The 121,896-nt window shown below is 41.6% G+C and overlaps 1 protein-coding gene across 1 annotated transcript; it reads right to left on the bottom strand.

The window, feature by feature from the left end:
- Positions 1–1,148: 1,148 nt before the first annotated feature.
- On the bottom strand, positions 1,149–72,119 carry LOC139467522 (uncharacterized). The gene is made up of 4 exons (XM_071249057.1): positions 71,990–72,119; positions 5,596–5,615; positions 4,069–4,198; positions 1,149–1,270 (listed from the first exon to the last, which is right to left on the bottom strand). The coding sequence occupies exons 1-4, from the start codon at positions 72,117–72,119 to the stop codon at positions 1,149–1,151; spliced, it is 402 nt and encodes a 133-aa protein (XP_071105158.1).
- Between the last annotated feature and the right edge of the window lie 49,777 nt (positions 72,120–121,896).

Here is a 121,896-nt window from a genome sequence, read left to right as displayed (position 1 = left end):
TCACCTCACCTCAGATTACAAGAACGTTAGGTCCCGAGTCCCTGTTGAGAAAGGGATTTCAACTTGACGTTGGTTCAAATCAAGATCCCCACCATAATGAATTGCCTCATATGTTTAATTTGGTATTCTTCCCCGAATAGATCGATCTCAGTAAATCAATAAAGGGGACAGAGGTATACCATTTCTTTGTGTTCATGTCGCTTCGGATGCACCATTGATCACACGCCAGTATTCCCAATGTCTCATATTTACAGACGTATTAATTTTTTAAGATCATAAAACTGTCAAGATGTAATCCTTAACATACCTTGTCATTCATGTGGGCTGAGGGAGTGGGAGATCTATAATGAATAGTGCCTTATGTCGCTTGCTGATACGGGTATGCCAAGGGCTTTTTGTTTAATAGTGGATTTACGTTAAAAACATTCTAAAAGTATTTGGCAAGGAAACTTAACGTGGTAATCCTTGTATGACGAAAAGAAATCAGTAAAGCTTTGAAGCTCATGGCGTCTAGATTAGGGCCGTGTGCGTTCATGTCTGGGGAGTGTGTTTAATCGCCTAGTTTACACTCAAACATGTCGCGAAACTCCGTATCCTAGGAAAAGTAGCAATGTAATGGCGACCAGCTCATTGTACAAGCACTAACAGCCGAAACATTGCCGATAAACCTATCAAAGTTGTACACAAGTGTGGATAACAGTAACATAATCGTCATTTTTCATTCAAATCGAAAGGTCTCCGGTAGACACTGACACATTTATCTTCATAATTCTAGCGACAAGTGTTGCTGTAATCTGTAACAGCGGCGAAAGGCGGTAGTAGATTACCGGAACAAACTCCGCTCGGACGGCCTTGTCATACGCATGCGCGAACCTCGATGATGCATTGGGTAGGGGGCAAACGGCGCAGACGTCACCGCGTAATGCAAGTCCTTTGAATCACTTTGATTTAAAACAGCAGAGAAAATTATTGCGATCTTTTGACAGGTCTATATTTCTAGAACCTGACTGGTAGCGAAGGTCAGAGGATCCATGTCCGTTTGTCTACGATCCGGCTCTGCTCCCTGACCCCCCAGCCCTCTGCCCCTACCCTAGCCTGTATGCCTGTCAGAGTCGGGGACAGTCTCGCCCTCAGTCGCTAATACATGATCAATCAAGTCTCTCGAGGTCGACCATGGCCACACGAGGCAATGACTCTGTCACATTTGTTTGACTAGATATTGACAGCCTGGAGTGTTTGTTGTGAAGTGGCCGACGGTCCCATGGCGGCACTTCTGGACAGAGTAGAACGTTTTAATTCCAACTGTTTATTCGTGTTATTGTGGCGGGACAAGCGAGGGGGCTGTTGCATTTGTCACAGATGCACTCAGATCACAAGCGCATTGGGGGCAAGAGAGATCATCAGTCAGTCCCAAGGAATGGGACCCTTTATTGCTTTTAACGCTGGTGGCAGTTTAATCTCGATATTTATCACAATTGGTGGCATTCGGGAAGATTTCGGCCGCATTTCTCAAGTGCGAAGGAAATTTCAATTTGTATTGCGATTCCTCTGCCCCGCCATGACAGTAGAGGCGTCGCGAGAGTCATCCCGGAGACCAATATATCACCCAGCCCGAGGAAATTAGCCTCTGTACATCAAACCCAATTGACATAAAAATTTCTAGTTATCGGAAATTACTTGGGAAGCATCTCACGGCGACTGTCTAGATAGGCGAGGGCCAAACAGCTCCGTCCCATGCCGTACATCAACATAGCGATAAAGAGGGGAAATTCGTCCCGACCCTCATCCGAGTCCTCTGCCTAGCGCCGCGATGAGGAGGGGGAGTGGGGTTGCCCCCAGATAACGTGTGTCAGACTGACGGAGAGTATTGCTGTACGTTTTGGCATATAGAGATAAAAACCTCTCGTGATGCCCCTTAACTTTACACTAACCTGACAGTAAAGCGTGACTCCCTTTCGGGTCTTTGTCAAATATAGGGCCCCTGTCTTGTTTTATGACCCACAGCTGTGGCGGTTGTGTCCGACACTGTTTAGTCTGTCTTCTAACGGGAATTTATGCCAAACGTGTTTTTTTCAAAGGCGAGCTACTTGATTGGATGATATGGGAATGAATTATTCCCGTCATTGGATGTTATGTGCGACGGGGATTCTATAAAGCTCTTCACACTATCGCCTATATTTCACACAGAAACCGTAAACCGGTCATCGGGGTGTTAGAAATCAGCATAAACAAGACAAACAACGCCATTGGAACAAAGCTCGTACTGTATCGAATTAGCTCTAGTGTTAGTGTTAGAGTTATTCCCCTTGGTTACACGTTGAGCGGCAGCACACATGGACACAAGAATACATTCAAGACAAAAAAGAGAGAAGAGATTGAAATAAACAATTGTGAAATCGAGGATGAATGTTTTTCTGTTTAGCGATGAGTACATGAGATAAGCCGTGAACCGATGCATTTTAACTTGACAAAAATAGAACGAATCAGAAAATATAATTAAGTTATATTGTGGGAAAATAAGACATTTTAAAGAATCGACATTTTATCAATAACCTTTAGGGCCTACGGTCACATGATAAGAAAGAAAATTAATAGAGAATCTAACTCGAGTGTCTTTTGATTTCAAATATTTCAACACGAGTCGATAAAAGTAAAAACTAACGCCCTAACTTTTATCGACTTTTGGTCATATATTTGATATCAAAAGATACTCGGTGAGATTTTATAAATCACGCAAAATCAGTTTTTATGTTTGTAAGTAGTAATAGCCATTGTCTTTGGGTTCATAAAGTACTGTTAACCAGCTTTAGTCGCAGAGAGATTGGTGATGTCATAGTTATCGATTACGTCACCATGTTCTGTAAAGCATTGCGATGCAATTTCATTTTACGTTATTTCCAAGGTGATATCGCTTGATCTCACAGGGGCGGTCGGCTAGCCTAGTGGTTAAAGCATTCGCTCGTCACGCCGAAGACCCGGGTTCGATTCCCGACATGGGTACAATGTGTGAAGCCCATTTCTGGTGTACCCCGCCGTGATATTGCTGGAATATTTCTAAAAGCGGCGTAAAACCATACTCACTCACTCACTTACTTGATCTCACAACAAGCGGTGTCTCCCGAGGAAGCCATTTCTGACTGATGAATATATGTTTCGACAGAGAGTTTGCTAAGGATCACTATATGTTACGATGCATTCTGAATGGTATGGCGTGAACCAGTGCATCAATCAGCTGATGAACGCCAACAAATACTCACTCGGTTCGTTGTATACTACGTAACTGTTTAAGCAGAAGCACATAGAAACATCATCCATACGTGTCATATTTACCGACACAGAATATTGAGACACTTTGTGCTATTGTTCTGGACAGTTTGACATAACAAGGGACTCGGTAGCAATGTAATCGTATTTCAAAGAGAAAAAAACACCTAACCAGTATATTACGTCACTTACCTAAAAACTGATAAAGATTGTTTCCGAAATGATATGTATAGACGGAGTCTAAAGTTCATTAGCGAAGGGGTCAGAGGCCGGACTCCATCACAACACGTGACTTTGTATATTTGCATATTGCTGTATCATAGATGCTTGTATCATAGACTTAACGCATGATTTAGAACCTCTGCCAAATAAACCGTCCTAATAAACAGCACATCGCTATAAAAAGTAGGCAGTCATGACCATGTTACATAGTCCAACCACGGCGTCATTGCTGTGTGATCCGTGAAGATCCGGGGTAGAATTGATCTTCAGCAACCCATGTTTGCCGTAAAAGGCGACTAAGCTTGTCGTGAGAGGCGACTAAGGGGATCGGGGTGTCAGACTCGCTGACTTGGTTGATGCATGTCATCGTATTCCAATTCCGTGGATTGATGCTCATGATGCCAATCACTGGGTTGTTTTGTCCAGACTCTATTACTTACAAACCGCCATCACATAGCTGGAATAATGCTGAGTGCGGCGATAAACAACAAACAAACAAACATTGCTGTGTTGTCTTTATAATTGTTATAACGTATATAAATGTCATTTCATGTATCTGGCCCCTAGTGGGTGTATATGTACAATAAATCGTCTTTTTCTTCTTCTTCTTCTTCTTCTTCTTCTTCTTCTCCTTCTTCTTCTTCTTCTTCTTCTTCTCCTTCTTCTTCTTCTCCTTCTTCTTCTTCTTCTTCTTCTTCTTCTTCTTCTTCTTCTATATCGCATGGCTATTAAGAACCAGTACCGAAGACGCTTCAAAACCCACAGGAACCATCGGTTTGTCGATGTCGCACAAAGGTGTGGCTTGCATCAGGAACACTACCAGATCGAGACACCTGCATTGGTACTGTATAAGCCTTGCACAAGTCTCTAAGACAATAATTATTAGTTTAAACCACAAGTTCTAGATTATTTAAGTAATAAGAACAAGTTGTCCCAGTGAGAGACTGTAGTCCTTAGACTTGCCTATTAGGGGGAGAGAATTACTACACATCCAAGGACTTGTCTTTCTGTTTGCCTTAGAGCAAGGCTGGTACTCTCTTAGCAGTGCATAATGCTCTACTCGGGTTAAACATTCGTCCCAGGAGACTTTGCCAAAGGTGAGGTGAGGTGAAATTGGGTTTAACGTCGCGTCCAAGATTGTTGCACTTATATAACGACCAGCATGTACGTGTGTGTGTTTGTGTGGCTGCATGTACTAGTCCGGACTGATGCCGATTTATAGTGCTAGCCCACTGAGATACCATGCCGCAGTTTAACATGAATACCCCACTCAGACACAGTATACTGACTCCGAGCCGACCAGTCCTTGTTTTAGCCCCTTAATGCCGAGCGCCAGACAGGGTAACAACAAGTACCATCTGTTAACGTCTTTTGGTATGATGCGGCCGTGGATCGAACCCCGGACCTTCCGCTCTCCGGGCGGACGCTCTACCATTAGACCACGGAGGCGGTCCTTTGCCAAAGTCACAAATACATATATAGTGAGTGAGGGAGATGGCTTGTTTCAACACTATCAGTCATATTACATCAATATCTCGGCGGGAACAAATATGAGTTTTGTCAGACTGTATCTTCTAAACGAAGGCTTATACTCTATGTTTCGGGATATTAGGCATCGGAAAGGATGGATAGGTTTAAAACTTTAACCCCAATGTCACGCATTTATTGTTTCATGTTTGAAAGTATTACATAGGTAAAATTCAAATTTAAACACTTTTTACTATTGTGGCATCACATCACGTCATTTTAAAAAAAATGCACCTGTCTCGTAATGATTCTGAAATAAATGTTATCTAATCTATCTTAACATCACGGCAAGGGAGGTAAGTGATGTGTATCCACGTTAAAACTGTTGGTGTCCGACCACTAGACTTTCCTACCGCATCAAGAGGGATGAAGATAACACGTAAAGGCTGCAGATGCAGGTAACCAAATTGAGCGTGCGTGTAGACAAGATTAGTTGGAAACTAGAATAAAGACCTATTACAGTTAGACGAGCACTGCGTCGTGTGTTTAGCACGTCTAGCATGGCTGCTATAGAACCAGTCCAGGGTCTGAGTGACATTCCTGTGTACGCAATGAGGGAGGATGGGCTTAATGTCCACTGACCAGTCCGGCTTGGGAGTGAACTGCAATCATTGGACCATCAATCATACTCATAGTATCATTATGACGAAGCCAGCGACCTGTCAATCATTTGTCAGATGATGAATGATGCTGTCAAGCCCACGTGTTTAAACAATGGATAAGTAAATAGCTCCTTGTTTGCAGACACGCTGGCAATGAGGTGATCCTTGATTCTACAAGGCAATATGACAGTTCCTCCAACTGGAGCAATCCTTTAAACAGCTCGAGAAGGGACTCCTCAGGGAGCTATGTCAAACCTAGTCACATACATTGTATTAACAAACATCGCCGTTGGAGGATTTGTGACAGAGCTTTGTGTGAAGCTAAGATGATTTCCCTTTCGGATAAATGTCAGTGGTGTGGAGAGGTATAAGGTCAAATGGTCTGTTCAGCATTATTGACATTACTCAGTGTGTCAGGTCGGGGGCTTTTCAATCACTAGTTCTCTGGCAGTGTAAAGCATCTGATTGTTAATAGGGTTTGATATGAGAACAATACTGGAGATAATGTTCGCTTCAGATGGCCCAGTTGTTTAAAACGCCACAATTCGCCATACAGAGTTGCTTCCCTTCGACACGTTAAAAAACTGTGCTTGTGGATAAGAATCCTGGTACGCACCGATTATGGTTCTAGGTTTGTCAGCACCATATCTGTGCTCGTGGCTTTCACTAAAGTAGTAAAGGTCTGAAAGCTGCATCAAAGGGATTTCTTCCAAGATGACACGCCGTGATGTACCTGTAAATTGTTCAAAGCAGCATTTAACCCACCTCACACACTCATGTCATTTTGATCATTATTATGGATCGGTATCGTTGATTTTAATTATATTAAAATACCATTTACCGTATTCGACGTAATAAGCGCCCAGGGCGCTCTTAAAATTAGGAATAGGGGGCTCTTATTAGAATATAATTTTGGTGAAAAAAAGTTGAAAGATTTCGTTGTTTATGCTGACAGCCTGAATGATGCCGAGTGTGTATTGTGCACGAATAAATAAGTCTTGTACACATTGATCAATCGGAAGGAGTGCAAATTGGGATTGTTCACCAGCCACTATATTAGCAAATATCACCGTGGGGGCTTATTACGTCGAATACGGTATATGTTTTTATGAAACACATGAAACTAAAATAAAATTAAGACAGTAACGTCATTTTTTCAAAGATAAACAGAAGAAAATTTGAGGTTATTATTCCTATTAGTTTACTGCCAGACAAAGGGAAGTATACACATCATAACTGACCAAAAACTTATAAACATTATCAAAACGTTACTTGGCTGAAAACAGGGGCCGAAACACACTTCAAACTTGAGGTCCAAACACAACCATGATACCTGTATGAAATGCATCACCATCGAATAACCAATTTTTGTTTGTTACAGTTTTAGCCACCATCAGGGGGCGCTGGTAGCCCAGTCGTCTAAGGCGCCGCGATTCGCTGTGCAGAGTTGCGTCCCCTGGACACGCCAGAAACCTATGATTGTGGGTTCGAATGCCGGTTCACCCCGATTATGTTTCTAGGTTTGTCAGCACCATACCCGTGCTCGTGGGTTTCACCGAAGTGGTAAACGTCTAAGACCTGCATCACTTCGGGCTTTCCTCCCACATTAAGCTGACACGCCGTGATATAACTGGACTAATGTTAAAAGCGCCGTTAAACCCAACTCACTCACTCACTTTAGCCATCATCAAACATGGGTGTAAACTTTCTTTCGCCCGGCAGTTTTGTTCTATCGAATCATTTGAAACCACATGTTGAATGGGTTAAACAAGAGTAAATGCCGCACAATGTCAGTGTACAGCGAAGCCAATGATCATTAGTTTCGCCGTGGAAAGGTCACCACGAGTAGGTTGCGAGTCATGTAGCCTCGTTACGTTGTTCAGCAGAATAATGATGTAGTCGTTATTTATACATGTAGCAGAACACCGCCGGTGCTACCCTACAATAGGCACATTGTTATACACGTAAATTATTAACGGCTGGCAGAATATCAAACAGTGGGAACAACTACGTGGGTTGTCTCCCCTGGCGCGGGACACTTTGGTAGAGGCGTATTATCATAAAATACGTTCGAGTGGAATAATTTATGTCACCGATCCTAATTCTAAGATCATGTAAACTTTAGTTTAAGGTGAACCCCCTTTTAAGAAGTGCCATTGGATTAAATACTGACGAAAAGGTTCACTAATACCCAATGTGAGAATTAACATCAAATGAAAACGATGAAAGTGTTAATGGATGAAGAGGCAGGATGAGGTTCTTCTCAGACTTAATAAGGGGTCGAATATCGGTATATGGTCTCTGAGTTGATCCCCGTCTTTAAGGGGGGCTGTTGGAAGTTGTTTTAAAACGTCATAAAGAATGTTACACTACCATAAACACATTATAGACATGACTGGAGACTGTTGGCGGGACAGTGCTCTGACCCCCAATCTCAGTAACCATCTCCGTCACCGGTAGTTGACATTCTGTGTGTTTTGAAACAGCATCCAACATCATTTCGGTATTTTAAATATGGCCCTTAAGTTTTTAATATTTTTATTTATTTAGTATTTAGATACATTATCCTTCAAGTGGGTGTTTTTTATCCAACACTGTTCCCTTCATTCGGATTTGATGTACAGTTTAATTCGGAATGTTCAATATAGATCTGTTCATTCGGTTATTTTGAGTACGTCCTGACATTTGGCGATTTTTGTGTTAGTTATTTCCTCGGTGTTTATAAATACATTTTCCTTACATTATGGTGTTTTTAATTCAGTGTTCTAACATTATGTGATTTTATTAGTTTTCCTTCGTTCGCTTCCTTTAAAGCAGATTCCATACGTTTGGTTGTTTCAATACAGTTTGTCTTTATTTGGTTGTTTTTATACAGTGTTAATACAGTTAATTCTTCATTTAATTGTTTTAATTCAGTTTTTCTTCATTTGGTTGTTTCAATACAGTTTTTCTTCATTTGGTTATTTTGATACAGTTTTTCTTCATTTAATTGTTTTTATACAGCTTTAATACAGTTATTTTTCATTTGATTGTTTTAATGCAGTTTTTCTTTATTTGGTTGTTTTAATACAGATGTTCTTCAATTGGTTGTTTTAATACAGTTTTTCTTCATTTGATTGTTTTAATGCAGTTTTTCTTAATTTGGTTGTTTTAATATAGTTTTCTTCATTTGATTGTTTAAATGCAGTTTTCTTCATTTGGTTGTTCTAATACAGCTTTTCTACATTTTTGTGTTTTAATACCGGTTTCCTTCATTTGGTTGTTTTATTACATTTTTTTCTGAATTTAATTGTTTTAATACAGGTTTTCTACATTTTGGTGTTTTTTAATATAGTTTCCCTGTATTTCTCCTATTTAATGCAGGCTCTTTTTATTTAGTTTTCAGTAATTTCGACACATTTGGGTGTTTTCGAAACCTTGACAATAAAGAACTTTAGTCAAGCAAATGAACAGTGTTATGTGATATTTGCCAGGTACAACCGAACAGCAAAAACAAAATGCATTGTGACTAAAGCTATACAGTACCTAAAGATTATCCAAGTGGTTGTACATTTTATGACGCCGTTTTAACATAGAACATCACGTGCGATTAACCACCCGTCATCACAACCTGGTTTAATCTATATACATGAACAGCACCGCACACAAGCAGCCACATTATGAGATTATATATATCCACAATTTACACTTGATTAGTTCATAGGTGGACAGGTTAAGACCATTATCCTGTGTAATGGGCTCAGTCAAAGTTATAATCAGATTAACCAATGAACTTATCTCATTATCGTATTATCCTAGCCTAATATTATCCGTCTTACCATTGACACTAAGACACCGGCTAGATAAAGGCCTTTCAAACAAACAAATAGGCCTCTGGGTGGAGCGGACCACATGCTTGACTTATAACCGCTGTGTGCAATCATAATCAATCTTTAAGGGCTTACTTAGATCGATTATATGTGGTTCAAATACAACATTGTGCTCTAATGGAAGTCATTAAGAGTGTTTACGATGTTGACATCTTGTTCAGTGTATGGCTTTATTATATTTGATGTCTTAACCTTATAGAAGTGCAGGATTATGAGAGCATATGAACGTTAATACGTTTGTAATATCTCATTATGAAAAGATTAAGAATTGGATTGGAGTTATATGGTTAGAGATATACGTGTTCTTAATGGGCTCTGGAACAATGGCTGCTTAACGAATTTACGTTGATATGTCATCACAGCGAATTCCTTTGACATAGACCACTGGTCACTCCTGCGTACATATCAAATGTATATAAATATATACTGTAGCTTAATGTGATGATGAGGGAGATTATTCTATTCAAGAGTCGCAAAGTGTACAATCGATCATTCATATAAAACGTCGACGCCAGAGAAAAGTTAGTTTCGACTATATTTGACATCTACACTTTGATGTCTACGCTTAAATTTGTCATCAACGTTTACCGTTTACTTGCAGTTTGTGTACGTGGTAACCATTTTAAAATAGCATCCTTGAATGATGTTGAATTAATGGGAGCCAGTATATTGAAAACAACAGTACATTAAGAAGTAAGACAAGTTCTATGGATGAACAACTTCTTTATTACAATTTGTGCGACGTTTCGGTGTAGATCCTAACATTATTATCAAGCAAGTGATGCTTAGGATCTACACCGAAACGTCGCACAAATTGTGATAAAGAAGTTGTTCATCCATAGAACTTGTCTTACTTCATCACATCAACTTCTAAATGCCAGTTAAAGAAGTAACAGTACATTAGTACATATACGCGTGATACTAGTCCTGCACCATGACCGTGGAATATATTTATTGTATGAAAAAACATAATCTAGATACAAAAGTAAGTCTAGCCAGTTCAAGCTAGCTCTATTCCACAATCAGCATAGGGAATATTTTAATTATTTTTAGAGTCAAGAAGGATCTTGTGTAATATAAGATTTCAGAGACTAAATGTTAGTCTAGCGTGATACTATTGCCTGTATTTCCTGATAAATTAACCTAGCACCTGCAGTTTGCGCAGGTGGTAAGATTCATTGAATGAGAGGGTATCTCGCAGACCCAGTGAACGTGTACAAACACACGGGTTAAGGTTTACATTTAAAAATTAATCTAGATACTAGAAAAAAAATAATTTTGCCAGAATTGGTTTCGGAATGACCGAAAATATGTTCTGTCTTGCCGCCCTACCACACGGCCACACCCATCACACAGCCACACCCACCACACGCTCCCACACCCATGTTTATTTTTTCTTTACTGTCATTAAAACTTTCTATAAATGAAATAACATTAAGATTTAAAAAATTGCCGTCTTTAACTTTATGGTGACGGTACACGGTTTTCACTTTGATAGTGTTCCGGTTGAATGGAATTTGTAAGGATAGGTTACTTCTGAACTCTGTTTGAAAGTCCCTTACGTTCCAAACCTGAGCAACCTCATGTCACTTTGCGTGATAGTTTGATCTAGAATTACAGCTTTAATCATACGATAAATAAGAGTTCTCCAGGCTGTACGAGACATTTACATTCCCGATATGGGGTCGGTGCATACTGAAGGCAGAGCTACCTTTGCTCTGAGAGAGAGTGATTTATGCCCCATGCTCCCCAGCCGCCAGTGGATGTCTGCCTACACGTCACCAACCGCGACTTACGTCAACAGTTCCCGACAGATAAAGGGTTAAAGGGCTTGGGTACTGATTTAACATAAGATATACACTGCATGTTAATCATAGAGCATTTGTGGCTGCCTTTGATCTCCGCAATAAGCGATGACGTTTAGTAACCAAGCTGTCAGAAGGAATCAACGTGCGACGTCGCAGGTCGCGGATACTCCACCGTCTTCAGGGGGAGGCGGGCCGATGGAGACGATGATAACGCCTACCGTTAAAGCCCCAGCCGGTCTCGATCTGCTTTTCAAACAGTTTGACGGTGTTTCCCTGTTTTCGCGGATTTGCTTATCGCATGCTGTTCTTTATTTCCTGTGTCGCTTTGATATTAAAGCAAATAAATATCAGAGGTCGCACTAAGCATCTGTGGCACAGCAGTTTACGTAATAACATTACCAGATGCTTGGCAATTTGCATATGTCCTGTGCGAGGTGTACAGCTGCACTCGGTTGACTGATGAAGCTGAGAACGCCAATTCTCTACATACACACACCCTTCCTAGAAGACAAACACACACACATCTTTACAGTTGCTGTAAATCAAATTTGTCCTACTTTGACGCTTATGCAGCCCTATCGAGCTTTCAAAATACATCTCCTGTTCACCATGCTTGTGTTGAAAAACAAACATCTGTTTGTAGAAGTTACATACTAGGCGCTATCAGTGGTTTTTATTCCATTTGTGGAATGCTCAGGAGTGACTTCAGTGTTAGATTCCAGCTGACTGTGAGGCTTGTTTTTTCAGGTGAACAATTGACTTGCCTTTGCATGTGTTTGTGACGGGTGCCACCGGTGGGGCAGGATGATAACCTTTTCGCGAACACCTGGTATCATCCCTCTTTGATAATGAATCATAAACACATGCTCGTGATATAGTCGGAATGCATCCGTGACCAACTCGTGTTATTCCGGGTCAAGGGGCGAGTGGTGACGAATGAGTCGAAATGGTACAATCGACTCTGCTTTTGGTAGATATTTCTTACGAGTGAGTGAGTTGAAATTTAACGCCGCATCGGTGACGGTTTGTCGCTTTTATTGAGCAACAAGCTTCACACGTACAATATTGGTAAACGTTTAAAGTAGCGTTCTTACGTTGGGTTTAGTAAGGGAGTGAGGTTTTACGTTTTAGCGATGTTGTAGGCTTATCACAATAGGGGACTCAATGAATGTCGCAATTTTAACTCACTTACTCGATGAATGTGTTTCTTGTGTTCTACCATTTGGGGAATCGAACCCGTCTTTGTCGTGCCGAGCATAGCGTTAACAATGAGACGTCCCAACACTATTTGACAAACGCTGCTCTTTTGTTGAATTAAGTAAAAAAATATTGAAAAATATGATCCTACTAAAATGCCTGTTTTAACTTCATACTGCGTTGCTTATTAGTATTAAAGTTCAAAAATATATTTTGTCTTCCCTTCCTTATCTACTTATTTAGTGCATGACGACTTACAGATCAGTTTGTAGATTATTTCACGAAGTTTTAATTTTAATTACAAGCTACTTCTCACCCTTATCTACCAGAACAGAATTCAGGGCCCAGTGCTCTGTGAATAGCATATCAGTACTGGTTGTTCCTGTTTAGTAACGCGAACGCTTGGACGCCGGAATCCGACTGCGAGTTAATTAGCGCGACTCCTATCTACAACAAAACCTGTCAGAATTGGCTGTGTTGTGTTGCCTGTCACACCAGGGGGCAGGATATACACCTTGTGGATCGGATGGCCGAACCGGACACACGTCTCCTCTACACCTGGAAGGTCGCCTGGGGATGACAATCATTCCTGGTCCGTCTCCTGTAACTGTGATTAGAAACACTTTTGGTATTACCCGACGTGGTTAACACTAAAATGTGACTCCTGAAAGTGACAAGGTCCCGACTCGACGCAGTGTAAATGTGCTTCCGTCCGATACATAGGCATGATGATGGCCATTATACTGTGTACTTGACAACAGACAGAGTCTCGCAACACGCATGGCTCACAGCGCCATGGACACCGAGTCTTTTTCATGTGAGGGAGTCGACACTATCTAAAAACAAGTGATTGCCTGGAACAAGATATATTTCCTTCTTTTCGCGGAGTATCGAAACTGTGTATTCAGCTAGACGTATTAGTATTAAATTAGCACTAGCATCTTACAATGCTCATAAAACACCTGCATCTGATGATCACATTTACCATTAGCACCTGTATCTGATGATCATCATATAGACTAGCTTCACCATCATCTGATGATGGTTACAAAGACTAACAGCACTTGCATCTGATGATGGTCACAAAGACTAACAACACCTGCACCTGATGATGGTCACAAAGACTAACAACACCTGCATCTGATGATGGTTACAGAGACTAGTGAGTGAGTGAGTTGGGTTTAACGCCGCTTTTAACAGTATTCGTTACAGCGACTAACAACACCTGCATCTGATAATGGTCACAAAGACTAACAACACCTGCATCTGATGATGGTTACAAAGACTAACAGCACTTGCATCTGATGATGGTTACAGAGACTAGTGAGTGAGTGAGTTGGGTTTAACGCCGCTTTTAACAGTATTCGTTACAAAGATTAACAACACCTGCATCTGATGATGGTTACAAAGACTAACAGCACCTGCATCTGATGATGGTTACAAAGACTAACAACACCTGCATCTGATGATGGTTACAAAGACTAACAACACCTGCATCTGATGATGGTTACAGAGACTAACAACACCTGCATCTGATGATGGTCACAAAGACTAACAACACCTGCACCTGATGATGGTCACAAAGACTAACAACACCTGCATCTGATGATGGTTACAGAGACTAGTGAGTGAGTGAGTTGGGTTTAACGCCGCTTTTAACAGTATTCGTTACAGCGACTAACAACACCTGCATCTGATAATGGTCACAAAGACTAACAACACCTGCATCTGATGATGGTTACAAAGACTAACAGCACTTGCATCTGATGATGGTTACAGAGACTAGTGAGTGAGTGAGTTGGGTTTAACGCCGCTTTTAACAGTATTCGTTACAAAGATTAACAACACCTGCATCTGATGATGGTTACAAAGACTAACAGCACCTGCATCTGATGATGGTTACAAAGACTAACAACACCTGCATCTGATGATGGTTACAAAGACTAACAACACCTGCATCTGATGATGGTTACAGAGACTAACAACACCTGCATCTGATGATGGTTACAAAGACTAACAACACCTGCATCTGATGATGGTTACAAAGACTAACAACACCTGCATCTGATGATGGTCACAAAGACTAACAACACCTGCATCTGATGATGGTTACAAAGACTAACAGCACCTGCATCTGATGATGGTTACAAAGACTAACAGCACTTGCATCTGATGGTGGTTACAAAGACTAACAACACCTGCATCTGATGATGGTTACAAAGACTAACAACACCTGCATCTGATGATGGTTACAAAGACTAACAACACCTGCATCTGATGATGGTTACAAAGACTAACAACACCTGCATCTGATGATGGTTACAAAGACTAACAACACCTGCATCTGATGATGGTTACAAAGACTAACAGCACCTGCATCTGATGATGGTTACAAAGACTAACAACACCTTCATCTGATGATGGTTACAAAGACTAACAACACCTTCATCTGATGATGGTTACAAAGACTAACAACACCTGCATCTGATGATGGTTACAAAGACTAACAACACCTGCATCTGATGATGGTTACAAAGACTAACAACACCTGCATCTGATGATGGTCACAAAGACTAACAACACCTGCATCTGATGATGGTTACAAAGACTAACAACACCTGCATCTGATGATGGTTACAAAGACTAACAACACCTGCATCTGATGATGGTTACAAAGACTAACAACACCTGCATCTGATGATGGTTACAAAGACTAACAGCACCTGCATCTGATGATGGTTACAAAGACTAACAGCACCTGCATCTGTCTGTTGGCAACATCTTCTTTGTCCTCACCTAGTCGTAAACCATCTTCTAACAACGACCACAAGCCCACATGTTTTATACATCCTTTTCATAAAGAGATATTTATACAGTTGATAGCTTTTTAATTTACGTTGTGATGAAGGGTTGCTACCGAGGAGATCACATTAGGGCCCACATGGTGTTATTACTTGACAGCATCTGGAGTGATGCTAGTGTCATGGGCCGTATATCAAACTCAGCGCTGATAGGCGAACGTATGGCGCCCAGATCCGACCTCATACAGAAAACATTTCCTATTGCAGCGATATGTATAATGTACTGTTTCAAGCTCCAAGCCCAACCAAACTTCGTCATAAATTGTCCCGATATGCCCTGAGTTTAGCTTACGCGGTGCAGTCATAAATCCTGACAAGCGATAAATAACGAACGCCCCAGTTACATCTTGCAGATTTACGCTTTTCATCATACACGTTTGAGCAGATAATAAGCTGCATACCCCTGTCACATGTCCATCATATAGGAACATAGTGCGCATAACGGCCGACATTGTGATATGTTTTCACTGCGCATGCGCGCAGAAAATCTAACCTCGTCAGCGAAAAAGTAATTACAAATGGCATAGCTTACGTAACTTGTAGAAGTATGCCTCGGCGAGTTAGAGAGACCTGACAGAAACTCACGCTTTCAAAACCTTCACATCTGTCTCTGCTGTATTGAAGGAACAACGACATGGCCCTGACTGATGGACCTCCATGCTTCTTTGATGGCATGACATTTCTTTGCATACGCCATGATGGATGGATTCTGTTATAGGGAGAAATCAAACCATGGCTGCCTTTTTTTTAACCAATGAATTCGAAAAGTGATAGAATTTCACCAGGTGCGTTCGTGTATCATTTAGGAAGGTCTCCTTTGCCCAACAGGCGAGAACCCAAGTAGGTTGTTTGCCCTGAAGCGGACGCAAGAAACACGCTTTTTAAGATCGCGGGGAAACCACACCGACTTGTTACTTTAAAGTTAGACAGGGTTACCAGATTCTATGTAAATCCAAGTAACGTCAATAAAAACACAAGGTATCCATGTTGTCCTCAACTTCTGTCAATATTTTTGAACACGAAATGTTCAAAAAGAAAGTTTCGCTATAGATTTCTAGCCCGAGGGAACATGAAATTACAAACGTAGATCTGTTTACGTAATGTGTGCACACATGGCACCATCTGAAGAGAGAGAAACAGTGGTTCGTGGTAGGTCATGCATCCACATGTGTGTGGAGCTCCGTCTTCTGGTCGCTCCAGGTTCCTTTAACTGGGGGGCGGTGGGGTAGCCGAGTGGTTAAAGCGTTGGCTCGTCACGCCGAAGACCCGGGTTCGATTCCCCATATGGATACAGTGTGTGAAGCCCGTGTCCCCCGCCGTGATATTGCTGGAATATTGCTAAAAGCGGCGTAAAACTATACTCACTCACTCCCTGCAGCCCGTGCACCCCCATCGTTCTCGTAACGACGCCAGTCAGAGGTGAAGTGAAAAGGAGTTTAACGTATCGCGAGGTGTATGCACGTGTGTGTGTGGCTGCTTGTACTAGTACGGACAGATGCCGATTTATAGTGCTAGACCACAGAGATGCCATGCCGCAGTTAAACATGAATACCCCACTCAGTATACGACCAGTCCTCGTTTTAGCCCCTTAATGCCGAGCGTCAGAGTAACAACAAGTACCATATATTAACTTCTTGTGGTATGACGCGGCTGGGAATCGAACCCCAGACCCTCCGCTCTCCGGACGGACGCTCTACCACTACACCACGGAGGCGGTCCTCACCAGTCAGACTGTGACCGCTTGTTTTAGACTAGAGTATAGTCCTGTCGGAACTGCTGTGGTCATATTTATGACTTTCGTGATTTATGCTTCGTCAAGGTGATTCATCAAAACGAGAGGGTATGTAAATTCGGCCATAAAGCAAAAGAAATAAATTATACTACATCTATCTGTCAACCTTTTTTATGATATTTTTTTGCGTTCAAAATTAACCAATGATTTCAGCGTTTGTACCCTTTAACTTCAGACTCAGCGATAGAAACAACCTCCTTCCTGAATGAACGCCTTTTATGCTATTCGCAAGGTTTTATAGACGTTTGTTCTCTGTAGATACGTGAAACGTGTACTTTAATTATATGCAAGAGATATCCAGTTCACAAAATATATGTTCACATGAATGTAATAGGTTCTTTAGTCTAGTTTATTGTAGGCCCATGGTACAAACGTACAAATGTACAGCGGAGGTTCGAGGATCTCATTTATGTATTTAACAATGATTGTTTAAGATACATGGCTTTAACAATGATTATGATAGAACAGAATTTGGTAACATTTGCATATTACAATAAAATGGTACTCATCTTCAACATAAATGTATTTACATGCTTTGCAAACTCGTTCCACTTTAAGTTCCATTTTGTGTCAACCAGATTCCATCCGAAGTCTAACCAGAGCATGTCTAAATTTCTCATGTGGTAACATAGTAATATATATTTCAAGGCCAAAAGTTTTTGCTTATACAAAGACTAGTTGTATGATTTTGAGCTTTCTGTAAGAGTTGCATGCCAATCTTGTGCATATGAAGCATTTAATCCACATCGAAATTTATTTATAAACATTTAGGATATTAGTAATACATTAGTGCTCACGTGAATGGTGAATAGCATGTCGGATCAAAGACGTCAAAACGTCTTTGGTCGGACTGAACAAACTGATTCGGGCTTCTTAACGGCCGTTGTTCTTTGATATGACACTCAGTGAACGTCGATATATCCATGCAAATCGCTGTCCACGTTTACATCTGTCTACACAGCTGTCCACTGTTCCTCATCAATTTTATAGGATGCACATGTTGTAATGTTCCAATGCTTTCAAAAACGTTCATTGATACATGAGAGGTGGAGTGTTCAGAATAAAAAACAAACCATGTGAAGAAATAGCCGCACGTCAGCATCACGGACGGTAAAAATGTCCTAAATCAATCCTCAGCACAGGTCCACAAACATTTGTTCCCAATTATTTGACTTACGACCACATAGAGCACTTATCTTGTACGTTCCTGACAACATCCCTCGTAAAGCACTCCTGGCCCGCTTGTATCACTCCGCGCTTTTGACAACTTCTCGTCACTTGGCGTTTTCGGGTATTTTTTCTTCCTATCTGGTTTGAAACATGAGACGTTGGCACTGATCCACATCGAGATTTGGCAGGTTCCAACCCAGAAGAAAGGTTGAGTGGCTACATGGTGATATACGGTGTCGTCCGGGTATCATCATTCCAACGTGTTCCGGCTTTTAGTATCCAATTGTCTCCGTGCATATTTCATCTGAAACGAAATATCTGGGTCGTTAAGCGTAGCTGTCTTGGAACCCCTCATCTTTGGAGGACAGACATGATGTTCCGTTAAACAAAGTCTTACGCATTTTAAAAAAATTGCCCAATGCGTAAAAATACCTAACAAAAAGAAGATGAAGAACACTTTCTGTTGAGATGACCTCTTCACAAAAACTATTATCCCCACCCGCCTTAGTTATATATCTAATCTCACTTCTACATCACCCAGCGCCTTCTGCAAAAAAACATTTCCTCTTTATAAAATGACCATGGAACGAATTCTGCATCGCTCCACTTGACCTAGTCTGTCATACAGACCTTGAAACAAATATATTCAATAAAGCCCCTGCAAGTCTAAAATGGTTGGCAAGTCTAGATTACTGCAGTATCTGAAAATGAAGAAATTCTCTGGGCCTCTTTTTATTATATTTTATAGCTATAATTTTACAACTGTTTTCTCTGTAAAATATGTTCATTTCAGAGACTAGATGTAAGTCCACTCTAGTCATTAAAATAGCAATATTTCTGTTACATTGTATATATAAAAAATGTATAACCTTCTTTATAGCTAGTCATGTTCATACATTGTACCCTGCTCCCTGTGAGTGTCTATGTGCAATACATCTGATATAAAGGCAAACGTCTCTGGTTTTCGTCGCTTCCATCTCGCAGGTTGGTGCTTCCACCTATGTACACTGCAGGGGCAGGTAACTCATTTTATCCTCCAAAACTGGCTTACCCAGGGGACATCGTTTGAGTGATATCAAGTGATACCTCCAAGGAGATTCAATGAAACTATATCGAAATGACCATTGTGACGTAATCGCTACCATGACGTCACAATGAAAAGACATCATTAATCTTTGCACTGAAGCTGGTATTCTGTACGTTATACACTCAAGACAACCATGAAACGGTTCAAAACTGAATAAGTTGGAAGAATAATTTGGATGATAAATAGAAGCCCCCCCCCCCCCCCCCCTCGAGTCATTTGAAACCAAATATATCAACACAAGTCGATAAAAATTCAAACCCCCAGCGGGGGCACGAGTGGTCCAGTCGTCTAAGGCGCCGCGATTCGCTGTGCAGAGTTGCGTCCCTTGGGCACGCCAGAAACCAATGATTGTGGGTTCGAATCCCAGTTCTCCCCAATTATGTTTCTAGGTTTGTCAGCACCATACCCGTGCTCGTGGGTTTCACCGAAGTGGTAAACGTCTGAGACCTGCATCACTTCGGGCTTTCCTCCCACATTAAGCTGACACGCCGTGATATAACTGGAATACTGTTAAAAGCGGTGTTAACCCCAACCGACTGACTGACTCACTCACTCAAACCCCCAGCAAAATAAACGTAAGAGTTATAAACCGTTATCAATTTGTGTGGCTGTATTTGATGTCTCACGAGGGTGAGATTCTCTGACATATCTATAAGTTGTATAAGTGTTCATGAGTGAGTGAGTATGGTTTTACGCCGCTTTTAGCAATATTCCAGCAATATCACTTCGGGGGACACCAGAAATGGGCTTCACCAATTGTACCCATGTGGTGAATCGAACCCGGGTCTTCGACGTGACGAGCCAACGCTTTAACCACCAGGCTACCGGACCACCCCCTAGTGTTCATGAAAATGTGATGTTTCAGTTTGATATCATGAGCACGTAATAATATCACCGTAAGTGATCGTTAACTCTCCAGCGTCTGAGATATGTAACATCGCTGCTGACCAAGATATGGTGAGGTGAAATGGGGTTAACTACTTCGCGTTCAAGATTAATATCCACTTACAGCGTCGTGCATGCACATGACTGCGTGTGAGGCTGCTTGTTCTGGGCCGGACGTATCCCAAATATATATCCCCTTGCGTTACCACGCAACATGGATACCCCACTCAGGCACAGTATCCTGACACCGACACTCTTTGTTTCCTGCCATTGATGCTCAACGTTAGGCTGGGTAACAAGAAGTACCACATCTTAAGTCTTTTAACGCGGGCCAGGATCGAACCACCGACCTTCCGCTCTCCGGCCGAGTTCTATCCACTACACCACGGAGGCGGTTGCTGGTGAAGAAAATCATATACATATATAACGTTTGGTATGAAAGTTCAGTTTCTACTCTTGCCGAACTAGGCTGGAATTCCGGAGCTACATTTTGGCTGGACTAACGAGTCTATGCATAGTCCAGTCAAAATCGCGGGATGAACTAGACATCCAATCAAAATCGCGGGATGAAGTAAACATCCGGTTCGTAAACAACCTGGATTTGGTCCAGATTTCGATTGATTTGCTAGGCATGTGTACCGCCAACTGGGCGTCGACAGATATTTTCTAACAAGGTACTCAAATGATTTGATTTGAGGCCCGTTTTATTACAATACAGATCTTGATTATCCTTCAGATAGCCTAGACTTGGCACTGCCATTTTGTTTGAAGCAAATGCAAGTGATATGAGAGATGGAATCTGATTGATCAATAAAAAGGATATAAAAGGGACATAACTCGCAATAGCCACTGGTGGCGCTACGATCGTTCGAGACAAGTTCCGCAAACTAGACTTTTATAGTCAGTTAACGCCCTTGCCTTAGGACGTCAAGTTCCAAACAGGTGTCAGAGATGACTAACCCATTCCGCCACGTGTTACTAAACATGTTGTATTCCATCATACTTTGACAGGTACATGATAACTGTTGTTGATACAATCCTAGAATTGCACCTATTCATTTCATTTAAATCAAATCAGCTTATTGACAATTTGTCAGTTTTGTTATCTCCCCTGGAAACAATTATCACAGGCTCCTTGCCGGGATGTTTTGTGTTTACCTCTACTCGGAGTTGATATGATAATTGAGTGGGTGAGTTTGGTTTAACGCCGCTTTTAACAGTATTCCAGTTATATCGCGGCGTGTCAGCTTAATGTAGGAGGAAAGACCGAAGTGATGCAGGTCTCAGACGTTTACCACTTCGGTGAAACCCACGAGCACGGGTATGGTGCTGACAAACCTAGAAACATAATCGGGGCGAACCGGGATTCGCACCCACGATCATAGATTTCTGGCGTGCCCAAGTGACGCAACTCTGCACAGCGAATCGCGGCGCCTTAGACGAGTGGGCCACCCGTGCCCCTGATATGAATAAAGGTAGGGTGAAGCCTTGAGGTAAAAATCAACTGTGCAATACCTATGTATAAAATAAAACGAGATAGGAAGATGACTATGCATATAAATAGTGTACTGAAATTCTACTGCTATTTATCTTTATCTTTTATCTTATATATAATAAGTCTACGTATTTTCAAGTGGGATAACAAGGTGGGAGATATTGAATTATAATATTATAATACACGTGCTTTTTAATAATTTAAAATAAGAATCTATAGAGATAGGGGTCGTTTGGTGTGTGTGTCTGTTTGGTTGTTTCTCAATCCATACAATTTGGATACGATGACATGCATCAAACTAAGTGTGTGTGTGTGTGCGTGCGTGCGTGCGTGCGTGCGTGCGTGTGTGCGTGTGTGCGTGTGTGTGTGCGTGCGCGCGCGTGTGCGTGTGTGTTTGTTGTAATAACAGAATGTCCTTGGAAAGTACTTCATGATCTAATTATGCAAGGATATTATCTAAATATTTAAAAAAATTCCCGCACGTTGTATTCAGCGATGCCTGCTTCATCTCCACGGCTTCAGATCCCCTCGTATCACACTGCCAACCTCTTCAACTCCACTCGCGCGCCCTTCAGAGGTCCAGCTGGCCCGTATCCCCACCCCAGAGCTGTCAATCAAAAGTTATTCTCACCCCAGGGCCAGCTAGATTTGCTTTGAATTAGAGCCTCCCCACTCCATGCCCTCGCAACAACACTATCGTCTTTTCAGGCCAAGCCAACCGCATCATGAACCGTGTTGGCACTTTGATGACACTAGAATTGGATGCTTTTGTCAAAGAGGGATAAAGGCGAAATACTTGTATGATGGAAAAAATATGACTGACTGATTGAAAGAAGATACCCGTGATAGAAGGCGCGTGGAGCTTTTACAGAATCATCAAAGAGTCTGTGATATCAAGCGTTGGGTGGTCGTGCTGTTGTTAGTTTCCTCGGCCAACATGGCGGTCAAACAGATATTCTCTTGGCCCCAGAACCCGTGCAGAAAATCATTGTTGCCATTATTGAAAACAAGTAAAAAAAATATGGAATCCATTTGGGTAATGGTCTAATAAAATGTTTAGATAAAATACTTTAGTGGGGTTTTTTCATACAGTGAAACCCCTTTAGACCGAACAGCCCCGTTTTGGACAAACACCGATAATTGGAACGTATGTGGAACTTATAAACAGTTTTATTCTGTACCCGGAAATGTATTAATCCATTCGATTTCACTTGAAACGGGGCCGTCCGAATCAACTGGGAGTAAGGTGTGTGTGAGTGAGTGTGTCACTAAACTATTTTTGCACTGTTATAGATTCTTATATGCTGACACGTATGAGGCAAAACAACGAAAAATACCAGATATCACAGAGTAAAAATTATTTGTATAGGCCATATATCCATTCCTATATTATTAGAAAACAATATATATATTATGCATATATCACTCTAATGTCTGGTACTTACATAAATTTCGTTGTTTTGCCTGAATTACCTGCTATTTAGAAATGGAGCAGAAACGTTTCTCTGATATATCCCCATAACACCATTCTTGCACCCTCTCACGCCTATCCTATTTCATAGCATATACTTGCAATGCCCTTATAAAAGAATTGTTATCTTGATAAATTAGAACATTTCAAACGCTTGGGATATCAATTATGCATAATGCAAAGAAATACATTTCAGATAAAAATATTTTAAAAATCTCAAGATATTATTAGGATTGAAACGCACGATAAATACCAAGGAATGTCAGTAGATCATCATAATCAATTCATCTTAGTGCAAGATAACCGAAGACAAGAGTTTTATAGGACTATTAGACCAGTAATAGTCTTTTAAATACCTTGTGTGCAGCGATTGTTGTGAGCGCGCCACGTTCAATGAATTATTTAACGTTACCCTACGATTCCGTGAGCCCGATAAAGAACAAAAGTATTTATGGTCTAACCTACCACCAAACAGGGATTGTTCAGTCAGATAGATAGCATAATGAATGTGCTTTAATTTAATCTTTGATTGCCTTTACAGTAATTAACATTTATATCCAACTCGTATCAGAAGCGCGCATGGTGTTTTGTTCACTGAATATGCTCAAATCATCTTCAGCTAAGAGATATGAAAAAAATTACTTACCAGAAACGTTTTAATATTTGATGAAGTAGCAGGCAATCATTTGCCGATGAGTGTTGGAAATGGGTATTTGCCTCCGAGGTATGGTTGCGAATAATGAAAAGTGTTCCGCATTGTTGGATAGAGAAACAGATGCATAAAGTCGTTATGCTACCAGGCAAGGAGACCCGTGAAGATCCGAGTTAGAATTGGTCTTCAGCAACCCATGCCGGCCGTAAGAGGCGACTAACGGGATCGGGTGATCGATCTACCCAATTGAGTAGATCGATGCTCATGATGTCAATCACTAGATTATTTGGTTCAGTCTCAGTTATTTAGCTGGAGTATTGGGACGTTAATCAACAAACACACAAACAAAAAAGACAAATAAAATAAACCGGGAAACGAAAGAAGACATTTAATATAAACCGAACTGTCGTTACGTCGAAAATGACATATTGCTCTCTCTCCCTCATGCCATCTATCATCAAGGCTATTCATACCAACGCACCTAAAAAAATCTTCCTGTAAAAAATTAATAGCAGCATTGACTGCAAGTGCCGTAGTGGATTACTCACAGAACCAGAAGTAAGCATGTAACCTATGACAGGTACACAGATCTGTAGATTAAGCCGTGTGTCGACATGGACTCAAGGAGGGTAGGGTAAACGCGTCAGGGGAATAACGGTATATATATTAGCAAACGTTTCAGGCGTTGTTGACTGAGCCTGTCGGCGGCCGGTTGACAGTAATATCTATTTCAAGAGATATTTCATATTAACGAACCAAAAAACTCGCTCTACTACCTTTTTTGGCAATCCCTAATTGACCGTAATACGATTTAGCAGGAATATGCGTCATTTGTTGAATGGGAAAATTACATTAGTTGTCGGAAGACAGACAGTTGCCATGTATCCCGCTGCACACATTGACGTGATGCTGACGAGGTAGTCGCCAACATCGTCGCACATAACGAGAACAATGAGGCTGATGCAAATATTCTTTCGAAAATAAGGTGTGTTAATTTGAGAGTGTTGCGCCGCCGTAAGAACCAAAATAACGCCTTTTTAACAATTAGCCTTATGATAACTGCATGGAAGTGTAAATGCCTCCAGTGTGCTTACTACATAGATCATTAATTGAGGAGAAAATAACATTCATGATCAGTGCACTTGTATGCGACCTACATTCATGCTGCTTGTACTAGTCCAGCTACTACCCACTGAAGCTCATCCGGGGGCATGGGTGGCCCAGGCTTCCCAAACGCCACGAATCGCTGTGTAGAGTTGCGTCCCTTTGGCACGCCAGGACCCAATGATTGTAGGTTCGAATCCCGGTTCGCCCCGATTATGTTTCTAGGTTTGTCAGCACCATACCCGTGCTAGTGGGTTTCATCGAAGTGGTAAACGTCTGAGACCTGCATCACTTCGGACTTTCCTCCCACATTAAGCTGACACGCCGTGATATAAATGTAAAAAGCGGTATTAAACTCACTCACTCACTCACTCACTCACTCACTCACTCACTCACTCACTGAAGCTCACCCAACCAACCAGGCAGGGAAACAACTACTATCTCTTAACGTCTTTTGGCATAACGGGAATGGGGGTCGAACCACTCGTAATCTGCTTTCCGGGCAGACGCTCTATCCACTGGACCACACGGATGGTATGAGTTTTTTAATGGCTATGCTATGGTTTGTGTTACATGCAGAGGTCTGGGTATTCGGAATAGATTGGGAATTGAAACTGAATAATTTATGTCCCGTTGCGCAATATGTGGTACGAACATTATCAGGACGTTGATCGAATGTTATCATTCCGCGAAGCTAGCGACCTCAACGTACACACACCCAAGCTTTGCCAGGGAAATTAAAAAATGTTCTTGAACATTGATTAACACTTACACTGTTGAGGGTTAAACTGTTAAAAATGTGAAAGTCGTAAAATCATCATATTTGGCAAGTCAGCTGTAATTTTCCCATTTCCTTAGCTTGATATAACATGAAAGGAGAGCAGTCCACGTTCGTCGTGCGCGCTGTTGTTGGCCCAGAAAGAGGAAATGGATGACTATGTTGATGGTGAAGACGTGCTGAGGTAACAGTGACAGACTCTCTCTCCAGAATAAAAAATTGCAAAAACTTCACAACAACTGTCACAGCCATTTTATGCCAGAGAGGCTGCTTGGGAGTAGGTGGCAGGCCGGAATTTTATCGCAACAGATGCGATTTGTTAGCAGAGAGGTTTCCCCGTCATCTCAATGCTATTAATTTGCTGAAGGATAAGCATGCACCATGGTAGACATACGAGGGACGGGTCAGGAGATCCCTCTCAGCTGATCTCCCAGGGATAAACAACCTTGCTGTACTATCTCTAAGGGGTTACTGAGGGTGGGGTGTGTAGGCTGTGGTGGGGAATAGGTGGAGGGTTGGGTGGGCTATAGGTGGAGAATGGAGGGGTGTAGGTGGAGAGTAGATGGAGCTGGGTAAAGTTGGAGGGGGTGGGGTATAGGGGGAGGGTGGTGGGGTATAGGTGGAGGGTTGGGTGGGGTATAGGTGGAGAATGGAGGGGTATAGGTGGAGAGTAGATGGAGCTGGGTAAAGTTGGAGGGGGTGGGGTATAGGGGGAGGGTGGTGGGGTATAGGGGAGAGTGGGTGGGGTATAGGTGGAGAATGGAGGGGTATAGGTGGAGAGTAGATGGAGCTGGGTAAAGTTGGAGGGGGTGGGGTATAGGGGGAGGGTGGTGGGGTATAGGGGAGAGTGGGTGGGCTATAGGTGGAGAATGGACAGGTATAGGTGGAGAGTAGATGGAGCTGGGTAAAGTTGGAGGGGGTGGGGTATAGGGGGAGGGTGGTGGGGTATAGGGGAGAGTGGGTGGGCTATAGGTGGAGAATGGACAGGTATAGGTGGAGAGTAGATGGAGCTGGGTAAAGTTGGAGGGGGTGGGGTATAGGGGGAGGGTGGTGTGGTATAGGGGAGAGTGGGTGGGGTATAGGGGAGAGCGGATGGGATATAGGGGAGAGTGGGTGGGGTATAGGGGAGAGTGGGTGTGGTATAGGGGGAGAGTGGGTGGGGTATAGGGGAGAGTGGGTGTGGTATAGGGGGAGAGTGGGTGGGGTATAGGGGAGAGTGGGTGGGGTATAGGGGAGAGTGGGTGTGGTATAGGGGGAGAGTGGGTGGGGTATAGGGGAGAGTGGGTTGGGTATAGGGGGAGAGTGGATGGGGTATTGGGGAGAGTGGATGGGGTATAGGGAGAGTGTTGTTGATACTGGCTCACAGTAGGCCCTTGGCATGTCAGCGCCTTACACGTGCTCGTGCGATACACGTGTAGGGAATTCATCACTTCGTGTTTTCTCCCACTTTAAGCTAACATGCCGTGATATAACTGGAATATTATTCAAAGCGGCGTTAAATCCAACTCACTCCTTCACAGTAGGTTTCGACATCGAACAAACATCTCCAAGCAAACAGTCAGCTTCACAGACGGCTTACGACCGGGTAATAGGATCATTGAAAAGCGTACACGCAGAATGTTATATTTTTTATATTTATACGTCTTGACGTTAATACTTTAATCACGCTAACCCTTATCACAAGCAGCAGGTGGAGGCGCCATAAAAATAATACCTATGTATATCTCAATTCATATAAAATGTATAAATTGTAGTTTTTTCTCGAAGTAGATATAAGAACTTTGTCAAGTCAATCTTTTATATTATGAAGATAAGATAGTCCTGATTTAAATAAACAAGGTTTGTTTAACGGCTACCATAGTTGATAACTTGTGTCGCCATAAGATTCACCTGTTTGAGTTCCCGTAGTTTACGGCTTCTCGATAAAATGCATCGGACGCTTGATTGAATTATGAATATGCCTCGAGCCCTGAGGAATATTTAAGTAATTTTAAACTGTTATCAAGTCAATAAATAGTGTCTGAAATATCCTTGAACACGTGAGAGTGATGTCGACATGAATAATGTAAGAGATTTAAACAGTATGCGGAGTAATCGCGTTCACGCTGCCAGTTATTATAAGTTATTTAGCGTGGAGCTGGTAGCGTGGTGTTCAGATATCTACGCCGGTGTAACTAGCTCCCAGTCACGGCTATATCTACAGAGATGTTACTGGTTGTTTTAGCAACATTGGCAGACAGACACATAGTTATTGATGTATAACAACCTATAATATACATACAAATTATATTATGACATGAAATATTATATGATGCAGTACCCGGGAGAACGATTTACTGCCCACGTTGCTTAGAATACATGAATGATAGAACCTGTTCATAATTGTGACATTTATATGTTGTGGAAATTAAGCAAACAAGTTTATATTAAGATTTTTTTTTTTTTAAATCGCTGAGATATTCACAATTCGGCTATCTGCTGGATCAATTGCCGGCGTCGGGTATCGGGGTATCTCTGATTATCACTCGTCACGATATGGCTGAAATATTGCCGACGTGACGTTAAACTTTAACTCACACACTCACTCATTATCACACACATTATCATGTCGTCATCATTTTTATCAATTTGTATCGGCAATGATAAAATTCATTTTATAAATGCAACATAATATCAAATACAGACTGCCTGGGAATAACCGATGTTTCTGTAGATGTTGGCAGAAAGCAATTAATAAAATCACACACACACACACACACACACACACACACACACAACACACACACACACACACACACACACACACACAGACAGATAGATAGATAGATAGACAGATAGATATATAGATACATTGAACGTTTGAACGGCGAAAGATCTTGTGTGGATAAAGGAGTTTTGACAAGCACGAATATCCGGACTCTGGTTTTTTTTATGAATAATACTTATACACCTGATGAAATCACGTGTTTGTATATATATCTCTCTCTCGGATAAACAATGTGCTGGCAAAAATGTACATCTTGAATGTGAAGTAGCGGTCAAAATAAATAGCCTCTACCAAACATTATGGCACTGAGCCATGACCCGATCATTTACATAAAATAACATTCACTCACTCACTAACCTCTATTATTCCGTTACAAACTCCTTCCAAACATGGATAATGTCCATACATTCTTTATATTGTTTGTTTGTTTGTTGTTTAACGCCGCACTCAGCAATATTCCAGTAAAATGACAGTGGTCTGTAAATAATCGTGTCTTGACCAGGCAATCTAGTGATTGACATCATGAGCATCGATCCACTCAATTGGGATACGATGACATGCCTGAACCAAGTCAGCGACCCTGACCACCCGATCCCGTTAGTCGCCTTTTATGACAAGCATAGTCGCCTTTTACGGCAAGCATGGGTTGCTGAAGACCTATTCTACCCCGGATCTTATAGAAGCTTAGTAGCTCATAGGCTTATAGTAGCTTAGGGGTGAGTGAATGAGTTGGGTGTTATGCCGCTTTGAACAGTATTCCAGTTATATCGCGGCGTGTCAGCTTGATGTTGGAGGAAATCCCGAAGTGATGCAGGTCTCAGGCGTTTACCACTTCGGTGAAACCAACGAGCACGGGTATGGTGCTGACAACCCGAGGAACATAATCGGGGCGAATCGGGAATCGAACCCACAATCATAGGTTTCTAGCGTGCCCAAGGGAAGCAACTCAGCACAGCCAATTGCGGTGCCTTAGAAGACTGGGCCACCCGTGCCCCAAAATCAACCACTCTACCGCACGGCCCGTAACCTCTGATCTTATCGTTTTCCTAGCTAGTCAATGTGCCAAGGTGTGTCCCGCAATAGAAATTGATGACCGGATATGCATTACCATACGTGAATTCCGGCACATTAGATGTCGTAACAAGTTACCTCTCTGCCGAAAATAGAAAAGAAACATTAAAAACGGCGAGTTTGTGACGTCAGTACGGCGGGATGGGAACCTTCACCGTTCAAACCTTAGTACAGCTTTCATCCCTGTTGATGATGTCCTTCCATCACTGGCTGCTGCAGCTGTGCCGTGACAACATCTGACACGTTACCCCCTCCCAACTCGCGCGTTAGACATTTTTATTACGTGTCAAGTACAGTAATTGAGACAAAGAGCCCGGATGAACGATGCCATTTTATCAATGCCGACAGGCAAAGTAGAGAACCTGGGAGGTTTGTTTTACAAAGGCCGTCTCTTAAATTTTTCACCTCTAAAAATGTGAAAACGTGAGAATTTTCATGTCTACGTGATTTGACAAATGTACTGCTGTCCCGGATGTGCTTTCTAGTTACCCACAATTAAAGAGGAGACGGCCATTGCTCATGGCCCACTCCGCTTGTTATTGTCTACCAGACAGCTCCTTAATATTTAAAATGAATGTGAGTGAGCATTTCAGTTATATCACGGCTTGTTAGCTTGAGGGAGAGGGAGGGAGGGAGGGGGGAGAAGTCCGAAGTGATGCACGTCTTAGACGTTTGCTGCTTTGGTGCACGAGTTGAGAAACCAAGAACCATAATGAGGACGAATCCGTTCACGTTCACAGGATTCTGGCACGCCCAAGGGGCGCAACTCATGACATTATTGTGAACAAAAGACATTATGTTGTTATATAAAATATGTCTTATTTGGCTTCGGGTTTGTTCACTGTGGCTTCTGCTCTTGAAAGATCGATAAGTGCACGATGCAAGAAGGCTTCTATATTAATTGACAAATAATGCATGGGGCGTTATTGCAGATAAGGTGGTAGGATGGAGAGTGGGGTCAGTAAAGAAGTATTGGAAAAATGGTGGCAGGTGAAACTCATTGGTGACCAAATCCGACAGGTAGGTGAGTGAGTTTAGTTTTACGCCGCTTTGAAGAAAAGTATTTCAACAATATCACCGCGTGTTAAAGATGTTTTAAGATGAGGCACAGTATAAGGATGGATGGTGTATGGGGGAAGAGTTGAAGAGGGTAGAGTAGGGGATGGTGGATGGTGGGGGTGGGGGATTAAAAGTATTCGAATGACTGAAAACTAGTGTGGGGATGGGATGGAAATGAGAGCGGAGCCGAAAGTGTTTTTTTAGACGAGGATGGAAGGCGGTGTTAAGGATGGACGATGGAGCGGTGAATGGGGGAAGAGTTGAAGAGGGTAGAGTAGGGGATGGTGGATGGTGGGGGTGGGGGATTAAAAGTATTCGGATGACTGAAAACTAGTGTGGGGATGGGATGGAAATGAGAGCGGAGCCGAAAGTGGTTTTATAGACGAGGATGGAAGGCGGTGTCTTATCGGGGTAGGAAAGGAAGGGGGTGCGTGGGCGTGTATGGATGAGGAAGGGGGACTTTGAGGTTAATAATGATGGTGGGATGGGGATGACACTTGTGGGTGAGAGACGTGCTCCTGCCTACAGTGACATCAGTTCATTATGGTAGGGATGGTATTGACGGTGCCAGGGACGGCTCTGAGACGTGATGCGATGCGACGTCTGTCTGGGATGACATAGTGTAGCTATTACAGCTGGCGAGTCAGAGAATCGTCATGCATTAAAAACATTCCTCTACCGCCAGGTGTCGCCACGACTGTCTCACCCCTTGTGGGTCATTCGAGAAATATGCCGGATATCACCGCCATTTAAAGAATGCCATCATCCTTGGCAGAACATCTCCGTCATGTTTTTTTTTTTCAGGAAATAAAATGAAATCTAAAAGAGCCCAGTATCGAGGGGAACACATAAAAGCGCCCCATTAGCGACGTCTAAGTGGTTATGGGCTTAATGATCGTGAAAAAGCGTTTTGACATTTCTAATGGTTGTACACAACACCATTAGGAAACTGCCATATCTGATTCTCATTTTTATTCAAGCCTGGCGTTCATGTGTAAACCATCAGGCGACTTAACTGTACTTAAAAGATTTAGAAATGCAGTTACTTCGCGACCAGTTCGTGTTCAATGAAGGAGTGTGCATGTTAAAGCCCCGTCCGTCAGTCGGACGGTCTGTCCTGATTGCGTGCGCACTCCCATCCTCACATGCTAACATGGGCATAAGGGAAGCCTTGATCGCGCTGAGCCAAAACACATGGGGTCCCGAACACACTAAAATACTGACACGTTGAAATCATTATGAAATGTACATAACAATGACATTAAAATTACAGACACGTGGACGGAATGATGGTGGCTTAACAATAGACGGTAATAGACCGCGCGTCTGGTCGTACCTGCTCTCGGTGTACGGGACAAGGCAGGGACGCCAAATTTGAAGATTTGAACATTCTTCAATATGATTTAACCATCTGTATCGCTCATGAAGATTCAATATATATTACATATTATGATAGTACAAGTAACAATGATGTTATCCTTGAAAACAAGCTTCACAAAAGGTAAATATTGGGAACGCGCACTGAGCGCAGTAAGCAGCACTGTACAAAACAATCATCAATATTTTATTCGTGAACATTACACAGAAAATTATTCATCTCCCATTGCTTCATGTTTCCACTTGTGCAACATCGATAAATGAAAAACGGGGACAATATACTCTCTATGCCACAGACATATTAACCATCTGAAACCACCTTCAAATACTATTGTTACATATACTTGTATACGCCAAAATGTATATTTTGTGTATATTGCTGCTATTCTGTAATGGAAAGTGCAAGCTAAAATACACATCATGACTTATACACACAAAAATACAACCTACACCTTTGGAAGAACGCATCCGTGGTCACTGATCAGTCCTTGAAGAAGAACACTATCTGATGTTTTGTAAGTCTTCCGATGTCAGTCATTCCTCATATTATTCTCTTTCCTAAAAAACTTAATATTTGGAAAGCCTTACCATCATAAGAAAAAATGAGCTTATTTTTTTCAAACACTTCTAATGACCCTGGTAACATTGAAATAAAATCTTCTGTCATATATACAACTTCAATTAAATCTGAAATATTCATTGCAGATAATCTTAGCTAACACATAGTATTTTGTATTGGGATTTTGTATTGTTATCTTGACATATCATGACTATGTTGATATAGTTTATAGAATATTGTTACCGCTTCTTGCATGGAACGTTAGCACAATAAATATCTTGTATTTCTTATCTGACAAAATACCTTAAAAGTTTGAAATTTTTCAAGCAATATTTTAAATCTTGCAAGATTTATAAGATCATGCCTATCGTGTTCTCTGTGTTGGCAAGTGGACGGTCGATGACTCAATGACCGCAACCATCATGAGCAATCATGGGTAATGTGACCTGACCGACGGTCCAGTACTCGTTTATGGCGATCTGAGTCGGTGTCAAGACTCCTCCTATCAACCTGCTGCAGCAAACAGCCAGTATAATGAAACCAGAAGGATGAATGGAAGACGTTTGGACTTGATTACAAGCTCGTTCAATTACAATCTGTTGAACCCCTCCCCACCCAATACATCATTCCCCTGGGTCGGAGTGCCGCCCACGGGCCTACTTACGAGTGATTTAGGGGGTACTTGATGGAGAACCTTGGACATTAACTACTGTCACGACCAACATAAACAACAATAAACATCATCTGTCTATCAAAGATGGCTCTCATCTTCCTAATTATCACTGTCCTCATTACAAGGTGAGTGCAATCTGCTCGGAGGAACATCTCGATGGTGTTTCAGCGGATCTCAATTACTACACAGGGGTGGGTGTCGGAGATGTTGATCAACATGAAGATTACTCGGTGGCAAGAATGACCGAGATAGGGTTGACGGTACCGAGATGGCATTGATGGTTGGTTTGTTGTTGAACGCCGAACTCGGCAATATTCCAGCTATATAACGGCGGTCTGTAAATAATCGAGTCGTGACCAGACAATCCAGTGATTGACATCATGAGCATCGATCCATGCAATTGGGATACGATGACATGCATCAACAAAGTCAGTCGAGACCGACCATCCGATCTCGTTAGTCGGCTCTTACGACAAGCATTATTGCCCTTTACGGCAAGCATGGGTTGCTGAAGACCTATTCTATCCCGGACCTTCACTGGTGCTACCGAGATAATATAGCGAGATGGTGTTGACGGTACCGAGATGGTATTGATGGTACCGAGATGGTGTTGACAGTACCGATATGGTGTTGACGGTAACGATATGGTGCGGTACCGAGATCGTGTTGACGGTATCGAGATCGTGTTCACAGTACCGAGATCGTGTTGACGGTACCGATATGGTGTCAATGGTACCGATATAGTGTTGACTATACCAAGATGGTGTTGACGGTACCGAGATTCTATTGACAGTACCGATATGGTGTTAATGGTACCGGTATGGTGTTGACGGTACGAATATGGTGTTGACAGTACCGAGATGGTGTTGACCGTACCGAGATGGTGTTGGCGGTACCGAAGTGTTGTTGACGGTACCGAGGTGGTGTTGACAGTACCGAGATCGTGTTGACGGTACCGATATTCTATTGACAGTAACGATATGGTGTTGACTATACCGAGATGGTGTTGACGGTACCGATATGGTGTTGAAGGTACCGAGATGGTGTTGACGGTATCGAGATGGTGTTGACGGTATGGATATGGTGTTGACGGTACTGAGATGGTATTGACGGTACCGAGATGGTGTTGACGGTATCGAGATGGTGTTGACGGTACCGAGGTGGTGTTGACGGTACCGAGATGGTGTTGACGGTACCGATATGGTGTTGACGGTACCGAGATTGTGTTGACAGTACCGAGATGGTGTTGACGGTATCGAGATCGTGTTGACGGTACCGAAATGGTGTTGACGGTATCGAGATTTTTTTGACAGTACCGTGACTGAACCGAGATCGTGTTGACAGTACCGAGATGGTGTTGTCGGTACCGATATGGTGTTGACGGTACCGAGATGGTGTTGACGGTACCGAGATGGTGTTGACGGTACCGATATGGTGTTGACGGTACCGAGATTGTGTTGACAGTACCGTGACTGTACCGAGATGGTGTTGACGGTACCGATATGGTGTTGGACGGTACCGAGATGGTGTTGACGGTACCGATATGGTGTTGGCCGTACCGAGATGGTGTTGACGGTACAGAAATGGTGTTGACGGTACCGAGATTGTGTTGACAGTACCGTGACTGTACCGATATGGTGTTGACGGTACCGAGATGGTGTTGACAGTACCGATATGGTGTTGACGGTACCAAGATGGTGTTCGGGACTTGGTTGTTTTTATCGTCATTTCAACATGTTCACTGCCATACCCTTTATCTGTTACAATCCAGTTATGACTGCTTTTAATAAATTGTAATAAACTAAAGCTGTTATAAAGTTCTGCGTTTCATCAGTAATGTAGAAATAATGTTCCCTATAATTGATCTGATATTTACAAAAATAATTCTGTAAACAAGTTTCCATGTCTTAACAGCGAGTGTAAGACGTGTAATCTAAAGTATAATGTCATTATGCGGCTGCACTTGCAATATTTCGTTCCGTTGTAACTCATCAAGGTGATGTGGGTGACATACAGCAGCACATTAGTGAGGCGGTTCGGAGCTCCCAGTGTGGGCCTAAGTCATAAATATGGGAGGCCGACCGATGTCGGTCTTAACGAGGATTTCATTCAGATCTCGCACAAATGTTTCGCTATCGATTCATTTACCGCCAGCTTTGGCGTTGGTAATTAAGACAAATAGAGACGGAAATTCATAGCGATTAGCTGACTGTCGCTTTGGATTTGTACCAGACGCCAGCAGTAAACCCACCTTTCGAAAATAGTTTTATGCACTGGTTACAGCCGACTGTTTGCTCCCGATCGAAATTGATTACGATTAGACTTACAGCTGTAATCTAAATGTATATTTCACAACTCCGTACTTGCCTCGACGTTCACACAAGCCCTGGAGTCACTCGAGGGTGCGTTGTATTGAAATAAGTATTTATCATAAAAACATTGTCATTGGCGCCAGTGAGGTTAATATGAGCGTGTAATACGTAAATCGTATTTGTCAGTGTGTCTGCTTAATACATAGACATATGTTATACTTATAAACAAAACACTTCCGGATAACACGTGTCTAGTCGCACCAGGGGATTTGTGCACAGCCCCGGGTGAGAGTATGGGTTGGGTTAGTCCTGCACCATGACCGTGGAATATATTTATTTTATGAAAAAATAATAATCTAGAAATGCATACAAAAGCAATTCTAGCCAGCTCAAGCTAGCTCTATTCCACATTCTGAAATCAGCATAGGGATTTTTTTTATTTTTAGAGTCAAGAAGGATATTGTGTAATATAAGATTTCAGAGACTAAATGTTAGTCTAGGGTTGGGTTTGCCACCGCTCTAAACATCATTTCTGTAAACGACAGTGTGGTAAAACTTAAAATGTTGCATGCCGTTAGTGAAGACTGAACGGACGGCTTCGACACCCTTGTGTCTGATAACAAACTTTAGTGAAGGCTGAACGAAATGCTGTGATGCCCTTGTCTGATAACAAAGGTTAGTGAAGGCTGAACGAAATGCTGTGATGCCCTTGTTCTGATAACAATGGTTAGTAAAGGCTCAACGAAATGCTGTGATGCCCTTGTGTGATAACAAACTTTAGTGAAGGCTCAACGAAATGCTGTGACACCCTTGTGTCCGATAACAAAGGCTAGTGAAGGCTCAACGAAATGCTGTGATGCCTTTGTTCTGGTAACAAAGGTTAGTGAAGACTGAGCGAAAGGCAGTGATACCTTTGTTCTGGTAACAAAGGTTAGTGAAGACTGAACGAAATGCTGTGACACCCTTGTGTCTGATAACAAACTTTAGTGAAAACTGAACGGAAGGCTGTGATACCCTTGTGTCTGATAACAAAGGTTAGTGAAGACTGAACGAAAGGCTGTGATACCCTTGTGTTTGATAACAAAGGTTAGTGAAGACTGAATGAAAGGCTGTGATACCCCTGTGTCTGATAACAAAGGTTAGTGAAGACTGAACGAAAGGCTGTGATACCCTTGTTCTGGTAACAAAGGTTAGTGAAGACTGAACGAAAGGCTGTGATACCTTTGTTCTGGTAACAAAGGTAAGTGAAGACTGAACGAAAGGCTGCGACATCCTTGTTTCTAGTAACAAAGATTAGTGAAGACTGATCGGAAGGCTGTGATACCCTTGTTCTGGTAACAAAGGTTAGTGAAGACTGATCGGGAGGCTGTGACACCCTTGTTTCTGGTAACAAAGGTTAGTGAAGACTGATCGGGAGGCTGTGATACCCTTGTTCTGGTAACAAAGGTTAGTGAAGACTGATTGGAAGGCTGTGATACCCTTGTTTCTGGTAACAAAGGTTAGTGAAGACTGATCGGGAGGCTGTGACACCCTTGTTTCTAGTAACAAACTTCAGTGAAGTGCTGTGATAACCTTGTTTCCGGTAATCAACAGACTCTGGAAAAGTGCACAAATGCTTTGTTCCTACTTGAAAACATTATCGGAAAGAGAATCGTCGAAACATTACCATTAGAGAAACATAGTGTCCCCTGTAGATATGCAGTGTGTAATGTGCCCTGTATGTAGATCTTTACCAGGGTTAATGAACCTGCCAGTGTTGTGCAACAGTGTGTCTGTGAGTGGCCGACCCTCCAAGACGATGTCTAAGTTTCAAGCGTAATGAGGGATTAGAGACAACAGCTAAAAGCACTTGGAGAACTCCGCTCGCAGCTGACAGGCCGTCAGTATACGGCCATATTTCACGCTGACGACTCAAGACACATGCACAAGCAAATTAAATGAACCTTAGAAAAATATTCTCTGTTCTTTGCCAAGAATAATCAGTGCAAATGAGAGTAACTGATCTCGTTGTATCATCTGACACTGTCGACGAAGTGAAGCTCCAACCCGCCACAGGCTAGCCATGTACATGCTTGCAGAAAATATTTTCCCGTACAAAAATGCAACGGCTGTCTAAAAGTGTCATGGTATCTCTATATCTCAGCACTTAATCACAGGAGAGTGAGTGATATATTTCAGCAGTGGTCACATGCCGATCACTTCATTACGGCTTGGGCCTGGATAATGCAACTAACGACGACAGAAACCATATTTAAAACACCCAGAGGTTGAAAGATCTCGTGCTGACGAGACTTCAGCAAACGAGATTTGCTTTAAATCATGGCGCACGTCATCGACCAGGATGTTTAGGTGCGAACAATCTGACTTGAACAACTTCCTGCCGACCGGCTGAGATTGAGAAGAAAGTTAAACGAGGTGGAATATCTACATTCCCCATCGTGGTGCGTTGTTTATGATGTCATACAGTCATTAAATACAAATTGTCAGTATATTTATCATCATGAAACTCAACACGGCGACAAAGAAAACACACAAAAGACATGATATAAGAGGTGTTTATGCTTGGTCAGAGACGCACATTTATTCCTCGTTTTCACCCACGAATGTGCTGCTTTGCTTAGGACGCAATTTACTGAATCTCAAAACAAGATTTTCCTGTTTATCGGCCTTTGGAGAATTCCCGACCTTTCGGGTTCGTTCAGTCTACAGCAGTCCGTGAGGCAACAAACAACGATTCAGTGTCTGTCAGAACCGAAAATTATCCCGGACATACACAAAAAACAATGCCTCAAATATGCCCAGAAGCCTGACATTGACACTCCGTTAATACGGATGGTTCGATTCCAAGGGAATCATCTGGATTAACAACATAGAGATTTTGAAGCATTGGAATAATGTCCCTGTTTATTGACGGACAATGTTCAAATAATTATGTTCAGGAGAAGTTCACCTCGATACACGTACACGATATAAATTAACCGTTACCAGAATTCTGACATCTCCAGACCATTCTTTTCTCATCATCTCAAACGTCAGCAAATATATATCGCTATTTATTTAACGTTTTCGATCACTTAGAGAAGACTGTATTGTACATAAATACCCACAGGGAGCAGGGTACAACGCATGAACATGGTTAGTTATAATGAAAAGTTATAAACATTGATGTTCACAATGGAATACAAATATTATTAAGGAGAGTGGAGAGGCAGACTTTCTTTGCAAGAACATTTTGTAAATGAAATAGAAGATATTTTTTGCAGAAGGAGTTGGTGGATTTAGTAGTATTTTGAGTGATATTGGGTGCTAGGACGGGTGATGATTTTAGTTCCAGTCTCGGATCTTTGTAGAGATGGCATTTCAACAGAAAGTGTTCCTCGTCTTCTATTTCGTTAATATCACAGGAGGTGCATGTGCTTTCTGCTGAATGAGTAGCCGAGTATTTTCCTCTCTCAATTTAAAGGCCGTGAGCACCTATTCTTAGCCTTGTAACTGCTTTGCGGTGTTCTTATGATATGGTTTAATTTCGAATTTCTTATGAAGCCATGCTGCGACGCCTAAACCGGGCTAATCTAGCCTTCCATTTGGACCAATGATTTCAGTTTCGTCATATGTACGTTAAACCCGCTTCATGTTGGCCGAGCCTCGCCTCGAGTCTCTAGAGTGCTTCACGGTGTTAGCTGGACGACATATGTGTGTATACCTTTCATCAGCCTCCCTATTATCTCGCAGGTCTCTGGAGTTTGACCCCGAGACGCTGATAGGATGTGTTCTCTGGGTGCCAATCACATGGGCAGTCAGTCAACAGAATTGTATGGGGGAGTTTGACGGAGATGTTCTGTAAATTGGTCCTCTCTACTTTATTTGTTCCTTCTATGTAGCGCTGTCTACTCCGTCTCGCGTTTATCACTACTACAGCTGACCATCACGGGAGGACAGTCTCTTACTTAGACAGATCGGATATAGACTTAATCACCAAGCCTAGCAGATCCGTAAACGTCTTCCGGTTGCTTGACAAAAATTTACTAACAAGTTGACAGCGGTAGCGGAAATGTCTTGGACAAATGGGGGATATTTCTCTTTGCATTGGGTGATCAATCTCACTCCATCACATCCATGGCCTCTCTCAGAGCACTTGGGGATGTCAGTCTACAATTTGCCTCTCTCGCTGATCTCGGTTTGTTGTTTCCTATCTGATCACTGCGGCTGTCCACCACGAGGGGCTGCTTCCGCTAGCACGGGGCCAACAACGCGTTAATTCCAACGTTTCGTTCCAACTTCCGGCAGCTTGCATTGACGTTGTCAATAACAGCCGAAGAGATGCGGGAAAGTCATGTGACCCGCAGGCAAGATACTGACAGTTGCTGATCGTAAAAACGAGTGCAAAGTGGGTACTGATTTTCTTTCTTGGTTGTTCACTTTGCCGCTTTTATATCTTTGATGTTCGTCTGGAAGGAGGAGACGGTTAACGGGAACGCAACAAGTCTAGATAAAGAAAGGATGTGGTTAGTGCGCATGACCGGAAGTGATACTCAAGAACGATAGCGGTGCAACAGCGTCGGCAGGTGTATGTTCTGTATAGTGAGTGCGTTCGCATGAAAGAGATGGTGGCGAAGTGCTGAGAGATTGGGGCGCCCTCTGTCGTCAACATGAGGATGCACCTCCTCATTTTTGTGCAATTAATGCTCTCACCGGCAGCCAGCTGACATTCAATCTTACACTTTTCGATTACTCTGAACTGATTACGTATATGCCCTTCTGAAAGGGGACAGTTTACCGTCGATGGTCGGAATGCTGGGAAGATCAGAAAGCGTTATTCAGACCTTGTTTGTTTGTTGTTTAACGCCGCACTCAGCAATATTCCAGCTTTTTGACGGCGGTCTGTAAATAATCGAGTCTGGACCCGACATTCCAGTGATTTACATCATGAGCATGAATCCACGCAATTGGGATCGATAACATGCATCAATCAAGTCAGCGAGCCTGACCACCCGATCCCGTTAGTCGCCTTTTACGACAAGCATAGTCGCCTTTAACGGCAAGCATGTGTTGCTTAAGACCTATTCTACCCCGGATCTTCACGGGTCTATTCAGATCTTGAAACAATGTATCAAAACTGATTTGTTAATGTGCGCAGAAAGCCCTAATTGCAATAACAACTTTAGAAAGTTTATGTTAAAAATTAAATATCTTCTATACATTCGTTTGCAAACCCCGCGGCAAATCTGCCGTATCATGATGTGTTAAGATTCTTGAAAATGATCGAATGGTCTTTATTTGTCATAATCAGCGGAGTCATCAAAATATCAAAACTGTTGGAAGTCGGTATCTCCCTCCCTTAACGCGTACGTTTTCTTATCATCATGAGGCGCTGGGGTAGCCTGGTAGTTAAAGCGTTCGCTCGTCACTCCGAAGGCCCGGGTTCGATTCGCCACATGGATACAATGAATGAAGCCCATTTCTGGTGTTTTCCGCTTTGATGTTGCTGGAATATTGCTTGAAGCGGCGTAATTCAACTCACTTACTCACTCACTAACTCACCTTCACTTTCACCTTCACACGGAATAGTTAGTCTAACAACGTACTACAGTTTTAAACTGTCATTTAGTACTGGAGTGAGTGTCTTACTTTCCTGGTAATAAATCGGCATGGTAATTCCAGAAACCATCCATCAAAACAGAGAAAACGGCAAAGCATGACGTTGATTGCTATGCTGAGTTTAAAACTGGTCGTTTATTAATCACTGTTGGGGGAGTTACCTGACCTTTGGCTAGCATTGCAATACACATGTCGTCTTTCGCTTCATTTAATTAAGTGTTTGATTGCGTTTTGTCACCTAAATCTCACACAAATACTCACGTTAGAAAGAACCAGTGTAGCCACCACGGGGGGTGCTTGCTTATACCCCTTGCTGGGAGACCCAGTCGACTATTTGATTACCAGCCCTGTGTCAGTTTCTACCCTGACGCAGAGTCTCTCTAAAAGCCTCTCACCTCCGGGTCACAGCCATTGAGATAGATATTGTAGATGTCGCTCTTGAGGAGAACCCGTGGAATCGGAGCTACGGGGTCAGTGACCACGCCCCCTGGTGGTGATAAATCATGGCGGTAGGTCGTGGCCATCAAAGGCAGCCCTTTTAACACACATCGTAAACTCCCATATATCAGGAAACAAATGATCGTTTCTGCCCGTCTGTTTTAGCATTCTGGTGTATATCAGAAGGGTCTGGTGGTTTTCAAAGGGAATGAAATATGAAGTAGTGCGCTGCACTCTGTTGGCTTTTTGATCTGGTAGTGGGCTGAAAGATAACACTCACAGCTTACAACGTACCGACAGTGGTGTGGTGAAACCATAGGCCGTCACCTCTCCATGCAATGAGGCTTGTTTAGATTGCACCGGCTCTCCAACTGGTAGTGCTATACCTTCCCCACTGACAGAGCCAGGCTTTGTATGTTTGGTTTGTCATCACATATGTAAACACGAGCACTTTGATGTTGCTCACGCGGTTCCAAGACTCTGCCAGAGCTTCCCGTTAACTGTAACATCATGCGATGGTGCCCGTCTAGACTTGCACAAATTTCTAAGGCAATAATTATTAGTTTAAATCATGATTATTAGATTATGTAAATAATAAGAGAAGGTTGTCCCTTTAAGAGGCTGGAGCCCTCAGATTGTCCACATATCCAGACTTGCCAATTAGGAGGATAGAATTCCTGCACATCCATGGTCCTATCTTTCAGTACAGCCTTGGAGCAAGGCTAGTGCCCGTCCCTTGAGTTGCACACTACATGCACTACACACTGTCTGGTTGGATTCATCTAGGTAATTTTAACCAACGGCATTCCCAAATATTCTACATAAAACTAACACCGAATTCTTGTACAAATACACCTTGTTTTGAGATTTGTATCAGAGGAAATCCTGGCTGTGGCAGGTTTTTTTTATATTTCCCAAGAGGAAAAGAAATCATTACAATTATTTATACAACGCTCCCTGTGTCATTGTAAACGGTTCGCGGTACTTAAATAATAATCACTGATATTTAGTCCGGTTATGGTGTCTGGATTGAGATTCGTTATCTATTCTAAATATGACCTTCAAATGTTGAGATTGTGTTTTTTTAACTCATCAAGACCGTGAGAGTTAAAACAGTTCTACGTGATGACATGGTAAGACTGAAATCACTTGAGGTAGTTGGCTGGGTCAGCGTCTATTTTTGTGTTAAGACTGAAATTAGAAATGTGCCTTATAATCATTGAACAAATTTTGCAATAGGAGCACCATAACGCAGTGTGTTTCGTACTTGAAAATAGTGTTCGTGACTTAATCGTGAGTTTCGCCAAAATACTAGGTAGTATCGAATGAAATGACACAAGAGAACGACACTCAAAGGTTCGGGGTGTAAATCCAAATGTCCGTTATTAATAACTTACAGTGCTAGGGTAGATTTAAAACTGTTTGTAAATTTAAATTTACAGCGGTTTTATAGCGTGTCTATCCAAACACGTAATACCGTGACACCGCTTCATGTAACAAGGAAAGTTTACACAACATATAACTTATTCTACCGCATCCTCGTATGACGTCATTGTAAATGACAAAACATCATGTCCATATATGGTATGACAGATCCCATCACGATCTCATCCCCAGCCCCACATAATCCCAACCCCACCCTCACACAACCACTGCCTCCACCCCCAGGATATGACGTTAAAGGAGGACCTGGTGGGAGGGCCCAAATGGCGACGAGAGTTTATTTGGTTACTGTCCCTATCAAGCCAGACAACATAAATAATTGTGAGCAACGTCATAAAAGCATTAGTCGAGAGGGGGTCTCACTAACCGTCGACGTTAAGGCATGTGATGGAGGTCCCGGATCAATTGAAATGCCCCATTATGGAGAGAAAGGCAATAAAATTCTTGCCTTGTTAGTTTTTTTTAATTTTCCCTTTGTCCCCATCTGTGTGGAATGTTGTTAAATCTACTGCCAGCGGCTATACTTTGAAGAATTGTTTACATTCACGTTTCAGAATACAACACCCTCGGCTCGTGATAGTGTGTGTAGGAAAACTGGGAATTCGTTGGAATCCAAAGAAAAACTACATATAATGGTAGAAAGACGTAGAGAAACAACATCTTTATTATTTCTCATGAGTTTTCCCCATTGATTCACCTACTGAACGAAGAAAGTAATCCTTAAACGTTAGAAAAGATGAAGTGGTTGTTATGCATTCGTTCTATTTTTTACCATTTTGGGGAATGTCAATCAAAGCCATCACGCAGGGAGATAGTCCCTCGCAGTATCAACATAACAACTGAGTGTGTGAGTTTAGTTTTACGCCGCTTTTAACAATATTCCACCAATATCACGGCGGGGAACACCAGAAATGGGCTTCACACATTGTACCCATGTCGCAAATAGAACCCGGGTCTTCGGCGCGACGAGCGAACGCTTTAACCACTAGGCTACCCGACCGCCCCTCCCGCACAACAAATACTGTTTGTGTTTAATTAACGCAGCTCTCATATTTTTAATATTTCGAAACTGAAATTGTATACGAAATTGCATATGTATATTGGCTTAGCTTTGTCCAAAACCATCATATGTGCTTAAACGCCAAAATCTCAACCATTAAGGATTTATCTAAGTTCTTAAAACATATAAGTGTGAAACTCAAAGAATTAATTGTCATCTTGCTGTAGATATTGTACAAGACGTCCTTTATTTTGTTTGTTGTATAACGTCCTTTATGAGAGACACATATTTCCTTTTGGTTCTTGGATGTATTTTCTTTATCGGTGTTTTGTCCCTGGTCGAGTGTATTTGAACTTCAGTCGATGAGTGTAAAGAATTCAAATAGTAAGTAAAAATATATAAGGAGAAATAATAACATAGAAAACGGATTTCTATACCAATAAAGATTTACTTCTCTGTTGAATGATCATATATTGATCAGGATTCATTATTAATTAATATCAAAATATGAAAAAAAAAATAATCTTGTATGTATTCCTTTCAAATGTAATTACAATACATGTATATGATTTCAAACACATGCTAGGGACGATTTCTCATGAAAGACGAAGCAATATCAGCTTCTCTCATATCTTAAATAACGCCATTGTTCGAATGTTTACACAGATTGAAATATGTATACGAGATTTGTGTAAATTATATATAATTATATATCATATATAATTATATATATATAGATGACTGCACGATGCTCTGCAATGTGACCTGATCGTTTCATGTTGGTGATGAATTGCAGCGTCGTTTCGCTTGCTGATATCGAACCAGCGCGACGAACCAACCTGTCATCGCAGCGTTAATGTTGAGAGGTGGGATACGAGTAGGGAGGGATCCTCGGACGGAGATGACGTGTCCTCATTAATCACACAGCTAGCGTTACAGCTAATACACCTGAGTTGAATTTACAGCTTTAATCAAGGTGACAATTACAAGACAAACAAAGAAGATAATATAACTCTTCTTAAATCCCGTTGACAGTGGTCGCCATTAATTCATGACCCCTCCGAAGGCTCATCTGATGAGGAGGCGCGATGGTTAGCTCTCAGGTACACACGTGACAGGTGCTATTGTCCTTCCCGACTGTCACCTGCAATTGTAATGTCCTCATATCTCACGCAAACTCACATTATTAATGCGGTAATTTCTTCCTTTGTTACTCAAAGATTTATTTCGCAATGTGTAATTTATATGTCCCTTTATCAAACAAGGCGACATGACGCTAAACCCCATCTTTTATTCATGGAACGTGTAGGCAACTTAGCCTAATTCAATTAGAAATAGAATATGTGTTGAATGGCCTCTGATAACAGGGGAGTGAAATATTATCCATGGTTATGTAATCAATACGCTTATAGATTTGTCATTAATCTTAATGACGTTGAGTGATCGGCCCTTTTGCCATTATCATTTTTCATTTAATACTACCTTTCTCATACAAAATTCTCTGAACGAGCGATCGTCGAGTTGGACATTGTCATAGTGTGACGAGCTATCACTGAATCAATGACCATCACCGCGTTTGTCATTGTTGGGATAACATTAACTAATTCTGGTAAGATTTACGAGGAGTAGGGTCGAAGTGATCGATGTATATTAATGTCAAAGGGAGTGAAAAAATGGTACACATTTATTACAGACAGAATTTACTTCGTCATAGACCCGTGAAGATCCGGGGTTGAATAGGTCTTCAGCAACCCGAGCTTGCTGTAAAAGGCGACTATGCTTGTCGTGAGAGGCGACTAACGGGATCGGCAATTGCGTGGATCGATGCTCATGATGTCAACCACTGGATTGTCTGGACCACACTCGATTATTTACAGACCGTGCGGCGTGAAACAACAAACAAACAAACGAACAAACTTCGTCATAAAGTGTCACATGGCTTTGTCATAATGGACGGAGGAACAGCGATTTCATTGATAATTAACACCACATTGATATCAGAATATATCACTAGGAATACTGTCTGACATAAATTTGAATACATCATAGTAATGGAATTAGCACAGAGACTTTTGTAAACCCATACTCAAGACATGGACAGACAAGAATTGTATATTCGGCGAGTCATATGGGTGTGTCAATCAAAGGATGAATGTTTGTGAAATAATTTTAGGCGTGGCCCCTGTATCATATATGAATAATAGTTCTAATATACCATTAATAATATACGACCATTTGATATTATTGGGAAGGGCGGGGGAATGCTGGGATTTTATCGAAACAACTAAAATGTCCCAGAAAATGCTTGAAAAAAGCAATTTTGCTTCAGAATGTTGAAAAAACCCAACTTGTCTGCCACAAAAATACATTGTTGCAAGATGTTTATAATTTCTTTTCGTTCAGGCTCATTCAGGCTTGATTTTTAAAAATGTCTGTATTTGCAGTTTAGTCTCCACACGAAATCCCTGAAAACCACCCCACCCCACCGCACCCCCGTCCAAGAATATCAAATGGTCGGTCCCTAATGCTGAAAAGTCAATTATTAATAATTAAAGAAGCTAATAATCATAATTATATTGATAATCTTGTGTGTTAGCAAAACAATCATTTGTAAATATATTTATCCCAGTTTACAACAATCACATTGCTATTATTCTTGTTAAGTTATACGGCGCAACTCCTTAAATTTGTAAATATAAAATGCAAAACAGTATCAATCAAAATGGCCGACGCGTTAAGCTTCCATGTTGTCACCTTTGTTGCTGTGCATGCTTTACATGCGGCACCTTGGTTATGACGTCACTTGACGTTGCACGCACCTGTCAGCGACACGTGTCACGTGATGACGGAGTCACGCTATCCACTCCAAGCAGGACATGGGCTAGTATGACATCACAGGGGTGTGACTCGATGCAGGATGTTGACGATGTTGCAGTGCTGTGCCGCAATGTTTATCATCAACTGAAAATAGATTCTCATAAATCATTATGAGTGAGGAGTATCCTAAAGATGACTCTAACGACTGCAAGGGTTAGTGTTAAAGCACCTGCTGTTTCATCATACAATATTACACGTCTGATCTGCAGGTCAATCATGTCACATTGCAGGTCTGATCTGCAGGTCAATCATGTCACATTGCAGGTCCGATCTGCAGGTCAATCATGCCACATTGCAGGTCCGATCTGCAGGTCAATCATGTCACATTGCAGGTCTGATCTGCAGGTCAATCATGTCACATTGCAGGTCTGATCTGCAGGTTAACCATGTCACATTGCAGGTCTGATCTGCAGGTCAAGCATGTCACATTGCAGGTCTGATCTGCAGGTCAATCATGTCACATTGCAGGTCTGATCTGCAGGTCAGTCATGTCACATTGCAGGTCTGATCTGCAGGTTAACCATGTCACACTGCAGGTCTGATCTGCAGGTCAATCATGTCACATTGCAGGTCTGATCTGCAGGTCAATCATGTCACACTGCAGGTCTGATCTGCAGGTTAACCATGTCACACTGCAGGTCTGATCTGCAGGTCAATCATGTCACATTGCAGGTCTGATCTGCAGGTCAATCATGTCACATTGCAGGTGTGATTTGTTCAATAGTTTGTCATTGCAGGTCTGATCTACAGGTCAATCATGTCACATTTCCAGGTCTGATCTGTTCAATAGTTTGTCATTGCAGGTCTGATCTGCAGGTAGATCATGTCACATTGCAGGACTTATCTGTTCAATCATGTGACATTACGGGTCGTATCTGTTCAATCATGTCACTTTGCAGGTCGCATTTGCTGTTTAATCATGTGACATTCTTAGTCAGATCTGTTCAATCATGTCACTTCGCAGATCTGATCTGTTTAATCGTCTGGTATTCTTGGTCTGATCTGCTCAATCATGGGACATTCCTGGTCTGATCTGCTCAATCATGTGACATTATTGGTCTGATCTGTTCAATCATGTGACATTCTTGGTCTGATCTGCTCAATCATGTGGCATTCTTGGTCTGATCTGCTCAATCATGTGACATTCTTGGTCAGATCTGTTCATTCATGTCACATTACAGGTCTGTTAGTACAGTAGGCACAATGAACCCTGGGTCCAGAAGTATGAGCCTGTATAAACAATAACTAGTAATGTTTCACGGGTTCATTGTTCAACAGTGTAAAAAATGAGGCAGGACTAATGTATCAACTTCACTGTTTAGACTGATGAGAGAGTACCACCTTATGTTGTTTTCCCTCCAACAATACCAAGAACCACAACTGTGCATGCACAAATTGAACTCGGCTCTTCAGAGGGGACTAACGGGATCGGGTGGTCAGGCTCGCTGACCTTCTTGATGGATGTCATCATATCCAGTTGCGTAGATCGATGCTCATGATGTCAATCACTGGATTATCTGGTCCAAACTCGATTCTTTACAGATCATCATCCTTTAGCTGGAGATGTTGATGAGTGCGGCGTTAAACAACAAACAATCTTTAATACAATGACAGTTGGAAAGCGTGGACAACAGGGTGTGCGTCACATGACACGGGAAACACGAACAATATTGTTTTTGTTACAAATAACAATTACTTACGCGCAAGATTGATAGTGACGCACCGATGCCCGGGGAACACTTATTGTTTCGCTTTATACTTACACCGAGGTACACATAAATGACATAATGTTGGACCAAACATAAACTTTGAACTGTTGAGCTCATTATATCTGCATGCACTCAGTCATTAGCGGTACACAGGTAATCGTGAGTTTTGTTTTAAGCCGCTTTTAGCAATATCCCAGCAATACCACGGCTCGTTACACCAGAAAAGGGCTTCACACAGGTAGATAAGAGTAGGTAGGTGTGAATTGTATGATAAACACATGTTTTTATCGTGTAAAATATATTATAACCTAAAGCAAGGTTTCGACCATGTATTTTTTTTATGTGAAGGGAGGGACCGTCAATATACATTTTGGTATGTTTGACACATCACTATTCTTTTTCAGCACATCCTGTGATTCTTTGCATAAGATAAATGCCAAACTTGAAACCATATAACTGATTTTCCTCATCAGTTACTATGAATACTGTGGTCTTTTTCTCATAGTTCATATCCGTTTCATATGAAAATCGGAAACACCACGACTATGGAGCTGGATGGCAATTATGTTTCGTCGTCATGCTTACTATATCTCACTTTCGTAAGTCGTCAAAGTCAGATACTGTGGTCGAAGGCATTGGCGTGCATAGATTGTGCTAGTTGTTTACGTGAAGAATACTTCTTTTTATAGTGAGTGAATTGGGTTTAACGCCGCTTTTAACAGTATTCCAGTTATATCACGGCGTGTCAGCTAAATGTGGGAGGAAAGCCCGAAGTGATGCAGGTCTCAGACGTTTACCACTTTGGTGATACCCACGAGCACGGGTATGGTGCTGACAAACATAGAAACATAATCGGGGCGAACCGGGATTCGAACCCACAATCACAGGTTTCTGGCGTGCCCAAGGGACGCAGCTCTGCACAGCGAATCGCGGCGCTTTGGACGACTGGACCACCCGTGCCCCCTCTTTTTATATAATCACAAGTTTATTGGCACCTATTTTTGAAGTATGTGAAACTATATATTCTAAATTGTACTGAGAACAGACACACATTCAAAAGAATATGGTTTGTATTATACTTGATGATATTAAACACACATTTTTTTAAGTCAAGAGAAGAACAAGGGAGTAAAGCTAAACTATGCCACTGACAATGGTAGATGTGTCGACCCGGAAGTACTAACTGTCATGAGATGTTGCGAGACATGACGAGATGATGGAGTGGAGACAGTTGCGGTGGTCCAAGAATTGTGTTGTCAGCAAATAAAATGTATCAATTGCAATAGAGTTTAATGTTATAAAGAGAACAGAACTGTTCACTGACAGTCATGGCATTGGCAGATACTTCCCTCAGAAAGGAGAATGTATTGTATAATAACACAAAGTCATGTAGTGATTAAGAGTGAGTATATGTTTTGAACCACTGTATAACAGCATACTTACATCAGCTTGTCCTGAACAAATCAGCGATTGATAACACGAGCAAACTGTATCCGTCTTGTTGCGATTTCCTTCTTCAAACAGACCCCCTTTTATGTCGAATCTTACAGGAAGCATGAAATACTGGGGACCTATTTTCTCTCGGGACGGATGCAAGGTAAGAGGGATGGGATTCCAGACAAGCACCTATAGATCATAACAATATCCAACATTTAAAGCATTGCTGTATTAGATCTACACAGCATACATTATGACCGGGCCTCGAAATGGAAGCCTCGTATGTCTTATTTGATGTGACAAAAAAATCAAACTCGTGACAACAAAACATCATTAAACATATACGTCCTTGGTTCACTGTAGATCACATACAACTGACGTTATGAATACGAGAAGAAGCTGACTGACTGCGTCAAATGGAGGTCGTAGAACGGCGCCTGTAAAAGACAAAATATCGCCTGAAGATTTGTTTATGTTGAACATAAGTGACACCTTTATGTGAGCTGTAGTGTCGCTTCAAAAGTTGAAGCTGACAATCGTCTAGTAGTCATTAGACGTTTTGTTCACATGCATTTTAACACCGAGGTCCCTCGGTAGGATGGCTGTCTATGTGTAAAGCATTAAAAACTCCATTTTATCAGTGATCGTATTCTGGCGACGCCGACATCCCAGGTAGACAAAGTATTGTGTGTCGTCACCCCGTAGTTTCATATTGCATACACAGCATCTAATGCCAGTCTTTACAACAATACAGAGATGAATGTTTAATTATCTTACACCTATTTAAATCTGACCCATGAAATGACATAAAACTCATATTTCAGTCTTCAATTCAAGTCATAAAATAGCTGAATGTTTCCCGGAAAACGTTTCAACAAACTTCAAAGAATTAACAGTCGTAAAAGAGTAATGTGGCGAAATTTACGATCGCATTTTCCTGCAGTTTGTTGGCAATTATGGCCACCATGCCTCGTTCTGATGGACCACCAATCAACAGCCAATGAGATTCACGCTGAGACCGGCTGTAGCCACGCAGCAGGAATCCCCGGATGAAGCGAGCGTGCGTAATTAACATGGCGTATGAATACGACACAGGCGGCGGCGGTCCACTTCTCCTGCTGCGTTGTAACAATCCGCGCACTGTGAGGGTGTCACAAGCAAACACAATCAGGGGAGACACGAAGCTCTCAGCGCGCCCTTAGACAGGACGCACTATTGTTAAGCTGTCCAAAGTGGGTTGCTATACCTTTATGCTTCCACTTCGCTGTGCCATGATCAATTAATAATCTAACTATCGCCATTCGTAACTGTCGGTAGATCAAAGAGGTTGTCGGAGTTGTGCTCTCCTAGTTCAGTGGGTTTAGGAAGATAGGTGGAGTGATAATGTCAACCATATCACAACTGTGACCGGGAATCGCCTGATAACATCTAAGACTGACAAATTCGTGGCCATTGTACTTCATCAAGAGTCGATACTCGACAGGTCCCCAAACCACCCATGGGGTCGAGGGATCGCGCGTGATATTACGAGATTTCAGCTCGCGATATCTGTTTGTGAGTTTCCACTTGTTGATTGGCTATTGATTAGAATGGATTATCTTAATCTTCAACAAGCATATTTGATTTCTTTCAATATGACAGATACGATAACACAAGCGTCAGACGGCCGCCAAATGTAACAGCACTATTCCCACGATATTATGTTCCCCAAACCCGGGTGTACTATGACGGGAACGCAGCGGGGAACAGATCTGACTACTCAACCGGAATAACATATCTCCATCAAGTTTAACCATAAGTCAACCGAATATATAGTGCAGAGGGGTGGTGCGATAGTCTAGTGGTTACAGCGTTCGCTTGTCATGTGTACACCCGGGTTCGATTCCCCACATGGGTACACTTAGCCTTGCTAGGATAAGTCCATGGATGTGTAGTAATTCTATCCTCCTTATAGGCAAGTCTAGATATGTGGACAGTAAAGTCTCAGGAGTCAAGTCTCTTAAAGGGACAACTTGTTCTTATTATTTACATAATCTAGAAACTTCGATTAAAACTAATAATTGACTTGTGCAAGTCTAGGGTAGAATGTGTGAAGCCTATTTCTGGTGTCCCCCGCCGTAAATATTGCTGGAATATTGCAAAAGAGCGACGTAGACCGACTCAATAAAATGCATGTATTTATTATCTGGAAAATATCAAGAAACACACATATTTAGGTCTGTATTGAAGACTGCCATAAGATTCTCACAAGTCCCTATTCCGAGTGCGAAATAAAACTCTTCTTGCTCAGTGGAGATATTTACAGTAAAACTGCCATATTCCGGATACCCACATTCCTCGCGCTTCCTGTTGGGGACGTCTATGAATCTATAAAGGGAGATTACTCAGTATCCATAATATGTAAAATCCAAGGATTTAACTTTAAACCTTTCGGATGAAAGGGTTTTTATTGTATATAAACGCCAAGCTTAACGTATACATGTGCATGAGCGACTGGAAATAGAAAATAACCTACTTTCAACTTAGATGTGAGAAGAACAAAGTACCTGGAGCAATACTGACGATCTCGGTTTCGTTAAAGCATGTGAGGTGAGATAAGTTGAATCGGGGTTTGAGGTCGTGTTCAAGATTACAGTATATTGACTCTAAGCCGACCATTCCTTGTTTTATCCCCTTAATGCCCAGCGCCAGACAGGATAACAACAAGAACCAGTTTGCAACATATTTTGGTATAATGCGGCCGGGGATCGACCACCTACCTTCCACTCTTGGGGAAGACACTCAATCCACTAGACCACGAAGGCGGTCCGTTCATGCCTGTGTGTACAAGGGCGTCAAAGATTAATCAAGCACATATGTTTATCCTTTCTTTCAATAATGTACCCAGAGAACAACGTCTATGTTCAATCTGTAACTCACCAGCAATAGCAGTTGAATTCCATTATATATTTCGATGTCCAGCTTTTGATAACAAAAGACTTGCACTTATTCCTAGAAGATATTTAACTTGGTCAAATGTGTTTTCATTAAGAAGCCTATTTTCAACGACCAAACTAAACGAGCTAAAACGTCTATCAAAATATATATTATTTGTATTTAAAACTTTGAATGCTAAATCTAAGTGCATACAGCCGTCTTGATGTACATATTATATTTATCTCTGTACTTTATGTATGCTCTTGTACCACCGTCGGTGGTCAATGGAGAATAAAGAATCTGAATCTGAATCTTAGATACGAGACAGATTTAATTTTACCTCACACAAGTCGATTTCAGGGGAGCATTGATCAGCTAAGAAGTTTAATATGTTGGAAGTTGAAAGTGGATGGTTAATTTTGAGACTACTGCAGTTACTTCTAACGGTATTAGGGGCCCAGAGTTGCGTCCCTTGGTCACGCCAGAAACCAGGATCGTGGGTTCTAATCCCCGTTCACCCCGCTAATGTTTCTGTGGTCTGTCAGAAACCAAACCCGTGCTCTCCTGGGTTTCACCAAAGTGGTAAACGTCTGAGACCTACATCACTTCGGGATTTCCTCCATCATTAAGCTAACACGCCGTGATAATACTGGAATAATGTTCAAATTGGCGTTAAACAAAAAACATTCACTCACTCCTACGCTACTATAAGCCTCTAAGACATTTTAAAAAAAGGTTTTCTCGATAATTTGCCAAATTTAAAATTTAAAATGTATTCATAGAAACTAAAAAAGGAACAGCCTTAATTACCAATGAAAACTATTTCTGAATACGCTGCACATCTGCAAGTCTGGTAAATGACAATTCAATTTAGTCTCTCGTATTTCAAACTTTAAAAAAATCCCTAGACGATTGAAACTGATAATGTCAATATTTGAAAGTCTGGCTGAAAGTGTTTTTTTCAGTTGTGATATTCAATGAAAGCTCTGTCAGTTGTGCGAGGTATGACGTCCATCGGGGCCTCGGAAGCGGACCATCATGCACATGCTGCTGCCCGCACTCAGTAGACACTGTCGAAAACATACCGCTTGCAGACGACAGAAAAATCGCAACATCTCTCGTCCTATTTCCTGGCTGTTGACGTGGAGACGTCTGTTCCTGTCAACGTAAGCGACATCGTCGACTCGCAGGTCTAAACCCGAGAGAAGGAGTTATTTGCGGCACGCGATTCCTCAGGGAATATCCAATCATCGGGAAAATTTAAAATATAGCATCACCGTGTTTTGCGCCTTGCAACAAAATAGAAAGTAAAGATGAGTTTGAGATTTGATATATATCATGTAATTACAACCGATAGACATATTACTTATAGGATAAAAAAACGCAGTGTCATTAACGACTGTTGATTGATAAATTCTAAGCCTCCAAAGGAAGGAGTTGCGTAATAGCAGAATATTTTGTTCTGGACATTAAATGATGTCATAGAAGCATATCCGCAAAATACTTCTGTCAATTGAGCAAATAGTATCGCTGTGACAAATCAATAGAATAGTACGCCTGAAGATCCGGGGTAGAATAGGTCTTTAGCAACCCATGCTTGCCGTAAAAGGCGACTATGCTTGTCGTAAAAGGAGACTAACGGGATCGGGTGGTCAGGCTCGCTGACTTGGTTGATGCATGTCATCGATCCCAATTGCGTGGATTGATGCTCATGATGTCAACCACTGGATTGTCTGGACCAGACTCTATTATTTACAGACCGCCGTCATATAGCTGGAATATTGCTGAGTACGGCGTTAAACAACAAACCAACCAACCAATAAAATAGACAGGGGTCTGTGACCTTTAGACAAAGGACAACCTTGAGGAACGTGCAGTGATCATAACGTAAGATAGGATGGTTATAGTTTGCATATACAACCACTTAGGTCCGGATACAAACAGTTACAAAAATAAGACTTCAAATATTATCATAATGCGCTAAACGATGTCACAGTAAACGACGTAGTTGTATTAGAGTGGCATCACTTCCGACACACGCTAGACGTGCTATTATGGATGAGCGTGCTATTTTGGCAAAGTGTGTAAAATATGTTATCTTGACAACACAATGGCTGTAGCATCCTCTGAAGTACATTTTGAAATATAACTGTTTGATGGGACAAGAAAAAAGTGTCATACCAACACTACACAAATAGATATTGCGCATGTGCGAAGAGTTGTGCCAATATTACATTTATCAGTTATGTACTATGTTATATTTGTGTTCATACACCTATACATAATAGTATTGTTTGTTTCTTTTAAAATATATTCAATTAAGTTCAATAAATGCATAGCATGTATAAAATACATTCTATCTTTACATAGGTTACCAATGTTATACGGCCATCAATACGTATGGTAAACAGTGTATACATATCATAATTGTTTATGCACATTAAATGTCAGATGTTGCTTCGGCCATAAATGAAATTATTCAAGATTATGGATCTAAAGAAGGGTACACGTGACATGGCAAAACTTGCCAGCGTTGTATGCGCATTACGATGAAGGGCACGTGTCCCTGGTGTCACCTGTCTGTCGAGCAACCATTATTGCTGTTTCCTGAAGCAGACGTGGCTGTCGTCTGCTCATGACAAGGTCTGTAATGGCCGCCTCTCTGTCCATCTCCAGGCGTCACGGCTCATGTCTTGTCACCTCACGTGACAGAGTGACATGGCGGGTTGACGGAAAGAGGGGAGCATCATCCAAGCTTTCCTGTTTAACGATTACAGAGGCCTTGGATTGGAATAAATTAAATCTGATGTTACTCTCTGGCGCTTTCAGTTTACAGACATCTGTGAATGAAGATGGATGACACCGCGTTGTGTCTGAATGGAAATTAATTATGTTAAAGGCGGACGTGTTTTGTTTCTCAAACATTGTTTGAAAAGCGCACGGCCTCGAACTGTCTCCTTCACGCCATTTAGTGTACTTCCCACACTTCTGATATTTCCTGTCAACTCATTTTCCCAAGGCTTCGTTGGTATTATCTCATCCTGCTGTGTTGTATTCTTATGTTGTGACAGATACACAACTATGAGGTTGAAATGGTGAATGTACAGCACACCTACCGTATGTTTCTTAAACCAGACTAGAATCAATTATGGGGTTATTATTGGATCGTTGGTTGAAGGCGCCGCAACTCGCTTTCCAGAGTTGCACCCCTTAGCTGTTCTGAGATCCGCTTGTTGTTGCCTCAAATCTCGTATTCGCCCCAGCTCAATCGTAGTACCGGTGTACTCTGATTTCATCATCGTCACGATAAGGCTGAAATATTGCCGATGTGACGTAAAGCATAAACTCACGCTCAGTCTGATTTCATCTAAGTGTAAAGGAATATGACCTGTGTCAATTTAAAGGAATACGACCTGTGTCACTTCAATCCCCTAGCCGACAAGCCGTTCTGAAGCTGTAATTGTGTTCAACTCATATCATTCCTTGTCATATTTAATTTCGATCTTGATTCGAACACCTACCACAAAAGTGGCCATCTGCGAGACACAACCCTTCCGACTTTAACTGAGTTACGTCCCCTTGTATTCCGAGCATCTCGGACGTCAATCACCCTCTCCCCTGCCACACATTTCCGACATCTTTCATCACGCCATGTTGTATCAACTTCCTAGTGTGCCATCAATGTTCCTGAAACTCTCCGCCCCGCCCTTTTAAAGTCCCCGGGGGAGGTGTCACTCATAGATTGATTCCACTCAAATACCATATTGTTATCACGCACACTGTTTTTTCTTCAAATCCAATTAAACAAAAAATCGTTAACCTAATAGCTCGTTGTACAATCTGCTGGTAAAATAATGACTTATCGCATAATAACGTAGCAGATTTATCGCGACTCCCGTACCCGAGGGATGATTTATACTGATAGCTTGGACTAAAATGTCGCTTGTATACTTTACAATACATAAATACACTGCTTGTAAAAAGATAATATATCTGGCGCCAACTGCCAACTCAATATTCGAAAGCAGATAATTTGCGTGCAGCAATGTACTGCCCAGCTTGAGTTGGCCCGATGTGCTAAATCATAAAAACCGATCACAAAAAAACAATCAACAAGCACTCCCTCCATGCACGGGCTATACGCGCGAAATGTACGAGCATCAACCAATGAGAGTTGAGCTGGCATCTTGACTGAGCGTTGATCTGGGAAGACAAGTGGTCATAACAGAGCCGCTATGCCTTTAATCAACATTATCACTCGCGCTGCAGTGCAGCTTTGAAGCGTTTATTTCTGCCTGTCAACCCCATCAATCATTCGGATGAAATATTACATGCAGTAATGCAAAAAAGCTATTTCTCGCGAGAAAAGCATCGCTGCGACAGTCCATTATGGTGATCTGCCAAGCGGGCTCATTAGCCGTGCCCGCCACAAAGCGGCTTCCGTTGCCATTTCAAGCATACATTTTGGTGGACAATTTTCCGAATTATTGGTGACAATAGTTTATCGTCGGAGCGAAAATCTACCCATTTCTGGCATATTAATAGTGACGTAATGAGCTCACAGTCGCGGCGTATAGAGTAATATATCAACGGAAACATTTTGGTTGAATGAATTATTGCATACAACTCATTTGACACTTCAGCCGATGGCAATTACAGGCAATGGCCATAACTCATACTGGGAGGTAGTGGTGCACAGAGAGAACACACTAGAAACATGGCGATTGATTGCCTTAAATTAATTGGAAATTAACTGAGAACGCGAATGTCAAGAATAACAGCGGCTTTGATGATATGGAAATGACAAAAGCTCATTTAAACTCCTCTACTGTGACTCGTGAATATGTGAATGCCAAAAAATGAGAGATTGAATAAAGATGGACGCGTTGTAGGTCAGACGTGGGACATTGAATCCTTTTTTCATAAAAGACGGGATAATGAGACTAGAATTATCCACACTTGCTAAAGTAGATCTATTAGTGATCACAAACGGCTCGAAGCTCGCCGGATTTCATGTGGAAATGGTCTTCAATCGCTTTGAGAATTCTTAAGGTAATCTGTATCGATACGCCATCATGCACAGGTCAACTGGCTAAAAGAAGTCCCCAGCCCCCGTTTCACGAAATCATGGCTGTTTTATGTTTCGTCTTTGTTTGCTCGCATAAAAAGAAGTGATTTGATTTGGACAGATTTGTGGACGATTTCACGGATGTCTGGAAGCGAAGAAAAGAAGGCTAGGAAGCTGTGTGCAGCTTAGGGAGGTTGTAGATGCAAGTCTTAAGTGGCGCGCCGCATTAGGGTTTTATAGAATTCACTGAATCAGTTGAAACGTCGTATGGTCGTATTATGTCTTCATATTTGTTACTCTAATCATTAAGGCGTGACATATCTGGCTGCGATTAATTTCAGGAACGATTTAATGTCATAACAGAACATACTGTTTCCCCAAACTCGCTAACTGGACTATTCAAAGAAACGATGACGCCTCTTTAATAAGTGCGTGTTCAGTGTACTGATATTACCAGGCCATATCAGAAGATGTGTATAGAGCGCAATGGGCTATTTAATACCCAGATCAATGTGCTGATATTCTTTGTAAAATGATATATTTGTTTAAACTCGTTTCTTTGTTCAAGAACACAAGACATTAACAGTAAATCGGATGAGGTTTGAAGCCAAAATGAAAATAAAAAATACATAGATAAATAGGACCTCCCATAAAGTTTCAACACAAGTGATGCAGCCATCTGAGTTTTTTAACAGTTTTCAAACAAGCAATTTCTTTTAGTCAAGGTTATAGTAATATTTGGACTCTTTTGTACAGTCGTTTAATATAATGTACTAACTCAAATCACAATGAGATTTGTAAATACAAAACTCCACAAAGATACACTCAGTCTGTGAACACAAATTCTTCAAGCGACGCGTAGCAGGGGAAGATGCGCCGGGGGAATAGATTGATGGTGTTTATATAGGCAGGTGTATACACGTCTAGATCAATTGATGGACACGATGAACGTGTCTATCCCCGGCGACAGTCTCTACAAACGGTATGATAATGTAGGCAACTGGCGTGAAGTCTGAAGAGATGAATTGTACTCAACGTGACAGCATTCACTGACTCAGAACGCTGGAGAGTATTAGCAACCATGACCCGTACACTCCACCTTTGTCAAGCACGTCTACACTTGAACGAGTCGAGTGCATTATTTACAGATCAAATGTCTCATGGCAATTCACGAATCATATCAAATCATGAAACATTATAATATGATCACAACATTGTTATTCGAATCTTGAACGCATCATAAAAATATTATTGTCAGCGATGTGGAAGGGCATGTTTAGCTCGAGTTTTGAACTGATGGTTCAGGGACGTTCACACTGCAGGCGCCTATCGTTGTCTTCCGAGGATTCTTCCGCGAGCGTTATCAAACCATAGCTCTATCAGCCCTACTTATGGTAGAAGGGTCTACGCCACAGACTCGTCATGTTTCTGTCATACTAAAAACTTAAAAGTGGACGACTTGAGAGATATAATGACAGGATGACGGCTCGGTAAGGTATGCGTATCTCGTCATGCTGTGTCTGTATATACAACTTGCACCGTGGTGTCAGTCCAGGAAGGCATATCAAAGCAGGGCTTCACGGAGGTGCGTTCATTGTGAGAGTAAAAGAAATGAATTCTTTATGGTTTTCAGTCAAATAGAAGGTTAATGATAAGTTGTAAGTTGTTTTTAACTTTTTCACTATTTATTGGTTAATTTAAGCTTTTGGTATCATTTGCGTATTTGTGGAAGACTTTGGAAACGTTCGTCGTAACAGATGTTTTCCCCCGAGTTGTGATTGGACTGTTTCGAATAGAAGGTTATTGTACAGAACGTCCTCATATGATATTGTACAAGCACAGCATATATAACATATATTTGGCACAATAATACATTTTATATATTTACCAGAAACGTGTACATAATTCACATTTCACATATAAACAAGCTGGCGACAAATATGATCTATGGAGTTACATTGGTATCTTCTAGATCAACATAGAGCCCATGAAATCTCTCCTCTCCTACATTTCTCTCCTCTAAAATTAAAACCAATAATTTTCCTGATGCTGATTTGGAGATGGCTACCGTTGTCAGATTTGCTTTTATATAAATCTAGATTGGTTTTGTGTTCATAAAATAATATATTCCACAGTCATTGTGCAGGGCTGGATGTTTCCAGAACATGTGCTTGCATAGATTATCCGATGATCCTAAAATAAACATTTGGTATTTGACACTTGAAACCTTTTTGGCAAAGACAGATGCAGATTGAGGAAACGTTTTAGAGATGTTACTGCATTAAAGTCACCTTGTGTATTTGATGTCTCCGGTTGCTAACGGTGTGTAACTGTTATGTTTGTTACGTACTCCACAACGTCATGAGGACATGGCCATGTTGTTTCCCGGGTCCAACAATCAACATGCACACATTTACACGTGTGGAAATTCATATTTTTTGTGTACCACAATGTGTGTACACAAAGGCCTAAGGCCTAAAAGTACTGAAATAAATTGATTGGTTGATACAGGACTAATTAAACTATTAGTGCGCATGCATGTGTCCACGGTCTACCTTTTTCCCCCAAAATATGTTTGATTTGATCAATATTCGAATCAATACTATATATTTATGTAAATGAACTTACTAAATATATATTGGTTGGGTGGTTGGTTGGTTGGTTGGTTTGTTGTTTAACGCCGTACTCAGCAATATTCCAGCTATACGACGGCGGTCTGTAAATAATCGAGTCTGGACCGGACAATCCAGTGATTAATATCATGAGCATCGATCCACGCAATTGGGATCGATGACATTCATCAACCAAGTCAGCGAGCCTGACCACCCGATCCCGTATATATAAGCGTTCCTATGTGTTATATAGTCATATGTTACTATGTAGCAGTAATGGAATGGTTTGAAAAGGGCCTGTCAATTCAGAATTCAGAACAGTGGAGAGAAAAATTCATCCAAGCAAACTGAACAAAAATAGTTTAAAAGGAGAAAAGCTAAAAAAAAGTTTAATTTCCAACAAAGAAACGATATAACAATTAGATGACAGCGTTATGATAACCAGTAATTATTCCCCCTTTAGGGACCCGATGCTGGTTCCCCTTTACATGGGGGACAAAGAAACGCGTGTTTTTAACCATATGCTAATGTAATGATGTGTTTTCCGATCTGTTCCCGAACAGCCGGCCGCAACAGCTCATCGTCGTCACAGTCAGGGCGTCATTCATCATACAACAAATATATTAAAGTCAACTTGGAAAGAACGTACACACCGCCTGCCCTCAGCACAGAGCCAAATGTGTTCTTCTGACAGAGGTAATGTTGCAAAGATTAATTAGGTAATAAGCTGCAAATTCCCTTTAGCTTTTTCGAAAACATATTTTCTGGAGTGAAACACACTCTGTAGAATTCATTTGATCCATGTTAATAGTGCTGTCAGCGCCATCCAAGGTCTCTTTCAGTCCCTAGTAATTTGTGCTCCACTAAGTCGTTGCCATGTCCTACCGGCTATGATGGATGTGTCGTTGTTCACGGGGTCGACGAGGCATCTGCGACAACGAGAGGCAGTGCTCAGTCGACAAAGACGTTGAGCCTATAATCCTTGACCTAAACAACTCACTCATATCTCCACCTTGATGGTATCCTATCAAAGGGAGCTAACCGCAATACGGTGTGTGTCATATTAACATCGCGACCTGACAGAAGTTTGAAGAAAAGTTTCAGTTGTCAGATTAGCGGGTACTGAAAGTCAATGAACAGGGGAGATAACTGTTGTTGGTGTGAACACGCAGCCGTCATAAAGTGTCGTGCAATCGTGAAAGTTGGACGAGAGACCATCACCTGTCAGGCTCACCGTTCATTATCCGACATTAGGCGCTGAGGTATACAAAACTGATGACTGGAGCAGACGATCTTTCGACACCAAGGATAATGGCTGAGCAGGCTGCCCCACGGCCTGTTCGCCCCGTCTCATCATTTTGCCGACACCAGTGGTCGTTAGTTTGACAGGGCAATTTTAGGTTGCCGGGGAGCGCGATATTGTAGCGTGCACACCGCTTCTTCCACAGAGTCTAATATGTTTCGGCAGAAAATTGCTTGACCTCTGGCCACAATGCTTCATAATTCTCTCCCCTTGCGAAGAACTCTTCAATCTATTTCCAAGAGGTCATCGCTCCATGTGACGTGCTGCGTGATCATGCTACGTCTCCAAGGCCTCTGCATCAGGGCAGCGATTGCCCTTTGTATTAATGCCCCCACCAGACCTCATATGCATATGGCTAATCTTCGCGGGTGAAAGATGCGAATCTAAAACTGATGCATCAAAACAATGGCTTTCCCATGCAAGACTCATCTTCATTTGCATAAGGCGGGCATAAATAAACGGACCCAGTCAGATCCCATCATGAGTTAAATCGTTGGTTGTTTAGACTTGAGATTCCTTCGATTAAAGGTATTAGTATGCCACAAGATATTGCGGTTCTCCGCTACGGAAAGATGGGACCAGCTAGAGCAGTGACGTCACACCTCCCCCCTCCCCTACGCAGCTCGCTCAGGACAGAAGTAGTAGAAGAAAATATATATTCGGAACACCCACACGGGATTGGGTTCAGACATTACAATAATAATTTGGCATATATAAGATGTGACCATGACTACATTGACAAACCAACAAGACATACGATTATCTTCTCCAGATAAGAAGACTGCTGAAGTTACAGGAAAAATTGATTGTGCAGCCATTTCATCTACTGAGTACATACATGTCCGTTTTGCATTTGGGTGCGTTTATTGGAATGTTTTTATCAAAGGTCAGAAATCTCCGAACAAATCGAATCAAGGTTTGTGTGATATATTTCATCTGCAGGTGTCAGAATTCAATCTATCTGCACTAAACTCCTGACATTTTGCGAGTTTTGCAGTGTTGTATACCATGTTAATACAAGGTAATTGAATTGTGTCTCTGACACGCGGCTTTTCAGTGTTCACTAATGTTCGGGAAACACTGAATATGCCATAAATCGTTTCCGTAAGATAAGACGAAATGAGGTATATTTTTCGCTTTACATTCAGTTACAGAACAGTAGCTATAGACAAAAAAACATGATAAACATTTATATAAACGCAGTGTGTCACGCCATCATACACTAACAAGAACATATTACGTAAATGGAAAGTATAAATTTAATATATCCCCTCACATAGTTATATTGAAAGAAATATTGTATATAGGAAAAATATATGGCTTCTTCATAGTTCCGCATATCATGTTTTAAAATGCTTCTTTCGCAAGTAGGATCAATTACATACTTCCACTTCAGCCACATAGATCTATTAAATTCTTCATTCTCAACTAGATGATAGATAGATAATGGTAGATGAATAGTGTCATGTGGCAATGTAATTTATTGTTAAACAATGATTGTAACTGTATTACATTGCTTCTTTTGAGATTCAGTAGAAGTTCATTGCCTTGTATTTGGACAATGTTGTCAGGAGTGTAGTACTATTTCAGATAAGCAGTATTGAGGAAGTTATTATATTTATCGGTAACTTCTGGAATAGCATGGATTGATATCAAGTGTTATAGAAACATGTGGAATATTCTGTGATGTTCAAGTGACACTAGACTGGTCTGGCACTGTGTAGAAAGTGCTGGAAGCTGGTTAGGCTATATAAGTGGAGAGGGCGCGTCCCTGTCTCATATCTCATCTCACATTTCGTCTGACATTACATCCAGCCCAACTTTCGTGTGAAGATCACCTTTCACCCTGGTGTTCAGCCTAGGTCTATCTCGGAAGCTTGACCACTGTTGCGGCGAGGTGAGTATTATTCTGGTCATTGTGATTTCCACTGTTCTCACATTTTATACTGTCAAGGCATATTGCACTACCACTCTATTGTGTACTGACATCGTAATTGCTGTGCAGTAATTTGTATTCATTTGTAATCCTAGTTAGCTTTGTAGTACAAATGTATACCATTTGTTGGTTGGTTGATGGTTTCAGACTAAATTCTTTTATGTACAGATTTCTGGGTTAACTAATTGTTCAATTTTGGAATCGACACGAATAGACAGACAGACAGACAGACAGACAGATAGATAGATAGATAGATAGATAGATAGATAGATCCACCTCATCAGAACACCCCCAAAGCAGTTACAAGGCTAAGACTCAGTGCTCACGACTTTAAAATTGAGAGAGGAAGATACTCGAACACTCCATCTGCTGAAAGAATATGTACCATTTGTAACATTCTTAATTAACGAAATAGAAGATGAGGAACACCTTCTGTTCATATGCCCTCTCAACTAAGAGAGGCTGAGACTGGTACTTATATCATCAACGCCTTAGCTATGCACCCATATCACTGACAATACTACTAAATCCACCAGCGCCTTCGGCAAGAATTATCTTGTATTTTATTTACAAAATGTTCATGCGAACAAAATCTGCGTCTTCTCTCTAGGCTTTAACAATAGCAATATGTATATTACATTGTCGATATCAATGTTTATAACTTTCCGTTATAACTAGTCATGTTCATGCTTTTGTACCCTGTGGGTGTTTATATGCATAATCGTCTTCTTCTTCTCCTTCTTCTTCTTCTTCTTCTTTCCAGGGGGCGGTGGGGTAGTCTAGTGGTTAAAGTGTTGGCTCGTCACGCCCAGGTTTGATTCCCCACATGGGTACAATGTGTGAACAGGATTTTCCGGTGTAACCCGCCGTGATATTGCTGGAATATTGCTAAAAGCGGCGTAAAACCTTACTCACTCACTCACTCTTCTATCCAAATAGGTCACATCCTACACTCGACTTCGCATGTGACGAATGCACGGGGATAAGATAAGATAGATGTTGATTGTGTAACATTCTACAAACTACAAAATATATGCACAGTAAGTACACAAAACACACCACGTGCGAAGGAGGCACATTCTGACAATGTCATTTGTAAACAATATAATGATATGGAAACAATATGAGAACTGAGAAAAATTCTTAGAGTTCGATAAAACAGATGTACGCCATTCACATGCAACTATATACATGTAGTTGTTGTCACTGCTTGGGCAATAACATTGGATTCGTCAAAGCTGCGACTAGTTCGCTATATCCGACTTCATCATATACGGAATAAATTGTGTATAGATAAGATAATATTTATTGCAGAGACATTCCATTACGGGACAAATGCAATTCGTAAAAATGACAAAACATTATGATTCATATATACATGTACGTATATACAGACATACATACATTCTTTCATTCATTTTTGATGATATTATTATACATGTACATAAAATGTCAACTGTTATTTATTGTTTGAAATGGTAGACATGGAAACAAATGCAATTGATATTGATGGCTTCATTATTTGACAGGATGTAGTGAAATAATTTGTTTTCATGACTGTGGACATTTACCTTTACATTTTGTCTGGATAATTTTCCAAAGAGTATATTTTTCTTGAGTGTGTTTGGTACAGTGACTTATGTAGTGTTTTTCAAAATCAATGGTTGAACATGTAGAGCATAGCCTCTGATGTAGTGGGGTTGGTGGATGTATGTCGATATAAGGTAAGCAATGTAATTGTATAAAGAACACAAATAACCCATGTTTTATTAGTCCTTATCCATGACTGAAGAACAAATATATTTTCTTCTGAAAGCCTAGGAAAGTCTAGCCAAAACTAAAGCAAGTCTAGTTTCCTTGATTCCACATGGAATACAGTTGAACAGGAAAGGCTCTCACTGAAAAAAAATATTACCATTATTTTTAAGAAATGTTATCTCTTAAACTAAGTTTCAGTCTAATGTTATGTGTGTGCGTTTCCGTGTGCGCGTGGGTGTGCGTGTGCATGTGCGTCTGACTGACTGATATAAAAGATTTAACGTGCGCTTTCCGACTACAGCGTATTTCGCACACGGGCCTGGCCGGACCATTTAGTGTATTCCGAGAAGGGTGAAAGTGGTGTGTGCAACCCAAGAGGGGGCTTTTAGGGGTTGCTTATATTGATTTTTTGAAATTTTTAAATTTGGAATAAATGCCGAGGTGGGTGGAGGAGGGAACTAAGGGAGCCGGGTGAGGTACGTGTTTGTATGTTTATTGGATTTTGGATTGGTAGATTAATTAATTTTTAGATGCGCTTAATTAGGTCTGTTTTGATTAGGAATACGCCTAGGGCCTTGAAGTTTTCTAGTTTATTTTGAGGGTTTAGTATTTCATCTAGAGTAGGAACCTTATTTAGATTGAGGGCGGTTTGTAGTGTGGTTCTGTGTGTTTGATAGTGGGTGCAGTGAATGAGTGCGTGTTCTGTGGTTTCGGGTTGTTTGCAGTGGGGGCAGTTGCCTGTGGTGTGTCTTTTAAGTTGTTTTAGGTGGTTATTTAGGTTGGTGTGTCCTGTTTGGAGTTTTGTAATTAATCTGTCAATTTTTTTAGAGGGGTGTAGGATTTTAGGTTTGGCTAGTGGTTTTCTGAGCACTTTTTTTATTTGGCTATTTGAGTTTTGATATTGATTATGCCATTTTTTGGTTATTTTTTGTTTGTTTACACTTTTAATTTCTGATTTTGAGATGGGTAGGTTTAGGCTTATTTCTGGTATTTTGAGAGATAATTTAGCTGCTTTATCGGCGCTTTCATTGCCGTAAATTCCTACGTGGGCGGGGATCCACAAGAAGGTTATTTGTTTGCCTGCTTTTGTTAGGTCGTTGGAGCTTTTAAGTATTTGGTTTATTAATTTAGGTCGTTTTTTGGTATTTTTGTTTTGGAGGGCTTGTAGTCCACTAAGGGAGTCAGTGAGAATTAGGATTTTTTTGTTGTTTTTAGATTGTTGGTTATGCAGGGCTGAGGCCATGCCCATAAGTTCGGCCGTGAATATTGATTGGTTGTTAGGGAGTCGGTAAGATTGTGTGGATATAACTGGTTGTGTGGTATGGACTCCGAAGCCTGTGTGGTTGGAGATCGGGTCTGAAGATCCGTCAGTGTATATGTGACACCAATTTGGCCAATTTTCGTGTATGTATGCAAGTGTGGTGGTTTTAGCTATGTTTGGGTCGGTTTGTTTATTTATTTGGTTAGCTAGCGTTGTGTCTATTTGGGGTATTTTGAGTTTAGGGGTGAAGATATTTGATTTTTTGCAGTTTTGTTTAAGATTTTGAGTTTGGTGTTCATTGAGGTAGTTAGTTATTCTTTGGGATATTGGGGTGAGTAAGGGGTGTTTGCGAGCTAGAGCTTGGTTTCTTGGGCTAATGTTTTGGTTAATTAGGTTTTGGATGAGAGGGTTTGTTTGGGACGCGGCCCAGAAATTAAGACTTAGATGTTCCCTGCGTAGATTTAGTGGCATTTCTCCTGTAAGGGCCTGAAGTGAGGTGTAAGAGGTGCCATGTTGGGTGCGTGTAATTAGTTTGAGAGCCTGATATTGTATTGAGTCAAGTTTTTTAGAAAGAGAGTTGTTTAGGGTATTGTATATGGCACAGCCGTAGTCTAGTTTTGATCTAATTAGTGTTGTATATAGTGAGAGGAGAGTATCTTTGGAGGCTCCCCAGTTAGAGCCGGTGAGACATCTTAATGTGTTAAGGTCTTTGCTGCATCTAGTTTTTAGGTTTTGGACGTGAGCCTCCCAGGTGAGGTGTTGATCGAAAATAAGTCCTAAGAATTTTGTTTGTTTTTGGAATTTGATTGTTTGGTTGTTTAGCTGGAGGATTGGGTAGGCAGGTTTCATGTTTTTATGTTTGAATACTATTCCTGTTGTTTTATCTGAGTTAAGGGAGAAGCCCCATTTGTCTGCCCATTGTTGTATTTTATTTAGAGATTTTTGGATTAAGTTTTCTGCCATTTTAATGCTTTTAGTGCGGATCCATAGGGCTCCGTCATCCGCGAATTTTGAAGTGTTTAGTTTAGGGGATAAGCCCTCGAATAGATCATTTATCATTATATTGAAGAGGGTTGGGCTGAGGATGCTGCCCTGGGGAGTGCCATTTTCTAGGGGACACTGGTCCGATAGTGTATGGTCTATACCCACGGTAATTTTGCGATTGTTTAGGAAATCTTGGATGAAGTTTATTATTTGACCTTTTAGTCCTATTTTTTTTAGTTTTTGTATTAGCCCTTGGTGCCATACCATATCGAAAGCTTTAGAGAAGTCGAGGAATATGCCTATGGTGTATTGCTTGTTTAACTGTCCTGTTTTTATATCCTGTTCTAGTCGGACAAGGTTATCGAGAGTTGATCGGCCAGGAGTGAAGCCGCTTTGGTCAGGGTTTATGATGTTGTTTTGGTCTAGGTAGTGCTGTAGCCTATTTTTAGTCATAAGTTCCATTATTTTGCAGAGATTTGAGGTTAAGGAGATGGGCCTATAGGAGTTTGCCTGATCTGCTGGTTTATTTGGTTTAGGTATTGGGATTACTAGAGCTTCCTTCCATGAGGATGGGACCTGTCCGTTTAGGTAGACTAGGTTGTATAGTTTAAGTAAAGTTTGGAGTAGTTTGGTGGGTAAGTGTTTGATTATTTGGTAAGAGGTGAGGTCTAGGCCAGGGGCTGTTCCTTTTTTTCTATTGTTTAGTACGTGATTTAGTTCTTCTATGGTGTAAGGTTGATTTATTTCTAGGTTGTCTTGTCTGTTTTCTTTGGAGAATTTGGTTTCTTTATTTAGTTTATCTTGGAATTTCTTACTGAAGTTACTGTTGCTGCTAACTTTAGAGAAGTGTTTGGCTAGGTTGTTGGCCTTTTGGGTGGGGTTAGTTGAGTTGTTTATATTGGGGCTTTTTTTGTGCCGTTTGATGCCTCGGATGGCGTGAATTTTGCGCCACACCTTCCTAGCGTCGGTGTGGTGATTTAGCTCCTCACAGAATTTTTTCCAGTTTTTGGTTTTAGCAGTTTTAACTAGGTTTTGCACTTGGTGGTTAAGTTCATGAGCTGTTTTGAGATGAGAGGGGTCTCGTTTAGCTCTGTTGAAAGCTGATTTGCGTTTTAGTCTAGTTAGCTCTATTTCCTCATTCCACCAAGGGACAGTGGGTTTTCCTGGGTTGGATGATTTGAAGGGGATTGCGGATTTGGCTGCGTTGATTATGAAGTTAGTTAGGTTTTGACAGAATGTTTCGGGGTCTGTTGTTTCTAAATCGTTTAGATTAGCTTCGTTGCATAATTCTTGGAATTGGTCCCAGTTGGCGTTTTTGTACTGAAATTTAGGTTCCTGTTTAGGGGTTTGATTTGGTATTTTTATATTTCCTAGGGTTATATTTATGGGAAAGTGGTCGCTGCCTAGAGGTACTGGGTGGACGTCCCACATCAGACTTTGTGCTAAGTCTGGCGTACATATTGTTAAGTCGATAGCCGACATGGTGTGGTGGGTTTTGTCGTACCTAGTTGGTTGGTTATTGTTTAATAGTATTAGGTCATTTTTTTCGATCCACTCTGATATTAGTTGTCCATGGTTGTCTAGTTTATCTGCAATGCCCCAGGTAGGATGATGGGCATTGAAGTCTCCTAGGAAGATGGTTGATTTATTTCCTAATTGGTAAAGGACATCTAGGTCTGTATCTTTAATTGGTTTTAGTGTTGAGTGATAGATGTTAATGATTTTTATTTTTTGGTTATTGATGGTGACTTGGATTCCATTAGCTTCTAGATTAGGAGTGTTTACTTTAACTTCCTCGTAGTTAATATCCTCTCTAACGTAGATGATTAGACCTCCTCCTGTTCTGCCTGGCATGGTTTTGGACCTGTCGGTTCTCACTGCGTTATAATTTGGTAGGTTGAATTTAGTTTTATGTGAGAATTTGGTTTCTTGAATACAAGCTACATGGGGACCTTTATCTATTTTGAATTTAGCTTTGAGTTCAGAACCATGGCCGGCGAGGCCATTGGCATTCCATTGAAAAATGTTTAGGCCTTCCATTGGGAAAATGGGTGGATTTATGTTTGGTTTAGGCTTGGTTTAGGTATTTACTTTAGTAGGTTATTAAGGTTGCTGCTGAAACGTTCGAAAGAGGTGGTGACGAGTTTTAGTTTATGTGCTACACCAAAGAAGGCTTTGGAGCTGGCTTCTGGATTAGACTGCTTTAACACGTAAGCTAGTAGGAGGACTAAGTTGTTCAGATTTTTGCTTGCTACGTTTTGGGTGAGTTTTTTTCTATAGCTTTTGGTTTTTGGGGCTGACAAGGTAAGCTCGTTTATTTCCTCTGAGGATGTGTACTGGTCCTCTTCGGTTAAGTTGTCTTTAGTTTGGTCAATCTGTTCGGTGGTGGGTTGCATGCTGGGTTTGGGTGCGAGAGTCTGAGTGGTTTCTGTAGTTTCCCTGTTGACTGGGTGTTCGGGGGTTGCCTGTAGGTTTGGGAGTGTTGTTGCCCTTGTGGCTGTGATGGCTTGTGTTGGTGCTGGTTGTGTGGTGGTCGTTGTGCGTTGGGTTTTGCTTGCGGGTGTAGATGTGGTAATTGTAGGGTGAGAGGCGGGGAGGGTGAGAGTGTGAGTTTGTGGGATGTGTGGGGTGTTTATTTCATTTGCGGTGTATGCGTCTCGCTGATTTGGGTCCCATACGGAGACTGGGTATACTGTTTTGCGTGCGTGAGTGTTGTTGTTTGAGGGTGGTGTTGGTAGTAGTGGTTTGTATGCTTGCGGTGTGGGTTTTTTGGTTTGGATTTTGGCCGTGTTTATGTCTATATGTCTGTTGGCCTGTTGGGTGAGTGATAGTCTGTGGGGGCATTGGTTCGAGAGTGATGAGTGTTTTATGGATTTGCAGTGGATGCACCAGGGTGTGCATATGCCTGGGCAGTCCGTTTGAGCACAGTTTTTGCATTTAGTTTTTTTGAAAGTACATTGGTTAGCGGTGTGATTATATTGTAGGCAATTAGAACATTGCTTTACTTGCTTGATGTATGGTTTGACCTCTAAGTTATGGTTAGCGCCGAAAGTGATATGTTTGGGGGCTTCAGGGTGTTTAGCTGTTTTTTTGAAGTTTATTATTACAATAGGTGTGGGGGTGGTTTTCCCGTTTCTGTTTGATTTAATCCTGCGGAGGCTAGTTATTTGTGGTTGGGTTTGGATAGTGTTAGCTTCTTTGGCGTATATGTCGAGGTCCTCGTCGGTTTCCCTTGGGTGCACTCGAATAACTCCCCTAGTGTATATTTGCCAGTTAGGTTTAGAGCTATTTACGGTGAATTGGAATATTTGTTTAATTTTAGTTGCTGCTATGTAGGATTCTTGATTTGGGAAGATTATCTGATATCCTTTGAAACTACGTTTGATGTTTAGGTAATTGATTTTTTGTTGCCTTAGCCACATGCCTATTTTATTTATGGTCAGTGTTGGAGCTAGTTGTACTGAGGGGGTGGCCGAAAAAAAGTAGAGGGCCCATGTGGTGATGAGGGCTGCGGGTGAGAGGGTGTGTGAGGTAGGTGATGCCGATGCGTCTAGTTTGCGTTTTTTTGAGTTGCATGCTTGGGGAGGTGGGGTGCTGGGTTGAGTTTCCATGTAGGAGGCTTGAGGGTCTTCATCGCCGTAGCCTGCGGGAATGAGTGAGGGTGTTGCCCTGTCGGAGGTGTTGTGCGCCTCCGCAGGTGTAGGGGGTGTAATGCCAGATATTTCGCATATCTCGATTTGTCTTTGGTCTGTCATGCTGGGATTGGGTGTATAGGATGTGTGTGTGAGTTTTGGTGTTTGAGGTGAGGGGTTGTGGATGGAGTGTTTTGGAAGGGGTGAGTAGTGTTTGCGGTGTTTTGGTTGTTTTGGGTTTGTGAGTTGTTTAAAGCTTTAAGAGATTAATTGGAGGGCTTGTGTTTTAATTTGAAGTGTTTGAGTTTGTTTAGGTGGGCTTTGTGAGTGTAGTTTTAGGTTTGGGCTTGGGTGTGAGCGTTGATTAGGAGGTGTAGGTTGTTGTGAATGGATGGGTGAGTGGTTATATAATTACCTTTGAAGTTCTCCCTGGGCTTGCTATCAGCGGTGCTGTGCGTGGGCTTGAGGAGGCTCTGGAGGCTTGGAGAGGTGTTGCTGGCTTGGAGTACAAACTGCAACTCGCATGTGCGTGTGTAAAGTACCATGTTTATATCAAATAAATAAACAATCATCATCTCCATCCTCCGTAAGCAGATTGCTCGGAGACTGGGAACTGACGCCCGTCATTTGGTCGGGAGATTCATCTATTTACATGGTAAGTTACTCGGCATTTGATGTGACAGCTCACGTAATGGATTTATCTCTTTGTTTTGACATGTGTCATAGACGCTAGCTATCATATGATATTCAGCATTAATTCTAATCTGGTCTGCGTGGTAACCGAATCTCAGATCCCTCATTGTCTGTGTTAGAAGGGACTTGGAGACAGCCATGAGTTGACTCGGATAATTAGTACTTACATGTGGCATTAGAACGCTTGTCTGTCTTGTATCAGCTGATTGACACCTGGCCGCCGGAGGAGACGGCGCTGTGCGGAGTTTACATGGCAGCGCGAGGAGTTCGGTAGGCGGTGGCTGGTTCTTCGCACAGGATTCTCTTTCAAAGTTGCAGTGAGCAGCGGAGAGAACAACTAGAGGGGAAATATGCTCTTACATGTTGATATACCGGATCTATGCATGTCATATATCAATGAAAACGGATGGGTTTCCAAATATCACAAGGATAGATAGAGACTTCAAAGAAATGAAGCTGATCGGATGTAATTGCTGGGGGGAAGATACACAAGAACATTAGAAGCGATAAAAGAAGCATTGTCAACACCCCACTAACAACAGACTGACGACAATCTTTGCAAACAACAGCCGATAGCGTCAATTCCACATGATTTTGTTTTAGATATCCTTTGCCATCAACACTATCAATACATCTTTGTCATCGACGCTTTGGACCCGTGAAGATGCGGGTTAGAATTGGTCTTCAGCAACGTGTGCTGTCACTAACGTGTAATAATTGTGAATGTGTGTCACTAACGTGTAAATGTGTATTAATTGTGAATGTGTGTCACTTACGTGTAAATCTGTAATAATTGTGAATGTGTGTCACTAACGTGTAAATCTGTACTAGTTGTGAATGTGTGCCACTAACGTGTAAATGTGTATTAATTGTGAATGTGTGTCACTAACGTGTAAATCTGTAATAATTGTGAATGTGTGTCACTAACGTGTAAATCTGTAATAATTGTGAATGTGTGTCACTGACGTGTAAATCTGTAATAATTGTGAATGTGTGGCACTAACGTGTAAATCTGTAATAATTGTGAATGTGTGTCACTAACGTGTAAATCTGTAATAATTGTGAATGTGTGTCACTAACGTGTAAATCTGTAATAATTGTGAATGGGTGTCACTGACGTGTAAATCAGAAACAATTGTGAATGTGTGTCACTAACGTGTAAATCTGTAATAATTGTGAATGTGTGTCACTAACGTGTAAATCTGTAATAATTGTGAATGTGTGTCACTAACGTGTAAATCTGTAATAATTGTGAATGTGTGTCACTGACGTGTAAATCTGTAATAATTGTGAATGTTTGTCACTGATGTGTAAATCTGTAATAATTGTGAATGTGTGTCACTGACGTGTAAATCAGAAACAATTGTGAATGTGTTTCACTAACGGGTATAACAGGAATATTTCAGAATGTGTGTCTGTCAATAACACGCTCAACAGAACGGTTGTGGATGTATGTCAGTTCTTGTCAAGCTGAGACAGGTGAAAGACGTTTAGTTGAGAACACTTCTAATGTGTGCAGTATTTATGAAGACTGAATCTTGAACCCTAATCCTGCTCCATGACTGTGGAATTTTTAATTGTTTAGGAATGTTTTATTACTGGAAGCCAAGGCAAGTCTAGATCAAACTAACCAAGTCTAGTTGGCTTGAATCCACACAGCAGGAGAGGAAAGGCTCTTCCGAAGAAAACAATAATTTAATGACATGTTTTCATTGACCAAGTGTTTGTCTACTTGAACCCAAGAACTATTAATTGCGAACCTCTCCAAAGTCGTTATGATCATAAACTCGTTGGCATCCTTACTGTGTAGGCTTTTGGAACTTTAGGTATTGATTATGTAATATTCAGTTGTAAAATGATATCATACTTTCAATTCCTTTCACATTGACATTTTGCTTGACGATGTGCCACTCACATTCTGCTCATCCTAGTTTTAATGTCTCAGAACAAACAAATTAAGAAATGCAAAGTCTTCAGCAACCTCATATGAAAAACATACATGATATTTTACAATACTTTCCCATGTTGAACTTATTCCGACCAATACCTCGATGGTTCAACATACCTCAAATTCAGACACGTAGATTGCGCTTCAAACCTGAAACACAATGACAGTCCATAAAATATTGATTTCTCTATAAATATAATCCCTTACCGACCGCCCCGCCAATAACACATGTTGACATGTTCCTAAAGTATCTATTTCATATCTTTTCAGCAATTGTTGCCCAATACAAGGAGGTTGGTTAGAGTTCATTAACTGGTACTGACCTTTCACCAAAGAACCCCTGTCTTCTGGGAGTTACCAACAGTTCTACATGGGATCAAACGTTTGCTTTGGGAGTTAGCATCAATTCTCCACAGCATCAAACGTTTGATCCGAATCCTTACTCGATTGTACTGTCAAACAAATTGTTTATGGACCATATTTTATTGTACCGCACACATCATACATTGTGTCAGGTCATTTGGTGTAGAAAATTGATTGATTTGGAATACTTCACATTGATTTAGTGCCGAATTACTAGTTCAGAGTTGGGCAGTACTTATACATGTATCATATAAATTAATTTCGATATCGAAATGGGATAGTGTAAAGGGATCAGACTCGATGCTTCTGAATGTAATCACTAGCCTAATAGCTCCTAGCCGTCAAGTCACCGGGCAAAATCCCCAGCCCCTCGACATCCACCCAGAAGCTTTAGAAAAATAGCCCCTTTTCAAATCCTTTCTGTCTGTTTGAACCAGGGCGAAGTGTGTTAGAATACTGAAGTGTGTCTTTGGCATTTAGTTCGATGTCGGGGAGAAAGTGAGCTAGAGGCAGCAAGTAGATATAAGGAGAGCGAGTCTAGAAGACGGGACATGAGCTCTGTTCTTGACGAGCGCAAGTGGGGTAGGCGAGCCTCGGTAATACTCTGATAAATGATTTAAGGAGCCGTCGCATTGCGTGCAGATGACATGGGCAAATGAGGCGGTTACGTCTAATACAGTCCTGATCAAAGCAAGAGATCCTTGCTGTCATGGAAGCCCAACATGAAAGGTGATTTGAGAGGCAATTTCCAAGGCATTGACGGCCCAAGCACTGACAGACGCTTCCTACTGAATTGTAACGGGTGACGAAAATGGCGTTTATCCTATTAAGGCCTACTTTATGAGGATAACGCTGGCTAGATCAAAGTGCATCCATGACAGGTAATGGTACTTAGCGAGGCTTATAGTTAATGCAAATATGACAGGGAACTAATCCCTTCAATTGAAATGACAGGCGATATTTCCCCTGTAATACGCGAAGGGAAGAAGCCAGGCCCAGAGCTGAGCCCAAGTCGCCTGCCTCGACAAACACACGGCTTCAAATTGACGGTTTCCTGCAAGAGTCTCTTCAGAAAGGCAATCATTATTAAAATAGCCTTTAAACAGCACAGACGTGGCTCAGACAGGGCTCAAATTAAATGGTTTAATCATGTTTTGTAAAACACTGTTTTTGCAAGACAGGCATTTAGACAGCGAGGAATAATAGCATGGAGTCTAAGGCTGAGCGAAGACTGAGCGCGGGCCCTGGCAACAGGGTATCACACAGCCTACTCGTCATTTCTTGATAACGTATTGTCTTGGAAGTCACGGTGACGCTAAAATAAACTCCATCACGCCACGTCTTTAACCTTGGTTAACACCCCCCGTATTAAGTACTATTGGAATATTTCAATATTTTATCTCCTGATTTTATTGATTTGTTTGTCCTGACCGTGCCAATACTGTTAAGTTAAATTAAATTTGATAGGTATTGACCTGAAATGTAATTTATCATCCCTTTGAAGCGTGCAAGTCGTTGAGCTCTCATTTCCTCCTTTGAATAATGTAAATACCGTATATTCTGGCGCATTCACAGATTTGATTTTATGTGTCAAAACGAACCAGACATAAGGTCAAACAACCGCCAAGGCTTATTTATTGCCCAACCATTAGTACGAGTATTGCTATGAAGAGATTGTATACACTATTGGTAGAGACATAAAGTCAGTATATATAAGCCGTATATTGAAAAGATAATGTTTTTATATTCCTTGTAATACACAGAAGGCCTTGCAGAATACTCGGCATCTGTCAAACTTGTCAGAGGGGAATACTGAACGAAGGACAGAACGCATTAAAATGCTATAAGTCGTTATCGATGTCACTAAGTTTGTCGACGTTGAACGACGGGTAGTAAAAACGTTTTTTGTTTGGCAAGACAACATAAATCAATTCACGTATATAATTGATGTGAAAAACGTCCACTGTTTGATGTATTCCGGCTTTTGTATGGTAAAGGGATTAGAACCCGATTATTGAATTTTAATGCATACAGCTGACGAGACAATGTCACTGCGCACGACCTGTTGCGCTGAGCGTATATACAAAACTCTTTCGTCATTGACTGAAATGTGAAATGCTCTCGTTATTTCTTTGCGTGTATTATATTACCTACTATTTTCACTCTTTACAAGTCGCCGTCTATGGGGGAATAATGTGACAGGTCTTTGTTCAATGATTGGCTTTTAAACACATAAAACGCACCATTTAATCAGCGCCTTTCACCGCACTCTACAAGAAGTATCCAAGACGGGGAGGGTTAAGGGGTACGCTGGTCCATGACTGGGTCGGCTCTACAGAAGTCTGCGCTCACTCTTATACAGCAGGTAACATCAGTCACACGACTTGTCAAACTGACAGTAAACATAACATGTCTGACCAAACACACACACAGTTTATTACAAACCTTTATCTGCATAAGTGGGTGATTAGGAACTTCCCATGGACAATACATCTGCTGCCTGTACAGATGACTGGTCTCTCTTACAGACTCTCAAACAGAAATATCTGAAAACTCCCAAGTGCAGCTAATCTGCCAGGTAAATGAAAGAATATATCCATGTTTGATGGAGGCTGAACATGAAACAAACACGAAATGGTTATTCGACGGAAGTGTGTTTCATTTGATTTGTGTTTTGGAACTTCATTTTGCTGTGTTTTGGTGACTGGCGAAGTGACAACTGAATCAAAGTTTTTGTCAGATTTTTAGAGATGGAAACTCTCGATTGTAATTCGTCGAATCCTGTATGCTGTACATGTATATTTGAATGTTGGACTATCCTTCGACTGAAACGGGGGCACGGGTGGACCAGTCGTCTAAGGCGACGCAATTCGCTGTTCAGAGTTGCGTCCCTTGGGCACGCCAGTAGCATGACCGTGGGTTCGGATCCCGGTTCGCCCCGATTATGCTTCTAGGTTTGTCAGCACCAACCCATACTCGTGGGCCTCACCAAAGTGGTCACTTGGGGTTACCTCCCACATTAAGCTGACACGCCGTGATATAGCTGGAATACTGTTCAAAGCAGCGTTAAACCAAACAGGAATATGGCTAGGTGGCGGTTTATTTCACTCTCACTAGCCCTAGATCAATCATTTGGTAATCTTGTTTTATCATAATCCTTTATAAGAATTTATGATGCCATAATTAATAAATTCAAAATGTCAAAACCAGTGCTTTAGTTTCAATCAGTCTTTCAAAAGAAGTGTTTTTGAACTTCATTTTGCAGTGTTTTGGCGACTGTTTTCAGCCAAGTAACGTTGTGATAACGTTTGCAAAGGTTGCTCAAATCCAATTTTCAAGTGTATACTTTCTTTTGCCCGACAGTTTACAATATCATGGCATCTATTCAGTTTTCTGGACTTCTTTCTGTAATTTAACCAATTCGATCGTTTAATATGTTCATTTCAGAGGCTAAATGTAAGTCTATCTAGAGACGTGCAACTTGTAATGTTAACCTGTGTTCTGTGGTTGGGATTGATGGCCTTGAAGTCACGAATCGAAACGATTTTTGTATTCATCCTGTAGCTCGAGTGTTGTCTTTTGTATTTTTGTATTTTAGATTCTAAGGTATTTTCATGTACCAAGATCCAACCCGACAAGGAGTGGGAATGCATGGGTGGCCCAGTCGTCTCTGACGCCGCAGTTTGATGTGTTGTGTTACGTCACGTCACGTAGGAACAAACGATCGCGGGTTCAGATCCCATATTTGATCTGAAAATGTTTGGAGGATTGTCAACGCTCTACCCCCTTTCGGCGGTTACATTAACGTGGGAAACGTCTATGTCTGCATCACTTCGGGATCTCCTCCCACGGCGAGTTGACATACCGTGATATAACAGCAATACCTTAAAGCGACGTTACACTTGCTCACTCACTTGCCCATACTCACTCACTCAACCACCCACCCACTCCTCACCCAAAACTCCTCTCAATCACTCACTCATCCATACTCACTCAACCAACCACCCACCCACTCCTCACCCAAAACTCCTCTTACTCACTCACTCACTCACCCATACTCACTCACTCAACCACCCTCACCTCACCCAAACCTTCTCTCTCTCACTCACTCACTCAACCACCCAGCCACTCCTCACCCAAACCTCCTCTTTCTCACTCACTCACTCACACACTCAACTACCCACCCACTCCTCATCCAAATCTCCTCTCTCTCACTCACTCACTCATTCATTCACTCACTCACTCACTCACTCACCCATACTCACACACTCAACTACCCACCCACTCATCCAAATCTCCTCTCTCTCACCCACTCACCTTCTCACTCACCCATACTCACTCAACCACCCACCACTCCTCACCCAAAACTCCTCTCTGTCACTCACTCACTCACCGATACTCATACACTCAACCACCCAAAACTCTTCACTCACTCACTGAGTACATGTACACGAGCACAACCACCATGTGACAGAAGCTTTCCGTCATTCGTGTATGATTTGCTGATATCTGTTCAGGGATCTGTGGTTGATCTGTGGTTGATTGGTGCTGGATGACCAACAGGGCAGACAAGCGACATCCAGAAAAACAGTACTCGTATAGATTGGATCATAGCCTCCGATGTCTAGGGACATTTCGATGCAGGAACAAACAACTCTAAAATTGTTTCCGTGTTGGAACCTGCAGGAGTGAGTGAGTACGGTTTTACACCGCTTTAAGCAATATTGCAGCAAGATCACGGCGGGGTACACCAGAAATGGGCTTCACCCATTGTACCCATATCGGGAATAGAACCCGAGTCTTCGATGTGACGAGCAAACGCTTTAACCACTAGGCTACCGACCGACCATGAACCTGCAAGAACCTGCACAGGCGTGGCACCGAGGGATAGATCAAGTCCATTACACCGTTGTTTCAAGGCATGAGTGAAGATTTCAAAACGTTTTATGGTAGACATAAAGGAGGGTTAGTGTTGTTTATGAATGAACTATTGGCTTGCCTTTGCATGTGTTTGTGACGAATGCCACCGGTGCGGGAGGATACCCTTTGGCAAATCTTTGGTATTATCACTATTTGACAGTGAATCATGAACTAATGATTTGGTGAATATAACCTGCCGGGGGAAAAGAAGGTATATACACTTGAAAAGTGGATTTGACCAAACAAACAAACAAACGTTATCAAAACGTTACTAGGCTACAAGACACTGCAAACTGAAGGTTCAAAACAGATACCAGTTTTCATCACCATCCAATTACCACTTCTTGTTTGTTTCATTTTTAGCCACAGTGAAACATGGGTGTATATTTTCTTTTACCTGACACTATAGTGCAGAGTTGCGTCCCTTGGGCTCGCCAGAAACCTATGAATGTGGGTTCGAATACCTGCACCACTGCGGGCTTTCCTCCCACTTTAAGCTGACACGCCGTGATATAACTGGAATAATGTTAAAAGCGGCGTCGTTAAACCCAACTTACTGACTCCCTGGCAGCATATTTTCAACAAAATTCCACGCTTACTGAACGCAAATTTTCAAATCGCACAAAAATCGTCATTTCAAAAACGCGGTGTCTTCTTGTTAATCAATATAACTTATGTTGACACAACAATGATATGATGTGAGGTACATTATAAAGCCATTTATTAATAGTAAAAACATTATCAATAAATATTGTCATATCATAATTAAAATGAAATCGTATCTTGGCGCCATATGAAAGGCTGCAACATTTATATTGACATTCTGGTATGTGGATAAAACGTACTGATATTAACCTTTTAATGGATAAGAACTAACAGTTTTGACATATTGACGCAAATCTACTAACTGGTGACCTTTAAGCCTTGACATGAACATGCATGATATCGCCATCCTGGGACGCGACGACGCAGACCATGACCTGTAACCAGTGACCTTTGCCAAGATGGCTGATCAGAGGTCTCGGGGCAGAGACGGGAGTGCATGAAACATGTGTTCACGTGGCCTGCAATAACTTGGGAGGCATACATCACTCAGAAGTTGCCAACTGCTTCACAAACAACCACTTGCGCCATACTTTAGGGAGAAATTTGACATTTTAACGCCTGTACTCTTCCCTCCCTTCTGATTGACCAGGCTGACTCATTCGCCCGTGCCGGATTTCATTAAATACAAAATATCTTCTGTCAAAGACTAATGTATTCGATAACAGTTACTGGGATGTCAAGATGAAGACGAGGCTGGGGCACGTGATGCTGTGTGTCAGAATGTACATAAAATCACCTAATGGTCATTTATTGTTGTCACGTGACACTTTGGAATGACAACTGCTCCTAATTTCCATTTCACGCGACTGACGTACATGTCTTTTGTCTCTTTGTTCCTTTCATTGCTTTCTCAATCAATCGTTAAAGAAGAGACATGCAGACGGCTAAAGTGTTAAAATGTCAAACAAAAAACAACAACTGATAACGTCATTCGCTGTATAGTAGCAGGATTTCAGATTGATTGAAATTTAGGCCATAAATAGAATGGATCCTGAATATCCACGAGCAAATATTTCAAAATCGTAAAATCATAAAGAAGATTGTTCTTATATACAAGATAAAGATCTTGTAAATCCAACTCAACCTAGTCATTGCAAAACGTCCACTTGAACTCTTCCTCATGTGTATCACTTCTAAATGCCATCAAAATATAGTATATGGAATATTGTCACTGTTTCTACATGGAACGTTTGCGCAATAAAATATATTGTATCTTGATATGGTGATATCACACTTCCCTACAGCTATGATCCTCATCCCGTGGGATGCTTTCCTCATCCCACCTGCCCATCACCTGCATTGTATGGTGTCGTTAGGACGTTGTTGATGTCCCCGCCACAATGAGGATGTAAGAATCTCCTCGACCCCCTGCTGACAATATCCATCAAGTGACCTGTGAACAAATTGACCATACATTTACCCTGTCACATGCCTATACATGGTTAATGGGTCATTTAGGCTATAGACTAGGATAACAATGCCCTAACAGAGTCCCGTAAATATTGTACAAACCACGACATTGTATTTGGAGTGGTTGGTGACAGCGACCATGTCGATACACGGTGGCTGGGGAACGACAACAATGCATCAAAGCCGCGGAAGCCTGCTTGTACGTTTGAAGTACAGCACTCCTCTTGTGTAGCGGTATGTACATGGTCACTTGAGGGTAATGCCTTGGGATCTGGTGGCTGGCGGTTGTGTATAGGGGCGGGCCGTAACAGCTTCGTCTTACAGCATAGTTGTAACTGGGATTAGGTCATATTTAACACGTCCTTCGTCTAATGGGTGGTGGCCAATCGTCCGAAAAATCGGTTCGGTTCCCTAAAGGGTTTATGTTTTATCTCTACGTTTGTGCTAAGGTGTAAATCAGTGTACTCACTCCACTCACCCACTCTTCCCTTTACATCACCTATTGTTCAGTGCAAATGTATTTTATGATGGTTTCAGTGTCGATTGTTTTCCTCTGAAATCGCCCGAGGTTTCAATACGGTTACAACTTCGTTATTCAACCAGATCGAACTATTCTCGTGTCAGTATTTCCTCTGTAACCGAGTTTCCCTGTCAGACACCTACACATGCCCTTTCGAAATTTAACAAAATCGCCTTCTTGGTCTGGTGGATAGAGCTTCTGCTTCTGGATAGAGTTCTATCCTGTCTGCGCCATGCCAAAATACGTTAATAGATGATACTTGTTGTTACCTTGCCTGGAGCTCAGCATTAAGAGAATAAAACAAGGACTGGTCGGCTCGGAGGCAGTATACTGTGTCTGTGTCTGTTGACTTGTGGCATTGTATCTCATGGTTAGAACTATACAACGGGCATTAGTGCGGAACAGTACAAGCACACACAGACACAAACACAGACACACACACACACACACACACTCACACACACGTATATATAAGTGGAACAGTCTTGAACGCTACGTTAAACCACACTGCACCTCATCTGATACCGTGATGCAATAATTTTGAAGGCGACTTTCACCCCATTTCACTTCACAGCCATCTACAAAAAGTGTTACCATGTTACCATAGCCACAATTGGGTAACCCTGTTTCTGTTATTTACATTTGTGTAATAATTATAATCAGATACCGTTATCTTGCAAATATACATTGATGTACATTGCAAATATCCTTGAAATCTGCATACTCGGGGAATCGAACCCGGGTCTTCGGCATGACGAGCGAACACTTTAACCATAAGGCTACCCTACCTCCCCTTGCAGAAGATGAGCATTGTACAAAGACGACCCACCCCTGTACTTGTCATACACACCAACCATTGTAACCATTCGATTCCCTTTTTGTTAGCATAGTTTTATGGACGAGCCCGAAAGCCCCACTAAATCACTCCGGGGCATGTTCACATGTCCTCACCAAGTAGACCGTGTCAGTAGACCGTTTAGACATCGGTCATAAATAACAATCCCCTTCTGAAAGGGAAGCCACAAAAGTCCACTCCTCAAGAATCATATCCCGTGGCACATACTAACCAATGACCGTAAATAACGTATAATTGCCGGTGTGGACGTATAATTGTTATACCCTAATGCATATTAATGGTCAGAGAGCCGTGATCAGCTCGCCAATGAAAGACGAAATAGACACCCCGTGGTTAGATCGCACGTATGAGTCCTGTCATGAAAGCCGTCGCCTTCGTTAGGCATGGCCAACAATAAACCTAAAACACCCTTGGAGGTCGGGGGGATTTTGAAGTCTTTGATCTGACAAGGAGAACTGTTTTACGACAGGCCCGGCCATAATCCTTCTATTCAGCCTCCTAAACTGACCATTTCAACCCCCGCCCACCCCCTCAACAATGACGTCCATCCTCAACATGCAGCGAACGCTGCGGTAGCGGAATTAAGCAAGCAACGTCTTGTGGCGTTGTAGCGTGCTCCGCTACTTGAAGAGCATAACTAATACACAGTGACGCCTGAACGCAGCGGTCGATCACATCAAGACTAGATTATACAGACACTTTGACAGCAAAATGGCCAAATTACAGGTTGTCCCTTCTGTGATAGGGTTTGGACAGCTCGCAGTGGCGTCGCGGGGTTATTGGGATACCGCTTTGGTGATTGAGCCGTCGACAGCGACGGCACACGTTACGTATACGCGCGGATAGGTCAGAAGGGATTGGAGAGCGTCGTTCAGCTGGTGAATCTCAAATACATAAGTCAGTGTGCACCAAGAGTGAAGACAATATAACCTAGTATGTCGTTGTTACAGTGAAGCGTCTACATCTGCAAAGCATCAAATATCCATCTAATTGAATGTCAGTTACCCCACACAAATAGAGCATAGACGTGCGTTAAAACAAAAGCACATGTCATGTTAACTGCATAATAGGTCCAGTTTAGCAAGTTGTGAAATGTTATTTGACATTTAACATTATAACGCCGACTCGAAGTACCAGCGTCTCCTCTGCAGGGTGAAGAGCTATACAGTGTACTGCCATTAGCTCCCTACTTGCACATTTCGCCCAGCATGCCACCAGTAGTCGAGGGCAAACTACCAAAGTGTCCTCCCCATCACACTTGATTTTCTAGTGACATTTTGTCGTGAATTAGTTTGCCTAACTGTGTTGCATGAGACTATGTGGTGTGTTGGTTTGCCTAACTGTGGTATATGACAGTCAATGGAATAGTACCCAAGCGTCCTCCTACTGGTCTGTCTTACAGACCCTGATACAAATATATATCAAATACAGCCCATGCAAGTCTATAATGTTTGGCAATCTAGATTACTGCAGTATCTGATAATGAAGAGAGTCCCTGGGCTCCCTTTTATTATATTTTTATTAAGATGACTGAACAACTGTTTTTTTTCTGTACGATATGTTCATTTTAGAGACTAGATGTTAGTCTATCCTTCTACCTTTATTACATGAATAAACATCATGAGTTATCACAGTAGTCACAAAGGTTGAGTCTCCTACCACCTCCGGCCAAAACACACACACGCCACCCTCATCCTGCTTCCCATTCACTAACGGTGCCTCGTGTACACCTTGAGCTTGGGTCTTTCAGGAAGATTTCGATTCAGATTACAACCCAGTCAGGCACGATCCAACGATTCCACTTGCTGTCAGCATTTCTTACAAACACCACTCAGATTCTTCGACATTAGGGCCAACCCACCGTCTACCCATCCCAGAAAGAATGACCCCCCACATGACACCAGCCCAACCCCTTCCCGCCCCGTTCCCCTACCCCTCACGCGGGCCGTGTTCAATTGAATGCAAGCAGCCTGGCTGTCTTGGATCCAGTGGAGTTGATGCTGATTGGATTTGACGGGTTCTGTCTATCAGGCATAATGAATTAGTTTTGTGGGGTCTTTGTCATAATTGTTATAATAGAGAGAATACAGGCGGAAAGGCTTTGCCCCGCCCGTAGCTATGACTTCAAGTCCCTGCAGACGTGAGTTTGATGTATGATTATAGCGGACCGCCGGATTAACACTCATATTTGGTGGACTGTCTCCACTGCGAGCCGTATAACAGAATCACAAGAAATATGGAATGGCGGGGAAGCGTGATGATTGAACAACTGACGAATTCACGTCGCCATCTTGAAGTGACCTTGGATGACCTGTTTCGTGAGGTTGACCTGGCAAGTAGAATTACTTGAGTCTGATAGGGTTAATTCTGTCATAGCGGGCGTTGTGAACACTCGTCAGACAGCTGTCCCAATGCTTCACATCTCACCGCCTGCTCGCGCATATCTGACAGGCTTCTTTTGAGCTTAGTGTTACCCCCTCACTCACACGTCAGAAGTGATTGACCACCTCACCCCCAGGTCTATGGCTTGTCTGCAGATAGCGCCTATCACATGTAGTAAGCTTTCTGCAAATTCCCTCAACGCCAAAATACCATGGCCTCAGTTCTTTTATAAGTAAAGCGTAATGGCACTTCCGGTGTGGCGGGCTCTGGGGGTTACAACGAATTCGTGTTTACCATTCATTTGTATGGGGACTTGAATCTGCAAGGTGTCTTTTCATATGAGAGACCACAAACTAGATGTTATTTTATGGTCTCTGTTTCATATGCACTCAGGCATCATTTAACAATTTACAACGATTTGATGGATGGACTTTTCCAAATATATGACTGTAAGTAAGATGACTATTTCCTTTAGGGGACAAACATGACGTGATCCCAGTACCGTATTTTGGGGGTATGAATACATGCTACTTGGACGTAGACTGTAACAGACACACAAACTGGCGTGGTCGGTTTTAATTCTGAATTTGTTAACATTACTATGTTAAGATTTGACTACAGTAGCGTTACTTCGTGTACAGTTCCCTGTGACGAGTGACACCAGAAATAGGCTTCACACACTGTACCCAACTGGTCCATCTGAAGAGACTCGCAAGGTCATCCATAGACTTCCGGGTCAGAATGACGGGAAAACTAAATATAAAGTCATGTCCAGCCTTCAGTAGTCTCGTGGTTTCTGAACCATATTATTCCCCTTCCTCAAATCCCTTACTGTAATGCTATAACCCTAAATTAGGCAAGTCTAGATTGTCCTCGGGTTCAGGGTCTGAATCTCTCATTTCACTGGGGGTCCTTTTCAATTTAAAAGAAGTCGTTTGTTTCTATCCTAAATTATATATTTTAAGAGTATCGAGGCTGATTGTGGCATATCACCTAGACGGCAGTTTTAACGGGGGGTATAGGAGAAATATTTCACGTGAAGTGCAAACTATGATGCATGATAAGATAAGATAAGATATGATAATATTTATTGCAGAAACGTTCCATTACGGGACAGGTGCAATTTTAAAAGACAAGACATTATGATTTATATATACATATATACAGACATACATAATTTACATGTAGACACATACAAAAAAATCAATATCACATATTTGATAATATTTTTATACATAAAATGTCAACGGTTGATTATGAAGGGGTATTTATTGTTTGAAATTATAGATGTGGAAACAAATGCAGTTGATATTGACTGCTTCATTATTTGACAGGATGTATTGAAATAATTTATCTTCATGACTGTGGACATTTACATTTACATTTTGTCTGGATAATTTTCCAAAGAGTATATTTCTTTCTCGAGTGTGTTTAATACAGTGAAGTAAGTAATGTTTTTCGTTATCAATGATTGAACATGTAGAGCATAGCCTCTGATGTAGTGGGGTTGGTGGCTTTGTGTGTCTTCCAAGTTCAATATTTAATTTATGGTTACTTAATCTTAGTTTAGAAAAGTGAACTCGATATTTTTTTACTTTACAGTGACTGAGATAGGGTTCTAATTTTATTTCATTTTTAACTATCCTATATGTCCTAAGTTTGTTTCCTGTTCCTCTTGTTGTATTTACATCTTGAAGAGATTCCTTGAAGAGGGAGTTGAATTTAGATTTGATTTTCTCTTTGAATATTGGTGATAGGAAAGCTGAAATACTCAAGTTGTGTTTTCCTAAGAATAGATTTAGCTGGTAAACCCATCCTAATCGTTTTTTCACCAAATATGTACTTTCTGTAAAAGCGTTCTGAAGTATTATGTTTTTGGAAGAACAGACATGGTGATAAAACTTTGCTATTTTGATTAATACTGTGTAGATAAGGGGGTAGAGTCCTAGTTCAGCTCGGCATGCCCAGTTGTTTTGTTGACACCTAATATGGATTTACAAAATTATCATATATTATGTCACATATTATTTTCTTGCTTATTTATTTGTTACCAGCTGTTACATACACAGTTCATAGACACGATAAGTTGCAAGTATATTACACATTAAAAAGGCTAAAACTGCCACGAGAACTGTACAGAGATGGTGGCATTCTCTGTTAGCGGAATTATCGTATTTTTATCACCTTAAAACAACCACAACGCCATGCAGCAAAGGCGCACCTCTCACGCCATCCTCCGCAGTACCCGCATCCCCACATGTCAAACCCAACTAATTCTGCAACACTCTGTGAAACAAAGTGATTGGGGAGTTGTTGCAGACAAATTAATCACAACATTCTACACAATTAAAGCTAATGTACGCGTTGAGAGACTGCCAAACTTTGAAGGAACACGAAAGCCACATTCTGAAGTCGGGCACATGTCAGAGCTACTACTGAATATGGTAAAACATACATGAACACATAGTTTCGGTATTTGCGTCGTTATGTACATTAAACATCTCGGATTGTAATATTGAGCTATGGTGTATGAGTTACGACATTTTGGAATCTGTGGTTCCAAGGGTGGAGTGGACATGTCTATCTGTAACGTTACCACGGTTGAAGTCTATCTGTGAACTAAGGATTTTAACACTGTTAAAGTTTATCTGTGAACTAACCACTTTTACACCGTTAAAATCTATCCGTGAACTAACCAATTTAACACTAAGTAAGGATAAGATATATGGATGAACAACTTCTCATTACAATTAGAGGCGACGTTTCGGTGTAGGTTCTAACACTGTTATCAACAAAGTGATGTACAGAGTATGGTTGACAAGTATATATACAGGTAGGAGGCAGTGTTTAGACAGTAGAGTAGATATCAGATTTAGTTACCCTGGAGTGGAGAAGCCTGTTATGTACACAAAAGGGTAAACATATTGACCGGTGATGTCAGGAATATAAACAAAAGGGTGAAGCCAGTAATATAAACAAACGTATATCTCATCCTTACTAATCCAACTTCTAAATGCCTCTCAAAGAAGTCACTTTAACGCTGGTAAAGTCTGTCTGTGAACTGACTCGCTGTTAAAGTGTAAAGCAGGCAACGGACAAAAAAAAGAGGACGGCCTAGAAACACCTGGCGATGGGACCTCGAGGCAGACAGCAAGAAGATGGGACACACCTGGAAACAACTAGAGAGGGCAGCCCAGGACCGAGGACTCTGGCAGACTGTTGTCGGCGGCCTATGCTTCGGGAGGAGCATGACTGAACTGAGGCCACGGACAGACGGAGCCCCCTTGAAAACTTGTATGAAACAAGAAATCGAATTATCTCTATACACTGTAATTTCCACTATCAAATGTCTGACAAGGGAACGCATTAGTACTAGTACTATGTGTCATGGTAGTGCGCTTGAGTAATGGTATGTGCTGATGAACAGAATTAACTGATCAACTTAGTTGTGCTCCGATGTCGTCAATGAATGTCTTTTCAGCTCCGACCGCCTACTTGTAGTAACACGGCCCGCTACCGACTGTCGAACACAATAGAGTCATGTTAAACAAACACAATGCATTTCGGAACAATCAAGAGCGATTCACATCATCAGTCAGAAGCAATCGATTCCTGTAAAAAATCAATCAATCACCCAGGGGTTATTTTGTGTTCTGATGGCCTATGACAGAATGACCGATGAACGTTGACAGAGCAAGGAGAGCGCCCCCTATATTGCCTTGTCGCCGATGCCAGTGTGAGTGATGTCCCCTGTGCGCTCTCCGCGTAAAGAGAGTGAAAAGTCCGACTTGCAATCCCGAGACGTCACAAGTTGTCAAAAGGCAAAATTGGATCTGTCGCGATAAATTGTCACTGGGAGAGAGGTAGGTGAAGAATAACGATACTGGGTTGGAGCGTTATAATTTAACTTAGGGTATTGAGCATTAAATTTGATTGCCTTTCCTCTTCCCAGGGATACTCGTTATTGTTATCGGACGTTCTAAGAGCGCTTGTCAAAAAGTTAATAAGTTCGACAGTTTCAATTTTACAGCCTCTTTTCTATCAGATGAGTTCGTCGCACGATTGACATGCTTAAATTACAAAGGAAATGTAAGTTGTTTTCCAGTTTCGGAACACGACTGAAACTTTGTGTAAGTAATTCCCTTCATTTTACTGAAACGCTGCCTAGATGGGACACGCGCAACCCGCAAGTAAAAAATGCCCCCGAGCAAACAGCGTTTTAACATCGAAGTAGGCCCTCGGCCGTTCGGAACATGCGTACGGAATTCAACTGTTGCAAACGATACTGCTTAAAAAACACGTATGGTGAAAAATAACGTTTTTACCCTAAGCCGGTCTACCTTTATCAGACAATCCGGGGTCATTCTGTAGTTGATGGCTAGTCATTAAAGTGACGACCTATATCTTCTACGATTAGTATATCACATGACAGACAAGACGGCATCGAAGAACAGCATCACGTCGCCAGCAGCTAAGTAGCACATGTAAGGGAACATTCTTTATTCTTTTGAAAGACTGCCTGAAACTCAAACTCTGGTTTTGACATTTTGAATTTATGAATTTGGCATCATAAATTCTTAAAAAGGATCAAGTTAAAATACAATCTAAGGCAAGTGAGAGTGAAATAGACTGCCACCCAGACACATTAATGTTTCTTTGGAGTGAGTTGGTTGGGTTAACGCCGCTTTGAACAGTATTCCAGTTATATCACGGCGTGTCTGCTTTATGTGGGTGGAAAACCCGGAGTGATGCAGGTTTAGACGTTTCCCACGTTAATGTAACCGCCGAAAGGGGGTAGAGCGTTGACAATCCTCCAGACATGATCAGATTAAATATGGGATCTGAACCCGCGATCGTTTGTTCCTACGTGACGTGACTTAACACAACACATCAAACTGCGGCGTCAGAGACGACTGGGCCACCCATGCATTCCCACTCCTTGCCGGGTTGGACCTTGGTACATGAAAATACGTTAGAATCTAAAATACAAAAATACAAAAGACAACATCCGAGCTACAGGATGAATACAAAAATCCTTTCGATTCGTGACTTCAAGACCATCAACCCCAATTACAGGGTACAGGTTAGCATTACAAGCTGCACGTCTCTAGGAAGACTATCATTTAGAATGAAATGAACATATTAAACCATCGAATTGGTTAAATGACAGAAAGAAGTCCAGAAAACTGAATAGATGCCATGATAGTGTAAACTGTCGGGCAAAAGAAAGTGTACACTTGAAAACTGGATTTGACCAGCCTCTACAAACGTTATCACAACGTTACTTGGCTGAAAACAGTCGCCAAAACACTGCAAAATGAAGTTCAAAAACACTTCTTTTGAAAGACTGACTGAAACTCAAACGCTGGTTTTGACCTTTTGAATTTATGAATTTTGGCATCATATTTTTTATAAAGGATTAATATAAAACAAGATTACCAAATGATTGATCTAGGGCTAGTGAGAGTGAAATAAACCGCCACCTAGCCATATTCATGTTTCACTGGAGTGAGTGAGTTGGGTTTAATGCTGCTTTGAACAGTATTCCAGCTATATCACGGCGTGTCAGCTTAATGTGGGAGGTAACCCCAAGTGACCACTTTGGTGAGGCCCACGAGCATGGGTTGGTGCTGACAAACCTAGAAGCATAATCGGGGCGAACCGGGATCCGAACCCACGGTCATGCTACTGGCGTGCCCAAGGGACGCAACTCTGCACTCTTAGACGACTGGTCCACCCGTGCCCCCGTTTCAGTCGAAGGATAGTCCAACATTCAAATATACATGTACAGCATACAGGATTCGACGAATTACAATCGAGAGTTTCCATCTCTAAAAATCTGACAAAAACTTTGATTCAGTTGTCACATCGTTTCGATCATTATGGAGTTACAACCGTCTGTTCTATACAACGAAATAAGTATAGATTCTTGAATGTTTTGTTAAATTAAAAAAATAAATAATAGACAAATGAACGACTCTTGGTTTAATTTCGTTTTTCAGTGAGTGAGTTCCAGTGACTTGGTGTATTTATCCTGTACAACAAGATGACGTAACCAGGGGAGAAGTGGGGTGGTGTAGTGTGGGGATGCTGGGGTCAGGATGTGAAGGGGGGGGGGGGGGGGGGGGGGGGGGGGGATGTGTGGCGGTCGGGCAGTTTGGGGAGGAGGTGGGGTAGGCGGGACAACTGACACAGCTCAGTTTTTGGCATGTCCATCTTTGAGATTACAACACGCAACTGCATTCGAACAAAGCACCCAATCACGAGCCCCCCATCAGTTAAAGACATCCAGTACTTAGTATGGAAATATGCAAAAATACAAAAGCTCCTTCTGATTTGAGTGTTGTGGCGGTTGTGTTGCCATCAATCACGGTGCTAAAACAGTGGTTAGTGACGCTGCGGATCAATGGATCTGGTTTGATGTATTCTTCTCTAAATGGTAATTGTCAGCTCGGCCTTCACGTTAATACAGTAATGCCATTTGCTTGTCCCCTCTTGACACCTCGTTAACAATATTGTCAGTTATTCTATACGTATACATTTTTCACGTAATTGATTTTGTAGCCTGGCTCAATATGCAACCGGGTCTACATGCTAATTATACCTGACTGAGTGATCCCCGCCAACATTCACATCGAGAGGGCAACTGCATACATCAGGGTTTCTTTTGAAACACAACATCCTTCTACCATGTCAGTACACATGCAATACCGTCGTATACGTTGTACCCTGTGGGGATAGTGACGTCAACCCGCATCTGCATTTACAGCAACATCTGTGACACCATGAAACGCCATCGACCAATGTCCATGATGCCAAGTGACATTAATCTAAGATTGATAAGAAGTGATATCATCAATATCATTAGTTCACCAATTGGTTAGGGTGGGGATACCAATACACCTCGATAAGATATCAATTATATCACCCGTCTGCAATAATATTAAGTGATATTCCAGAACATCGATGATATCCAGTATCAAATAGACAATTAAGACAGGTACGCGTATTGGTATTCTGAAGATATGCGCTCCAAGCATAAGAGAATGAAGGGTGTTATTGGGCTGGAAATTTCATTGAAATCTCTTGTCTGATCGAGATTGGGTAATTGAAGTTTGATCAACGAGCAAGTACTGGGGTCCCCGGGAGCTAAAACCGGCTTAAATCAAAGCTATGAAATGAAAACCGCTTCTTCCCGTGTGTAATTAAGAAAGGGATGCCATTCAATGGGGCAATTTGTGAGGAAACATATTCTCCGGTGAGGGAAAAAAGCATTACTTGTCGTTTTGATGGTGGAGGGCTTTCGACCCGTGAAGGTTTATGTGAACCTGTGTCATTCTCATAGCCCTTGCCAGACCCAATATCGCGGCCTAGCCTCATCATGTTTAATTATTGTCACTTGGCTTTCGGGGGCTACAAATTACCACTGCGTTGTGGACAGGCCCTTTCAGTGCCACGACATTCCCCCAACGTAATTTGTCTAATCCGATGACATTAAATGTCTAATTTGTTAAGCCATACTGTTGTCTGTACTCAAAGCGCCCGAGGGATAATTTTAAAAAGCTCTTATTTTGTTACGAATGCCAATTTATTGTACCGAAGTTTCCGTTTTATGTTTGGGGCTGGAGTTTGAAAGTTGTAAGAGGATCTGACACAGATAACACCAGCTCAATATAGACCAACACTCAAGCCCCGCTAACTAGACTACGCCTCCCAGGGTAAATGGCACACGGGTAATTTGACTGTAGAACAACTTGGCAAGTTGATGTGATTAAAATTATGAAAATTGTCCAAATTTGATATTGATGTAAAGCGATTTTGAGATTTTGAGGCAGTCAGAAGATAGCGTTCGTTCGGTATTATTCGACGAGAGGAGGGAGTTTGAACTGTAGTTTAGTTGTGCTAGTGTGGGTAGATGAAAGAGGAGATGCTAGTATATGTTTACTACTTTGGGTATTCCCACGAGCAAGGTTGTGGCGTTGACAAACCAAGGGAATCTGGGACTAGAGCCCATAAACCGGATCCATACTTAACTAAGGGTGACAACTCTTGCAAGCGTACACGAACATGTAGCCCAGCTTTCCTTGTCGCCAAATGCTTTATTACCTTCTACCAGCATCGTGACAGTTCGACACGGTACCGCATGTTCATCGTGGTGGCTACGTTTAATTCACTCATTCCTCGTTTTACTTTTGTGTCATATTAACGTAATCATTTCCGGAGGACGTTTCTTGCTTGTCACCAAGGACGACGGGATCTACACACGTGTTTGCGCTTACTCTCATATCGGTCTGTCAGCATCATACCCGTTCCATCAATGCCTATTTATTATAGATTCATCTATCTCTTTACGCAGCTTCCATAGTCTAGTGAATAGACGTATCCATTTATACATCTATCCATCCAACCAACCAACCATCCATCTACTCCAAGATACTTTCGATCCATATTCAATACAATCTCTCTCCTATTCTTAAAACACTCATTTATTGCTGTGTGTCCAGTGACCTACCCGCCTTCTTGTTCAACACGGCGTTAAACCCTCACTCGCTCATCAACCGGTTCTCATGATCATCGATTACGTCAACCCGTCCCACTTTCCCATCCCCACACTATGGATATTGTTACCGGTACCATATTCATTGCTGTGTCATTTGGGGCGGTGTATAAAGTGGTTAAAGCGTTCGCTCGTCACGCCGAAGACCTAGGTTCGATTCCCCACATGGGTACAATGTGTGGCGCCCATTTCTGGTGTCCCCTGCCTTGATATTGCTGGAATATTTCCTAAAAGCAGCGTAAAACCATACTCACTCCTTTGTCATTTCTCTCTATCCTTGTCGACATACCAATTGAACAACCCTTCAAACGTGTTATCATGTCAAACATGGGACATTCCCTTGGGGATTCTGGGGTAGTGTTGGACGCCAATAATCTGTGTTCGTCGTAACAGGCGACTTAATGACACGTGCATGATCACTTTTTTGATTGATTGACATCGCATTCCAATGACGTGGGGCGTTGTTTATCATATCATTCACTGGTTTGTCTGGTCCAGACTCGATTACCTTTTTACAAGCTGCTTAAACAACAACAAAAACCAAAGAAATCATTCCAAGCCTTCAGATTGCTAACTCTAATATCATAAAAAGAGTTCTCCAAACTCCACCGTCATTCATTATAAGACAAGTGGGCAAGCTGAGTGGTTAAAGCGTTCCCTCGTCACGCCGAAAGTTCGATTCTCCACACTAATATAAGGTGAGGAGTCCATTTCTGGTTAGCCTTGCTTCAAGGCTGTACTGAAAAAAATCCCATGGATCTTTAGTAATTCTATCCTACTAAAAGGCAAGTCTAGATATGTGGACACTAAGGACTCCAGTCTCTTATAGGGGCAACCTGTTTTTATTATTTACATCAAGAGAAATCATATAGAACTTATGATTTAAACTAATAATTATTGCCTTAGAGGCTTGTGCAAGTCTAATTTATTGTGTGTTGCGCCGTGGTGTGGCTTGCATTGCAAAAAGCGGCCTAAAACCATACTCACTCATTCTTAAGAGAAGTGTTCTCAATGTCTCTCTGGTTATACTGAATCCCCTAATGTTCATGTTCCACAATTTTGTGTACACTGATCGTGCAGCCACCCTCCCTTACCCCGTGAGACCAGCGATTTCCCTACCCTCACGGTATTGATCCTCTCCCCCTCGCCACGGCCGTGTTCCCTGTCAGCCTGCATCAGCATCCTCCTGCTCGACATCAACATGGACAGTCGACGTTTTAAAGCGTGATGATTGCCTCCACTACACGTCTCGTCCATGACAGAAACTAGATTACCCGACACTGCTTTAAAGTAATCCGAAAACAAGAACAATGGCCTCTGATGTGGTGAGGCAGCCCTCCCAGGACTGCTGTGTTGGGTCGAAGTGTAACGATGAGAAACATGCAGTGGAAAATAGATCTTCGAAATTCAAATGTTTTAAAAGTTGTTGCTTTGAATACTTTATACGAAGCGTGTACCGACCTGGTCAGACATAAACAGCTTACATACACTGCCACATCTGTCCATACCAGTATATTACTCACTAATGTTTGGCCAGAATTTAGAACAAGCTGAAAGATTGAGATATGGTGAACTGTGTTAGCATTGCATACCATAAAGTTTAATACTTATACCAAGAAACTGAATCAAATCCCGATAAATTAAACAAATAACTAAAAACTTTCACAGAAGAAATTAAGTTTCGGCAGCGGGGACCTATCGGAAGTATTATACTGGTCCAGAGTTTGCTAATTCAAGTCAAAGCTTCCATGCTATTTACTCTGTAGAACAACATATGCGCTTGAAAAAAGGGTAGCCCCGAATTCATAGGCCTTCTCTTGAATGGTAATTCCCAATGGGCCAACCTCAGTCTACATAACTTTGAGCAATTTTGCCTCATTTCAAGTTTCACCTCACAATGGGGCAGTGACTTCGTGTTTGTAGTGGTTATCTGTAGGTTGAAATTCCCACCTTGATGTAATATGTATAGCTCATTCAGCCTTCCCCCGTCGTGATACAGCGGCGATTTTCCTGACTAAACTTACAACTTTAATATCACTAACGGAGATGATAAAGTAATGATATGATTACCTCTATGTATATAATATATATATACCTACTTGAACGGCGACAAGGGTACAAAGAAGCGGTCCCTTGATAATGTGTTGTACAAACCAAAGCAGGCGTTGTTCTACGGTCCGTGATGGAATATAACATTCATTTGTATTTTTCTTTTTGTGGGGACTTCAGGACAGGAATAACATTGCTCACGCGGTTTTATTTACTTAACTGATAAGAACAATGTTCTTCTTAATCTTGATGAGAAAATCCATTTCATGAATTGTCGTCATGTCGTTTGTTATTGACAATCTTTGAGATCAGATATTAAAGACAAAGCCAAAGAAACGAAATAATTTAATTCGTGAATCATAAATTATTGACGCTTAGCATCAAGATAGTAGTCAGAATGTAACCTGAAGAATCAACGGTCGCTTAAAGGGAGATAATCAGTATTGTCATGATTATTGTTTAATCAGCATGCATAATCTGGGAACAATCATTTCACAATACAAACAGTTATTTGGCTGATTGGTCAAGGGAATTGTTCCGTCCCTAACTCCCGCTTGTCCTGTGAACACATCATTCATCGTACTAACACTAAGGCGGTTCAATTAAACTCTTGGCTCTTTTTCATCCATTTAATATAAAATGATTCTCGTTTAAATTCATTTTGAGACACGTACATGTATTGCCAAGCTTAAACCATATAACAATTCTAAGGGTTTTTTCTAAGGTTTAGGACAAGGAGGTACTTTTGTTGCGGTGCTGTTAATTCGGTTAAAAGATGTTAGGTTTATCCCCATGCCAATGAGGACAGAGGTCAGGGAGGAAGAGAGAAGGGAACGTGAGATAACCCATCGATTGTGATGAAGACGCGAAGTAATCTTGAAAGGGGGACAAATCAGAAAACAGGCATCTTGTTAGTCCTTCTCCGGCTCAGCATCTACACAATCGCTGTAATCAAGGAATTGCTCCATAAAAAACTATACATGCGACGTTTTTTATTTCGAATGACTCAAATGTGCACGTGTATTTTTTGCTATGTGATTGATGCATTAACAACCCAAACTGCCTTGACAAGAAACATTTAATTCAACCTGTCAGCGAGTTCTCCACGCATAACACCGTTAAGAGGCCAGAAGAAGTGATCAGCTTGGTGCCAGACAATGCATTGGTCATCTGTGCCTAGATTGGCGAGTTAGCTAGAGGCCTTAGATCCTACTTATATTCGTATTAGTGGGGAAGAACGCAAAAACAACCAGCTTGTAGTCTTTCTTCAGATACAGTCGTGACAAAAAACATGGACGATAAGTTAGATTGCGTTTTGAGTTGTATCATCTTTTTATTTCTCAGTGACAAACTTAGTAACATGACGGAGATCACATACAGTGAGTGGGTGAGTGAGTTGGTGAGTGTGTCTTTTATATCACGGCGTGTCCCTTTGACGCGACCTTTTGCTCGGACGTTTAGCATTGGTATGGTGCTGTCATACCCCAAAACAATCAGAGCAAATCGGAATTTCGAACCCGCGTTCATAGCTTTCTGGAATGCCTGAAGAACGCGTCTCTGCACAGATAACCAAATGTACTCACTTACTCAACATGACAATAGACGTTCAATTGTTCCCTTGAGATAAAGTATTATAGACTGCTTATTATTATAGGCTCGACACAGTTGCGCGTCAAGAGATGCCAAGCGCGGCTATATGTTCAACATTACGTCCCAGAGCATGCAGAAATTATTGTCAGGTCATAAACAATTACATATGTTGCTTCTTATTTGACATACGTTTCAGGACTACAACGCCTTCCGGGTACCCAGTTTACTACTTAAATGACTGAGATAGTTGGCAGTCCTAAATTGTAATAATTGGACATCACATCTGTCGGTGTAGCACCGGAAACATATTTAGTGTGGGTCTCCGTCCTCTCTTGCTGCAATGGCACATATGTTTAAGAAGCCGTATGGTTGCTTCCCTTAGGCGTGCAAGGAAGCTATAGATTTATATAGGCAGTCTTGAATTCGCTCTCAAGAAGACATTCTTGATGTTGCCCACGGGCCGTAATTCTTTATCATTATTTAAGAGGCAATTATAAGATTTTAGGCCACATATGAAGGTCGAGAGTGAGTGAGTGAGTTTGGTTTTACGCCGCTTTTAGCAATATTCTAGCAATATAACGGCGGGTGACACCAGAAATGGGCTCCACACATTGCACCCATGTGGGGAATTGAACCCGGGTCCTCGGCGTGACAAGCGAACGCTTTAACCACTAGGCTACCCGACCGCCCCTAAGGTCGAAGAAATATGAATAGTGTTAAAGTTGAGACTGTCAGTGCCAGTGACAATTTCAGAAATGTAAATGTGGTATATAAATGTTTTCAGGAGTATTCCAGCATTATTACCATTACATTCTTCGGCCGTGAGTTATCAGTACCGATGTAGTTGAAAGGCTTAATAGATGACATAACGAAGCACAATGCCGACGTGACAAGGCCAGGCATCATGGGCACAGAGCGAGAAAGCGTAAGTGAAACATTGATAGGGCATCAAAATTGTTTGCAGCACGCCATTTTATGTAATGACAAGACGGATGGTTTGACATTGTCCTTGATGTGTACTTAATGAACACATACACAATCAACCTCGCCGTGACACTCATATTTCATATTTCTTTCAGTGATCTGGATGACACGGGGTGAATCACGCGAGATATCGCTTGACCCTTGTAACCTTGATTGACCCGTGCAATGGCGTCCGAAAATGCGATTCCCACAATTTTAATCCACGATCAGATAACGTAAAGTGATTATATTAAGGTTTGATTATTTATTTCAGACCACCAAATCCGGATGATCCAAACTTTGCTCTATATGGATATTCGTAAGAATGTATCTGTGATTGATTGAGACCTCTTTACAATAGTCAACTATGTGGATTTATACTTTTTCCAAAGCCTTTTTTTGGAGCAAGCATGGTATGCATTCTGCTTAAACAAGATTAGAGTGAGTGAGTGAGTTATGTTTAACGCCGCTTTTAACAGTATTCAAGTTATATCACGGCGTGTCAGCTTAATGTGGGAGGAAAGCCCGAAGTGATGCAGGTCTCAGACGTTTAACGCTTCGGTGAAACCCATGAGCACGGGTATGGTGCTGACAAACCTAGAAACATAATTGGGGCGAACTGGGATTTGAACCCACAATCATAGGTTTCTGGCGTGCCCAAGGGACGCAACTCAGCACAGAGACGACTTGGCCACCCGTGCCTCAAAACAAGATAAGAAGGGTTTTAACCACACGTATTTCCTTGGCTTAATATTTAACATCGGTGAATGAGTGAGTTGGGTTTGACGCCGCTTTTAACATTAGTCCAGTTATATCACGGCGTGTCAGCTTAATGTGGGAGGAAAGCCCGAAGTGATGCAGGTCCCAGACGTTTACCACTTCGGTGAAACCCACAAGCACGGGTATGGTGCTGACAAACCTAGAAACATAATTGGGGTGAACCGGGATTCGAACCCACAATCATAGGTTTCTGGCGTGTCCAGGGGACGCAACTCTGCACAGCGAATCGCGGCGCCTTAGGCGACTGGGCACCCGTGTCCCCTCGGTGAATGCGTATAGTATTGAATGAATGCTTTAATTTCAAAATACTTGTATTAACTGTCTGTACATAAATATTTTATCCAATATAATCATTATTCAGAAATGTAATATTTTATACACACACATATATATATATTACACCGCAATGTAATGTATTGTATTCAGTTTGGTTGTTTTTCGCAATAAAATAAGTTTATATCAATTGAAAAATGCAAACACATCATGAAGGTGAATAAAGTTAATACATAAACAATGTTTATGCTCTTGAAAGTATGTGTGTTTAAAATAAATGTGTCCATGCCATATACCTTATGATTCATAAATCGTAAAACGATATCAGTTGATGGGAAATATGGATACATTTGTGAAACAATTTAAGGAATAAAACGTCATACATATAAAATAAGTTTATGCATTAATGAGAGAAAGAATTAAATAAATGAATAAATAAGCGAGCAAATAAACAATGAAATGAAAAGATAACTAATTATACGAATTTGAATTGGTATAGAAGTCGTAATATTTCCTTCCCAAAAACACTTAATAGAGTTACAAGCCGTTATTACTAGTCAAAGGTTTGATTTAACCATAAAACCCAAATTCCAAGTGTACACTGATAACATAAGCCTATGATTTACACAGATTCACATACCTGATACACCCAGTCAGAGCAGCAGCAGTATGATCGCGGCTGTTTATAGCACCTTTGTCTCAACAATTCCATCTTTAATTCAGCGTTATGACGGAGAATAACCCCATATGTATTCCTTTCATTTACATCATTAAGTCCTAGTTGTGTAAACCCTGTATGCAACAAATACCTAGTCCTAGATAGGCGCGTAATTTTAATTACCTCCCTGCATATGTCAGCTAGATATGCTTCAATTCTTATGCTCGGATGTGGACAATTACCATATATCTAGGCAGTGCTTGCTACAAATGACGCTCTGTGGCTACGAAGGATGCGCGATAACAGTGAAGGTCAGATTCGAATCGATTCCGATAGTAACATGTTATCTGTAATGATATACCAATTTTTATGGACTAGAAAATGTATTTTATTTTTCTCTTGTACATTGACAATGATAAGGAATGACTTTAATCTTGAAATACTCTCGCCGTATAAAGTTTGCATTTATTAACATTTGTATCCAGTTTTTCTCGTGATGGTATTTAAAGAACAGAATAATCATACTTTCAACCATAATTCATGTTGCATTATTGTTGCATTGTTGCATTAACGACTGGAATCTCCCCGCCCCGTTTTTTCTGTTGGGTAGCCCAGTGGTTAAGGCGTTGGCTCGTCGCGTTGAAGACCCAATATTAAGATCAAAGTTGCAACATTCAAAAGACCCAATGTTAAGATCAAATTTGCAACATTCAAGACCTCAAAGAATCTCTCAAAGCGTTTTATGTAAACATGTGATGGATATTTTCAAATTAGACGCATCAATGTCCGATGCAATTCCTTGTTTTGTCTTGTACATACGTTCCCGTGTATTTTCACGTGAATATTTGAATGCCTGTGCATGTGTTTGTGACGGGTGACAACGGGGGGGGGGGGGGGGGGGCAAGATATGCACTCCTTTTCGCGAACACCTGATATCATCACTATTCGATAGTGATTTATAAACACATGCTCATGATACAGTCGGAATCGTACAATGGACTGTGCTTTTAGGAGATATTTCTTATGATTATTGAAATGTTTTTTGTCGCTTTTTACTTCGAAAAATGAAATTATTTTTTTTAACTACCCTATTCCTTAAAGTGTAGACATGAAGCTCAAAATTCCATTTGGAGAGGTTCCTCTTCATTTCATACTATCGTTCACAATGCATACAGCGCAGTTACGTTTCTATAGTCGTACGTGTCAGGGCAGCAGGTTTTGCTTTCGTTGGCGTCTCGTGGGACATAAATCAGGGTCCACGTACATGACCATCACAGTCGCCATTGTTGTACTTATGTTGTCACCGGTGATTTATGAGACACTAAAAAATCGAATGAATTTTATTTGCGGTACTCGAACTCACCGCGGCCTTGATGTAAATTGAAATCCCTCTGTACACGTGTCGAATGGCTGCGGCGCCCATCAACACATCATGCTGAAAATGGAATAGAGACCTCTTGTGCAAAGTGTGGGGTTTTGAATTGAAGAAAAAAATTAATTGCATTTTCGCCAGCTTTCTATTCTTAATTGTTTTCTTGCCCAAGCCAGTGTCAGCAGATGCGGCTAATGGCTACCTCATTTCTCGTAGATTGTCAACTTGAAAACACACAAACACCCGACGGCCATTTCCAGTCGTACAGTTTTACTGCCAAGCTTTCATAAATACGACCTGATTGCCACACAAAGAAATACCAGAGGCCAGGAAATTATCATAATGGTTATAAATAAGGATAATTTCTTGAGAGGTTTTACCAGGAAGAACCGATCAAAGTTATTAAACCAAAACGCTCTTTTGCCAAACTTGCTCTGGAATTGAAGACGGTTAGGCTTTGCTTAGTACTCTTCAAGTATATTATTTTGGTGGATGTGTTTCCTGGAATCGAATAGGCGGACGTTCTTAATAATTATTCGGACGCGGCTTTGTGGTGGGGACAAAGTTGACAATCAGATTGAAATAAAATAGTCCCCCTCTCCGAGTCCCCCTGTCGGCTATTGTGTCCCGACCACGTTTCAACGAGGATATCACCGTCTAGGCCATCTGACTGAGTCGCTCTTTCACCTGCTGTGCGTTGAATGGTGGTACCGACGACACAACGGAATAATATTGAGTTTGTTTATAATGCCACGCGTGCGCGTTCACAACTTGCACAATACGTCACTTGCGGCCGCCGCTGTTTGTGGACTTGGCGGAGGGACACAAACATTTCCGGATGTGCGACCACAGGCTGGTCACGTGGCGCGTGCCTCGTATTGTGCACCTCCGCATCTACAACAAATCACCTTGCATTCTGGGTGAAAGAAACGAAGCAAATTAGAGGGACAAAGCAATTTAGTCTGAAAAATGAAAACTATCCTCTCTGTTTAGTTTCACCCTTGGGATAACCCAGAATAAAGTAGAACCATTATGACTATAACGAAATGTCTAATATGATATTCATCAATATTTAATCAGAACATATTTCGAGAAAAAGTGATTAAACACGAACCAAATTCAGAGAACATTGTTAGAAAAATAATGAAAATGATAAACGTAACATGTCCTTATTCATAAACAAAATTATGACAAAGAAGATTTCTACATAATTGTATTCAATGTGACACCCCGAACTGATATAATGCACCCGGCTGTCATTGAGAGTCTAGCGCTGAATTGCGTTGAAGTTGCCATTTACATAACTGAATTAAACGGAGCACACATTTGCATGACCGTCGAAATAACAAGTTGAGTTTGTTTTATGATAAGATGTGATTCGTTTAGAAAAGAGTACAAGGGAACATTAAGTATTAGTCACACTAGAACCTTTAATAAATTGAACATATGGACAAACAGACGGACAGATAATATATTTGAGTCTCACCTCATACAGACATGTAAAAATACATACGAATAAAGTCATGAAGCTGGAATATTGCTGATCGCAGCGTTAAACAACAAACAAACAAACAAACAAAAATATAACAGTATCATATAAATCCACGAGCAACTTTGAAAGAGTATTGAGGGACGTGTGCACATACATGTTACATAGTATATACACCATTTAAAATACAAGGGTAAAGCACATGACAAATAAGAAAATAAATAAAAACGAATTACCTTTATAGTTGATACCTTCGCCTCTTTCGAATTATTGTGCAGGTTTTTGTACATTTAAACATAAGCTGATGACTGGTACAAATTGCTGACAGCCTAGCTGTACATGTCAATATCGGAGCAAGAAATATCTAAATAACTACAAATGGGCATTACCCAGCTACTGATTCGGAAACGTTCACCCCATTTTGAATATTCCCGTTATGACTAGGGAATACCTTACCCAGACACCTGTTAGGGTATTCACAATAGCAACTACACTGTTCGTAGAAAGCGTAAAATAGTTACTTGAATCTTGATTGTATGTTCTCAAGGTTTAACACAGTGATTGCCCTGAATTTTAATGTATGTTTAGAAAATTTAGGGATTTGAAAATACAAACTTTATAGAAATAGTATATTTACACCGTAGATAATTTAAAGAAACTTTCTTTCGTCAAAAATATCTCTCACCATACAAAATATATACCAACCGATTCACAGATGATATTGAATGGCACATGTAAATTAAAACGGATGAATAATGACTAAATAAATAAATCAGATGAATACTACAAGGAATTTGTTTGTCTTTGCTCCATTTTAACAACTCCAACTCTGTATCCATCTCCACCTAACAGGGGTGATAGGTAGTAATTAGCAGTCGCTGAACCATGCAATATGTGGATTGAAACAGAAGTCCTCATGGGAAGTAGTCATAATGGGACCACACATCCATTCTCTTAAACCTGTGTTTATTTTGACAACTTATAGAGGGAACGCCAATATATAATTACAGGGGTATTACTTCGTATTCTTGGTTCAATAATCATGGTGATTTTTTAAATCCGGGTGTTGTGAATGGTACCCTTTGGATCGGCAGTGTATCATTCCGCATTATCCAGTTCTCTTCCCAGCCACATAACATACCTAAACTAACATTGACGCAAAAAAACAATTATTAAACAATATATTTCTTTCTTCTATTTTTTGTTCAATATCGATTTCATGTGGATTACAGCTAGCTAGATAAAATATGATATTTAACATCTAGATTAGTTTTGATATCACACAGTCATTGGGCAGGAGACTACCAAACACGGCTAGTCCTAAAAAACAAGTACCCTTTATCCATCACATTGTCTCATAAAAATGGTATCATCCAGATGCAAGAGACCAAGTGAGCTATATATGTATACACCCACAGCAAAATCAATGTTAAAACACGGTACCATACGTACGTACACCACTTCCAGAATATAAAATGAATGCATTCGTCTCAACTCCCCTACCCCACATCTAATGGGGTAATGCTGTCCCCATTTCTATCATCATCAATTCGACGTGCCCGTTGCGACATCACGACGGCACGTTCCTTCGCTTTAACGAGAAAAAAACACCTCTTGACGTGGCGTGTTCTGGCAAGATGGCGTTTCTTTGACAAATGACGACCTCTTTTTCAGCATTTCATATTTTTTGTTGATCAAACTTTAGAGTGGATTGATAGAGAGCGGGGTAGTGATCAATGAAGATAAATCACAGTGACGCCAATCAGTGTTTAAAGTTTCAAACAAACGATCTCTTTCCTTAAAGACGCCAGTGTGCAAGTACACGAACTCGTCAACCATTTTTTTTCAAAATAACACAGTTTATATCCACACCCCACGATATATTTTACCATAATATTAGAATAAATATTCATCGTTTGGGATGATGATGCATCATGTTAAACGAATGGTGCCGTATGCCAATATTTCACATGTATTTAGATAATATGAATACTGCGAAACACGGCGTCAGATTTGTTCTTTCTTTCTGCCTGCCTTCATTTTCTCATCTCTCTATCATTAGCGCCTTCGTGTTGTTCTTGTTGAATCCTGTGGAAGGTAGTACTACGTATATAATACACTGCCGGGCAAAGGAAAGTGTACACAAATGTTTGATGGTGGCTGTAAATGACACAAACAAGAAAGGGTTCTTCCACGGTGTTTGATACGGGTACCATAATTGTGTCTTGGACCTTAATTTAGAATTTTTTCGGCGATTGTTTTCGGCCTTGTTACGTTTTGATAACGTTTGTAATTTTGTGGTCAAATCCAATTTTCAAGTGTATACTTTCTTTTGCCCGAAAAAGGAATTCATTGAATGGAACTATAAAGGCATTGTACATAGAGATAGATAGATAAGATAGATACCATTTAATGCAGAAACATTCCATTACGGAACAGATGCATTTTTTTAAAATGACAAACACATTATGATTCATATATACATTTATATAGACATTCATGCATTCCTGTAAACACACAATTTAAAAAATAAAAAATGTCAATATTACATATTTGATGATATTATACATAAAATGTCATCGGTTCATTAAGATCAAGGGGGATTTATTGTTTGATGCAGTTGATTTTAAATAATTGGATCCTTGTGAAATACAGTAAACCAAATAGCATGAGTATGAGGATTGATGCAAAAATAAAATGTATGAAACTTAATCATGAGAGCAGAATAAGAATGATGTGGGCATTTAACTTGAATACACATTTGCTGGTCACCCTTTCGTGTACGTCAGAAGGGGGATAGAGACCTTAGACACCCAGCCCCCGCCCCACCCCAATTCTCCTCGCCCTCCCCTTCCTCGTGCGTCACCAGGGGAGGAGTGAAAAATGCAATCCGTTGAAGGTTAAAAAACAAAACCTTTTAAGAATGCAAACGGAAATACAGTCATTTGATAGATCTCCCTGTGCTTTCTGGGAAAATTAAACAGGATCGTTTTCTTCAAATAAAAAAAAACTGACAAAAACTGGTGCCTATTGTCTGTAGGACAGCCTTTTCAATTTATTCACCCAATCTATGCTCTTCAATACGTTGGTGCGTGCCGCTGGTTTGGGGAGCACAAGAGAAGGGGGAGGGGGAATGGAGGTCAGCAGCTGGGTTTCCAAGCTGCAACACAGGGCAGAGAATTGGCATATATTGATGTTTGTATATTCGATATTAATTTCCAGCGTTAACACAAGGTCATCTGGGTCAGAAACTATGATGTCGACGCTGACCTTTAATCTTGGGAATGAAGAGACGGGAAAACAGGGAGTGAAATGCATATTTGCATGTAAATACCTTACATCCATCACCAGCGAGCCCCCTGTCACACAAAATGAGGACTGTTCCCCGCCTGCTTTATCTGTAGAGAAAGGTCTATTACTTCTCCAATGCCCCGAACCTTGCAATAATACAAATTTCATCTTCTTTCGTGCCCTCAGCCTCCCTCCCAGTCAGCGAGAATTGCACAAGGCGCCAGAATTGTTGACCATGTCAATTTTATTTATGACGGAGATTTATTACGTAGAACCGGAAGTAGTATAATAATGACGGAAGGATCTTCTCACCTTACTCACAAGAGAGTGACAAAGTTGGTTATGAGCACACTGGCGACCACCGGAGCATAAGTAATTTCCATAAATTCCTGGCGATTACTAAGATAAGAGATAGAAGTCAAACAAGCTTTATTTGAGAGGCAATCAAGTAGCCGCGGTAACGAGTACGAATCCAAAGCATCGGATTCTATCAGAGAGAGAGAGAAACTTGAGTTTTATAGGTGTCGTTAAGACGTCCAGTCGGACCTGGCTTAGGCTGAGTTACAAGAACGAAAGCAATCTCAGAGGCGGAGATTAAAGACTGGGCGGTGTGAACCCACAATACCCAAGGACAGCTGGTCCCCACTCGCATAAATCTAACCAAGGTTGGTTAATGCTGGCTTAGCGTTCCCCTAGTGTGGAGCTTGGGCGTAAGGGGGTGAGGGACCAGGGCGGGCCCCCCTATCATCATACGGCCTGTTAGTTCTTCTCTACTTCCATATTGGAACTTGTTCAGATGACTGAGCTTTTCACGCCGAAATGACCGCGCTCGATGCAACCCGTGTAAAGAGGACAGACAGCCTGTTTAATAAATTTTGGACAATCAGTCTAGCTTTACATGACAATACGCCTCGCGCGGAAAAAAACATATTAGCCAAATGTTCCAATCCTTGCCACCTTTTGGACAGGGGTAGTACGAGTGTCCACGGACAATGAGATTACATGGCCTGTAAACACGTTCCTGTCGTAGCCGCGACTGGCTTGTACAGGGGGATCAATGATGCTCTAATGCACTGACAATTACACTCAATTAAACTGTGTTATTGACTACGCGAAATCAGTCATAAAGCCGGAAAATTGCTCGAAATGAAAACAAAGGGGCTTTTCCGTGATCTCCTTCGTCGATAGGGGCTTGGAGGACATGCCACGAGCATTATCTATATTAAATCAACAATCGTTCGCTCTAGTCCCTAATCCTGAAGGCACCCCGGTTCTCTTAGGGATCTCCGGTCGACGGCTGATGACCTCTTCATTATCTTGTAGCGTTCTGGAGAAAACTAAACTGTCGTAGGCTAGATTAGAAGTCATGACACCAGATTAACAGCGTCATTTCCTTTGCAGGAGTCATGCTTCCATTTGGCCGCTTGTCTGCTGGCGTAGCTCGATAGATTTAATAGCTGGACCAAATGGAAGTGCGGGGGTTAGATCTTCGTCTGCCCAGTCCTGTTTCGGCCGTGTCCAATATACTAGGCAGCTATGAATGCCGTCCTTGTCACAGCCGATGAGAAATTGTCTTCAGGATGAATCAAATTTGTCGTAAATCACCTCTGAATCTGTCTCCCGCGCGCCCAAAGGTCGTAACTTGGAATTTATCAGCCAGCTCGAGCTCGTCTGTTTCCTGCGTCCGCGCGGTCCCGCCATAATACCAGCCTTCTGGTTGCGATTTACTGCTAGTCGGACCCATACACATCCCATCTCGCTTCCTTTATGGCAAAACGAGACAGTTACTGTGCTTGGAGAAAGAATAATGTCCACCCAGGGGGACACTTGCAATTTCATTTGCGTTGGGCCCGCATCGTTTAGCTCCCATCTCGGGGAACGAATTTGTTAGATTGTGGAACTCAATGCCCAGGAGCGAACCCTCAATCTTATAGACAGTTTGATGCAAATAGCGGAGATGAGAAACGACAAATAATGTCAAAGATTAGACAAAGTGCCACGTAAACAATCTCAATGATATAGAATATTGTTATAAAGTGTCAGGGCTCGAGTGTAAGCAATGTGGCAAGTCTTATAACAAGCTGGAGTCAAATCTCACCAAGTTCATTCCTCTTTCTTCGAAGCAGAGCAATAACACGAAATAGGTGTAATAATAAGGGCAAAACATTGCCAACCTCGCACTTAATGGCTATGTGAAAAGTCGAACATAACTGTAAAGTTGGAAGTTTTATTGACTGGCTCTTCTCCGAAATGACTTCACTAAGGCACTAAAGCTGAAAAACCCGGTCGATCATGGGTATTTTTTGGAAAATGAATACCACAATTTAACTTCAACATGATCTGAGCTAGAAATGAACTTTCTCCATTCCCCGATACAATGACAATTTCAAACGAAGATCCATTTTTCTGTTAATTAATCAGATAACCTCCTCGAGGATGTATACGGTTAATATATATGATTAGTTGTGTCCAGGGTACGTTCTGTATAACTTTCATCAGAGCCAGCAATATTTTTTACAAGCCCTCGCCACCATGACGCATGGCAATATATTCTGCGTACGCGTATGGTCTGAGTCGATGGTGCTAGGAGCAACATATTGTTATAGATTCGCATTTTGTTCACTGAACTGTTCACAGGCTGAGGCGAGAATATTAGATTTTGAATATTCATTTCTATAAACTATAAATATTCTAGATCACACGAGATTCTGACCCATCGACCACAGAAAACGTTTAGTTGTAGCTGATATATCTGTTTGCTGCTGATGAGGCATCCAATCTACACCCCAACCATAACCTCAGATTAATCATATCTGCCAGCTCCATCCTCATTCACATATTTCAGATATGATATCAGTTGCTTTAGAATTACTGGAATACTGTTTACGTAATGTCAAGATGTGGCCGGGCATTAGCGGCGTCAGTCCTACACCACCTCACTTTATATCCAAGATGCTTAATAAGTCTGCTCAAAATTTCGAAATGGTGGAATAAAATATAAAGTGGTTTTGTGATTTCGACAGCATGTCTCGCTTGTCTGGTTAATACTGATTAAATGTGCAATTTGTATGACTGTATGGAACGGAGCATCTGTAGGTTTCAGAGAGGAGAAAGCCTTAGATTGGCTACGGACAAAAGGCAGGCGCCCCGGTTCCTGGTTCCAACAATGCCATGCAATATAAGTCTGGCATCAAAGACACTGGCTTGCCATGTACTAGACAACTATTCCAGTTTCATGGTGCTTGTTGCCATTACGCCCTTGGTGGGGGATTGTTCGTATGTTAAGAGGGGGTCAAGTCTGCCAGGAAAGGATAAATGAAACTTAGATAAGGTTGTAAAATGAAATGTATTGCTATTTGAGAGCTTGAATTACTGTAAACTTGCATTTTCATATTTGATTGTTATTATATAGAGACACTTAAAGCATTTCTATCAACTATTGTAAATAGCACCAAGGGAATGACTGCCATCATGAAACTAGTTTTGTATAAATAAAACATCACACATGAACACTACGACATCTTAAAATTCAAAATATTAACTCAACGTATATTTATAGGTATCATTCCCTAGGTGCAGTCTTATTTTGATGTTTATTGACACTGCTTCCAGAAAAAAACGTAAATCAAACACCCCCCATCCATTCACCCCCTATACACTCGATCCGACCTTATCCTCTGGGGGATCCAGGAGCGAGAATGAGTGGGGTAATTTCTACTTGTGACCTGCCTTACTGTGTGTCATCGTACCAAAACGTCGTTTATCGATACTCGTGGATCAACCGCCAAGTTTCTATCTCCAGACTAGGGATGTTTAAACACAGACAATGCAGTTAATGGTGACAAACGTTGTTATGTTTTTTGTCTTTTTTTAAACAATCAATATTAAGCACGAGGGTGGATCGTTGATCATACTATCAACCATCAGTTTTCTATCTCCAGACAAGATCATCTCCAAACTCGACCATGTCCAGACACGATCATCTCCAGACTCGATCATCTCCAGACTCGATCATCTCCAGACACGATCATCTCCAGACTCGACCATGTCCAGAGTCGACCATGACCAGACTCGATCATCTCCAGACTCGATCATCTAAAGACCGCTTTGAGAATATTGTAAACAGCTACCACTCAGAATTTTTTACCATTAAAAAACATCATCCTGGTAAACCACATATCGATTATAAAGTGGACGTTAACAGACTCCAAATGTATGTTTATGCTACAAGAACAGTGACGTTCCCTTTCATGGCATCCAGAACACACGGGATGATCAAGGCAAGTCATTTAACACTCGTTACAGAAAGCACAGTGACAATAGTACCGCAGTCAAGTAACCCACACCCGAAATAAATCTTTCACCCTGGGACTTCTACAGGAGAGGCTGACGACGAAAGTAACGTCTCGTTTGCGTAACGGCGTCATTTTTTCCATAAAAGAATTATCAGCCTTTGAATAGTCGTAACGGCAATTTGAAGGACTAATGGGTTTTCTGGTTTTTGCTGTAGATCAAAGCTCTGCACTGCAGCGAGGTACATGTCAGATATGTATCTAGTTTAACTGCAGAAAACTTTCTAAGATATATAATTGACGATCGATTTCTTGGTTGCGCTATAAACTCTGACGTTCCACCGAGGGGGACTTTGGTTACAACACAATGGCGCCATAAAAGAGACATGCAATCAACAAAGACGTACTCACTGCATGATTAAAGAGAAACGGAAAGAAAGGAGAAAAGGAAATATTAGGGAATTTCGGCTGAAGGAAAATCTTCACTTTGGGAATAATCATTTCAAGATATTTCAGACATTGAGGAACACTGTCAGAGAGAAATTTACGATCTTAGTTTGAAGGCGCACCTCTGACGCCTGTATTGTTTGTCCACGGGTAAATAGCACATGGAAGAATAATGAACTTGAAAGAAATCCGTCAAAAAAGAGGAAAATTCTAAAAATGTCACAGACACAATTTTTCGCTAGGCATCATAATGGATAGGCCATTCTTCTGGAAGGGATTTTCTATTCAGCCGCGGCAGTCTATTAAGAATCCTCTAACTGAGGAGAAAAGGGATGTTTAAACAACACAGACAGCTAAAATGCCAAGCTGGGCCCTGTTCAGATGAAAAAGCACATAAGCTTGTGTTGAAATATTATTGATGACAGGTTAGGAATCTTTCCACAGAGAAGTGTTATGCAGTTGATGATGACGAATGTTTTTATTTTTTTGGTAAACAATCAATCTTTAGCACGAGGGTAGTATATATATATATATATATATATATATATATATTAATGCAGAACTAAGGTAGTGTTGTCGTTAAAGGAGGGAAATAATATTTACGTTATAAATTATTATTCTTAAATTTATTTTTTTTAAAAACAACAACATTGTCTCTACAAGCACAGCAGTGTTAGTTATTAAATATAAGGAAAACCTAGATCAAATTTAAAAAAAACAACATTATTAGAGTTATCTCCCTTGAACAGCAATTAACATTTCAATGGTGCACGTTTAATAAGACGACAAAGGCTGCCTTCAGTGGTTTTTCTTGGCAGGGGTGCGCCCATACAATCCCCTAGGTTGTGGCCCCGGTCCCCAGTCCCATCGCCTCATCATTAAGCCTTGGTCGTTCTTATTGATTTATGATCGTTGCTACCCATAACTTCAAATGAACCCTCCCTCGTTTCCGAGATTTAGTCTGTCGGCTGCAGCGTCACTCATTTGTAGCCCGACTTCCCCGTCACTCTGCCTGGCACTTTGCAACAGCGTGATGGCGGGCCCTATTACACGGCCATGTCATAGTGTATTTGGGCGGATTTAAAAGCTGTACAGTTATGGCAGTGCAAATCCCCTCCAAGACAAGCCGGAGTGTTATTTATCATGTAGCTGCAGCCACGAGTAATACTTTAACAAAGATCAATGGGGTGCGGTCATTAAAGTTGATTGAAAAATGACTAGATCTCAGTTTGACGTGAATAGGGAGTCCTAGACACACGAGGATGTTATTAAATGCCCAGGAAAACCCATTTCCTGCCAGCCCTTCGTTATCTTGTTCGTCAAGTTGCGAAGTAGAAAGCTTTTCATTTCCACCGTAGTCACTGTGTGGCGATGTTTTGGGGAAAAAGTGGCGGCCATTGTGAAATTAAAGGGAGATAAATGGCCCGGCTTCCTGCATCTTGTTCCGAAAACGAATTACCCGCTGACAGAAGCCGAGTTTAAAATGACTAATTGGCGCGAGAACTGTCATTAACTACGGTTCGTAGTCTCTTCAATTCTTCCTCTCAAAGAGAAGAAGCAGGTGGCGAAGATTGGTAAGAAGAAACAGAAAGGCAGATTTGTTCTCGTTGCTACTGACCTGACAACTTATTCTATTTATTACGTATATATTTCCAACTCTCCAACCGTTTCCGGTCTTTAATCCAAATTTAGTGAGGGACAAATTGGATTTGGTTTTGGGGCTAATTTGGTCTTCACAACTGGCCGTCCATCTTAATCTGCCGTAATCGCGTTAAGCCGCTGGCAGGGGGAGGGGGAGCAGAGCTGCTGCTTCCATCTGGGGACGACGTCGGTGACAACGTGATACATCTTCAAGACAAGATAGAGGAGTTCCACGCACTCAAGACCTTAATCAAGAAAGTTGTTAGCAGTCATGGAGCTGAGGCCGGTCTCAATGTATGGGGTGTAATAACATCCTATTACGAACTGTGACGCCAGGTGCTTTGTTTACACTTCCGCTAATGCAAAAAGTTTGGAGATAGTTGTACAAAACCCATTAAACAAATGTTTTTGTACGAAATAACTGCTTTCTTGACAAAATAAGTCTTGAAGTGGTGCTAAACATGTGAAGTGCGTGGCGGTCGGCGCTTCTTCCATACTGTCGCAATCCCTGACTAAATATAGGAACTTAGTTTCAATTTAAGAACTATCAAGAGATCAAAGACTTCTCCAGTTAGCTTATTTCACTTATTTTATTTTTTTCGTCTCTCTATCTCTCTAACCAGCTGAGATGGTCTCTGTCCTCGAAACACAACACTCTCTGTTCGTTGACCCGGAGTCTCGAAGTAGCATCCGTCCCTGCATGAAAAACCAGCATTGATGTTGTTAATTTGCTATCTTTTTTCATGACGTATGGCCCTCTGTCTCCCATGCGTCACAAGCAGTCAATCATCAAACAAAACGTGTTACCTTTCCTTTCTTTTATCAGTTTACAGTAGACTTGTGCGAGCTTTTTCCCTGTATTTTCTACACGTAATTGGGTAATGACTGACACCTGGACGTTTTATGAAGTTCGTATATGGCATCTGGTTTCATTTGGGACTTTAGGTGTCACATTAAGATGGCGAGTTCGCAGCGAGCGCTTTAAGAAACTGGGTGAAAAACTAAGAGAGTGTATGAGCGGAATCAAATCTCTGTCAGTATGTCAATGTTGATACTTGATTTTCCTTGTTTCATATTATCCAATCCCATGCAGAAGAAGCATTGCCCTGCTGGTCCTCCCGCAACCTTCACGCCCACTAATTGGTCATCTGGGGTACACCAGTTCACAAGAAACGCTGACGTTAATTGATACATAAGTCGAGAAGAAACTGTAGGCCGAATTGGTCGTCATTTCATATTAAACTGGCACAACAGGACATGTTCTCTATCACCATCAAATACTCATGTCAGTGGTTGTAGCGGCCATTAGACAGAGTGAGATTAATCTGGTATGCATTCAGAAGTCAGAGTACAATGGCTGGGCATTTAAGTAAGTGAATTGGGTCTTGATGTGTTGTTGCATTTTATCAGAGAGGATGCTACTACAAATCGACGCTGCATTGTAACATTTAGACAGTGGAATAAAGAATCTGTCAGTGACTATTTCTTAGAAAGATGTTAAATTATGTATATTATTCATATAAGATAAGATTCATTTTATTGTACATTTACACCCACTAGTGGCCGGGTACAGAAATCATAGACGATATGTATCTAAGTTCTCATTCTCTGTATATGGCCCAGTGGCCTTTATACAAATACCGGGCTTTCCTCCCACATTAAGCCGACACACCGTGATAGAACACTCAAAGAGGCGATAACCCAACTTACTCACTTACTCGTACGAATTAGAGACTTTACCCATTTTCTTGCTTTCTTGCTCTCTCCCTCCTATTTCTCTCTCTCTCTCTCTCTCTCTCTCTCTCTCTCTCTCTTTCTGTCTCCACCCCTCCCTCTCTCTCTCTGAAATTAATCTGCAACATTTTTGGGATTGAACACACATGATTGTACTGTGTTTGGACAATCATGAAGTATATCAACAATAATAAATCAAGATTTTTTAATTTTACAAAAACGCCCACTTGGGGCCTTGGTACAAAAGTAGAACATTTATAAGATAAGATAAGATAAGATAAGATAATAATATTTATTGCAGAAACGTTCCATTACGGGACAGATACAATTTTAAAAGACAAGACATTATGATTCATATATACATATATACATATATACATAATTTACATTCCTGTAGACACATACAGAAACGAAACAATCAATATTACATATTTGATGATATTATTATGCATAAAATGTCAACGGTTGATTATGAAGTGGTATTTATTTTTTGAAATAATAGATATGGAAACAAATGCAGTTGATATTGACTGCTTCATTATTTGACAGGATGTAGTGAAATAATTTGTCTTCATGACTGTGGACATTTACATTTACATTTTGTCTGGATAATTTTCCAAAGAGTATATTTCTTTCTTGAGTGTGTTTAATACAGTGAAGTAAGTAGTGTTTTTCGTCATCAATGGTTGAACATGTAGAGCATAGCCTCTGATGTAGTGGGGTTGGTGGATTTGTATGTCTTCCAAGTTCAATATTTAATTTATGGTTTCTTAATCTTAGCACAGAGACTTATATGGCACAGAGATAAGACAAGATAAGAACATGGTAAACATACACAATATAAATGCATTAGACATGACGAAAACGGAAACATATGTATGATCGGTGTATATTTTGAAGATAAAGGTACAATGTATATAATTATGATGTTTGCACAGATTTTCATGACAATTTAGGCTCTTATGTTTGTCTTAGCTGAAACATGGGAAATACAGCCCTGTCAACAAAACTTGACCATTCTTTTTGAAGGGTTCATGATTTGTTTAAAGAGGTTGCTTTAGTCTTATGAGGTGTGATTATTAAGTTACACATTCTGCGCATGACAACAGACCGTTCCGTGATGTTTAAATGATGTACCGGAAGTCACATGACGTCCTGGCCGTCAAGTTGAAGCCAAGTCCAACGAGCTGGCACAGTCTAGACAACTGATGTCAGTTTGTGTTGGAGGTCTGATTGGTAACTGAATTATACAGTATTCATATCAATGAAATGTTGGCTGGCAAGGCTGATCTGTCTGTCTATCGTCGTGAATCACAGCACGGCCTGTTGTTTGTGAAACGGAATATGACAAGTTAAGACTTGTAATTTAATTTCCCCGTTTTCACGTTAAACATCATAATTGCTGAGAGGCCGGAATTACACCAGGAGCAGAAGATGAACTTATTTTGCTAGTGTCTTCTATTCGTGCAGGCTGTTGCTGGTTCTTATGATGCTTTGAGACCGACTCCGTGGTCTAGTGGATGGGGGTCTGCCTGGAGAGCGGAAGGTCGGTGGTTCGATCCCCGGCTGCGTCAAACCAAGAGACATTAAAAGATGATACTTGTTGTCACCCTGCCTGGCGCTCGGCGTTTAGGGGATAAAACAAGGACTGGTGGCCTCGGAGTCAACATGCTGTGTCTGAGTAGGGTATATTATCCATGTTAAACTGCGGCAGGGTATCTTAGTGGGCTGGCACATTAGTCTGAACCATTACTAGCAGCCACACACACACGCACGCATACACACACACACACACACACACACACACACACACACACACACACACACACACGTCGCTATATAAGTGGAATAATCTTGAACGCTGCGTTAAACCACTCTTCACCTCACCTGACACCGTGATGCATTCAACACTCTCCAACATTTTATGTTGTTCCTGATGTTGATCAAAATAGACTGTGGAATAGAGCTGGTTAGACTTGCATTTTTATAATATGGATTGGTTTTGGTTTCATAAAAATGATTACATATATTCCACCGTAACGGTGTAGGACTAGTCGTCTTTAACCGGCTATGCAGCTTGCAGTACTGAATGTAGATCTGACATCGCATTAATACTGAACCCCAAGATCCCCTAAGGTGATCACAGTGGGTACGGGGTGGTCCAGGCGTCTTAAGGCTATTCGCTTTGCAGATTTGCGTCCCTTAGGCATACCAGGGTCCTATGAACTCAGATTCGCCCTGCTTATAATTCTTGGTGCCGTGTACGAGTAGGACATTCTTACTCACTCATGTGTTTCTTTCTGTCTATTATGGAGATCCACGAGTAGAAAAGCTCAATGACTGACGAACATGTGGACAGAAAGGTTTGTTTTGTTTGTTGTTTGACGTCACACTCAGCAATGTTCCAGCTATGTGTCGCCGGTCTGTAAATAATCGACTCTGGACCAGACAATCCAGTGATTGACATCATGAGCATCGATCAACGCAATTGGGATACGATGACATGCATCAATTAAGTCAGTGAGCCTGTCACGTACTGGCTGGTCTGGTCCATACTCGATTATGTACAGATCGCCGTGATATAGCTTGAATATTGCTGAATGCGGCGTTAAACAATGACACACTAGTCTGTCTTACAGACCCTGATACAAATATATATCAAAACAGCCCATGCAAGTCTATAATGTTTGGCAAGTCTAGATCACTGCAGTACCAGGAAAATGAAGAGAGTCACTGGGCTCCTTTTTATTATATTTTTATTAAGATAACTGAACAACTGTTTTTTTATGTACGATATGTTCATTTCAGAGACTAGATGTTAGTCTAAATGACACACCAGCAGGCGAAGACCCGTCCTCCAAAGACCACGAGGCATTGGGACGGTCTGGTATCAGGCAGTGTCACAATGTTCTTTCTACTTGTACGCCATGACCTTATCCCATGAAAATCCGGGTTTAAATAGGACTTCAGCAACCAATGCTTTTCTCCCGCGTTAACATCCGGGTTAGAATGGGTCTTTCAACATCCTATGTTTGTCTCCCACCGTGAAAATCCGGTTTAGAATTGATCACCAGGAAGCCATGCTTTTCGTAAGAGGGAACTTACGGGATCGGGAGGTCAGACTCGCTGACTTGGTTGATGCATGTCTTCGTATACCAGTTGCGTAGATCGATGTTCATGATGTCAATCACTGGATTGTCTGGATAAGACTCGATTATTTACAGACCTCCGTCATATAGCTGGAATACTGATAAGAATCAAAAATTATTGTACAAAAAACACCGGAGCAGATAACAATGTCTATCTACATCGAAAAGGTAATACCACAACAAAGCTGAATGCTGCGTTAAACATCAAACAAACTGTTGCATCACAGCATCACAGCCTCACAGCATCACAGCCTCACCATATGTGGGAAGGCTAGAAGTAGCTTGATAGCAACCTATATCCCTTACATCACAAAATAATCATTATAAACGACGCAGGCGATGCTTCTACGTGGAGGCCACAAAGGCCAATACGAGGACTCTGCACGAAGAATCATGGCCTCTAGCCCCCGACTTAAATGCCATGGCTATACAATCCCACATAAGTGTAGATCATGCCAAATATGACCTCATCAGATAATTTGTCATTATCATGTGAAATGGAACGTAAACTAATAACTATCTCAGGAGAGGAATCGCGTTGCTAAGAGAGGGTTAAATCAACTGTTTATGAGTTTTAATCTTCTCGCATCCTACTGCCATACGGGCAAAACATAGCACATGACGGAAATTGGTCTCAAACATGTGTAAATCCAACTTTTTATCCTTAAAAACGAGACAGGTTTTCATCTAGTTTGAGCGATATTTCATGCGATTGCGAAAGACTAACCGTCACGAAGTCTCGAGTTATGTCTCGCAGGGCATAGGCGAGATTCTGTGAGAGTTGACGTGGGGCATTTGTTTCTCATTGAAATCTTTGCTCGTGGCACGGATCAGCACGACTGATCCCATCCTGTCTGAAAGTTCTCTTCCTGGGCTGAAACACAGGTTTCGGTATTTTCAGTTGGCGATAAGTTAGTTGTATGTCAGGCTGCGTGATATATCTCTCTGTACTCCGTGGAAACCGGGTTCCCAATTCTGCGCCTATACATCATGGCGTTTGCAATCTCCCGTCCAATTTCTCTCCGCCAAAAAGTTCCGGCACGAGGGGTCACGGTGGAGCGATGGGGAAATTCGGGCCGACAGAGCGTTAGGAATAAAAAGACGCCTGAAGACAGCTTGAAATGTGTAATCTGTCAGCCTGTCAGTCATAATTACAAGCACATTTTCTCATAATAAACAGCGTAATATATCCTTGTAAAAACAACAGCGGGGAGGTTGGGTTAAATTGGCCTGACGTCGTATGTTGGTGCAGCATCAAGGGTGTAGGTTACGGTGCTCCCGTCACTCGCTGACAGGCGGGAGGGGGACAGGGGGATGGGGTGCAACAGGCGGCTTCAACTGACAGATAGACGTATCGGCCACCCTGACAGAAGCTTTTCAGCCCGCCACCATTCTCCAACGTGTGAGCAATTAATTCTGCGTTCCACCGGAGTAGTTAGTTTGGCACATGAAGTCACACTAGATTTCAGCGAGCATCAATCAGCTGCCTCGTACATTACTCTGTCTCACTCTTTCACCCGCTAGTTCACTTAGGATGGTGTAGAGGGCGCTCAACCTGCCCGCTTGATGGCGCTGCTAATGCTGTAAACATCCTATTACCTTCACATGGGCGTAAAGGCGAGATCCTATACGAGATCCGAATGGGACGAATTCCACTGAAACGTAAATTATAAGAACTAATCATGCAACATTTCATTTAGCACCAGTGCAACCTTATATGTTTTTTTGTACAGTAGATGAACATCCCTAACTTTTTGGTGGCCAGGTAAAGGGAAAGGAATTCATTGATTTCATGCAAAGTCGTCCATATTTGACATCCGATTTCTCAATGCTGTGTCCCTAGGCGTCGAATGAAAGAGACGCAGGAAAGAAAAGTGTTCCATTTCGTCCTCCGTGATGCAGTAGATGCGCTGGTTTATGTAAGTCTGCGCACACACGAGTCTTGTGTTTACGTCAATGTCAGTATGCATTCCCTTCCCCCGTGTGGACTTGTAAAAACAGCATTCTCTCCTTCACTGACGACTTGTTGTAGGAAAACATTATCACTTCATGCTAGTATCTGGAGGAATGTCATAACACACAGCGTGAAACTCTGGTTCGTATTTCTGAACATGTTGATAGGAACTTCAACAAACGCTTTTCAGCCATTTCGCGAAACGAGCATGGCTAAAATCTACTTTAAAAGATTTATTTGTCTTGGGTTGGAAATATAACTAGATTTAAGAATATATAATCGTATGATATATACATGATGCCTTGTTTCATACACTTTAGAATTAATGTGGGTTAGGTGTACGGGGTGGAGGTGTAGAGTGCTGGGGTGGGGATCTACAGTGGTGGGGTGGAGATGTACAGTGGTGGGGTGGGGATGTACAGTGGTGTGGTGGGGATGTACAGTGGTGGGGTTGGGATGTACAGTGGTGGGTGGGGATGTACAGTGGTGGGGTAGGAGATGTACAGTGATGGGTGGGGATGTACAGTGGTGGGTGGGGCTGTACAGTGGTGGGGCGGGGATGTACAGTGGTGAGGTGGGGATGTACAGTGGTGGGAGGGGGATATACAGTGGTGGGGTAGGAGATGTACAGTGGTGGGTGGGGATGTACAGTGGTGAGGTGGGGATGTACAGTGGTGGGGTGAGGATGTACAGTGGTGGGGTAGGAGATGTACAGTGGTGGGTGGGGATGTACAGTGGTGGGGTTGGGATGTACAGTGGTGGTTGAGGATGTACAGTGGTGGGGTAGGAGATGTAGAGTGGTGGGTGGGGATGTACAGTGGTGGGGTAGGAGATGTACAGTGGTGGGTGGGGATGTACAGTGGTGGGGTAGGAGATGTACAGTGGTGAGGTGGGGATGTACAGTGGTGAGGTGGGGATGTACAGTGGTGGTTGAGGATGTACAGTGGTGGGGTAGGAGATGTAGAGTGGTGGGTGGGGATGTACAGTGGCGGGGTAGGAGATGTACAGTGGTGGGTGAGGATGTACAGTGGTGGGGTGGGGATGTACAGTGGTAGGGTGGGGATGCACAGTGGTGGGATAGGGATGTACAGTGGTGGGGTGGGGATGTACAGTGGTAGGGTGGGATGTACAGTGGTGGGGTGGGGATGTACAGTGGTGGGGTGGGGATGTACAGTGGTGGGATTGGGATGTACAGTGGTGGGATGGGGATGTACAGTGGTGGGATAGGGATGTACAGTGGTGGGGTGATCATGTACAGTTGTGAGGTGGGGGTGCACAGTGGTGGGGTGGGGATGTTCAGTAGTGGTCGGGGATGTTCAGTGGTGGGATGGGGATGTAGAGTGGTGGGGTGGGGATGCACGGTGGTGAGTTGGGGATTTAGAGAGGAGCCTTGTGTGAGGTGAGAATGTTTTGTGTTGGGGTGGGGATGCACAGTGGTGGGGTAGAGATGTAGATTGGTGGGGTGTGAATGCAGAGTGGAGCCATGTGGGGGGCGGTGATTTACAGTGGTGGGTTGGGAATGCACAGTGGTGGGGTAGGGATATAGAGTGGTGCCATGTGTCGGTAGGGGTGTACAGTGGTAGGGTGGGGATGTAAAATGGTGACATTTGTGGGGTGTGGTGTACAGTGGTCTCATGTTGGTGTACAGCTCTGGGGTTGGGGTATACAGTGGTGGGGTTGGCGTGTACAGTGGTGGGGTTGGGGTGTACAGTGGTGGGGTTGGGGTGTATAGTGGTGGGGTTGGGGTGTACAGTGGTGACATGTGTGGTTTGGGGTTGATGATGGCAGTGTGTTTTGGTTGGGTTAAGTATCACCTTTGTAACGTGACGTGATACCACCTACGGCTATATTGCTCAATCGTGTTACTTGTTTCTCATCTTTAAATGTTTGTATATTACAGAAATGTTGTAATTGATACCTGTTATAAAGATACACGTCTATAATACAATGTCGATGCACCAATAACTTTCTATTCAGGACCATCGCGGCGTGTTAATCGACTCTCTTGGTTCCTGTTCGGCTGCGTTCACACAGTGCCGATTATGGCTCCCGTTTGAGATCAGACAGCGCAACGACACGAAAACCGAAAAAGTCGGATTATTCTCTTCAATGATCTGGTGTGTCCTATCATTGTCTGAACGCAGTCGTATACGTTTATAACTGAGTCCTACGGATCGGGAAAAGTCCAGAGAGGTCGGCCAAGCACTCCCGACAGTATGGTGCGTCGCGCAACATTCGGGAAACTCATCCGATTTTGTCTTGTCGGATTACAATCGTGACTATGTCGTGATAGATTCTGCTGTATCGGATCAAATCGTAACAATGTTCTGTGTTGTCTGGACAGCGTCCTGTGGATCGGGACGCTGTCGTGATGAACGGGCATGA

This window comes from Haliotis cracherodii, unplaced genomic scaffold (genome assembly GCF_022045235.1).
Source record: "Haliotis cracherodii isolate W230 unplaced genomic scaffold, xgHalCrac1.p SCAF_2, whole genome shotgun sequence".
Taxonomy (NCBI): domain Eukaryota; kingdom Metazoa; phylum Mollusca; class Gastropoda; order Lepetellida; family Haliotidae; genus Haliotis; species Haliotis cracherodii.
Note: the sequence above shows the minus strand (reverse complement) of the source record. Positions and strands in the feature narration are given on the sequence as shown.

What these genes read in the sequence shown, in the direction of transcription:
- LOC139467522 (XM_071249057.1), bottom strand. Translation starts at nt 72,119, where the DNA reads ATGGTACTTTACACACGCACATGCGAGTTGCAGTTTGTACTCCAAGCC. An exon ending in TTCACTCCCAAGCCGGACTG is followed by an intron (nt 4,199 to 5,595) that starts GTCAGTGGACAT and finishes CATGCGATATAG; the next exon opens with AAGAAGAAGAAGAAGAAGAA. An exon ending in GAAGAAAAAGACGATTTATT is followed by an intron (nt 1,271 to 4,068) that starts GTACATATACAC and finishes TCTGTCCAGAAG; the next exon opens with TGCCGCCATGGGACCGTCGG.